General features: G+C 41.3%; 7 protein-coding genes, 1 non-coding gene and 1 pseudogene across 17 annotated transcripts; 6 read left to right on the forward strand and 3 right to left on the reverse strand.

Moving 5' to 3' along the window:
* Positions 1-8,466: 8,466 nt before the first annotated feature.
* POLE2 (DNA polymerase epsilon 2, accessory subunit) lies at positions 8,467-34,901 on the forward strand. 5 transcript variants are annotated; one of them, XM_060142892.1, is made up of 19 exons: positions 8,467-8,563; positions 11,370-11,470; positions 12,697-12,772; positions 14,585-14,662; positions 14,799-14,892; positions 18,825-18,899; positions 21,205-21,288; positions 21,891-21,947; positions 22,359-22,407; positions 23,154-23,222; positions 24,659-24,835; positions 25,384-25,473; positions 25,647-25,701; positions 26,418-26,477; positions 26,565-26,642; positions 28,332-28,440; positions 29,287-29,463; positions 31,480-31,547; positions 34,783-34,901. In XM_060142892.1, exons 1-19 carry the CDS (start codon positions 8,496-8,498, stop codon positions 34,799-34,801), a joined length of 1,584 nt encoding a protein of 527 aa, XP_059998875.1. In that variant the 5' UTR covers positions 8,467-8,495; the 3' UTR covers positions 34,802-34,901. The 5 variants fall into 5 exon arrangements, with proteins under 5 accessions (XP_059998875.1, XP_059998877.1, XP_059998873.1 ...); XM_060142894.1 differs by having other exon boundaries at positions 26,421-26,477; XM_060142890.1 differs by lacking the exon at positions 8,467-8,563 and adding an exon at positions 8,918-9,006.
* A 60-nt stretch (positions 34,902-34,961) lies between these two features.
* Positions 34,962-35,034, forward strand: TRNAG-GCC (transfer RNA glycine (anticodon GCC)). The gene has a single exon. It is a non-coding gene; the product is annotated as a tRNA-Gly (tRNA).
* A 1,721-nt stretch (positions 35,035-36,755) lies between these two features.
* Positions 36,756-42,342, forward strand: DNAAF2 (dynein axonemal assembly factor 2). Of its 3 annotated transcripts, XM_060142888.1 has the most exons (4): positions 36,842-38,783; positions 40,570-40,713; positions 41,506-41,705; positions 41,760-42,342. In XM_060142888.1, the coding sequence occupies exons 1-4, from the start codon at positions 36,957-36,959 to the stop codon at positions 42,007-42,009; spliced, it is 2,421 nt and encodes an 806-aa protein (XP_059998871.1). In that variant the 5' UTR covers positions 36,842-36,956; the 3' UTR covers positions 42,010-42,342. The 3 variants fall into 3 exon arrangements, with proteins under 3 accessions (XP_059998872.1, XP_059998871.1, XP_059998870.1); XM_060142887.1 differs by having other exon boundaries at positions 41,506-42,342; XM_060142889.1 differs by lacking the exon at positions 40,570-40,713 and having other exon boundaries at positions 36,756-38,783; positions 41,506-42,342.
* Positions 42,343-43,805: 1,463 nt separating this feature from the next.
* Positions 43,806-46,372, reverse strand: MGAT2 (alpha-1,6-mannosyl-glycoprotein 2-beta-N-acetylglucosaminyltransferase). The gene has a single exon (XM_060142895.1). The coding sequence runs from the start codon at positions 45,876-45,878 to the stop codon at positions 44,538-44,540; it is 1,341 nt and encodes a 446-aa protein (XP_059998878.1). The 5' UTR covers positions 45,879-46,372; the 3' UTR covers positions 43,806-44,537.
* Positions 46,373-46,412: 40 nt separating this feature from the next.
* On the forward strand, positions 46,413-47,786 carry RPL36AL (ribosomal protein L36a like). 2 transcript variants are annotated; one of them, XM_060142896.1, is made up of 2 exons: positions 46,413-46,564; positions 47,335-47,786. In XM_060142896.1, the coding sequence occupies exon 2, from the start codon at positions 47,366-47,368 to the stop codon at positions 47,684-47,686; it is 321 nt and encodes a 106-aa protein (XP_059998879.1). In that variant the 5' UTR covers positions 46,413-46,564; positions 47,335-47,365; the 3' UTR covers positions 47,687-47,786. The 2 variants fall into 2 exon arrangements, with proteins under 2 accessions (XP_059998879.1, XP_059998880.1); XM_060142897.1 differs by lacking the exon at positions 46,413-46,564 and adding an exon at positions 46,720-46,990.
* Positions 47,787-49,819: 2,033 nt separating this feature from the next.
* Positions 49,820-64,669, reverse strand: LRR1 (leucine rich repeat protein 1). Of its 3 annotated transcripts, none has more exons than XM_060167461.1 (4): positions 63,948-64,669; positions 60,492-60,590; positions 55,899-56,620; positions 49,820-50,237 (listed from the first exon to the last, which is right to left on the reverse strand). In XM_060167461.1, the coding sequence occupies exons 1-4, from the start codon at positions 64,158-64,160 to the stop codon at positions 49,997-49,999; spliced, it is 1,275 nt and encodes a 424-aa protein (XP_060023444.1). In that variant the 5' UTR covers positions 64,161-64,669; the 3' UTR covers positions 49,820-49,996. The 3 variants fall into 3 exon arrangements, with proteins under 3 accessions (XP_060023444.1, XP_060023434.1, XP_060023454.1); XM_060167451.1 differs by having other exon boundaries at positions 60,492-60,593; XM_060167471.1 differs by lacking the exon at positions 55,899-56,620.
* Positions 64,670-68,530: 3,861 nt separating this feature from the next.
* On the forward strand, positions 68,531-69,064 carry LOC132530325 (small ubiquitin-related modifier 2-like). The gene has a single exon (XM_060167483.1). It carries the CDS (start codon positions 68,627-68,629, stop codon positions 68,912-68,914), a length of 288 nt encoding a protein of 95 aa, XP_060023466.1. The 5' UTR covers positions 68,531-68,626; the 3' UTR covers positions 68,915-69,064.
* A 3,713-nt stretch (positions 69,065-72,777) lies between these two features.
* On the reverse strand, positions 72,778-73,371 carry LOC132530334 (PRELI domain containing protein 3B-like; annotated as a pseudogene).
* Positions 73,372-78,125: 4,754 nt separating this feature from the next.
* RPS29 (ribosomal protein S29) lies at positions 78,126-79,982 on the forward strand. Its single transcript, XM_060142898.1, has 3 exons — positions 78,126-78,284; positions 78,523-78,622; positions 79,881-79,982. The coding sequence occupies exons 1-3, from the start codon at positions 78,223-78,225 to the stop codon at positions 79,887-79,889; spliced, it is 171 nt and encodes a 56-aa protein (XP_059998881.1). The 5' UTR covers positions 78,126-78,222; the 3' UTR covers positions 79,890-79,982.
* Positions 79,983-142,962: the final 62,980 nt, after the last annotated feature.

A 142,962-nucleotide genomic window follows, 5' to 3' on the forward strand; every position in this document is an offset into this window, starting at 1 on the left:
TGGGGTCCGTCTCCAGATGGCACCCTGTGTCCCTAGCAATGACACGTTAGCTCTGGGGGTGCTGAGACCAGCTCTCATTGTTGTTATTAACGAATGGAACCTGGTGGTCCTTTGTCCCAGAAACTCCCTTTCCACCTGCAGTGGAATGCCAAAGCCCTCTCCAAGACTTCTGTGAATTCTTAGGGCTATAATCTCATAGTCATCTCTGGCTTTAAACTCCTACTGCTACTGGAATAATTCCATTTACAGGTTTATGGATCTTCTCCCCATGAAGCATGTTATTTCACATCACCCCAGACATGAAAAACATAGAAGCACATTGTATTTTCTTTCAAAACCCACTCTTTTTTTTTTTTTTTTTTGTGGTACGCGGGCCTCTAACTGTTGTGGCCTCTCCCATTGCGGAGCGCAGGCTCCGGACGCGCAGGCTCAGTGGCCATGGCTCACGGGCCCAGCCCCTCCGCGGCATGTGGGATCTTCCCAGACCGGGGCACGAACCCGTGTCCCCTGCATCGGCAGGCGGACTCTCAATCACTGCGGCACCAGGGAAGCCCCAAAACCCACTCTTAAAGGTCATTTGTATTTCTACTAAATTTCACTGAAGTAAAAGGTAAAAGTAAAAAGATGACAGAGAAGGGGTTTATATCACAGAAAGAAAATAGTTTCAAACAGAACATGATTACCCTCATTCTTAAAACCTCATCAGCCATGCCACCATTTTGGCCTTGTCAGAGACAAACCAGGTCGGACACTAGTTAAAAAAGCAAGGATAGATTTTGTTCAGTAACAAACTATTGTCATGGGGAAGAGGATGCACTGTGAACTGAACTGAACTTTGTGGAAATTGAAGGCAGGAGACTTTTTAAAGCTTTCAGTGTACCGAGGGAAGGCACTGAGGGGCGCTGAAGAGGGTTGATCCCTGTGGCTAGGCCATCTGGGCTTGTTAATTGGAGCATATCCAGAGAAGAAACAAACTTCTATCTTTATGACTAGAGGCAGTGATGCAAGTTAAGGCAAGGCACCCACTAAAATTAGGCCTTTATCTTCCCACAGGGCTGGGGAGCAAGAGTAAGAATTATCTCCCTATATGTTTGCATTTCAAAGAGCTCTCAGATGCTTGGAGAAACAGTTTTGTTTGGTAAATTTACACCTCCAAGGCAGAGAAAGGATGTATAATTGCAAGCTTTCTAAAGTAACTGCCGGGCTTCCCTGGTGGCGCAGTGGTTGAGAGTCCGCCTGCCGATGCAGGGGACACGGGTTCGTGCCCAGGTCCGGGAAGATCCCACATGCCGCGGAGCGGCTGGGCCCCTGAGCCATGGCCGCTGAGTCTGCGCATCGGGAGCCTTTGCTCCGCAACGGGAAAGGCCACAGCAGTGAGAAGCCCGCTTACCGCAAAAACAAAAACAAAATAAAGTAACTGCTATAAGGGGGCGTGGGAGGGAGGGTTCAGGGGCCTATCTGCCTATCACCAGGTTTGGGGCCGGAACAAACAGTAAATTCTCTTGGCAGCCTTGAGCTTTTTCAGGCAGGCAGGCACTCTAAGGGGCACTGGAGTCATTCTAGGGGTGTGGCCTTGAGCTGTTAGAAACTATGCTGGTGCTTGTTCAAGTCTCTTAGTATGGCAGGGGCGCGGGGTCTGGACGAAATCATTTGTGCCAAGAGTCAGATTTTACAAGCTAAGGTTGAGGCTTAGTTGAGAATAGGGCTCAGAGGAGCTTGACTAGAGTTTGGTCAAGAAGAGAGTCTTGATCACCTTTCCGCTGGCCTTCTCTCCTTAGGTCCTAGCCTCAGGACATTCTGCTGACGCCTCTCTACATTCTCCCCTCCAAGACTGTCCCCCAGGAGTAGCATTCCTTTTAACATATGCAAAAATAAGCTCAAAATGCATTAAAGACTTAAACATAAGACCTGAAGCCCTAAAACTCCTAGAAGAAAACAGGGGGAAAGCTCCTTGACATTGGTCTTGGCAGTGATTTTTTTTGGAGATGACACCAAAAGCATAGGCCACAGAAGCAAAAATAAGCACATGGGACTACCTCAAACTAAAAAGCTTCTGCACAGCAAAGGAAACAATCAACAAAATGAAAAGGCAACCTACAGAATGGTAGAAAATATTTCCCAATAATATATCCAGTGAAGGTTAATATCTTAAATATATAAGGAATTCATAAAACTCAGTAGAGAAAAGAAAAGATTAAAAAATGAGCAAAGGACCTGAACAGACATTTTCCCTAAAAAGACATACGAATGGCCAACAGGTACATGATGTATAATACCGACATGTACATCACTAATCATCAGGGAAATGCAAATCAAAACCACAATGAGATATTTTGTCACACCTAGTAGGATGGCTGTTGTCAAAAAGTCAAATATAATAAGTGCTGGCAAGGATGTGGAGAAAAGGGAACCCTGTACACTGTTGGTGGGAATGTAAACTGGTGCAGCCACTATGGAAAACAATATAGATGTTCTTTAAAAAATTAAAAATCGAACTACCATATAATCTAGCAATCCCACTTCTGGGTATATATCCAAAGGAAAAAAATCACTCTCCCCAAGAGATATCTGTACTCCCATGTTCATTGCAGCATTATTCACAATAGTTGATACATGGAAACAAACTGTCAGTGGATGGATGGATAAAGAAAATGTGGTATACATATACAATGGAATATTATTCAGCTTTCAAAAAGAAGGAATTCCTGACACTTGTGTCAACATGAATGAACCTGAAGGACATTATGCTAATTGAAATAAGCCAGATAGAGAAAGGCACATGTTGCATGATCTCACTTATTTTATTTATTTATTGGACATGCTGCATGGCATGTAGGATCTTAGTTCCCCGACCAGGGATTGAACCCACACCCTCTGTAGTGGAAGTGTGGAGGCTTAACTGCTGGACCACCAGGGAAGTCCCTGCATGATCTGACTTAAATGTGGGATCTAAAAATGTCCAATTCATAGAAACAGAGAGTAGAATGGTGGTTATCAGTGGCTGAGGGTTGGGAGAAATGTGGAGATGTTGGTCAAGGGTACAAACTTTCAGTAACAGAATGAATAAATACTAGAGACGCAATGTATTACAAGTGACTATAGCTAATAATAATGTATTGTATACTTGAAATTTTCTAAGAGAATAGATCTGAAGTGTTTTCACCACACACACACAAAATGGTAACTATGTGAGGTGATGAATATGCTAATTAGCTTGATTGTGGTAATCATTTTACAATGTAAACATATATCAAAACATCACATGTGCACCTTAAATACTTACAATTTTTATTTGACAATCGTTCTTCATAATGTTGAAAAAAAAAGAAACCAGATGAGGGACTTCCCTGGTGGCACAGTGGTTAAGACTCCACACTCCTAATGCAGGGGGCCCGGGTTTGATCTCTGGTCAGGGAACTAGATCCCATATGCATGCCACAACTAAGAGTTCACATACTACAACTAAGGAGTCCCCCCGCCACAACTAAGGAGCCCGCTCACCAAAACTAAGACCCAGCACAACCAAATAAATAAATATTAAAAGAAAAAGAAACTAGACACAAAAGAATACCTGCTATATAATTTCATTTATATGAAATTCAAGATATACAAAATTAATTTATGGTAATAGAGAGCAGAAGAGTAGTTGTTTGGGGTAGGGAGAGGGGATTTATGTAATTGAGTACAAGGAAATATTCTGGGTGATGGAAATTTTCTATATCATGATTAGGGTGGTAATTACATAGGTTTATACATTTATTGAAACTCATGTATTCTTTATGTATGTGCAATGTAAATTATGCCTCAATAAAAAAATACATATATTTAAAGTTATCACTGTATCATTTGCTTGTTACTAGTAACACTGGCACTGTATTTTTGAAACGACCTACTTGTCCTCCTGGACCTTAAAGTATGTTTGGGGCTATAGACCAGCAAACAGACAACTACCATGCTCTGCAGTAAGTGTAATGATAGCAAAAGTCCAGGGCACCTTGGGGCTTCATAAGAGGGCCCCTAACTCAGATCTGGGAGAGTCAGGGAAGGTTCCCAAGAGAAAGTAAAGTCTAAGCTAAGAAGTGAAGGATGAATGGAAGTTGTTTAGGCAAATGTAGGGGAAGAGGAAGGGGAGTGTTCCTGGCGGATGGAACAAGAGAGGAAGAAAGAGATGGCTTGTTCACTTTATCCTAATATGAGATTTGGAAACGTTTTAAGTAAGGAGGTGACATAATAAGAATTATGTTTTAGAAAGCTTATTCCGATGGCAAGGTTGGAGACAAAGAGACCCGTTGGCAGGTCAGTCCCTGCTACTAGAGAGGCTGATAACCTAGTAAGGCCCCTAGCCATAGCGATAGAAATGGTCAGGTCATGGGCTTCCCTGGTGGCGCAGTGGTTGAGAGTCCGCCTGCCGATGCAGGGGACACGGGTTCGTGCCCCGGTCCGGGAAGATCCCACATGCCGTGGAGCGGCTGGGCCTGTGAGCCATGGCAACTGAGCCTGCGCGTCCGGAGCCTGTGCTAAATAAAAAAAAGAAAGAAAGAAAAAAAAGAAATGCTTGGGTCTGAGAGATACTTAAAAGGTAGAACCAAAGGGACTTGGCTGATTGGTTTATGGAGAATGAAGGAGAAGGAGGTGTCAACGATGCTGCCTAGTTTACTAGCATAGTCACTGGGTGGAAGGGGTAGAGTCCTTCACCAGGGTAGTGAACTTGGGAGGAGGAGCAGACTTTGGAGGGATGATGGTAAGTTCATTTGGGCACATAATGAGTTGAATTTGAAGCTTGAGAAAATATGGATTTTGGAGTCATCAGCATTTAGTTTTCATTGAAGTATTAGGACTTTACGGCCAGGTGAAGGAGTCATAGGGAAGAGAAATTGAAAATTTATGGGAGAAAAAGGAATCATTGTCAGATTGTGAGAGGAAGCTGGGAAATTGGGATAGATTCTTTTATCTTCAATTTCTTAACATGAAAAATATCAAACATAAAGAAAAGTTGAAAAAAATAGTTCAAGGAATACCTGTGTACTCTCCACTTAAGTTTAATAATTGTTACTATTTCCATAATAGCTTTATATTTGTTTATATGTGTGTGTCTACATTTTTCGTTTTGCTGAATTATTTGAAAGTTACACTTCAGCATTCATTTCCTAAAAATAGGGGCATTCATATATATAATCACAATATTATTATCACATTTAAGTAATTAAAAGTTATTACTTAATATAATTTAATATCCAATCCATATTCAAGATTCCCAAATTTCATTGGGAATAAATAAAAAACATGGGGCTGGGCTTCCCTGGTGGCGCAGTGGTTGAGAGTCCGCCTGCCGATGTAGGGGACGCGGGTTCGTGCCCCGGTCCGGGAGGATCCTACATGCCGCGGAGCGGCTGGGCCCGTGAGCCATGGCCACTGAGCCTGCGTGTCCGGAGCCTGTGCTCCGCAGCGGGAGAGGCCACAGCAGTGAGAGGCCCGCGTACCGCAAAAAAAACAACAACATTTATCACCTCACACAGTTTTTGTAGGTTGGGAATTTAGGAACAGCCTGGCTAGGTGATTCAGCCTCGTCTCTCTGAGGTTGCAGTCAAGATACTGGAGAGAGTTGTAGTCATCTGAAGACTTCACTAGGGCTGGAAGATCTGCTTCTGAAATTGTTCACAGTTGCTGGCATGTGGATGGCAAGTTGGTGCTGGCTGTCGCAGGAGGCCTTGATTTCTTAACACATGGACCTTTCCAAGAGCTGCTTGAGGGCAGCTGCTTTCCTCCAAGAGAATCTTGGGTGATTTTGCTGTTTAAAATGGACTCCAAGCATAGTGATGAAGTGCTTTCTAGTGTTCCAAGGCATAAGAAGGCTGTCATTTGCCTTAGGAAGAAAACACATGTGTTAGATAAGCTTCTTTCAGGCATGAATTATAGTGCTGCTGCCTCTGAGTTCAATGTTAATGAATCAACAATATATATTAAAGATGTCTTTAAACAGAAACACACATAAAGCAAGGTTATGTGCTGATAAGTTGATGAAAATGCTGTGACCAGAGGCTCAGAGGAGCCTTACTCCTTACCCTAGGAGCAATGATTATTTGCTAATTCAGTGTTGGTGGTGACTGTCTAGAACGTAATCACCTTGAATAATGAGAATCAACTGTTTATTTATCCATATTTATTTCCTCTCCTTTCCTACATAAAAGTTCAAATTTTCATTGCAGTTTTTTGTCATTGGAATATATTTTGGGAGCAGGCGACAATCACTGCCTCTGCCCCCCCCCCCGCAGGAACCTGTGCCGGCTGCCATACCTGCACACCCCCTATCAAGGGGATAATGGCCAGCACACACTTAGGAAAGAGGTGGAAAGCATCCAAACTAAAAGCAGCCCTAGGGCTAAAAATATTAAACCAATACAAGCTATACAAGGATGCTCCTGCATATAAATAGCCTTCCAAGACTACAGAAGATAATTGTTTCCCCTAAATTCACAGAGTAAGAGAAATATAAGTAAAATGAAGAAGCAGAGGAACCACTCCCAGTTAAAAGATCCAGAGAATTCCCCTAAAGGAACAAACAATGAAACAGTCCTCTTCAGTCTAATAGACACCGAGTTCAAAAAGGAAGTAAAGAAGATACTGAAGGAATTAAGAAAGCTTATCAGCAGAAATGCAGATTACTGTAAAAAGGAACTAGAAACTATAAGGAGGAGGCAAGAAAAATTAGGAAATTCATTTGCTGAGATGAAACCTGAACTAAAGACAATGAATAGCAGAATGAATAATGCAGAAGAACGAATAAGTGATCTGGAAGACAGAATAATGGAAATCACCCAATCAGAACAGCAGACAGAAAGCCAAATGAAAAAAAAAATTGAAAGCAATATAAGACACCTATGGGATAATATAAAGTGTGCCAATCTACACATAATAGGGATCCCAGGAGAAGAAAGAGAAAAGGGGATTGAAAATGTAATTGGAATGTATTTCACTGAAAATATACAGAGAGCTGTGTTCAAAAATCACTTTTTGGGGCTTCCCTGGTGGTGCAGTGGTTAAGAATCCGCCTGCCAATGAAGGGGACACGGGTTCAAGCCCTGGTCCGGGAAGATCCCACATGCCGTGGAGCAACTAAGCCCGTGCGCCACAACTACTGAGCCTGCACTCTAGAGCCCGCGAGTCACAACTACTGAAGCCCGCGCGCCTAGAGCCTGTGCTCCGCAACAAGAGAAGCCACCGCAATGAGAAGCCCGCGCACCACAACAAAGAGTAGCCCCCGCTCGCCGCAACTAGAGAAAACCAGCGCACAGCAACAAAGACCCAATACAGCCAAAAATGAATAAATTAAATAAATTAAGAAAAAAAGAAGGGGACAGATCCCCCCCCTTTAATAAAAAAAATCACTTTTCTCTGTGATGTTACGTTACCAATTCAATATACAGGTATATTGGTTTTGGTCTGCTTTCAGTTTTGTTTACTTTTTTCTTTTCTGTTTTTGAATATGAAAAACATATACATTGATTGACAGAAGTCTCACTACAAAGAAAGGTCTCACTTCCATCTTTATCCCTTCCAGCCGTAAAGGTTAATCATTTTTTGGTGTGTCCAGTGTTACCTTTAAGAGGTTTTTTAAAATACAAATTCAAGTAAACAAATATGTATATATATTCTTATGTTCCCTCCTTTACCATATTTTGCTTTTTGTTGTTGTTGTTATCCGGATACCCTGGAGGTCACCGTGTATCCGTTCTTAGAAACCATCCTCACGTTTTATGAGACGGAGCGTTCACTTATAAGCACTCCACGGTTTTATTTAACTCACTGAAGCAACCGTTTTGAAGCTGGCACATTAACAGCTCACTTGCTGCAATCAGACCGAGTTCAAATCCTGGCTCCCTCACTTACTTACAGAACGTTTCATCTTGAGTGAGCCATCTACCATCTTTGTGTCTTACTCTCCTAATCTGTAAAATGAGGGTGTTGAAAAAACAGCACGCAACTCATTAGGCTTTAGGAGCAATACGTCAATTAATACGTTAAAACGCTTATGATAGTACATGGTGCATAGGAAGCCCGCAACTTAAATAAAAAGCGGGGTGGGTGAGAATGATGGTGATGTGTAGCAGCTTCGAGTGAATGTCGGGGAAAACCCTGTGGTGACACAAAGCATAAGGGCGCCGGGGTCCGGGAGGAGCCCGACCGGAGTCACGGAAGGTGGAGGGTAGCGATGGGAGTACTAAGTGGCCCAACGAAGCATTTGAGATAGGGAAGCACATTCCCAACCAGACACCAGGGAAAGACGCCCTCGCTCTTCAGTCTCCGAGCAACAGAGCAGTGCAGGGTCGTCTTCTTCTGCAGCCTAGTGGGTGCGGAACTGCAGCTTTCCAGGCGTGCGACACCGAAGTCTCCGCGCACTAAGGGAGGAGGAGCAGTGGCAGGGAGAACCTGCGCGTCTGGGGCGGGACCAGGACAGGGACGGGGCGGGGCCGCAGCCGTGGCGCCAAAAAGCGAACATGGCGCCGGAGCGGCTGCGGAGTAGGGCGCTCTCTGCCTTCAAGCTGCGCGGCTTGCTGCTCCGGGGGTGAGTCGGCTGGGCACCGAGCGGGACAGGAGGGGAGGGTCGGGCCGCCGGCCCTTGAAAGAGTTCTAAGAAGCAAGGGGGACCTGGCGATGCCTTCTTAAGTTCCTCGACATTCGCGTGGAGTCGAAAAGTTTCTCCCGGAAGGGATGAGGGTCTCCTCCTGCACGTACCAGACAGCCGCAGAGGCGGCTGTCGGTGTCGCAGCAGCGGTGTATTGGCACTGTGTTTGGGCGCCCCTCAGCCAGCTTAGTCTCTGCCTCCGCTAATTGGGAATCCTAACAGCGCTGCTCACGTGGTTACGTAGACAGCGAACGAGAGACCTGGGAAAGCCCATTGCATGTCGGTAGCTGTCAGGTTATGTTGTACAACCTGTGGGCCTTGCTAGCCTTCCCAATTTTGGATCACGTATTATTCCCGAGAGAGAATTCCTGGAGAGTTAAGAAGTGGGTAATTTAAAGCATGTTCTTAAGTCTTCTGGGTTTTTTTTGGTTTGTTTGTTTGGTTAGATTTCCTTTAGAACTTCTGTGCTTCTCTGGCCATATCCGTGTTTTCTGCGACTTGTAGAATGATCCTTTCCAAGATTTTTCTCATTAAATCTGCTTTTTTAATATATAAAGAATACAGTATTTACATATGTAAATACCTGCTGGACGGGATACACTTCTCTGTACCATGTTTTGATTGCTTTTGTGTGTGTAGAGGTTTTTTTGTTTGTTTTTGTAATAAGCTTCATGGGACTTTTTACCTTACTTTTGGGTTAGTGGTGAACAAGTGCAAGCGTGAATAAGCTCTAGGAGAGAGTAATAAATTTTGTTCAGTTGATTCCCCACATTTTGAAAATACGACCAATTGATCAGTTAATTTTTCTTTATTTTCACTTAGAATTTGACCTAATTTTGAGCTGTCATTCATTAATTCAGTCAGAAATACACTGAAATCTGTTAGCTGCAAAGTACTGCTGGGGCAAGGGAGTAGAAGAGGGTAAGACAATGTGGAGGTTGGGGGACAGATAGTGTATTAATATTTATTGCTGCATAAAGAATTACCCCCAAGCTTAGAAGTTTAAAACAGCAGGCACTTATATTCTCACATTTTCTGTGGGTCAGGAATTCAGGTAGGCTTAGCTGGGTCCTTAGCTTCAGGGTGTCTCGCAAGGCTGCAGTCCGGATGGGGTCATCTCAGAGTCAGTTGGGCAGGATTTGCTTCCAAGTTCATTCAGTGATTGGCAGGATTCAGTTCATCCAAGATTGTTGGACTGAGGGCTTCAGTCCTTGCTGGCTGTTGGGCCTGCCCAGCATGGCAGCTTACTTCATCAAAGCTAGCAAGAGAGTCTGCTAGTAAATGGAAGTCACAGTCTTTTGTAACCTAAGCAAGAAAGTGACATCTTGCCACTTCAAAGTTTTTATTTTTAAAACTACAATATAGTAAAATATTCCATCGCTTTTGCTATATTCTATTGTTAGAAGCAAGTCACTAGATCCAACGCATACTCAAGGGGAGGCGATTGCACAAGGATGTGAATACCAGGAGGTGTGGATTATTAGGGGTCATCTTAGAAGTCTGTCTACCATGGATATTAAATAATTCACAATTATTTAATTTCAATTATGAAAAGGATCTGAGGAAGGAAGTGCTATGATAGCGTATAACCAGGTGTATAAACAGTTCTAGAGTCAAAGAAGGCTTCCTTAAAGAATGGTTGAAAAAAAAAAGAATGGTTTGAGTTGAATGTTAAAGGATAAGCAGGACTTGACTAGGTGAAGAGTGTGGGGGAAATGACCATATAAAGACCCTGAGACAGGAGAGCACCAGGAAAGCCAGAGACACTGGGTGAGGCTAGTGAGATTTGGCGGGAGCCAGATCCTGTATGACTTTGGTCTATGCTAAGAGCTCTCCCAAGATTCACCTAATATGTGTGTGATTTTAGGGACTCAGTCACCAAGTATTTGTGGACCACCTTCAGTGTGCTTAGCACTCTGCCAAAGGATGACACAGTTCCCCTTCTCAAGGAGCATCATCTATAATAAATTGGAGGGATGTGACACCCACACATGAAACAATAAGCAACCCAAGATATAGAAGAGTTAGTGCGATGACTATAACAATAATATTGATGCAAAGTGTAAAGCTGTGGTCTAAAAATAAAGAATGGCATGGAATTAGCAAATTGTTTAAGTAGACAGTGTTCATTCTGAGTATTATTGGTATTTAAATCAGGAATTCGTGTGATTTTTAAAAAAATTTTCAGCTTTATTGATTTTTGAGGGGTGAGAGGGATTCATGTGATTTTAGTGAGTGTTATTACTTCTATGACTATATTCGAATGTCAAAGTTTTTTCTAGCCTAATTTTTTTCTTTTTTACAGTTGAAAACTGATGAAGTTACTGGAACTTAAGCAAATGCATTATCAAATTAATAAATATGTATTTAAGTGTCTGTTATGTTCAGAACATTGAAGCAGACTGAGTTTATTAATGTCAGGTAATAAATAGTACAAGGCTAATGTGATACAGCAGATCTAAGGTATCTATAAGTGAGATTTTTTAAACAATTTCAGAAGGAAGGGGAGATTGCAGCAGGTAGAGCTGGTCTAGGAAGGCTTCCTAGAAGAAGGATGTGATTTGGGGCTTTAAGAACAATTATGTTGGCAGGGGATAGGAGGAAGAATTTGTTCAGAAAGCACAGGAAAGGAGAGTACTGCTTGCAGGGAGGAGTGAGTGGATCTTAATTTCAATGCTAGATTGATGAGTGTTTGCTAGTTTTTGGCATAAAACTTTTAGCCTTAATTACCAATCTCTCTTATCAGTGAAGCTATTAAGTACCTCACAGAAGCTCTTCAGTCTATCAACGAAGTAGAGCTTGAAGATGCACTGGAAAAGATCATTGATGCAGTTGAAAAGCAACCCTGTAAGTAACATTTTCTGACAGCTCTTAAATTGTTCATATAGTTCTACATCCTCAGTTAGATTTATAGATTTAATTTGAAGTTGAGGATTCAGTATTGAATGTCCCGGTGGTATGAGACATACCCTTGGTAGCACTTCTTGCCAAGGAGTAACCTCTAGTTCTGTTGGAACCTTGGGGCATTCCCAGAGACTCTTTTATAGTTCTTCCCCTTTGTGAATTCCCCTCTGATTCCTTTATGGTCACTTTTTTCTCTCTGCCTATTACTTTGTCTTACTTAAGTTAGGTACTCTTAAATGTTTGAGGGGAAAAAAAAAAGTAAGCAAGAATAACTTTCCCTTCCTGCTTCAGCCTTTCTTAAGGGATCTTTTTGTTAAATACTTAGCCTTTTACCATAAGCATGGACCTACAAAAGAGAAGTGCTCTTCTAGAAAAAAATGTCCAGTTTCTAGAGCACTGAAGGAGAGAAGTGGGTGCGGCTTGCTCTGATACGTTGTTTCTAAAGGCAGAATTTTAAATATACCTTTGCTTTAAAAATTTCCTTACAGTCGGAAATGTAGAAAATGATTACATTTAGAAAATCAGTATACATTAATTTAAGATGGTACGTGGTATTTTGCCTGAGAACATACCACAGTGGTTAAGGGCACCCAGTCTGGAATCAGGCTCGCGTTTGTACTGCTCTCTACTCCTTCCAGTTATGTTGGTGATCTGGTTATTTGACCTCTTGGAGCTGCACTTTCCCCATCTGTAAGACATGGCTTATGAACAGCAGTCTTATAGGACATCTATCTAATAATGCTTGTGAACCACTGAGCGTGGTGCCACACGTTTACTAAGGGCTTAATGAGTGGTGGCTGTTATTGTTATTACTATTACTATCATACCTACTGAAACACAGCAGTTGTGATGCAAAGTTATACTAATGTAACCATATTAAACCTAGGAGCTTACAGAAGCATTTGTATACCTGAATGTATATTATTTAACATTATTTAGAAAATTAAGGCATTTGACTGTGTATTAAGGTATTGTAAGTGTATTTGAGTGTGGAATATTAAGGTATTTGAAATACGGCTTTTGTGCTAACACTTTTTTCCTCCTAAAATCTATGTAATGAGCATCTTGGGGTTAGTGTTTGCAGATTATTTTCAGGAAAAAAGCTGTGTGTGGAAAGAACTAATTTTTATGCCTGTTTTTAAAATTTAACTTTGAACTTCTCTTTTCAGTGTCATCAAACATGATTGAACGGTCCGTAGTGGAAGCAGCAGTCCAGGAGTGCAGTCAGTCAGTAGATGAAACTGTGTATGTGGAAAAATTCACCTTTTCCCCATGTTGGAAGTGTTGTTGAGTGGTTATTTTCAATTATTTTCTTGGGGAAATACTCAGTGGTCACCTTTCTACAGTGGTTATTTCTTAGTTTTTTTTTTTTAAATGATAGCTTACATTATAAACCTCAATATTAAATGACTCATCTTTACTATTTTTATCCTAGAATTTGAGATCTCGGTGTTGCTTGTACCATGACAAACTTTTGCCACTTACCCAACTGATTTGATTTAATATTCTATATGCTGCAGGTGGATTGAACTGATTATTCAGAGGTATAATTTACTTTTTTTCTTAGGAAAGTACCGAGTCCTGAAAGTTCGGTGACTTAACTTGGGTCACATGGTGAATGGCAAAGGGGGGTAGAACCTCAGCTTTAGGACTTTTTACCCTGTCTCATGCTGTTAGAGCTTAGGAATTTATGTTGCAGTAATTTTTCTGGGTTTTATCTCCCTGAGATAAACCTCTTTCCTTTCCTCCTTTGAATATGATACTTCTTTCCAAATTCACAGGGTTTAACTGAAAGGAAAACATCTGGGAAAATGGATAGAGATAGTCTTAACTTTGACAGTTTTTTCCTATTTGGGGCAATGGAGATAATTGAAAGGAGTCATTACTCATTTTGGTTAGTAGTTTTAATCTTTTTTCCGGTCAGAACTTATTAGAGCTGCTAAAAAATAGAGAAATTGAGGTATTTAAATTTTATCCTTGCCAACTCATTGTTTAAGATACTGGAGTACTTGCTCCTAAAGCCATCAATAGAAATTCAAAACGATTATATCAAAGTGTAAGGATTATAATCCTAAAATAGGCATTAAAGTTACCTGTTGTTTCTGTCAAGCTATTCATATGCTACAGTCAGCCAATATAGAGGTTGAGTAGGGACTGAATGGTAATTGATCTTTGCAACTCCAATTGTCAGAAAGGCATTATATCATAGCACAAGGGAGAGGCTCTCCTTTTTATAGATGAATAAGTAGCATGGTAAGTTAAATAACTTTCCAAGATTGACCCATTAGAAAATCATGGAGCTGTGTCTAGAAGCAGGCTTACTTCAAGTTCACTGGTTCTCTGCTACTCTGTACTAGGTGCTACCAACAGACTAGCATGACATTTTTTTGTCTGTTTTCATTTTGGGAAATAGATATAATTTTAGGGAAGATTCTTTAGGTTGTAATATTTATGCAATAGTGCTATGAATTTTTTTAACCTCATTCAAACATGATTATGATATTAAAAGTATCTGAAGGTAAATTATTTTACGAATTATCCTTCTCTAACACTATAGGTGTCAAGGATATGGGCAGAATTTGGGGGGTTCTTCTTCTGTTTTACATCTTTTCCTGGGTCACTTTTGCATGATATTTTGGATTAAAAAATTGTTTAATACCTTTTAATAATTAATATTAAAAGGTATTAAACCTTCTAATGAATAATACCTTTTAATAATATTGTAGCTTATAAAAATAGTACATATTAGGAGAGATTTCTTTAAGATGTGACTATTTTATATGTAAATGTTCTTTTTCAACAGATAACATTCTTAATTAGAAGTTGATTAAATTTTTTGTTAGCTTGAGAGTAGTGGCAGTACTTTCTCATCTCTGAGAGGAAAATGCACAGGCTAAAAACTTTACCCCCATATTATTTTTGACACTACAAGAAATTGTGTACATGATCTGTGAAAAGTATGTGTATATGACATAAGGTTATAATGCAAGTTTTCATGTTCACTTGGAATACTTATGTTTTAGTAAATCAGGTCTGTTTTTGTGGGTTGTTTTTCAGAGAACATATTTTCAATATCATAGGAGCATTTGATATCCCACGCCTTGTGTACAATTCAGAAAGAAAAAAATTTCTTCCGTAAGTATGCCATCTATTGATGTTAAGCTAATTTCAAATGTACATTTTTTTTTGGAAGGTATATAGTCTCCTGTTTCATTTTTCATCTACCTTTGTGTATTATGATAGTCATAAATAGGCATTCCTTTTTTCCTAGTTTATTTATGACCAACCACCCTGCACCAAATTTATTTGGAACAGCAAGAGATAAAGCAGAGCTGTTTCGTGAACGATACACAATTTTGCACCAGGTAAGTCGGAGGGGGAAAAAGAGACTGTTTCAGCTTAGGTAAGACTCAGGGATAATTAAAGGATGGACTTTTGTACTTTAACAATCATGATGATGATAAAAATAGTAGCTAACATTTTTTAAATGCTTTTGATAGGCCAGGCATTGTTTATCACTTTACAGAGATTACCTCATTTGACCATCATAACATCAATGTATGTATAAATGCTGTTATTCCCATTTTACAGATGGGGAAAACTGAGACCTGGAGAAGTTTAGTCACTAGCCCAGAGGTTACATCTAGTAAGTAGGGACAGGATTTGTATCCAGTCAGTCTGACTCTGGAGCCCAACCTTTGCCTCCTGTACTATACTACTTTCAAGCAACTTATAGTCTATGAAGTTAAAGACATCTGCATAAATAAAATATGAAGTAGAATTTTATACATGCTATGGAAGAAATGTAATACAAAGAGAATGCTTTCTATAGAAAAATCAGAGAAGGCTTCAAGGAAATGTTGGCATTTGACATGGGCCTTGATTGCTCTGATCTTGTGGAAATGGGGAGAAGGTGGTGAACAGTGTGAACAAAGACAGAGCAAGAGGAAAAAGTGGACTCCATGCAGGAAATGATGAGCAATCAGCCTTCTTTGTGTGGAGAGGAAGGCTTGTGAAGAGGAGTAGCACAGGATAAGTTTGGAAAGTCAAGTGGCAACTAAGTCATGGGATTGCCTTGGATGCCACTCTTCAGAGTTGGACTCTGTTCTCTTGGTACAAGGAGCCTTAAAATACCAGAGCAACTCACAGCAGTTCCCTGAGGACTTTCTCTCTCAGCTGATTTTGGGATATATTAGAGTATGAGAGAAGACTTATAGGAGTCTGTGGTATTAGTCCTAGAATAAATGATAGCCTGAATGAAGGAAGGTAAGGGGAGCAGAAAGAGGGGACAGTCCTGGCAGTGGAAGCCATAGCTCATGGTGACTGATTGGACATGAAAGAGAAGGGAGAGAGTGAAGACTGAAAGATGATTAGGGTTTTGAGCCTGAGAGAGTGGACGGGTAGAATAATGGTAATTAGGTAATATATAAACAAATAGGAAAAAGAGAATGGGGAAGACGATGGCAGGTTCTGTTTCAAACATTTGAGTTAAGGTTGCCAGTAGGATATCAGGTGAGATGTACATCTGGAGCTAAAGAAAGAGATCTGGGTAGAGAGAGATTTAGGAGGCATCTGCCTAGAGTAATAGATGGGACTGCAGGGATGAGCCCCTGAGAGATGATGGAAAAGGGAATGATAGAGTTTGGGGGCTAGGCCAGGGTGGTGTTATATAGCAGAAGCACAGGGAGGTTTCAGTGAGGACAGGGTGGTCAGCAGGAGTAAGCACTGAACAAAGGTTGAGGAGAATGAGCACTGAGGATGTCTTTTCTCTTCTGCCTCCATCGCCTACATAATGTTGCCAGGTTAATCTTCCAGAAGTTTAGCACTGATCACGCCATGATTTTGCTCACAAGTCTTTCAAGGAAGTTTACCACCTACTGGATTAAATACAGATCTTCTGGGACTTCCCTGGTGGTCCAGTGGCTAAGACTCCACGCTCCAAATGCAGGGGGCCTGGGTTTGATCCCTGGTCCGGGAACTAGATCCCACATGCTGCAACTAAGAGTTCGCATGCCACAACTAAAAGATCATGGATGCCACAACTAAAGATCCTGCATGCCACAACTAAGACCCAGAGCAGCCAAATAAATAAATACTTTTTAAAAATACAAATCTTTCTGTCACATGTTTTTGGCCTAATCTGTACTTTTCCCTCTGAAAAGTAGAGGAGCCAAAACTGAAACATGGAAATATTGTGTCTGTTTCTTCCACTTCTTCTGTGACTTTGCTTATACTATTCACTCTCTTGATGCTCTTCTCTCTTATCTCTGCTCTTGAAACCCTCCTAATTCTGGAAGGGCCTTCTCAGATTCCTCCTCTTTTCTGAAGCCCTTCCTGATCTGCAGTTGGATGCAGTCTCTTTCTGCTTTCTAAATTTTTAAAATTAATTAATTAAATTATTTATTTATTTATTTTGGTTGCATCGGGTCTTAGTTGCGGCACACGGGATCTTCATTGCGGCATGTGGACTTCTTAGTTGTGGCGTGCATGTGGGATCTAGTTCCCCAACCAGTGATCGAACCCGGGCCCCCCCTGCATTGGGAGCGTGGAGTTTTACCCACTGGACCACCAGGGAAGTCCTCTTCCTGCTTTCAACCCACTGACTACTCAGTGGGTCTCCTGCCACACTTACTAGGGTTGGCCCTGCCTTGCATTTGGGGTGTGTGTCCCTGTTGTCAGACTGCACACTCCTTGTTTATTTCCTCTGCCACCTTTGGCATAGTGCTTTTCACAGAGAAGATGCTCAGTAAATACCACTTTCTTTTTAAAAATTAGGTGTTAAAGCCTATGATATTATTTGGGGGTATCATTAAACCCTCCCGAGCCTCATTAAAAGGGTTGAATTTTAGTCCATGCATATTTTTATTGCAATTATCTTCCTGAAAGCAAATCTGATTTTATCATCCTACTTCAAAATTGTTGTTTTCCATTGTCTATAAGACAGACTTCTTGGTTTGGTATACAAAGTCTGTATTGTTGGGACTCTTTTATTAGAGTTTACAAAAACTCAGACGGCTAAAACAGAAAAAGGAACTTCTTGGCTTGTGGAGAAGTCTGGAGGTCCAGCTGTGTCAAGCATGGCTGGATCAAGGTGCTTGCACAACGTCATGAGGCATCTACCTCTTTCCATCTCCCAGCAATTTTAAAAAATTGATCTTACTTTCAAACAAGTTCTTCCTATGAGGTGACCGAGATGGCCACTCACTAGTAGCCTTGGAAACTCTTAGAGAGTTCTTCTTTTCCAATAGTTCTAGCAGCTGTCTCCTATTGGCCAGGCTTCAAGCACTTGCTCAACCCTGAAACAGTCATTGGCCAAGGGGGTGGAGTACTTAGATTTGCTAGGCCTTGGTGGTCTGTCTGGAGGGGGAAGGGCACCAACCCTACCTAAACTATGTGGACCACAGTGGGGGAGGGACATTTTCCCAAATAGAGGCTCCAACCCATCTCTTGCATTGTCGCACGTGCTGCCTTGTGCACTACATGATCCACCTGTACTAAGCTTCACATCACTTCCTGAATACTCCTTTACCCTTTTTTTTTTTTAAATTATTTATTTATGGCTGTGTTGGGTCTTGGTTTCTGTGCAAGCGCTTTCTCTAGTTGTGGCAAGCGGGGGCCACTCTTCATCGCGGTGCGCGGGCCTCTCCCTATCGTGGCCTCTCTTGTTGCGGAGCACAGGCTCCAGACGCGCAGGCTCAGTAATTGTGGCTCATGGGCCCAGTTGCTCCGCAGCATGTGGGATCTTCCCAGACCAGGGCTCGAACCCGTGTCCCCTGCATTGGCAGGCAGAGTCTCAACCACTGCGCCACCAGGGAAGCCCCTCCTTTACTCTTAATAACTCTTTCTTGTGACACATCCCTTCCTCTGCCTGAAATGTCTTGTCTCAGCCTCCTTTTGTTTCTTACTAGCGAAGTCTTTTTTATCATTTAGGATCTCGTTAAATGGCCCCTTCTGCTCAGGGTCCTTTGTTGTATTGTGACCTGTTGACACTTCCTTCTCACTGACCCCTGTGCTCTGAGGTTGACACCTTGGTTTGTTGTCTTCATATCCTCAGCCCAGAGTGCACTACTGCCAGGTACACAATAGACCTTTTTTTAAAAAAAAGTCTTAAAATGATTTTTTAAGCAAATTACATTTCTAGCTATTTGTACATTAAACTATGTAGATTTTCAAATTTGTTGAGAATAAATAATAGTAACGTTAGTTTAAGGACAGTGCTTTGTCAGGGCACTATTTTAATGAATCTTAGTTTTAAATGTTTGCCTCAGTAATTCATGTGAATCTTTCTTTTTTCTAGAGGACCCACAGACATGAATTATTTACTCCTCCAGTGATAGGTTCTCACCCTGATGAAAGCGGAAGCAAATTCCAGGTTAGAACGATATCCTAGTTATTTAGGGGGTGTATGTATACAAGTTTAATATTTATTGCTTAATTCTAACTTATTGAAGTTGGCATGAAAATTAACCACTGATAACAGTTTAACTAGCTAACTGACCTGTGCATGCCCACTGTTGGTAAAGTCCATGTCCTGTGTGCTGGGTCTCTGGCCACCAAGACAGAACCCTCGTCCTCCTGGTCCATTTGCTGGATGATACACTGGCTTTCAGACCAACCCTCAGCACTACCCTTCCTGCCCTCACTCATACTCTGAAATCCTGCTCCTTGCCCAGCCCAGCCCTCTAGTGACCCCCATACACTTGTTCAGCTCAGACATGCTATATCAGTTGGAGTGAAAACTTACTGAAGGCACTAAGGAAACCACATTTATAGAATGCATGAGAGAGCACAGACAGGTCACAGGGTTGTCTGGGGAGAGGAAGAATGTTTTCTGCTGTGTGTGCTCTTTCCACTGTAATACTTAAGAAAGTGGTTACCAAACAGCACCATCACTTTTGTTCCAGCAACACACCTGGTCACCGTCAGTCCATCTGTGGCTTTTTTCCCCCTCCAGCACACAGAGCCCTGCTGGGGGATAGTCCTTAGCTCCTTCTGGCTAGGACCCACCGTTTCTGTGGTGTTCCAAATAGCTTCTGAAGAGGCCCAGCCTCTGCTAAGGTTCATTCAGTCCTCTACCATGTTAGACCAGAATTCATGGTGATGAGCAGTCTGATAGATACTAAAATGATAATACTAGATAATGCTTAAATTAATGTTTGATGGCAGCACCATAAGGAGAAAACATTTATAGAGTTTGATAGTTTCTGCTTTTAACTTTTGTTGGAGGAAAAAATTGTATTAAGTTTTGGAAATTGACATTATTTATATTTCTCTACAAATGACTGTCGATGTGTTTTCTTGAATATATTAGGTTTCCTATGGCAACTCAGATACCCACAACCCAGAGCATTATTTCACCTCTCCTCTTTGCCAGAGTAACTTTAGGGCTTAGCTAAATAATTTATTGTTCTTGTTATCTTGCCAAGCTGTTTAATTCTGTATCCCTGCTGGTATATTATCTATTTAAACCACCATCTATAGTCCCTATATGGCATTCTTCCTTTGCAAACTGCAAATATGGTGTCCTCATGAATACTTTGTTACAGCTTTTACTCCTGTGTTGCTTTAATTGATTGATTGCAAATTGCAATATTTTTCCCAGTCTGTAAGTTGTCTTTTTATTCTCTTAACAGTCTTTTTGAAGTACGTAAGTTCTTAATTTTGTTAAAGTCCAACTTATCAATTTTTCTTTTATGGCTCATATTTTTGGTATTGTTTCTAAGAAATCTTTACCTAAGCCAGTTTTTAGAATACATGTCTTATATATCTTTTCTTCAGATTTATCCCTAAGTGTTTCATTTTTTAAAACTGTTTAAAATGAACATTGTATTCCTGTGTTGCTTGAGGTTCATGTTTTTAAAGAGGAACTTCATATCATATGTTAACAGTGATTATTATGGGGTGATGTGATCATGTCCTTTAAGTTGTTTGGTAAATTGTTGTATATATACTATAGATATCTCTACCCATTAAGAAGAATGAAGTGTATCTATATATAGTTAAATGGAACAATGTTTAAGATATATTAAACTTAAAAAGTTAAGTTGAAGAATAATACAAATAATATGATTTCATCTTTGCAATAAAACAAACTGTATGGCTATGTGTTTATAAATTATATATGTGTGTATTAACATATACTTAGGATTATATGTATAGAAAAGGGTCAGAAAGGATTTTTTAAAAATAATGCCCCAATTATTACTACCTTTAACTTTCTGATAAAAAATAAGGATCAGATTGAGAAATGTAAATAATGACAGCCTTTCAAAATACTAAATAAAAATAGAATATAACTTTTTAAATAGCCCACTAGTTTTCAGGTACTGAAGAGGTACTGACCAAATAAAATAAATAAAATTTATATTCCTTTTTTACATTTTAAAGATAAATATACTTATTATTATTCAAAATAATATGGTATGAAACTTCAGTCATTGGTTGGGGCCTGTGTTGATATGGTGTTTCTTTAGGCAGAATTCTTCCAAGCCATCATCAGTTAATATTTTAGCTTTTTGTAGGATAAAATTATATTTTCTAAATTTTATTTGACTTTCTACCGTAAAATAGTTGTAAAATACTAAAATGTGCACTCAAAATTTACTTGCTTGTAAAAAGATTAGTTCCTTAAAAGAACATATTTTCAGTCCTTAAGAATTTATTTTGTTTTACTTTAGCTTAAGACAGTAGAAACCCTATTGGGCAGTACAACCAAGATCGGAGATGTGATTATTCTTGGAATGATAACCCAGTTAAAAGAGGTAAGTTGAACTTGATAAGCATCCAACTTTTATTTTCAGCCTTCAGATTAATGAAATTGTCAGTTACATACAGGATTTTTACAGAGGGCATGGGAGCATGTTCTTCATTGAAAGTGGCTACCTCAGTCACCAAATAACCTTTCCTTTTGCATTTGGTTTCCTGAGTAGACATCAGGAAGGAGTGTCTTATACAGGCCACCAGTTTGCATAGCCTGAAATTAGTCCCCCAGTGACCTCTGGTTGAACAGAGAGTACTGGGTTTCTAAACAATCAAAGCTGCAGACCATATCCTGCTCCCTGGGAGTTGTTGTTGGCTCTCTGAGGCCCCTCTTACAGCAGCCAGAGAGTATCCCTCCTGTCATCTCTTGGTTGGCAGTGGTCATTGTCTAGGTACCTATGAGGACTCCGAGTCTCAATTAATTGATTAGTTTGTGGTCACCAGACTAGTAAATGGAAAAGCCTAGACTAGGAGTTACTGATTTTTTAAAAATCCACTGTTCTGTCTACTATATTCTGTTGTCAAAATTGTCAGTATTTTAATTCTTTTGTCATAGTATTCATCTTTACATAAATGTGGACATACTTCTTTTAATTTTTTTTAGGGAAAATTTTTTCTGGAAGATCCGACAGGAACAGTACAACTGGATCTTAGTAAAGCTATATCCTTCACTTTTATTTTTTTAAATCTATGTTATGTGAGTTGGGGAAATTGATCATATATTATTCTCACATTTACCTATTTGGGTTCTTAGTGTAACTTCCATACGGTGGTGTAGGAATCTGGAGACATAATCCTAACCAGAGACAAAAAGCCTTATTTGGAGAATCGAGACAAATCACTGAGGAAGTTTATAACATGCTAAGAATGGTCTATACTGTCAGTATTAGATCTTAGAAGCAGATATGGGGATATTTAAACCTAAAGTTTTTTAAGCTATGATCTATTCAGAGTTTTAAATGTGAAGTGTTTGAATTTATTATTTGGAAGTCCTGTTGAGCCCAAAATGTATGTTGACTTTATCACCACCTCAAGCATAGAAGTAGAATTATTTTCCTCAATTATTGTGTACCAGTTCCATAGCGGTTTATACACAGAGTCATGCTTTGTCTTAGCAGAGGGTAAGTCAGTATACTTTTTTCCCTCTCCCCCTCATCATTCTACCGTAAAACCCTTTCTACATTGGTTAAAATATGTTAACATGATGTAACTCGGGACAACACTGATTATGAGGGCATACTTTTGACAACATTAAATAACTCTCAGACTCATGGGAGAGGGGTTTGTTTCTGGAGTGATGAAAATATTCTGAAATTAGTGGTGATGGTTGTACAACTTGTGAATATACTAAAAACCACTGAAGTATATACTCTTAAAGGGTTGTATGATATATGAATTATATCTCAATGAAGTTGAAAAAACAGAGTCATAAAATGAGACATTTTTAAATCTGTGTACCTTATCTGTCTGTACTCTAACATGTATTGTGAAATAAAAAAAGGGAAAAGTTTTATTTCTAAATCTGTTAGTATTTCATGAATTTTTTGTTTTATAGAACTGAGACTGTCTGGAATTCCCTGACGGTCCAGTGGTTAGGACTTCGCTCTTTCACTGCCATGGCCCCGGGTTCAGTCCTTGGTCAGGGAACTAAGATCCAGCAAGCCGCATGGTGTGGCCAAAAAAAAAAAAGAGACAGTCTCTGAACCTGACGCTGTTTTGTAGCGCAGTGGGATTGATAAATTCTGTTGTTAGTCGACGGGATGAGATGATGGCCTAGCGTTACTGCTTTGTGTTCCATAGTTTTGTCCTTTCAAACAAGAAGGAGAATTGGACAAATGAAAGTGATTTGTTACTTATCTTTTTTCAGGTTGGTTTGAAGATCAGGTATTTCATGTCAATGCCTTTGGATTTCCACCCACTGAACCCTCTAGTACTACTAGGTATAAAAATGTTTGACTTTAACTCTATAGGAATTTTATAATACTGGCAGTAATGAATGTAAGATAGTATATCATATCTCTGTTATTACAAGTCCTCAGGCTTTGTGTCAGAAGGCGATGAGCAATGGAAAATGAGAGTTAAAGACTGGGCTTTATATGAAACTGAAAACTTCGGGTTGACTCCAGATTGGTTGCAATAGCATCTCTGTACTTTGGCTTTAATGGAAAGACTTCCAGTCTATCGGTCTTATTTATCTGTAGGATTGATGAGAAGTTCAACTGAGATAAGATATAGGAAAACACTTAGAAGAATATAATTCCCATGTTAATAGAAAGTTCTTATTTTTGTATTTTACTGAGTGAAAGTTACAAGAGGCAGATTATATAGTTCTTTAATATATGCAAAGTCATTATAATATTAGAATGGTTCCAAAAGGGCCTTCTCTGAGAGGAGTGAGTTCCCTGTCACTCAAGGTATTTGAGCAGAGGCTGAATAATGGTGTAGAAGTTGAAGCGGGTGGCCTGTGGGTTGAATGTAGTCTATAGAAATTTCTTTTTTCCCCTTTGAGGTGTTAAAACACATTTTGAATTAGTTTGCAATATTTAAAAATTAGGAGATTTCTCATAATGGTCTAGATTTCTGAGTTCTCTTGAACAATCAGATCTAGCCATACTTTGTACCTGAATTCTCACCTGGAACATCTATACGGCAGTGATTGCCCACTTTGGGCAGGGTTATGTGTGGGCTCCCTCACTCACACCTAGTCAGCCTCAGCTGGCCGCTGCTTTGATATTTAGTATTACCTTCCTGGAGCCTGTAAGCATCTGGGGGAATTAAATCTTGAGATTCCATGATGATGGTGATGATTTCAAGAAGAAGTATGAGGATTAAGATTTTAGGCCCAGTATGCCTGTATAAGTCAGGTGCCAAGGCCACATTTGCTGGCTGGGAGCCACTGGCAGGCAGCTTTTGCTGTGCATCTTCTCTTCCTGTTGAAGTACATAATCTGGCGGAAAGTGCTGCTCACGCCACAGGGAATACAAGCCCTCATCAAGCCATCTCACTTTTTTTTTGTTTTGTTTTGTTTTGTTCTGTTTTTTTGCGGTACGCGGGCGTCTCACTGTTGTGGCCTCTCCCGTTGCGGAGCACAGGCTCCGGACGCGCAGGCTCAGCGGCCATGGCTCACGGACCCAGCCGCTCTGTGGCATGTGGGATCTTCCTGGACCGGGGCACGAACCCATGTCCCCTGCATCGGCAGGCGGACTGTCAACCACTGCGCCACCAGGCGCAAATAATAATACATTTTCATGGTCCAATTTACATTGATGGGACAATTACCTCATTAGATAGACAGAAGCTAAGTTTGTAGAATATCAGAAAAATATCTCCAACAGAATATAGGATAGAAGGTAATAATTGTGTTATAATTACCTAGGGCATACTATGGAAATATTAATTTTTTTGGAGGGCCTTCTAATACATCTGTGAAGACTTCTGCAAAACTAAAACAACTAGAGGATGAGAATAAAGATGCCATGTTTGTGTTTATATCTGATGTTTGGTTGGACCAAGTAGAAGTATTGGAAAAACTTCACACCATGTTTTCTGGTAGGTGTCATTTTTTCTATTCTTTTTTGAACTCTAATGATAATTCATGCCTTAAAACTAAATTCTTAAAAAATATATATATCTTTCTGAGTAGTCTAGTTTGTAAAAGACATTGATTCAGTGGTGAAATATTTTAAATGAATTCATCTTAAAGACTTACATTTTTACATTTGAAAAATAACTCTGTGCGTGTGTGTCTGTGTATTCATGATAAATGAGAATTTGTCCTAAGAATAGTACAAGAGTGGAGGACAGCTTAGGCTTTCGAATTTGACAGAACTGGGTTTAAGCTGCAGCCTAATACCTTGCGCAGGTTACTTAATCTCTCTCTCAGTTTACAGGGATGTTGTGAGGATTAATCAAGACATTGCAGGGCCTGGCACAAAATAATTGCTCAATAAATGGGCACCATTATTACTATTTTTTATAATAATGTTATTAAGGTATTATTTTTAAAATAGTATGGTTTTATTATTTAAAAACTCATGGTTAAAAGATTTTAATATGATTTCTACACTCCATATGTTCATTTCTTCTTTCATTTTTAGGTTATTCACCAGCACCTCCAACCTGCTTTATTCTGTGTGGCAATTTTTCATCTGTACCCTATGGAAAAAATCAGGTTCAAGCTTTGAAAGGTATTGAGGATCTGTTTAATAAGTGTTTCTACATTTGTATAAACTAAATTGATAAGAAATAATCTATAATATTTTAATTTCATTCAAAATATGTAGAGTTCTAGCTAATAAAATAAAATTTGATTTATGTATATCATATGCAAATTAAATTCAATATCCCTTTAAAATTTTAGATTCCCTAAAGACTTTGGCAGATATAATATGTGAATACCCAAATATTCACCAAAGGTAATGATTTCTATATTTTTTATTTAAAGTGTTATTTAAGAAACACAAAAAATGAATCCTAAGTTAAGAAATGGATGGAAGAAAAAGTTGAGAAAATTAGTACAGTTAAGAGATAAAATTAACCTTCTATCATGATAATGTATGTTACACTCTAGTAGAGATATATAATGAAAAGTATTAAAAGGATGAGTGATAATTTCCACCATATTCCAAATTTCTTGGTGACATTACTCTAAGGGTCTAGAGCTACACTCTTCAATATGATAGTCACTGGCCACGTGCATCTCTTTAAATTTAAACTATTTAAGGGAATTCCCTGGCAGTCCAGTGGTTAGGACTCAGTGCTTTCACTGCAGGCGAGTTGGGGTAGGGTGTAGTGACCGGGTTCCATCCCTGGTCGGGGAACTAAAACAATCCCATAAGCTGCAGGGCGTGGCCAAAAATAAAAAAATAAAATAAACAAAAATAAAATTCAGTCACTCTGGCCACAGTTCAAGCACTCAATAATTGGACAGTACAGGTCTAGAACATTTCTATCATTGCAAAAAGATCTATTGGACAGTATTGGTCTGGAGCCTTTTAGTAGTTCACTTATTAAAATGCATGAAATTTAATTTTTAAAAATTTGTAATTTAATTAAAGGCAATAATTTGGTTTTGGACTATGGGATAGTGGTGCAATATTTTTAGAATGAATTATGTTGAATTTTGCTACAGTAGTCGATTTGTGTTTGTACCTGGTCCAGCGGATCCTGGATTTGGTTCCATCTTACCAAGGTAAGTTTTATTCAGATATTTGCAACAGTAAAGAAAATTCTGTAAAATTTAAAAATGTATACTATATCACATAAATTGTTTTTATAGGCCACCATTTGCTGAAAGCATCACTAATGAATTCAGACAAAGAGTACCATTTTCAGTTTTTACTACTAATCCTTGCAGGTAAATATTAGTATTTTTGTGTTGTGGTTTTTTTCTTTCATTTAACAATTAACCTATTTCTTGGGAATTCCCTGGTGGGCCAGTGGCTAGGACTCTGCGCTTCCACAGCAGGGGGCGTGGGTGCGATCCCTGGTTGGGGAACTAAGATCTCGCATGCCATGGGTGGCGTGGCCAAAAAAATACAAAAACAAAAAGTGGGAAAAAAATTAACCTGTTTCTTAAAATTTGTCTCTGAATTTTGATTGTTATGGGATAAAAATGAAAACATTTCTTTCTATTTTAGGTTTCTCAAAACTTTAAAAATGTTTTAACTGTATTTAAATAATTCACTAACACTGAATTTAGAAGCTTAAATAATGGAGGGAGATTTAAAAATAGATATTCCAATTACACATCCTTTAAGAAAAGTTACAATGGAAAACTGAAAGGATTACACATTTACTGTATGTGCTACTCACTGTGACCATAGGCTCTTACTGAGGGAATGCCCTCAGTCATTGTTTCTCCTCTCTTTTCTACCTACATTCACTCCTTCAGTGACCTTTCCAGTCCAAGGGCTTTAATTACCCTCTGTGTATTGACAATTCCCACATTGATATCTCCAGCTCAAACCTTCTACCAGATTCCACACTTACGTATCTGGCTGCGTACTCATCATCTCCCCTTGGATGTCTAATAGACAACTTCAGATTGAACTTCTGATCTTCTTCCCTCGTCAGTCCCCAACCCTGTTCCATAGCTTTCCTCATTGTAGTTCCTGACGCCTTTATCCTTCCAGTCGTTCAGACCAACCTTTGGGATTCTTCCTCACATGCAAGCTTTTAGGAAGTCCTTCAAAAATTTGAAGAAGGACTTCAAAATATATCCAGAATCTGGCCACCTCTCTATACCTCCCCCTCTACAACCCTCTACCATCTTCTTTAGCCTTGTTCACTGTAACAGCCTCCTCATTGTTCTCTAGCTTCTACCCCTGCTCCTCTGTAGTCTGTCCTTAACAATGTCAGAGTGATCCTTTAAACCGTAAGGCATGTCACATCCACCCTACTGATTCAGAAAGATGGGCCCCTCATGTTATTCCGTAACAGCCCATATCCTTTGCAATGGTAGTCATGGCCTGCATGATCTGGCCCCCAGTTTCCTCTGTGATTTCCTCTCCGACTTTCTTCTCCTCCTCATTTATTCCAGCCACTCCAGCTCCTTTTGTTCTTCAAATGTGCCAGGCATGTTTCATCTTAGGGCCTCTGCTCTGCTTGTTCCCTCTGCCTACAGTGTTCTTCCCCTGCATGTCTGCTTGACTCTCTCACCTCCTTCAAGTCTGTGCTCAGATCAAACTTCATTACGAGCCCTACCTGTTCCAATACTCCTATTTACTACTCCAGCCTTCTAGACTTTCCCTTCCCCTAGATGATTCCTGTTAGCCTTTTTCTTTTCGCCATACACTGAATCATCTTCCAACATACTGTGTAATTATTGTATCTGTTGTTTATTCTCATTCCTAGAATAGCGCCAGACACATTAAGAGCTCAATAAATTACTGTCAAATGAATGGTTGAATAGATTCTGGTTGCATTTTTTCTGTGGTGAACAATGGGAAGTGGGAATGGCTTTGTACTATAAAACATCTTGCCTTTAAAGTTACCTCATATTTTGTTCTGAGGAAGTCACATTCAACTACTGTTTTTATTTCAGAATTCAGTATTGTACACAAGAAATTATTGTCTTTCGTGAAGACTTAGTGAATAAAATGTGCAGAAACTGTGTCCGTTTTCCCAGTAGCAATTTGGATATTCCTAATCATGTAAGTTGTGTCTTCTTTATTAAGGTATCTTAATTACATGTGGATTTATATAAAATTTTGTTAAGCCACTTAATCACTTGCCATTTTGTTGTTTTTATTTATAGTTCAAAATAGTTTCAGCACACTTTTGTCAGTAAGGTAATTTTTGTTCCTAAATCAGTGTTTCTCAATTTTCTTACTGACGTATCCCCTAATGGGCAGAAGAAAGCCCCGAAGTAGCAGGAAATTTCTTTGGAGGTTCCTGTTTTGCCTTTAGAACTCATAAATCTTACATTGTACTTCAATATATATACATTTGTTTAAATAAAATGTTTATGTTTATCATGTTTATTAAGTATTTCCTATGATTTGCCCATATCAGGAGGATGTGTAGCGTTTATCTTGTAGCTTCAAGATTCCCAGTTGTCAATCACTGGTTACATGTACCCTCATTTGGAAGTATGGAAGTAGATCATACAGAGCATTTTTAGTATGTATTTTATAACATTTAAAGTGTATGTAGGCTAAGTATATATTCTTGGCATTGCTCAAGCTGTGGAATTATTTTTAGATGAACAAAATTAGTAAATTAGTTTATTATACAGCTAAAAATACAATTGCTCCAAAATGACTATTTGGGGGAGTAGCTTTTATGGTGTTGAATGAAAACTCATAAATTTCTCCTAAAATACAGGGCAGTTGATTTCATTTTATATCAGTTTTCCCAAGGTTTTGTAATTCAGTTTTCCCAACTGTTTCTCAAATTTTCTAAGTCACTTTGGTAATTACTATTTAATTTGAAATTCTTTGTTGCTCTTTTAGCTTTTGCAAATGCACTGAAGTTTGTTTTGTGTCATTCTTTTGTAGTTTGTAAAGACTATCTTATCCCAAGGACACCTGACTCCTCTCCCTCTTTATGTCTGCCCGGTGTATTGGGCGTATGACTATGCTCTGAGAGTGTACCCTGTGCCTGACCTACTTGTCATCGCAGACAAATATGATCCTTTTACTTTGACCAATACCGAATGCCTCTGCATAAACCCTGTAAGAACGTAGTTAACGTTATGTAGTCATAATTTGTCAAGATTAGACTGTTACTTCTTTAAATTTAAAATACATGTTTAATCAATTACTGTTGGAGTAAAACTATACTATAAATGAAACAACTGAATTAATTTGGTATAAACAGAAAGTTCTTAAACTTTCAAAAGAGTGACTATAAAGTAACGTGACTTTTTTCTTAAAAAAGAAAAAAAAATGCACCAAAGCTTATAAGTCCAGATGAGTATTTTCCCCTTCAAAGTAACTTGCTTTGAGATTCCTTGGGATTCCTTTCTGGAAATTACTTTCAGAGCATGTATTCCGTTCCCTTTAAACATGGTAATGGTACTTGTCCTTTGAGGAGGATTTTTTGTTGTTGTTGTTATTGTTGTTGTTGGAAATTGTCCAAGTCCCAAAAATCTAAGACTGATAAATGTGGAAATTCCTACTGGGACACAGTTTAATATTTCATTTTTATGCAGAACCTTGAAATTGCTTCAGAATCTTCAAGTTGCTTCTGAATTTCTATAAAAGTATGATTGACTTTTTGAACTTGGGGACTAAATGCTGCATAATGTTGCTTTTTATGTCAAATATCTTCACTAGTGATTTTTTTTTTTTTTTTTTTTTTTTTTGCGGTACGTGGGCCTCTCACTGTTGTGGCCTCTCCCGTTGCGGAGTACAGGCTCCGGACGTGCAGGCTCAGCGGCCATGGCTCACGGGCCCAGCCCGTGGCATGTGGGATCTTCCCGGACTGGGGCACAAACCCGCGTCCCCTGCATCGGGGGACTCTCAACCACTGCGCCACCAGGGAAGCCCTTCACTAGTGATTTTTAATCTGTATGTTTCCTTGATTCTTGTGAATTTTAAACTTTAGTACTTTTTTATTTCATCTAGGTCATTTCTAGAAACATCATCCCTTACTGCTTTTCTCACACACTCATTTATTTTGTCTGGCTTCTGCAACCACAGAACTATTGACATTTTGGACCAGATAATTCTTTGTTTGGGGGCACCATCCTGTGCATTGCAGGGTGTTTAGCAGCATCCCTGACCTCCATCCACTAGATGCCTGTAGCAGCCCCCAGTTGTAACTATCAAAAATGTCCTTAGATACTTGCCAAATGTCTCCTAGGAGACAAAAATTGTCCCTGGTTGGGAACTACTGCTCTAAGGATGAGCACAGTCAGCTGATTTGGTTTCATTGTTTGAAATTTGTGGCCCTAATTTTTGTAGAATCTTTATTCACATTTCAATATTCTTGTCACAATGAGGCTATTTCCTTATTTAAATTGAACTCTGGGCATTCTCGTATAGTTAACGCTCTATTTGAAACCACTTTATTTCTGAATTTTTCCACTTTTTCATACTGTAAATGAGTAAACAACCAGTTCCTACACCATCATTATATCTTTTTAACCTTATTTATACCTTTTGGGCAAGCCCAAAACTTGGTTTTGACATTGCTTCATCCTTTCTTGATACTTATTCCCATTAATGAATGCCTGCAATGGGCCAGACATTGAACTAGTTCCAGGGACACAAAGACTGAAAAGACAGAGTCTGCTCAGTAACTTTAGAGTTTAGTAATGGACAGACAATTGTATGTGTGACTACTGCTCAGTTGTTTTGGGGGCACAATGGCAGGGCATCAAACCCAGATTTTTACTGGGGAGAGGGGCAGGAAAGGCTTCTCGAACATGATGTTCGACTGTCTTATATGCTTATTTAGCATCACCCAGTACTGTTTATTCCTTATACTAAGTAGAACCCCTCCTAAGCATTTCTAGTCACATTTGTTAGCATAACTGTTCTAGTCAACTTGACTTTTTGCTTCAAGTGGAGATATTTTATAGTAATATTTTTTCTCTATAAAGAGCATACAAAAATTTGTCTCATTACTTCATAGTCACATCTTGTAACTTTATTTTTAAGTTAGGAGCAAGGAGTTTGATTTAAAAAATAGGGATTCTTTGTTAAAAGTTGAATATTCACTTATGGGCATTTTTCTCTCCAAAGGGCTCTTTTCCAAGAAGTGGATTTTCATTCAAAGTTTTTTATCCTTCCAGTAAGATAGTAGAAGATAGGTAAGTGTGCCCTCAGAAACAGCAAGAAACAGCTGTCTCTTGGTGTAATACTGCTAAAATTCAGATGTTCTGTAGGTGTGCTGAAGTTTTTAAAAGTCTACAGTAGCTCACTGGAAATGTTCTAGGCTGAACTTACTGCGTTCATGCGGGGAGACACAGAATTGTATGTACTTGATGGCAGTTTGTGTGAAATAGACCAAGAACTGTTTTCTGAGGGAAATCTCAGATTGGCTGTGGAGGTGGGCTAGCTTTTTTACAGGCAGCCTCCTGATGATGTTATTATTCCAGGAGGTAAGCCTTGCCGTCCACATGGTTGGTTCTCAAAACCTAGGTAATCTGCCTTAAATTGGCAGCAAAGAATTGCAGGGGAGCTGGGTTGAGTGTGGTGATGGTGAGAGGTTGGAGTTGGGGGGAGGTCTTGGGGGAAAAAGAATAATCACCTGGTAGGTAGTGATTTTCAGAGGGTGTCCTGTAGACCACGTGCATCAGAATCCTCTGGGGTCCTTGTTAAAAATGTTAAGTTCCAGGATCCCACTCCAAACTTATCAAATGTCTCTCTCCAGTTGTAGGGCCCAGAAATCTGCATTTTAACAGTTTCCCTTAGATTCAGGCATCCTAACGTGTGATTTCTTGGTTAATTATATTTTGTTTCCCACCTCCAGTTAAGAACAGTAACCAAATACCTCCAGGTTCTCAGAGAATATAATCTTGAACACCCAACCCAATTGTCTTCTTTTTACTTTTTGTAATTAACATCTTTATTTAAATAAAAACACAAGTACATGATAAAATTTTCAAATAATGCTTAAAAGTATAAAATTGAAAAGGAAAAAGTAGCTCCATTTCCTAACCCTGAAACCATGATTAACAGCTTCTTATATATATTTCTTGAAAAAAAATTTCTGCATTATTTTTGCTGCTCAGTATTCATGGAGGATTAAAGTCCGTTCACTTTGGGATATTCTAAATTTTATTCTTGGATTCACGCATTTGACGTGTATTTGAATCTTACTGTATTCCAGGCACTGCTTAGTTTTTGGAATATAACCAGACAGATACCCTTATAAAAGTCACTGAGGTGCTTCCCTGGTGGCACAGTGGTTGAGAGTCCGCCTGCCAATGCAGGGGACGCGGGTTCGTGCCCCGGTCCGGGAAGATCCCACATGCCACGGAGCGGCTGGGCCCGTGAGCCATGGCCGCTGAGCCTGCGCGTCCAGAGCCTGTGCTCCGCAACGGGAGAGGCCACAACAGTGAGAGGCCCACATACCGCAAAAAAAAAAAAAAAAAGTCACTGATATTCTAGCCTCTATTCCATAAGCTGAACATGTGTTTGACTTCACCTAGCCCACAATGAATCTTCAAACAAATTTGCTTTTGACTTGGAATGCCTTTAGGTAAAGGCAACGCTCTTACCAGTCTCAACCACTCGCTGTTGTTGACAGTGATTTTGTGACCCCAGGATTAGGTCACCTCTGGAGCATATTTGTCCACCTTTTTAAAATTTTTTTCTTGGCCACATCATTCAGCTTGTAGGATCTTAGTTCCCCAACCAGGGATTGAACCCGGGCCCTCGGCAGTGAAAGCGCAGAGTCCTAACCACTGGACCACCAGGGAATTCCCTATTTTGTCCGTCTTTAGATTGACTTCTACTGAACTGAGATTTGGTATAAATTCACAGACATCTAAAACATTCTGCTATGAAAACCAATAGTGGGCACTTTCAACAGATCTCAGGACAAGAGAAATCTGTGTCTGTCCCAAGCAACTGTTTATTTTCATCTTGGGGAGACTGTAAATCTACTAATAGACTCCCTTTGTGTTAGCTGCCAGGAAGCACAGCCAAACATGCAGCCCACCTCTACAGCAGCAGAGGAATTACTAGCATAAATGTTGGCTGTGGCTCTGGCTTCCTCTTCTTTTCTGATCTGTATTTTTCTCTTACCTGAATTTCCTGATTTCCTTACTTTTATCTTTTTATTATATTTATCTTGGCAAACCAGTTAATATTCTTTTTTTTAATGAGTTGGGAGATAAACAAATAAAACACAATAGGAAATAAACCGATTTATTATGATAGCACAAGACACTTGTTACATTTCTTGTACTGCTCCCTGATTGCCATGCAGAATTGTTAACCTAAGTACAGTGCTTCTGAGCACTGTATACAGACTTCTATGACAGTTCTAACACACTGTTTTAGTCACTTATGTGCCTGTCCCTCTTAAAAGTTTCTAGAACAGTCCTTGACTTGCTGTTGACATTCACTGTTGAGTTGAAATAGTTGGTCCCTTTATCATCTGTGGAGTCAGATGCTGAAAACCCTTGACATAATTTCCAAACTATAATTTAGTAGTGATAATTTGAAGAAGTTTTTCATTGCTGGATCGAATAAGTTGATGTGTTTTTTTTGGTTTTTTCTTTTTTGAGAGAAAAAATTTTCATGATATAGTGAAATAGTTTGGTTTTACTGCTATTTAGTTTCTCCTAAAAAGAATTTTTTTCTTAGAATATTTGTGAAATCATATTGTAGAGTTAACCACAGAAATGTAGCCAAAGTAAATAAGGTTTAACCCTGTTTCAACATGTGCTCTCAAATACAGTTGTTTTATTTAAAAACACAATGTTGGTGATGTAGGGGAGAAACACCCATTCTCACACAGAGTTGGTCAGAAAAAAAAATGGTAAAAACTTTTTCTTAAGACCTCAACTGCATATATCAGCAATTCCATTTCTAGGAATTTATCCTACAGGTATACTTGGGTTTATGCATAAAATTGGGTACAGCTGTTTTTATTGTAGTTTTTATAAAATTGCAAAACAAATAGCTTAAATGTGTATCTATTTAAAAGTTATTCGGAACTTTTCTAATTTATATTAAATTTCAAAGCCATAGAGGAAGGGATTAGTTAAAAATTATAAATATGTGTTTATTACTAATTGAAAAAAGGGGTAGAATATTGTTCATTGTATTCTACCACTTGTGTGTTTTTAAAGCATTTACCCCCACACACATGCTTGTATATGATTAGACAATCTTTATAAGGATATACTGTTGCTTTTGGAGAGCAGAAATAGAGTGTGAGACAGACTTATTTTTCACTGTGTCCCCTTTTGAATTTGGAACAATATGCATGTATTGACCTATTTTTAAAATTAACTAAAACTAAATATTAAGAAATGTACAATAACTTAGGTTTCCAAAATGTTTAATTTTATGAATATTTTCTTCTTTCAGCAAACTCCAAGGGTTTTGAGATCCTTAAAGACCATCTGAAGAAACAGAATTCATCAATTTTCTGCTTAATTTTATGTAATTTTGATATTGTTACAATAAAATTATGGTAAACTTTAGGATGTTCTGCTTAAATTTCTATTTTATGAAATTTTGATATTAAAGTAAACACGATGGGGACTTCCCTGGTGGTCCAGTGGTGAAGACTCCGTGCTGCCAATGCAGGGGGCCCGGGTTCAATCCCTGGTCAGGGAACTAGATCCTGCACGCGGCAACTAAACGCACACCGCTGTGGAGATCCTGCACGCGGTAACGAAGATCCCACATGCTGCAACTAATACCCGGCACAGCCAAATAAATATTTTTTAAAATAAAATAAACATGATAGTATACTTTATAGAGTTTTATAGGAAAAATATTTTCTGCATAATCTTTTAGGAAAAATATGAAAATGTGTAAAAATATATAATCCAAGTATACATTTGTGTTTAAAAATTTAAGTTTCATTATTTCTGTACGAGTTACACGCTAATGTTCACCATAAGTCTTAATAGTATATTCAAGAATTGCAAATTGTTTAAATTTCAAGTCACAGAATCTATTCTAATGATAGTGAAAATCTTTGTTTCAGGATATTACTATATCCTGACGTAAGATGAAGCAGAGCAAGGTGACGTAAGATGAAGCAGAGCAGTTAACTATGTACGAGCCGATAAGTTGCCAGAATCAGGCAATAATTATTAGAGTAAGACAGGAACTAGAATCAGGTGGAGGTGGACATTGTCTGGAAATGAAAAGGAAGCAGAGGTCTGAAAAATGGGCTAGCAGAGAAACAGCACTGCAAGGCTATCCAGGGCTAATACTCTGGGGAACAGAGAGGTGGTGTGCTCCCCGACCTGGTGTTTAATCAGCTGAAGCACGGCTGACCGCACCGCAGAAATCTGAGTATGAGGCACCGTCATGTGACATTATGCCTCAGGGGCCACGTAGATCACACAAGACGGGAGTAGGTTGAGATTTCTCTGCTATGAGAAAAGCCAACACTTGGTCTCAGTGTGGGGAAACCACAGGAAGTGCCAGTGCAGGTGATGAGGTAGGAGAGAAACTTGGATGGTGTCTCAACATTGAGGTAATGCCAACATTGTGTTAAATGTTGCTGAGAGTTTCAACAAAATGAGAACAGAAAAATGATCACTGGATTTAACAACTACCAATTAATAACTACCCCAATCAATAAATATTCTTCTATAATATCTATTTGAATGGCTGCATAGAATCCCATTGCATGGCTGTACCAAAATCTGCTCAACCAGTCCCACTGTTGAATTCTTAGCTTCTTCCCAAACTTTTAGAATCAATGTTTCTTGAGCATGCTCTCAAAGTTGGAATTGCTGGATCAAAAAAAGTATGCATGTTCTAAAAGCTTTTTATACAGCTACCAAACTACTCTCTAGAAAGGTTTTATTAATATAATTCTACCACTCCAAGGAAATACAGTAATTGTTTTTTAAAAAAGCCTTTTCCATTTTGATAGGTGATACGCAGTATCTTATATTTGCATTTTTATTATTAACGAAGTCATATGTTTACTGATCATTGGCTATGAATAGCCTGCCCATAATATCTCTTGCACCAAATGAGAGTTGTAAACAGGGCAAATTGGTGAAATATCTAAGAGACTGAAATGCTGGTTTAGCGAAGTGAATAAAGCATATAAAGTTGTTAGAATCACAGCTTGTGAATGTATTAGCTTTGTAACTTTCGTCAGGTAAGTTCTCAGGTCCTATCTTCTCATCTGTGAAATGGGGATTAGGTCTACCTTGAAGTGTTGTGAACAATGGATAACGTACATGATACTGTTAATTATGACAATTATTCAGATGGTTATTTTGCAGAGGTAACTGCACCATGGCACAGGAATCTAAAAAATGCATAATGTTGGTTTGAAGAAACTAAGGCTATTTCTGATATTTCCGTCACCCCTATTCCTGCCCCTCCTCCCGGCAGTTGGTGGTGTCACTATGGCAACGAGCACACGCTGCCCGAGGCTCAATTCTCTGGCGGTTACAGACCTCCGCCGCCTCACTCTCCGCAGACCAGCAACTCTACGACGCGTTCCTCCCACTCGGTCTCAGATTCATCTCCCTTGGCCCCTGGGCAAGGAGCCGAGGGGCAGCATGGCCAAGGCGGCAACCTCTTCGCCGCTGGAAGACTTGGATCTGAGCGGAGAGGAGGTCCAGCAGCTCACCTCCGCCTTCCAGGACCCGGAGTTCCGGCGAATGTTCTCCGAGTACGCCGAGGAGCTTACGGACCCCGAGAACCGGCGGCGCTACGAGGAGGAAATCACGGCCCTGGAGCGTGAGCGCGGGGTGGAGGTGCGGTTCGTGCACCCGGAACCGGGCCACGTGTTGCGCACCAGCCTGGATGGGACCCGGCGCTGCTTCGTGAACGTGTGCAGCAACGCGCTGGTGTGCGCGCCCAGCAGCCGGCCCGGCTCCAGGGCCGCGGCATCCGGCAGCCAGTGGTCTCTGCCCTACAGCCTGGCGCCGGGCCGCGAGTACGCTGGGGGCCGCGGAAGGCGCTACACCGTCTACGACGTCGTCTTCCACCCAGACGCTCTTGCGCTGGCCCGACGCCATGAGCGCTTCCGCCAGATGCTGGACGCCACGGCCCTGGAGGCCGTGGAGAAGCAGTTCGGCGTGAAGTTGGACCGCAGGAATGCCAAGACCCTGAAGGTCAAGTACAAGGGGACCCCGGAGGCCGCCGTGCTACGCACGCCCCTGCCCGGGGGCTCCCCGGCCCGGCCCGAGGGGGAGCCGGAGAGCCCTCTCCCCGATTTCCCCTACCCCTATCGGTACCCGGAGGCCGCCGGGAGCGCTGCGATCCCCAGGCCCCAGGCGCCCTCCCATCCGGAGGCCGTCCTGCAGCCCGCCCCCACTGAGCCTAGCTACAGCGTGGTGCAGCGCCACCACGTGGACCTCCAGGATTACCGCTGCTCTCGGGACTCGGCCCCCAGTACTGTGCCCCAGGAGCTCGTGGTCACCATCGAGCTGCCGCTGCTGCGCTCGGCCGAGCAGGCGGCGCTGGAGGTGACGGGAAAGCTGCTGTGCCTCGACTCGAGGAAACCCGACTACCGGCTGCGGCTCTCGCTCCCGTACCCGGTGGATGACAGCTGCGGCAAGGCGCAATTCAACAAGGCCCGGCGGCAGCTGGTGGTCACGCTACCTGTGGCGCTGACCGCCACGCACCCGGAGCCCGCCGCGACCCCGGAAGAGGCCGCCGACCGGCCCGGAATTGACTGCGCGCCCTGCGCTTCCGCTCACCAGGGGCAGGCGGGCCCGGCGGGGGTTGGTGGGGCGGACGAAGGCTCGGATCCCAACCGAGGCTGGACTGCAGACGCCGGGATCACCACCCCGGACGCCGCCGGGGAGGAGCACGTCTCAGCACCCGAAGAGCGGGATTTCAGCGGGCAAGAGAGATCAACAACAGGCATCCGGGAGGAGCCGGCTCCCGGAGCTGGGAACTCACCTGGGAACGGTGGCGGAGGCGCTCCTAGTACTTCATCCGGGGACCTTGACAGGGGGTCTTCTGCAGGAAAAGTGAGTGCGCGCCGAACTCTCGGCGTGGAGGCGCTGGAGGCCCGCAGGGAGCCAGCTGATCGAGCCATGAGTGGTCCCGGCACCGACCGCGGGGAACCTCTGTGCCCGCCTTTGCAGTGTAATCAGGATGAAGAATCCCTGACTCTGCTCATTCAAGTGCCTTGGATCCAGCCTAAAAGTCTTCAAGGGGAAGTGACCCCCCTCTGGTACAAATTGTCCTTCTCCACCCAAGACTTAGTTTATTATTCCTTCGTTTTGCAATTTACTCCAGAGAATAAGTTGAATACCAAAGAACCAGTGGTTAGCATTTCTTCAAACAATGCAGTGATAGGACTGGCCAAATCTCCAGAGTGCCATGGACAGTGGAGAGAGTGGTATTATGGTTTAAACAACGATTCTTTGGAGGTAACAGTTCTTTCTAGAGTCCTAATATTTGAAATATTCTGTTCCACTTGCTATCACAGGCACACTCTCAGTTTATCCTAAACAAAGGATTTTCCATTATAACTTCTCTCCTGATGACTTGAAATTGATGCACTTGATGAAAGATGTTAAGTACACTTAAACGCATATTGAAAAAAACGAAAAAAACTTAACGCATCCTCTCTGGTGGATGGGTTTCAAATCTTCACAGTTGCCCTTGAGAAGGGCTGTAACTTTAGTCATATTCTCAAAGGGGTTGTGACACAAATAGGTTTAAGAGGCATTCTATTATGGCCATATTTTAAGTTGGTAAATAGCTTTTTCCAAACTTAGAAAGTAAATAGTTTACTTCCGGAGAGCAAAAGTAACTCAGCCTGTGCCACACAGTTCTTTTGTAGGAAAACCAACTCGCAGGTGTGAATCTAAATCCCTTGCCCTCTCGGCCATATGGTACTGCTTAATTTCAGTCGCTGATATTGGTGGGGTTGTTTTCTGGTGGGCGTTATATTACATTGAAGTTACCTCTTTTTGCATCTGTTTTAATCTGTTCCCTGCTAGTACTTGACACAATGGCTGGCATTTAACGAAGTGTGATATAAGCCTTTGTTGGTACCAACATCACATCAGCTACATCTCTTTTGGGCAAAAACTGGGGCTGTGCATTATCAGGTTTACCTAGGATATCATTTTGTAGTTGCTACTATACCTTTCAGATTACCGAGGATCTTGAGATTCAGTATTCCAGTACTATTGGCAAATACTGGAAAAAAAAAGCTTGACGTTCTATAGAACTTTTTAAACTCATAAGTGAACAATTAATTGGTATTTTTGATTGAGGTTTGTATCAATGTTACATGTAAATTTTTTTTAGCTCTTTTAAGATATTCAAGGGTTAAATTCCCAAATTCACAACACTAGTTGCACAGATTATATATTAAAAATTAAGTTTGGGGCCTTGGGCTTTAACCTGCCAGGAAGTTTTACTTCTTCCTGTATTTTTCTAGAAATTTGCTAATAAGTTAAATTTTTATTTTATGAGGTGTATCTTCTGTGAGAAGTGGTTAATTTGAAAACCTCCAAAAATGGTAAATAGCCAGGGCTAGGTAAAATAATTTGTGAGAATATAAAATATGAAATCGACTATCTGTTTATGTCATCAGAAGGGGAAATTTAGGAAAGGGCAGTCGTTTTCCTGTAATTGTTTTAATAAATGTGAAAATAACTCACAATGTGGGAAAAAAAACTATATGGACAAGCATTTGAGAGAATACTAAAGAATGTATTTTCTTACCTAGCCAAAAACTAAAAGGCAAACTGGTCACACAAAATTAAATAGATCCTGTCTGTGTATCTTTTGCTGACTCATTAGGAAGTGTTCTAAAATTAAATTGCATTTTCTAGCTCGGACTGCATTTATAACTCTAGAGGTGATGTTATTCTTACAAAATAGAGGGGGAAAAAAAGGAAGATAATTTGTAAGTAAGATTACTTGGAGGGAAAACATACCTCAGATTTAATAGAGACCTAGAAAAGGAACTAAGACTTGTCTTCTAGGGTCTTTTCCTATATATGTGTGTACTCTTGCTGTTCTTATTGCTCTGTACAATACTCAGTTTTCTTTTGCCAAAACAGCATAGGAATAACATTAAAATAAACATTTTAAAAGTGCAATTCTGAACTGTGTGAGAACTTTTATGAGCTGGTTTTAGATACAACTCTGTCAAGTATGACCAATAAGGTAGAATTTTTTTTTCTCTTTTTATTTTAGGAAAGGTTATTTGTCAGTGAAGAAAACGTTAATGAGCTTCTTGAAGAGGTCCTGAGCCCTCCATTCAAACAGACAATGCCCCTAACCCCACCATTAATTGAAGTTCTTCAGGTTACTGATAGTAAGATTGAAATACATGCAAAGGTAAGGATTTTGGTGGGCTCTATAGAGTCGTGATTTGGGACAAGGTTGAAGCCTAACAGATAACTTAATTCTTGATTTCTTTATATGATAACTTTAAACTAAGTGGACATGATGGCTGGGAAGAGTGATGTTAAGAGGAATAAAGACTTTTTTATATGTATTTTACTATTAAACATCTGCAGTTCATTTTCACTTATGTTATCTCCTTTAATCCCAAAATAACTGTTCAGTGAGGAATGGAGAGAAACTAACATTTGGGAATTATGAGTATTAGTCCAGGGACAAACAGCTTTTTTTTGACTCTCAAACCATGGGAACTATGTCATCCAGTTTGTTCTTTCTAGTTGAACTTAAGTTTGGTTATTTTTATAGTCTTCAGTATTGGACACAAATGAGTAACTAGGACAATTGACTTGTAATGTGAATTCAGGGGAAAGAGGCTCTAAAGAATCACAGAAATACAAGAAAATTCAAGAAATTCAAGAATGCCCTTATAAGAATGACTGCTAATGGGTTTTATAGGCCATGTTAAAAGGTTTGTAGGCCAGGATTATTTTATCCTGAAAGAGATGAAGGGTCAATGAAAGTATTTAATCAGAGAATCAATGCCAGGTTTGTATGATTAAAATATGACTGGCAGCATTTGGAGAATGACTTTGAGGGGGAAGCCAGAGGGCCTATCTGTAAGTCTACTGGGTTATTCCTTCACAACTTAAAAAAGTTTCCAGCGGGTACAATTTACTTTTCTATTTGTTTCAAGGAATTATTAATTTGCTGTTTCTCCTGACATAGTTGCAAGAATGTAGTAACTCTGAGCAGCTTCATGAGAAGGAAGAAAGAGTCAATGAAGGAAGTCATCTAACTGAAAAAGAACGTCTACAGCATGCTACTACCTCAGCTGATTCCAATTCATCTGTAGCAGTCAAAGTACTAGAAACAGACAGTTGTGGTTCAGTTGCATGCTTGCAACAAGGGGCCCTTGATGTTTCTCAAAAGCCGTTTGCAAAGTCTCAGCAACCTGAGTCAAAAATGGAACCTGAATTTATAAAAGACAAAAGTGCTGTTCACTCAAATGATGAAAAAGATAATTTAAAAGAACCAGTAATAAATGAAGAGAAAGAATTAGATGGAGATCACCTATCTTCATTACTGAACAAAACTGAAGTTCACAATACACCTGGTTTTGACAACATAAAGGAAACCAATATGCAAGACGGTCGTGTGCAGATTATTAAAGATCATGTGACTCATTGCTCATTCAGTTTTCAGAATTCTTTGCTTTATGACTTGGATTAATTCTGTATCATCTTAGAATTTAAAGGCTGAGTAAAAACTTATGGACTAAAAATAGACTCTGTTTACTATCTTAAAACCAAAGGTATTCAAGAAAGTATAAAATTTGCAATTTTTATTCTCATGGGGAAACTGAAGCTATTTATTTTTTTTGCATGTAGAGTTTATACAAAGCTTCCTTAATTATGGAAATAAGTTTTGTGATTCCTCTGATGTATATTTTTTCTAATAGTTAAACATTTAGTTTTAATACAACCTATTTATATTTACTTGTGTTGTTTTTGGCTTTTGTTTGCCATTACTTTAATAAAATTTCAAAATAAATACTCATTAAAAGTTGTGTCTGTCACAAAGAGTATTTCTAAAGAATGCAATTAACTAGAAGCACACTAGAGTGCATGTGTTGGTGGGAGGAGAATCTCAAAACTATGCATTTATAAGTCTCACTAAATAGGATGTACTTATGCTTGTCATAGAGATTCTGAAAGAACTTTACTAACCAATATTAAATGATCCAAACAATACAAATACACTGAAATTTAGTATTTTTGCTTCAACTGTGTATTTTACTCTTCTCATATATGTCACCATGTATATATATATGTGTGTATACATATATATAAATAACAGGTTATTTGTTAATGACCTTGAAAATTCAAAATTTTAAAATAATTTTTTGGAAATTATTCAAACATCCCTTGGTTTTATAGAATTAATTTACAAATTTTAGAACAGGACAAATTGTCTAAGAATTTGCTCCAATAGGAAAATTGTCTTCATTATATTATTACATGAAAACAAGAGCTAGTGTTTTCTAATCAATTTCTTTTATAACACCTAAAAGAGGGCAGCAGATAATTTATCAACAGTGGCTAAGTTACGAATTTTGTGGAATAGTATTTTTATTTGAGGCCAGGAGAAAATCCCAACAGATTTTTTTTTCTCACAAAAAATTTTAGGACAACATGAAAGACAATATAGACAGGAAAATATTTGTTGATCTAATCGCTGACCCCAAGGCCTTGAGCTGATCTATTTCTGTTCCAAAAACAGCTACTAATTCAAACCTCTGGCCTTACCTTAGTCCCGGAAACTAATTTCTTTAGTCCTTTGAACTAGGGAGGTCAGGTCAGAGCACCAAAAACTGGTACGAAGCCTAGCAGTTCATTCTGATTTACATTTATAACCCCAGTAAAACCTGGAACCAGAGGGCTGAGGGCAGTATAAAGATAGCTCATAAAGCAAGAGAACTATTTGCTCCATTGTAGATGACCATATACATTTTTCAACCATAATAGGAATCTTAATTTGATGGAATAATAGTTTTGAGACTGTCCATTAGGTACACAGTTTTCTTAGATTGAAATGACTATTGCAGTACCTACACAGAAAGTAGTCTATATCTATGATTGAATACAATTATATACTGTTAAGGAAAACTTTCATGTTAAATATGGAGTAAATTTTAAGCCTGCTTCCTATTATTTACTGTCTGTCCTTTTAAAAAGTACGATTTCTGTTAAAATAAAGCTGGCACTAGAACATGTTTCACTTTGGCAGGACTGAACTTTGTATCATTTCTGGCTGTACTTCACTTACACAGCAGCTTTTTATTGCTCATTATCTATGCCTGGCTAATTTGAAAGCCAGTTTCTTCCAAAGGGATGCACTGTCAAGAGCTGGGTTTTCTTTATTTCAAACTCAGTTATACAATGTACAGATAATATGTAATGCTAACTTTAAACCTTGTAGAATGTCTTTACTGGATTTTGGTGTAAAAATTTATTCTGCAAAATGATCAGGAATCTTTTTATGCAAAAATGAGTATTTTATTTTGGCAGCACTAAAAGAAAAAAAAAAACCACTGTATTTCTACATTGAGGTGAAAACAGTGTTTAAACTTTCTTATCAATCAAATACATTCCAAAAGAAAGTGTGTTCTATGAAGGTTCCAAAGCATGGCAAATCTTAACACAATAATACAGGAATCTTTAATACTGAAAATGACTCTGTTCTGACAGGGTGTTTAACATAACTTTCCAGTTATAAAACCAGTGAAGCAATCCCTTCCTAGTAACTGTGTCAAGAGTGAAGCTGGGCTTGTTCCATTAATACTCTTAACAATTTCATTGTAATACTTTTTACTAATATGACAATTTTAAATAAATTCTGCTGTACTTAAAAGAAGTCTTGAACGTGGAAAAGTGTACAAAGTTCCGGATAAAAAGATTAATAGATGCAATTTAAATAAAATTTCTCCTCTTCTTTCTTATCAATTAACAATAATGATTACCTTTAGCAGATACACATTGAGCTTTAAAACCCAATTCTCAAAATGAAAACTTGTTTTACATCTTAATCAGACATAAAAGGAAAAGATTACTATATTGGGACACCTTTTACGAGAATTCTGTTGTTGTACTAAAGCAGAAACCAGTTCCTAAACCCTTTTATTCAATTGTATATTCTGTTTGGACAAATATCAAAAATAGAAGACTGTCACTACTTTTGCTTTTGTAATTGTGATTTTTTTACTGCAGTCTTCTATAACTTTTACAGAGTTCATGGTCCCTAATATCTCCCCACCCTCCATTTTTCCTAGGTGGGGAAAGGGCTGCCATAAACTTCTCACTGATAGTTAGAGTTTCTGGAAACAGGTACTGTTTGTTATTATTTAAGAGTGACTCAATTTGGGCACTCTGGGTGGATGGTCTACAGGTTTTTTGGTGGTGCATACCACAGTCTCCAGCATGAAAAATCCTAGGAACTTGAGGAACCAGCACTTTCCAGAATTTTGGAAGGCAAGATACAGTCAAATACTGAAGGGTCCAGTCCCAGTTATAATCATCGTAAGTACAGAAAGTATCTGTGCACTCAATCAGCTTCTGATAGGCATCCCGGGTCAAGGCCAGACCCATATTGTGCTCTGTGGATTTCCACGTTTTCACATCTACCTTGTCAGCAACGCCATAGAAACTGCGAATGGCAGTATAGGTCCCCAGGGAGAGAACATCACACTCAGGACACTCTTGCTGCTTTAATTGCCACATCTTTTTGAAGACATGGTAAAAGTCAGGGGCTAAGTAGTGATCCTCTTCTAGGAAAAGTATGAGGCCAGCATAGTCTCGAAGGACTTTGATCCTCTCCCATACAAAATGCAGCTTCCACCACCAGTGGTGTTTGGTTTGGGAGAATTTGGCCTCTCTATAATGGCCGAAGGAGTCGGGATATTCAGCATTAATGCATCCCATCTGCAAAGCTGCATTCTTCTCCACGTCTCTGGGGCAATCTCTGGGGTCAGTGCCCGGAAACTCGTTGGGGTACAACTGAATACTAAAAGGAAAGAACACCTGCAGAACCGGACAGAAATCCACTCCAGCAATCAGCTGATTGATCTCGGTCGACCAAAAGTCATGGCTAAAGATAACGAAGACGTTGTCGATTCCCTGGGCTTTTCGAAGTGAGTCCAGCAGCAGTTTGAGGTATTCAGGCCGGTTGTGCACCTGGACCACCAGCACCAGCTCTCGGGGGGCCCAGGAGCCGGCCTTACCTACATTCCTCACCGTCTGGTCAAAGTTCAGCTGGTACACTAAGGACCGGTACCGCAGCGTCAGGTTGTCCACCTCGGGGTGCGGGGCCGCCGCGACTAGAGGAGCCGCCGACTCGTTGGAGCCCCGGCGGATGCCCACGGACACGGCGGGATGGTCCCCGGCCCGGGCGCCTGCACCACGCGCGGGCTCGGCGTCCAGCAGCGGCGGGGCGAGGGCCTCGTTCTTCCTTTGTCGCCCATTGCTGCTCCAGAGGACGAAGCCGCAAGCGGCCACCACGAGCGTCAAGATCAGCACCTTCCGCTTGTAGATACGGAACCTCATGGTCTCCGGCGCCAGGAGCGCAGGCAGGCAGACGGGCGCGGAAAGGAGCTAGAGGCTCCGGCGCGGAAGGGGCGGGCGGGCGGCGGCCGTGGCCTGCAGCAGTCGGAACTGGCCCCCACGGCTGTCCTCGCTAACTCATCCCGGGCCCCGGGGGTCCTGGGGCCCGAAGGCTCTCAGCTCCCCCGCGCCGCCCGGGCTCCACACATCGTCGCCTGGCAGCTGCAGCTCGGGCACCGGCCCCGCCGCTAGGAGCCGCGGCACGGCGTCGCCTCGGTCCTCTCCATCCAGCACGGGTCCCGGAAGAAGCCTGTCGCGGCCCCACCGCACTCCGGCTCCGTTACCTGCGCTTCCAGCGGCCCTGCGTCCTCTGTGCTCTCATCTTTACGCGGCCCCGGACGTCTCAGACCAAGGGACGTACCCTCGCCCCACTCCGGCGGTGACTGTCCTGACAACCAGCGACCGGCCCGCCGTACGCCGCGGTCCCCGGGCCCACACCCCTCCGCCCCGCCCCTCGGGCCGTCGGTTGGCGCTTCCCGATCGAGTCTGGAGACGCACGGCCGTCGCCGCCCGCTGCCTATTGGGCCGCAGCGCGGTCGCTCAGGCTCAGTTCCTACATCCGGGGCGTTCCTTCCTTTCCTGTGAGGCGTGAGCAGAACGAGGCTGGAGCGTGGACGCGGGTTTTCCAGGTAAGCGGGGTGCGGGGCGGTGGCGATTCCGGCTGGAGTTCCCAGTGCTCAGGATCCAGGGCTGGGCCGTGTGGGCCCTGGTAGGAGAGGGAGGGCGAGGCCCGCCGCCTTGGTTGGTGGATTTCAAAAACGGGCTTCTCCCTTCCGGAAAGGGGCTCTCGCATGGCGGCTGCTGGGCCGGGAGGCACTTATTAGGGACACGTCAGCCTTCAGGGCTGCTGAGGAAAGGATGACGATGCTTCGGAGGGAAAAGTGAAACCAGGCTGATGCGGTTCTCGGAGAAGGGACGGGGCGGGCCGTGGAGGTGGCTCTACACCGCGCCCCGAGTCGGGCATGCCCGGGAGCTAGAACATGGAGGGAGAGGGTGCGCGGAGAGGCGAAAATAAACTCTAGCCTCGGCCTTCTTTCTCTGCCGAAGAAAATCAGGTATCACACCACTACGGTTTAGTTGTTGGGCAGCCACGGTAAATTAAGCCCCAGAGGAACCCACTTTGTGGGGGAAACTGTACTGGGCGTCCCTGTGTTGCTGCTCTTGCTGTTTGCTGCTCTTGCTGTTTTTCAGTGAGTTTCATTCTATAAATGCTCCAATAATTTAAGGATTTCCAAAAGCTGTGCACGTACATGTGCATTTACTCATACGGAAAAAGAATACTTGGTGCAGTTATACGTTACTGACTTGTGTAATGTTATCTTCCTATAAATATTTATAAAACACTTGAATTTTCAAAATGTTTAACGTTTGCGGCCGTATTTTAAATATTTTACAACAGTTTTCATCGTGAAGACACCTCTACTGCAAAGATGGTCAATGTACCTAAAACCCGAAGGACTTTCTGTAAGAAGTGTGGAAAGCATCAGCCTCACAAAGTGACCCAGTATAAGAAGGGCAAAGATTCCCTGTATGCCCAGGGAAAGAGGCGCTATGATCGGAAGCAGAGTGGCTATGGTGGGCAAACAAAGCCAATCTTCCGGAAGAAGGCTAAAACCACAAAGAAGATCGTACTGAGGCTTGAATGTGTTGAGCCCAACTGCAGGTCCAAGAGGATGCTGGCCATTAAGAGATGCAAGCATTTTGAACTCGGAGGAGATAAGAAGAGAAAGGGCCAAGTGATCCAATTCTAAGCTTTGGGAATCTTTTGTTCTTCTATTTTTGAGAGCAAAATGTTTAAGTTATAGAAAAATTGCCTGTATGAGAATAAATACAGTGATATTCTTACTCAAATCTTTTGTGTTTTTTAAAATATAAGTAAAATCACAGGCCTAATTTGGCTGTAAATTAAAGAAATAATGGTAAATTATTTGTAAGTGAACTAAGGTTCATCCTCTTATCTAATTCATTATTTAAATTTAGTTCCACAAAAATTGGCATCTTGTATTTATATAAAAAGAAGGTGGGCTTCCCTGGTGGCGCAGTGGTTAAGAATCCACCTGCTGATGCAGGGGACACAGGTTCAAGCCCTGGTCCGGGAAGATCCCACATGCCGCAGAGCAACTAACTAAGCCCATGCGCCACAACTACTGAAGCCCACACGCCTAGAGCCCGAGCTCTGCAAAAAGAGAAGCCATCCAGTGAGAAGCCCGTGCACTGCAAGGAAGAGTAGCTCCCGCTCACCGCAACTAAAGAAAGCCGTGTGCAGTAACAAAGACCCAATGCAGCCAAAAATAAAGACCCTGCTTTTTGTAAATGAATTTTAGGCTAAGATGCTTACAATGGGGATGGCTTGTAGATGAGCAATAATGCAAAGGGCTAGGGTGTAGGAATAACATGGTGGGCACTTATTCCCAACACAGACTTTTTTTTTTTTTTTTTTTGCGGTAAGCGGGCCTCTCACTGTTGCGGCCTCTCCCGTTGCAGAGCACAGGCTCCGGACGCGAAGGCTCAGCGGCCATGGCTCACGGGCCCAGCCGCTCCGCGGCATGTGGGATCTTCCGGACCAGGGCATGAACCCATGTCCCCTGCATCAGCAGGCGGACTCAACCACTGCGCCACCAGGGAAGCCCCCCAACACAGACTTTTATATCTACATTTATTGACGAAGAAATAATTGTCTTTCTACAGGAACATGTAAAAATCAGATATGCACTAAATTTTATGCCACAAAACTTCACTTTTTAAAGAACCATGTTTTAATATAGTTTTATAATATTTTCAGGCAATGTCTCACCAATTTATGAGTTCAGAAAATCCTAAGATACTTAATTACAGAATTCTTAGTTTTAAAGAGCAAAAGTGAATTAACTTTTAGAAGGCAGTATAAAGCCTGGGCTGGAAATCCCCGATCTAGGTTCACAGAGAGGATTTTTCTCCAGATACTTACACTCTTTCCCCTCCTTTGTTCCCAGAGGCTAGTTCTGACACTGTTGCAGTGATCTAGGAGAGAGGCTGATTTGAAAGACAGTGGGAATGAGGAGAATGAAACAGTTCTGCTTCCATTTTCCAAGATTCTTTTAAGTTGGTTCCTTTTATATATCCTCTGCTCTAGTTCAAATCCTAATCATCCTTTAGCTGGTATATTGTGGCTGATATATTGCTATCAGTTTTTTAATTAAAAAACTTAAACATATTAAGTGACTAAAACAAAAAGAACCACCCTCATATAATACAGAACTTAGTAAACGTAGCAATTTTCTGCTACTCCCACCCAACCCCAAAACTTCATTCCAGCCCTAAAAATTAAAAATCTTAGAAATCACAACAAAGATTATGGAATTAATATTATAAAACTTGTAAAAGCTTAAGTCTGTCCAAAGCAACTCCTACTTTATGTATGGTGAATATAAAATTCCATATATATTTAGAATAATATACCTGAAAAACACAAAAGTGCTTAAAAACTTATATGTAGTTTCATATCAAACAAGTTCTCACTACAGTTTAGACTATATTAGTGCAAAGTATATTTTCTGCATACAGAAACTCAATTTTTTTTTTTTGATATTTATTTATTTGGCTGCACTGGGTCTTAGTTGTGGCATATGGGATCTAGTTCCCTGACCCGGGATTGAACCTGGGCCCCCTGCACTGGGAACAGAGTCTTAGCCACTGGACCACCAGGGAAGTCCTAGAAATTCAGTTTCTTTAACTGAAACGCAAGATGAAAACTGATAAGAAAATTCTATGACCAGAGTGGTTGGGATCAATATCTGTTTTAACATTAAAAAATAGCCCCACAACCCATTCTGGAAACACTAGGCTGAAATAACACAAGTGCAATAAGCTGATAAAAGTTAACACCACAATAAAATTAGGTTTTAATGAAATTAAGATATTACAGCCAAATGATCGAAAATGTTACACTAATGCATTTTTCCCCTCAAGCAAGTATACAAAACCCAAGAAAAGCTTCCCTTTCTCCAATTTGACATGTAAACAATAAGTGAGTCCCAAATTGGCCTGTAACTAAATGAAATTTCTTTTTGTGGTATCACTTATTACATTAACATATCACAGGAATTTACATAACAGGTTAGAGAACAGAAGTAAGAGACAACAGGTGCTTCAGTACCACCCATATTATCTACTAAGACCACAGTGTGAGCAACAGAGTGTAGGTTCATGGTAGTAGTTCCTTGAATAAAACAACTTAGACAGAATCTTCCACAAACACACGTTTTTGCAGTATCCAAATCTTGGCAAAGATGGAAAGGAATGATATGAGAGCCATATGGAATCCTATTGGAAAAAAATATTTTAAAAATAGTTTTTAATGTGTTACTAGATTCAAAACTTCATGTACTAGATTCAAACTTCAAAACTTCATGAATTACTGGACACTGAAATTATAACAATGGAAAAATAAAATTACTCTTAATTAACTCAATATATTGTTTTATTTTCCTAACTGGTACAAATGGGGAAAATATACTAAGTAACAGCATATGACATATTTTGTAAACCTAAGAGGATCTATACCACTCCATAAAGTATCTTTTAGCACTGCCACTTAATTAGCATAACCCACTGAATACAATGAAAGAGCCATCTGTCCTTTATATAATTATACTGTATGACCAGTGTAACATAATTTAAACGTATGGCTCTGTCATACAATTCTTATAAATGATAATGAGAGAATTACTCGTTCTATCTGTGAAGAAACATTTATTTAAATTAATCCATATAGGGGCTTCCCTGGTGGCACAGTGGTTAAGAATCCGCCTGCCAATGCTGGGGACACGGGTTCGAGCCCTGGTCTGGGAAGATCCCACATGCCGCCGAGCAACTAAGGCCTGTGTGCCACAACTACTGAGCCTGTGCTCTAGAGCCCGCGAGCCACAACTACTGAAGCCCGCGTGCCTAGAGCCCATGCTCCGCAACGAGAAGCCACCCCAATGAGAAGCCCGCGCACTGCAACGAAGACCCAACGCAGCCAAAAATAAATTAATTTAAAAATCAATCAATCAATCCATATACTCCCATAGGCATCAAATGTTCAAAAGGGAATTTTAAACTGTGTGAAACAAATTTAAAACACATGTTGTTTGGGACATTAGTTTTACTTTAGTAGCCAAGTAAGCAATTTAACCTTGCTTAAATTCATTCACTTAAAATTTGCTTAAAATTTCAATGGCGCCCAATACAATTAAAATCCAAGTAAGTCAAAAAAAAAATCAAATCAAGTCAAACTCAAAACCCTCATCTACAAGACACTAAGAGACAGTTTCTTGAGGTTGCCTGCCCATCTCCCAGCTCGCTACTCCACCCTAAACACAACCATACCGCCATCACTTTGCGTCTCCCCCACACTGTTCTCTTTGTTGTTTCTCTAGTACCTAGGCTGGCACATAGTAGGTGTTCAGATCTTTTTCAACAAATAAATAAAACCTACTATTATAATTTAAACTGGAGTTTAAAACCCTATTAGAAAAGTCTGAAAAGATACACATCAAATCAAAAATAGTGGCCTACTCTTCCTAAGGGATTTGGTATTGGCCTTGTTTGCAATTTTTAATTTTTTCACATGTACGAATTTATTATTTGTGTAAGTAACAATTTTTTTCACAAGTTACTTACTTGTGTAAGTAACAATGTTTACATTCCAGGCTATTGGTTATAGTCTAAGGAAACAGGAAACAGTTAAAAACTGTACTTTCTATCCAACATAATTTAAGTTACAACATATTTTTCTAATAGACTATAACTTTATGTTTATAACCAGTAGTTAGGACAATTTTTTAAAAAATAAATTTAGTTATTTTTGGCTGCATTGGGTCTTTGTTGCTGCACGAGGGCTTTCTCTAGTTGAGATGAGTGGGGGCTACTCTTTGTTGCAATGCGCGGCCTTCTCATTGCGGTGGCTTCTCTTGGTGTGTGGGCTCTAGGTGTGCGGGCTTCAGTAGCTGTGGCTCTCAGGCTCTAGAGTGCAGGCTCAGTAGTTGTGGCGCACGGCTTCAGCTGCTCCGCGGCACGTGGGATCTTCCCAGACGAGGGATTGAACCCGTGTCCCCTGCATTGGCAGGCGGATTCTTAACCACTGTGCCTCCAGGGAAGTCCCAGTTAGGACAATTTATCAATAGCTAGATAACAGATGCTGTTCTCATGGCTTTGGATCTATATTCTTTTTAAAACAAGGGAGCTCAAAACATGCAAAATTATACTTTAGTAAAGATCAGAGTCAGCCATCTGTTATGATCTTTTCAAATCATCAGTAACCATTTATAGTATTTCTCATTTGGACGTAATTTTCAAATTTGAATAAGTACAATATATATATTTTTTTCATATGTAAGTCTCAGAGAAAACACAGAACAAGAAGCTCGGGAGAAGTACATTTCCAAAAGACACATGTTTCTCACAAATCAGTGGTCTTAACCTGAATCATCAGTATCACTTCTGGAGATTTAAAAAAATACATGACATACAATAGGGGTCCATCTCTGGAGATTCTGAACTAGTTGGTCTGAGGTAGAATCTAGGACCTAGATTACCAGAAAATCTAGATATATATTTCTCATCTATATTATTTAGGAACTCCTCCACAACTAATGATAACAACATTGGTTTTTAATTGCCAGAGAAGCAAATTACTTGTATTTATACATCCAGTAAGTATTTATTGGGATCTATTATGAACAAGACACTGTTCTAGGTACTTACATGTATTGTCATTTAATAGGTAATTCTCAAAACCTAGTTAAGAGTCAATGCCTTAAACCAGTGTTTCTCAAAGTGTGGTCCCCTGAGCAGCAGCATCAACATTCCCTTGGAACTTGTTATAGATGCAGTTTCATCCCCACTCCAAATTTACTGAGTAAGAATCTCTGAGGGTGGGGACCAGCAATCTGCTTTAGTAAGTACTGTTACAATAAGCATGACTGTGATGCACTCTCAACTTCTGAGGATCACTGCCTTAAAACAATGAGCCCTTAGTTACTTTTAGAGCCTTTGTATTCAAAGTGTAGTTCATGGACTAGCAGCCTCGCCTGGAATGTAGGCAATCCAAAAATGGGCAGAAGACCTAAATAGACATTTCTCCAAAGAAGATATACAGATTGCCAACAAACACATGAAAGAATGCTCAACATCATTAATCATTAGAGAAATGCAAATCAAAACTACAATGCGATATCATCTCACACCAGTCAGAACGGCCAGCATCAAAAAATCTAGAAACAATAAATGCTGGAGAAGGTGTGGAGAAAAGGGAACTCTCTTGCACTGTTGGTGGGAATGTAAACTGATACAGCCACTATGGAGAACAGTATGGAGGTTCCTTAAAAAACTACAAATAGAACTACCATACGACCCAGCAATCCCACTACTGGGCATATACCCTGAGAAAACCATAATTCAAAAAGAGTCATGTACCAAAATGTTCACTGCAGCTCTATTTACAATAGCCAGGACATGGAAGCAACCTAAGTGTCCACCGACAGATGAATGGATAAAGAAGATGTGGCACATATATACAATGGAATATTATTCAGCCATAAAAAGAAACAAAATTGAGTTATTTGTAGTGAGGTGGATAGACCTAGAGTCTGTCATACAGAGTGGAGTCAGTCAGAAGGAGAAAAACAAATACCGCATGCTAACACGTATATATGGAATCTAAGGAAAAAAATGTCATGAAGAACCTAGGGGCAAGACGGGAATAAAGACACAGACCTACTAGAGCATGGACTTGAGGATATGGGGAGGGGGAAGGGTAAGCTGGGACGAAGTGAGAGAGTGGCATGGACATATATACACTACCAAATGTAAAACAGATAGCTAGTGGGAAGCAGCCGCATAGCACAGGGAGATCAGCTTGGTGCTTTGTGACCACCTAGAGGGGTGGGATGGGAGGGTGGGAGGGAAGATAGGGAAGAGGGAAGAGATATGGCAAGAGGGAAGAGATATGGGAACATATGTATATGTATAACTGATTCACTTTGTTATAAAGCAGAAACTAACACACCACTGTAAAGCAATTATACTCCAATAAAGATGTTAAAAATAAAAATAAATTAAAAAAAAAAGCAGATCTCTACTACAGACCTCTAAAACAGAATCTGCTAAACAAGACTCCCAGGTGATGTGAATGCACTTAAAGTTTGAGAAGCAAGCTGCGGTTCTTAATCCTAGCTGGCCATGCATTAGAATACCTGGGGAGTTAGAAAAATACTGGGTCCTACTCCCATTCTTTTTTTTCTTTTTCAAATTTATTTATATTTTATTTATTTATTTTTGGTTGAGTTGGGTCTTCGTTGCTGCACATGGGCTTTCTCTAGTTGTGGTGAGCGGGGGCTACTCTTCATGGCGGTGCGCGGGCTTCTCTTGTTGCAGAGCACAGGCTCTAGGGTGCCCGGGCTTCAGTAGTTGCAGCACGCGGGCTCAGTAGTTGTGGCTCCCGGGCTCTAGAGTGCAGGCTCAGTAGTTGTGGTACACAGGCTTAGTTGCTCCACAGCATGTGGGACCTTCCCGGAGCAGGGATCTAACCCGTGTCCCCTGCATTGGCAGGCGGATTCTTAACCACTGCGCCACCAGGGAAGTCCCCTCCCAAACATTCTGATTTAATAAGTCTGGGGTGGGGACTAACCATCAGAATTTTTTGAAGCTCTTCAGGTGATTCTAAATGTGAAGTAAAATTTGAGAACCACTGCTTTAGGATAAGAGCTCTTAAGCTAGGGATGGTGAAGAGGAAAGACTGGCTTGGGTTTCAGTGGGGTCTATGAGCATCATAAAGTTGTACGCAAAAGGCTGTGTTTATTCATGTGTGCATTTTTCTAGGCCCATAACTTCTGTCATTTTTCTTTTTTTAAGAGTCTCTCCCCACTAAAAAAAAGTTAAGAATCTCTTCTTCAAAATATGGTGTTCCTACCATTTTATAAGCACTCAATAGTAATTTGGTTCACATCTTAGCTTCCACTCCTATATGAAAGCCTGAATAAAATGAATAACTGGAGTTTGGTGTCTCATGACCAACTGCAGTTAGTGTTCAAAGACAAGGGAAGAGAACCAGGAGCTACTGAGTCCTCCTATATGCCAAATGCTTTGCCATTACATTAGATCATTTATCTTCACAACTCTGTAAAGTGGGTATTATCGTTCCTGCTCCACAGATGAGATTCAATCAAAGAGGTTAAATAACTTGCTAAAGCCACACTAAGGGGTGAAGCCAGAAATCACACCTAAGTCTGACTCCAAAGACCACACTTTACCACTATGTCAGATTGGAGTTCTCAAACTTTTAGACTGTATCAGAGATACCTGGAGGACTTGTTAAAACACAGAGAGCCGGACCCCACCCTCAGAATTTCTGATTCAGCCAGTGTGAGGTGAAGCTCAAGAACTTGCACCTCTAACAAATTCCTAGGTGATGCTGATGCTGCTGGTCAGGGAACCAGACTCTGAGAAACAATGTCATTCATTGATTTATTCACTCACTCACTCATTCTTCATTCATTCATTCCCTAACATATTGCAGGTATGGGGGATAGATATCACATTTTAGACCCAAGGGAAATAGTGGAGAATAAGGCAAAGTCCATGCCCTCATGGATCTTACATTCTAGTGAGAATATCTGACAGAAAACGAACAAATGTTAAAAAATATGTATCATTCCAGGTAATAAATCCTATGACAAAAAAATCAAGCAATGTAAGGGGGTGGGGGATAACACTTTAGATAGAGTAGTCAGGAAAGACCTTTCTGGGGTGCCACTTGTGCAGAGAACTGAAGTGAGAAAGTAAGCTATGAGACTTTCTGGAGGAAAAGCATTCTAAGCAGAGGTAAGGAACAGCAAGACGGCCACTGGAGCAAAGCGTCATTGTGCACAGCGTCATAAGCTATGTTAAAGACTTTGTTACTCTGAGGATGATGAGAATACCAGGATGCTATCAAAGGCTTACCTATTACATAGTACGGTTCGCGCAGAAGATTCCAATAAAGTTAATGGCATTTGCAGCTTTATAACTGGAAGGACTTCTGGTTGTTCAAAAATATTTCCAAAAAGATCCAAGTACTCAAGAGATAAATTTTTAAATTCACTAGGCAAAAACGGAAGCTTATTTCGAGCCGCTGACAAAAAACGCAGGTTTGTCAGTTGTCCCATCTTGAAAGGAAGTCGAATCAATTCATTATCATCAAGTTTTAAATCTGTAAGTTCTTGGAGCTGGCAAAACTGCACAGGGAGTGCCTTAATTTTGTTCTTGCTGAGATCCAAACTCCGAAGTGACTTCTGGAGTGTAGACTGACACAAGGCTACACTAAATGACTCCAAGTGATTATCATTCAGGTTAAGTTCTTGAAGGTGGATGAGGTCTCCAATTGTAGCTGGAAGCTTTTTTATATGGTTGTGACTCAAGTCTAATTTTCTAAGGTTTTTTAAGGAAAGCATACGTATATCAACCCGGGCAAGCCCACAATAAGAAGTCTGAAGATGTTCCAGAGAATAGGGGAAGTTCTTGCTTAGAGGATAGTCCTTTTTGGATGTGATAACCATTTTAGTTTTAAATTTTTCAAATTCTGAAGTCTTCACTGGTGTGAAGGTTAAAAGTGGTGCCTCAACATCACAGCCTCTGTGAGCCAGTCTCACAGCTGAAAGGAAACACTTTAGACTGCTGGAATTGGCCTGAATACATAAAAATAAGTTGTACAATTATAAATTCCATTTTAGATAATGCATCCATGCTAATCTATCCTAAACAAAGTCTGTAAAGTTATATATGCAAATCATGCAATCATTTATTGAAAATGGCTGTACAAATTTTTTTAGTATTCTATTTTCACTAAATTTCAATACAGATACAAAAAACTTTAAACATTTTTGAAAAAATTATACTGAGAGACATATGCTAAATAAAACTGTTCACAGGGGGAGCCATAAGAGTATAAAATAAAACAGGAAAGCATGAAAAGATTCCACTTAAGATTTGGGTTTAAGATGAACTGACCCAACGACTATAATCCAAAAAAAAACACACAAAAAAAGTTACTTAAACTTAGTAACCAAAGTCAAAAAAAAAGAAAAGATGAACTGACCCAAATCTCCAGTGCCTCTGAGATAGAATAAGGTAGTGCGGTGCACTGCAAAACACCTAGGGGGGCGGGTTATTCACAAACACTAGGAATTGTGAAAAGCAACGGCCCTGTCAAAAGCAAGGCCAGGGTTTCCCTGGTGGCGCAGTGGTTGGGGGTCCGCCTACCGATGCAGGGGACGCGGGTTCGTGCCCCAGTCCAGGAGGATCCCGCATGCCGTGGAGTGGCTGGGACCGTGAGCCATGGCTGCTGGGCCTGCGCATCCCGAGCCTGTGCTCCACAGCGGGAGAGGCCACAACAGTGAGAGGCCCGCGTACCGCAAAAAAAAAAAAAAAAAAAAAAAAAAAAAAGCAAGGCCAAATAGCACTCAATGCCAAAAGTACTAGAAAACATCAAAAGCAAGAGACTGCTTCCAGCTGGACATAGAAATCATTAATAAAGTGGTATGTGAACTAAGTCATCAATAAAAATAACTAATACTTGCAGGATACTTTAGAAGTTTCATAAAGTTTATACGTGAAGGACTAGTGAACTCTCAGCAAGTTTGGGAAACTAAGTATATGATCCTATTTGGTTGGAACGTAGGAGCTTTGTAGAGCAGTAAAAGAGAAGAAATATAGTACGGGGATAGATTACAGATGAGCTTGATGCCAAGGTAAGGAGGATAGAATGATCAGGCTGTGGGAAATCACTGAAGAATTTTGAGTTGAGAATTATATGACAAGAGCTATTTTGGCAGCAGTATACACAGTCAAGTGGAGTGAGGAAAGTCTGGTGACCTGGGTGAAGTAGTCCAGCCAGTAGGTCCAGAGTGGTCATCAGTGTCGAGTTCTACAGAGCTCAAAAAGACTCTACTACCCAAAGCAATCTATAGATTCAATGCAATCCCTATCAAACTACCACTGGCATTTTTCACAGAACTAGAACAAAAAATTTCACAATTTGTATGGAAACACAAAAGACCCCGAATAGCCAAAGCAATCTTGAGAACGAAAGAAGGAACTGGAGGAATCAGGCTCCCAGACTTCAGACTATACTACAAAGCTACAGTTATCAAGACAGTATGGTACTGGCACAAAAACAGAAAGATAGGTCAATGGAACAGGATAGAAAGCCCAGAGATAAACCCACGCGCATATGGTCACCTTATCTTTGACAAAGGAGGCAGAAATGTACAGTGGAGAAAGGACAGCCTATTCAATAAGTGGTGCTGGGAAAACTGGACAGCTACATGTAAAAGTATGAGATTAGATCACTCCCTAACACCATACACAAAAATAAGCTCAAAATGGATTAAAGACCTAAATGTAAGGCCAGAAACTATCAAACTCTTAGAGGAAAACATAGGCAGAACACTCTATGACATAAATCACAGCAAGATCCTTTTTGACCCACCTCCTAGAGAAATGGAAATAAAAACAAAAGTAAACAAATGGGACCTAATGAAACTTAAAAGCTTTTGCACAGCAAAGGAAACCATAAAGAAGACCAAAAGACAACCCTCAGAATGGGAGAAAATATTTGCAAATGAAGCAACGGACAAAGGATTAATCTCCAAAATTTATAAGCAGCTCATGCAGCTTAATAACAAAAAAACAAACAACCCAATCCAAAAATGGGCAGAAGACCTAAATAGACATTTCTCCAAAGAAGATATACAGAGTGCCAACAAACACATGAAAGAATGCTCAACATCACTAATCATTAGAGAAATGCAAATCAAAACTACAATGAGATATCATCTCACACCAGTCAGAATGGCCATCATCAAAAAATCTAGAAACAATAAATGCTGGAGAAGGTGTGGAGAAAAGGGAACCCTCTTACACTGTTGGTGGGAATGTAAATTGATACAGCCACTGTGGAGAACAGTATGGAGGTTCCTTAAAAAGCTACAAATAGAACTACCATATGACCCAGCAATCCCACTACTGGGCATATACCCTGAGAAAACCATAATTCAAAAAGAGTCATGTACCAAAATGTTCATTGCAGCTCTATTTACAATAGCCCAGAGATGGAAACAACCTAAGTGTCCATCATCGGATGAATGGATAAAGAAGATGTGGCACATATATACAATGGAATATTACTCAGCCATAAAAAGAGACGAAATTGAGCTCTTTGTAATGAGGTGGATAGACCTAGAGTCTGTCATACAGAGTGAAGTAAGTCAGAAAGAGAGAGACAAATACCGTATGCTAACACATATATATGGAATTAAAAAAAAAATGTCATGAAAAACCTAGGGGTGAAACAGGAATAAAGACACAGACTTACTAGAGAATGGACTTGAGGCTATGGGGAGGGGGAAGGGTAAACGGTGACAAAGCGATAAAGAGGCATGGACATATATACACTACCAAAAGTAAGGTAGTTAGCTAGTGGGAAGCAGCCGCATAGCACAGGGAGATCAGCTCGGAGCTTTGTGACCGCCTGGAGGGGTGGGATAGGGAGAGTGGGAGGGAGGGAGACGCAAGCGGGAAGAGATATGGGAATATATGCATATATATAACTGATTCATTTTGTTGTGAAGCTGAAACTAACATACCATTGTAAAGCAATTATACTCCAATAAAGATGTTAAAAAAAAAAAAAGGATAAGAAATAATGGCAATGTGATTTGGCAAATAGGAGGGAGATCACTGATCTCTGAGGCAGTGTTTTGTGAGTAACCAGTGAAAGCAGAGGTCAAAAGAGATAGCAAGAAAGTGGAGCCAATAGATTTAGCCTTGATTTTCCAGAAATTTGTCTATTCTACTTTTTTAATTGGTAAGACCTCTCAGCTTGTTTTTAGGTAGAAGGAGTTAGTGGAAAGATAGGCTGAATATAAGAGAAAATGAAAAACCACAAGAACAGGAGGAGGTAGGACAAAACACCTCCATTCAATACAAATACCTTAAACAGTTATTAAACTTTTAATGTTTACAAAGCACCTGCCTTGGGGTTAAGGATACCACAAGGTTGAACAAATCACTGCTCCTACCCTCTGGGAAGGGGGAAAAGGAAAAAGTGAGGTAAGGCAAAGACGAAAACAGTTTTTTATTCTAATGGTTTATGTATTTTAAAAAGTGATTATAGTAAGTAAAATACCCCCTGAAGTGTTTCTAATTGTATTTCGTTCTTTTTTCTTAACACCAAATTTAGATTCATCACCTGTGATTCAGCTGGCAAAACGCAGACCTGTGCCACCTGCCTTATAGAGTTCTGTCTAAGAACACCCTGAGGCTCCATCTTGGGCACAGAAGCAAACCCAGTTTTCCTTCCCATCCTGGGCAACTTTTCTGAGACTGACTCTGCCGTTTTAGAGGCCATACATGCATGCCAGGGAAACTGCCGTCACTTCTTCAAACATACCAGCAAGTGACTGTCTCTGTTCAGCTATGTGGGTATCAGGATCCTAAAAGAGCCTCTATTCTCTTTACAGTCAACCAATCTAAGCATTAACGTTTTTAATACCATACCTTACTTAGACAGATATCCACGGGAGGCTCCTTTAACCGAACAGTGGCTTTCCCCTCATCCACAAATTTGGTGAAGAACTGCTCAATGTTCTCCTTTAGCTGCTTAAAACCAATGGGAAAAAAGGACAAAACCAGGTACTGTTATTCAATATTTATTACAACTAGAATGTGCCACCAGGTTTGGTTTGGCCTTTAGTTCTTAAGTCTGGGTGTTCTGTGGTTTTAAGATTTAAAGGTTTTTGTTTGGGTGGTTTTTGGGGTATTTACACTCCTTATCTAGCATCTGGTAAGATATAATTGTTCTGGGCCTTCCTTGGTGGTGCAGTGGTTAAGAATCCGCCTGCCAATGCAGGGGACATGGGTTTGAGCCCTGGTCCTGGAAGATCCCACATGCCGTGGAGCAACTAAGCCCGTGTGCCACAACTACTGAGCCTGCGCTCTAGAGCCCGCGAGCCACAGCTACTGAAGCCCATGCACCTAAAGCCCGTGCTCCGCAACAAGAGAAGCCACCGCAATGAGAAGCCTGCACACTGCAACGAAGACCCGATGCAGCCACAAAAAAAGACATAATTGTTCTACCTGTCCAGTAACTCTTCTTCGAAAACAGAAACCCCTATGTTTGAGGAGAGTGTTTCTTTTCTCCCATTGCCAATAGCAGCTACTTGCCTTCTTAATTTCAGCCCATTAGTCTGGGGTGGGCATGCCTCCCACAAGATATAAACTCAGTGAAAGCAGGAATCTTGTCTCCTTTGTTCACTTTTATTTCCCTGGAGCCAGAAAAGTGACTGACACATAACAGTTGCTCAAAAATTTTTAATGACTAATGTTGCTTCTGCTTCAGACTTCAATGCAGCAACTATTTATTGAGAAGCCACTATGTACCAGGTACTGTGACAGGGGGCTTGGGACAACAGTGGTAAGTAAGACCAGCATGGTAATTACACTAATCAAGTTGGGAATCTCATAAGAGACAGTTATTAAACAAGTAATTACAAGCATAACAAATATTAAAAGAAGGAAAGTACAGGCTGCTGTAAGACCTTATTAGCGAAGGGGTATGAAAGTGACCTTAAAGGTAAGAATGAAGGATTAAGAGATGTTAGGCAACTGAAGATACTGGGGGAAGACACAGCAGGTAGCATACCAAGAAGATGGAACAATGTGTTCAAAGCCTTCAAGGTAAGAGAGCTTGGTAGCTGTGAGGAGCTGAAAGATGTTCAGTGCACCTGAAAGATCCAGTGAAAAGAGGCAGGTGAGCCTAGAGAGGTAAACAGAGATTAGATGGTGAAAGATTTCATAAACCATATTAAGAATTTTGGATTTTATCCTAGGAACAGTGATATCCACTGACTGACCTTAAGATAGGAACATGATTAGGTCTACATTTGGAAAAGCTTCCTTTAACTACAGTGTAAGAATGAACTTTGGGACGGGGAGAATGGGATGGAAAAAGACAACTGTAGAAGTAGGAAGATCCTTTAAGAAACTAGCGAGGCAAGGGACAATGGTGATTTAGATTACAGCTGGGATGGAAGGAGGTATGAAAATATGAAAGCTACCTAGGAAGTAGAATTGAAAGAATTCAATAATATATTGGATGTGGGGAGGGAAAGGCTTTAAGGTGCCTGGATGGGGCAGAATACTACTTAAAGGGTTGCAGAAGACTGTCAGAAAAGCAGGGTTAGGGAATGGCAAGGAAAATTAATCTGGGGATATTTTGAGTTTGAAATACTGCTACACATCCAAGTGAAGATTTCCAGTAGGTAGCTGGCTCAAGTTGGAAGTTAACGGAGAGGACTAGCTAAAGAACATATTTGGAAATCACAGTCAAATGGATGACAGCTGAAGTCAGGACAGAAGAGTAGAGGGTTGTAAGAAAGAGCCCCAAGATACTTCCATACTGAGCACTAATACCTACTCTTCAAGGCCCAGGACAAAACCACCTTAATTCAACCAATAAATGTTTACTTGACACCTACTATGTCCCAAGCCCTGTGGCACCACCTCTTCTACAAAACTTTCTCAAGACCTTTAATCAGAATTGATCTCATTTTTGATATTATACTACTCTGCTTCTACCTTTATTACAGCACTTATCATAGCCCACCTTTATAAGTGGTGGTTTCTGTTTCTCCCTTTCTGGTCTTGGAAAAACAGTGACTAAATCAGGTTTATTTCCCACAGTATCTAGCACTGCACCCTGCACACAGTAAGTCTTCAACTAGCAGTTTACAATAAAATTTTGGTTAGGTCAGCTACTGACTATTAGTGCAATAAACGTTTTAAAGGAGAGATTGTAACAGACTCTGAAAATAGGCAGTACTTAAGCTGGGCATGAAAAGATAGGTTTTAGGGAAGACAACAGGGAGAAAAGGGAGACCCAATTCTGGTTATGAGTTTGCTTTTGTCACCTAACAGTTTTCTAACTTTTAAAATTTGGGTGATTTCTAAAGTCCCTTTAATTCGAAAAATTATACGAATTGATTCCATGGAAAGGGGGGAATTATTTAGACTTTCAACTACTCACATCAAACATTTACGTGGCTCTGAATGAAACAGCAATAACTCCTTTCCTCAACTATGAGTATTCACTGAGGAGTAAAACACTGTAAGGGGAATAATCTCAGAAATTGTATAAAGTCCAGTCAAGAGTCAGATGCAATGGTGGGTGATGAATTGTCCCCTCAATTTTATTATAGTAGGCACAAAGGTATTCCAGTCATTTTCACAAAATAACGTGCTTGGTAATCAACGTAAAAGGATTTTATAAAACTTGCCCTTTAAAAATTCTATTTCAAAAAATTCTACTTCAACTTCCAACTTCTTCTGGAGGGTTTACTACTGCTAGGTAGATACGAAAAAGTCTTGGACCTAACAAATCAAGACTTAGGAAATCAAACATTTGAGGAGAAATAAAAGAGAGAAAGATGCAGTAACCAATAACTTTAATAAAAATATCAAGATGCAACCCAAACATTACTGCTTTACTACTGTACTAATCTGGCCTAATGACCTTAGAAACACCCTACAAAGCCTTAAAACAAACAAAACAAACCAACAAACAGACAAAACTAGCGAAAAGCCTGTGGAGAAACAGAATCTACTGAACCAAAGAGTAGTCATCTTACAGTTCCCCCAAACTGGACTGATGCTTCGTTTATAGTTTAATCCGGCAGGCCGCAATTTCCAAGGCTTTAAAGGGGCGGGGCTGCTATCTGCAACTAAACAGCAAGGCTGTCAATACAAAGTCGCAGAAATGGGCAAGAAAAATAAGACGTGCACTCTCAAAATCGTTCCTCCTCGGGGTCCGTAGGGAGACGCCGGGGTCCGGGTGGTCATGGGGTTCGGGGGGCCGGGCGCTCAGGAACCCCTAAGACGGAGTCCAGCCTCGGGAACAGTCGGGCGCTTAGGGCAAGAGCGCCCGGCTGCCACCCCTGACCTGCCTGCTTCACGCACCTCATAGCGGGTCCCGAGCTTGTCCTTCAGAGTGGAAATGAACAGGCAGGCGTGGTGCCGGCCGCCCCGCTCGCCCCCCGCTCGGGGCCGCGGCTCAGTCCTGGGCGCCTGCTGACAGAGGCTCAACACCGCGCGGACGCCCTTGCCCCTGTTCCTCAGTCCCAAGGCCGGCAAGTGCCGACTGATCACCTCCACCTCGCAGTGCAACTTCATCTCGCCGTAGCTCCAGCAACCAGCTGCCACCTCTCGGCTTTGAAACTTCCCCCTTCCCGCCGCGCCGCGCCGCGCAGCCGCCGGGGTCCTAGAGCACGCGGCTGTTCGGGGATCTGCCTGCCTGCTCGTGGTGCCGACGTCTCCGGTTTCTTTGTACAGCGGCTCCACGAGTCCTGCGGGAACGGGCGGCGTCCCCTCTCCCTTGCAGGGTCAAGTCCGCACTGTGGCTGCGGCCCGCGGAGGGCGGACACCTACCACCTGAGGACGCGGCGCGCGTCTCCCGAAACCGGCGATCGGCGGGGGCGCCACGTCCTTTCCCGGGAGCGCGCGCTGACGGACGCAGCTCTTATAGTTTGGGGCCGAGTCCTAGTTTCCGCTGTTGACCGTTAATGCGCTGCACGCACACGTGGGGTCCTTGAGTTTCCTAAGGAAAGGCATCAGCTCCTCTGTTACCGGGGAAGCCTTTTTGCCTACAAACTTTCGGCCCTTTGCGAGTTGCCTAGTGCCAGTTGGGGCGCGACATTTCCCGGCGCTGATGGGCTGGTGTTTTGTTTTGTTTTTGGTGCTCCGGAGGCTACACCTGCTACGTCAGAAGGGAACTTGATATGACAGTATTTGACTTGGCCATTCCTGTTGAACAAATTCCCACTTTGCAACCGCTAGTGGGTTGGATGGAGTGGCTGGCATCTAAGGCTTGGAAAGACCGTCCAGACCCCAGATGCATACCCTTCGGACTCCTTATTCCATTTATTAAAGAAGGGCCAGGCCCTGGGTGGGGCGAGGGAGGCGCTCACACTTAGGGTCGTAGTAGTCTCGCCCACTTAAATTTTGCGCGCTCGCCTCTCGCTGGTCCCAGATTTGTATTAAATATTCCATTTTGTCTAAGATGTACTTTCGCAAGTGTGAAATGGCGTCCAAAAATACTTTTCAACCGTGACAATATAATGATTTATTCTTGAATGAGCGTCTCTGTGTACAACAGTTTGAACCTAGAGGGTTATCCGTTGATTATCTTCTGAAAAACGAAGTTGGTTCATGAAAAGTGGTGATAAGGTAATAAAAAATTACTTTTTTTCCTATTTAGTGTTCTTGCTTGTAGAGCATGAAAGCACTACTCAGCATTTACCAACAGTTAATCTTATGGCTAGAGAGAAAAAGGATTAAACTAAAACGACACCCTAGAATTTTCAAAGAAATTGGACTTTATAGGAATTACCTATTTTTTGTTCGAGTGGGTAATAACATAGATGAAAAAATAAAACACCTGTGTAAACAAGTATGTTAAAATATACCTCCGAACCTGTAGAAAAAGTTGGGAGCTGGGAACATTTTAAATGTTGGACAAACTGTTGTAATTTTATTTTATTTATTTTTTGGCCATGCTGCATGGCTTGTGGGAGTTCCCCGACCAGGGATCAAACCCCTGCCCCTGGCAGTGAGAGCACCTGAGTCCTAACCACTGGATCTCCAGGGAATTGCCTAAAATTACTTTTCATTTATTTTGTTTCTCCAGGTTTCTGTGCATACCAGGCATTCAACAGATAATTGAATATCTCTGACTTCCTGAATTTGTGCCCACAGTAAACTTTACTCAGGTTTGTAGCTCAGCTGGGTTCAAGCTAGTAAAATCAAATGTCATCATGTTCTTAAAGAGAGAGGTCACAATCTATGGACAGTGTAGACTTGTCTGCCCTAGCACGTTGGGACCAGATCTTGGAGCTGGTTTTTTTAATGGTAAATTTCATCTAGACTAAATAAAGCTGGGGCTTCCCTGGTGGTGCAGTGGTTTAGAATCCGCCTGACCATGCAGGGGACACGGGGTTCGAACCCTGGTCAGGGAAGATCTCACATGCCGAGGAGCTGCTGAGCCCGTGTGCCACAAATACTGAACCTGTGCTCTAGAGCTTGCACTCCACAACTACTGAAGCCCGCACACCTAGAGCCCATGCTCTGCAACAAGAGAAGCCACCACAATGAGAAGCCTGCGCACCGCAACGAAGAGTAGCCGCGGCTCGCCGCAACTGGAGAAAGCCCGCGCACAGCGACAAAGACCCAATGCAGACATAAATAAATAAATTAAATTAAAAAAAAAACTAAATAAAGCTATATAGTTAACAAATATACACCTAAGAATTAGACTTTTATAGTGCTGCTTTTGATAGGGTTAGAGTAGGATAATTAGTTAGGTTAGAAATCTCACCAGGGGATTAAAGACAGAAAGGAAATTTTAACGGAGTTTGGGAGACTGTTGTAAGCTAATGACCACTCAAGAAAAGAATCCAGTTATCTAGCAACAATCTACTCTTAACTTGAAGGAAGACCAGATGCATCCAAGTGCCAGGCACACTCAAGCCACAAACCCTGATAGTTAAAACACAAGACGATAGATATGGAGTCTGAATCTTGTAACATAAAGTCAGGGAGTTAGTGGTCCTTAAAGGGTTGCATTTCTGCATGTAGCCAAGACAGGAATATAGGTGAAAGGGGAAAGAAACTAGGTGAAAGGGGACATTATACCAAAACCTGAGATGAATGACCATATTTTAGTATACATTACCACCATTTTGCTAATATATATTTGACTTAAATAGTTCCATGACCATCCCAATTAGACCATATAGGGTCAAAGGAGGAACTTACGATGTAAGCCTTTGAAACCTCTAGGGGGCTCCGAGGAGCTCCAGTTCTTTCTGTCTCATGGAAGAAAGAATTCAGAGAGGGGCAAAGTGATAGATAAGTGATTTATTAGAATAGGATGCTTGTGAAGCTTATAAGCAGGAGGGAGAGAGAGTGCTGCACCCTGAGAACTTAGCGGGCTATGGTTTTATAATCAAAGGAAGAGTTGGGCTTGGGGAAGACCACCATCTTCCTCATTCCTGAGTAGAGGTCACACTTTCATCATCAGTTCCTCCTCCATGTCGGCTGGGGGACTTTTCTTGTCCCTACATGGTCAAGCCAGGACTGTCATGGCACAATGGAAATAAGCAAAAAGGCAGTAACATATGCTAAAAATGGTTAAATCATTTCAGGTTTCAGTATAACGTCACCCTTTCTTTCTTTATTTATTATTTTTTTTGTGGTACGTGGGCCTCTCGCTGTTGTGGCGTCTCCCGTTGCGGAGCACAGGCTCCGGACGCGCAGGCTCAGCGGCCATGGCTCACGGGACCAGCCGCTCCGCGGCATGTGGGATCTTCCCGGACCGGGGCACGAACCCGCGTCCCCTGCACCCACAGGCAGACTCCCAGCCACTGCGCCATCAGGGAAGCCCATATATTTTTGTTTTTAATGTGCCCAGAGGAGCATGTCCTAGGAATCAATAACTTACTGAGCTCACTGGACAGGATGTGGGTCTCATACCACCATTGTTTTATTGTTTTGGGGCATGTCTCATGCTCCTGTTGCATGGTTTTATTGCTAAGCAAGACTGCTTGGTTTTGTGGTTAAGCAAACCTGCTTTCTTGAGTAATCATTAACTTACAGGGGTCTCTGATACTTTTTTATCTACTTACAATCCCTTAGTGGGATTAACTATTTAATTACCTACTTTGTTCCTTTACTCTGTCCCTATCACCTTGACATCTACCAAAAAGTGAGGAAGAAGGTGGTCTTCTCCCCTCCCCAGGTTTTGTTTGATTATAAAAATATAGCCCTCTTTGTTCTTGGGGCTGCCTTGCCTGCCTGTTTGTATCTCTCACAAGCGACCTATGTATGCTAATAAACTCACTCTTCACCTGCCACTTTGCCTTTTCTGCAAAGAGACAAAAGAACCTGAGCTTCAGTAAGTCCTATACTAGGTGAGTGGTTTCAATTAAGACAGTGGGTTCGAGGTCCCTCCTAAAGTCAGGGATCGTGGGTTCAAGTCCCATCTGAGATGGAGTGTGGTTTCCCTTTTCCCTGTTGACACTCTTTGATCATGTTTTATAGGTTGTGTTTCCACTATGATTTCCTAATTAATACCCAACTGCCCCTTCTTAGTATTGCCATGTCAGTTCAGAACTGCATTACTTCCCTCCAGAATTATTTCTTTTTTTTAAAAAAGAGAAAAATACTTTATTATTAATCAGAGAATAGTATATTAAAATGAGATAACATATTTACTTATAGATCTGCAAAGATCTATAAGTTAAACATTTAAAACAAAAATTTATACTGTTAAACATTTATACTCATTGTTGGTAAGGAATAAACATTCTCACATACCTTTAAGGCATCTGCCAATTGTCAGAATTATTTCTAAACCCACCAGGTCTTCTTACTTCAGTACACTTATTCATTCATTTAATATTTATGGTGTTCTTGCTGTATGCCAGCACCTGTGCTAGATGTTTAAAAGGCAAAGGTGCTCTCCCTCCTCCACCGCTGCCGCCTCCTTCTTCTGCCACTCCTGGTGCTGCTTGTGTGCTCTTTTGATGTGGACCTGACACCTCTTTAGTGAATCGGCAGCTGAGGAGAATCTGGCGCTCGCCATGGCTGATGAAAAGCCCAAGGAAGGAGTCAAGACTGACAACAATGATCATATTAATTTGAAGGTGGCGGGGCAGGACCGTTCTGTGGTGCAGTTTAAGATTAAGAGTCATACACCACTTAGTAAACTATTGAAAGCCTATTGTGAACGACAGGGTATGTCAATGAGGCAGATCAGATTCCAATTTGATGGGCAGCCAATCAATGAAACAGACACACCTGCACAGTTGGAAATGGAGGCTGAAGATACAATTGGTGTGTTCCAGCAGCTGACAGGAGGTGTCTGCTAAAAAGGGAACCTGCTACTTTACTCCAGAATTCTGTTCCTCCAGACCAAGAAGACATTCTCAATTAGAAAACCGCAATTTGGTTCCACCACATCTTGACTACTACAGTATAGTTTTCTCTATTCTTTCATTTTCCCCTTCCCCCTTCCTTTATTGTAAATAAAGTAACTGGTGTACGTGCACAAGCATAGTGCTTTTTTTTTTTTTTAAGTAAATGGCCAATGGTATGTTTTGTTTTTGTTTTCTTTCTGCGGTACGCGGGCTTCTCACTGTTGTGGCCTCTTCTGTTGCGGAGCACAGGCTCCGGACGCGCAGGCTCAGCGGCTATGGCTCACGGGCCCAGCCGCTCCACGGCATGTGGGATCTTCCCGGACTGGGGCATGAACCCGTGTCCCCTGCATCGGCAGGCGGACTCTCAACCATTGCGCCACCAGGGAAGCTCGCGAAGCCCGCCAATGGTATGTTTTGACCGACATCTAATGGAGATGGGATGGGGAAAAATACTGGTTCTATGAAAATACCCCCTTTTCTCCATTAGAGGCATGCTCATTCAGTTCTTGCCTTTATATTTCAGTAAGTTATTTTGCTCTCACTGTTTAACAAAAAAAGAACAACATAAAAATCCTTGCATACCTTGTTCGATGGGAGAATTTTAATGCTTTTCATTTATCATTGTAAAACCAAGGACAATTTTATAACTTTTTTGTATGTAGGTGTTACAAGTAGGGCAATGTCTTTAAATTACTCTAAAAGAAATGAATCCTGGACAATTTTCCCTTCAAGTCAAGAGTCTTGTGGTTTAAATAAACTTCTTGTTCAAAAAAAAAAAAAGGCAAAGATGAGTTTACATTGTTTAGAAGAGACAAATAAACCAATAATTATACTATAATGGGAGAAATGTTAGATGAGAACGTTAGATGAGTATAAAGCAGCCAGATGGTGAAAACAATTTTTTTTGCTAAACTAAGGCTTTTTAACATTATCCTGAAAATTCTGGAACACGATTGAAAATGTTCAAGCAGGGGATAAAATTTAGACCTGTTTAAGAAAGGCTACTGTGGTCAGTGAAGGGATTAATTTGCAGTTAAAGCAAGCCTAGAGGCAGCAATACCAGTTACGAGGCTAATACAATAATCCACCATTCACACTGTTGCCAAATTAAATTTTCAAAGGTGTCTCTCATCACAGACTCCTAAAATGTTGAGCTGAAACATAATTTACAGGTATTCTAATTCAGTTCTCTCATTTTATAAGAGGGGAATGGAAGCTGAAAAGAGTAAAGGGATTTGCCTGTGACCTCATAGATAGTCATTGTTCGAACAAATAGTACTGGAACTTAAGTCTCATATGTTGTGCTTAATTCTTCCCAAAAATCTTCATGGATTTCCACTCCACAATTTAATTAAATACAGTTACCCAAAGCCTTGTCTCTTTTCCCCTCAGAATCCAGGTCCTATTACCTAGATGGACAAATCTCCCCAGAGGAGTCTCTATGGCTTTCAGTTCCCTCTTCGTTCCTGATCTTTGGGATTCCCTGGAGCTCAACTCTGCATTTTATTTATTTATTTTTAGTTAAAAGGAAGCTTTTATTAACAGGAAAGTTTTTCTTCATTCATATAAGATCCATCTTTAATATTAAATAGGATAATATACTCCATAGTCCGAGTCTAATTCTAACCCATGAACACTTTATTCCAGTTTAGTCCTCTCAGATGCTTGCTATGTTATTTATATTTTAACAGGTAAAAGCCATTAACTACTAGCTACTTAACTAAAAGTAACTACATTGGAAAATGAAAATTTATAGAATTTTGTCATTAGATCAGAGTAAAAAAATCAAACAGGATAAAATTTTGTTTAGAAATCTTTATCATTAGGGTATTCTTACACTTTTCAGAACAAGTATAATTTTCAGAAATTATACAAGGCAACTTATTAAATATCAATATTTAGCAATGTTTTGTTTAGTTGAAATGTTATTTTAATTGTAAAAACCATCTCCGGTTACAAAAAAAGTCAAAAATCTTATTGGCTTTAACTTGCTTTTACAAACGTCCTAAGAAGTCTCAAGCTAAACAATATTTTAAGTCGAAAAACAATTTTCAAATAGTTTGTTATGCTATTTTTGTGGTTTATGTACATATATTAACTGGTTTCTTTTATAGGAAACCTGACTAGAAGTTTATCACTTTAAGTACTGTGAAATAAAGGCAAGAGCTCATCACCTTTTAACAAAAATACTCTGTATGCAACAATTCCCAGTATCAAAGATATTCTTATTTATTTAGTGGTGGATAATTAATTGCCTGCTACAAAATACAAAACAAAATACATTTACTGGATTAGATTTCACATTGCAGCTGCCCTCTGAGATCCAAAGCAAGGGTTTCCATAAATAAAAGCTGCAAAGCAATTCACCTACTGGTTAGTTTAGGTCAATGATTTTTTTCACCCTATTATTCTTTTTTCTTCTCCACGGCCCCCATCCCCTGCAGGGACACGGTATTATTAAAAACATTAAGTCCCTGGAATTTATATATCAGAGCAAGACATCATTTGAGTAATTTCAAATGATGTACTGCTCTTCATGTAAAAAAAGATGTTTTGTGGTCGTAATTAACTTCAAAAAGTAATTAGATTCAAATAACCTGGCATATCATGCTTTAGCAATTACAGAACCATGATTTTGACACATGGCAATTTATAAGTTAGGCAAATGTGAAATGCTAAAAGATGTGAACAGCTGTTCTTCTGTTTAAGTTTAGAGTGCTGCAAAATTCTGGCAATGACTTTTTCAGTTAACATGACCAGCCCACGATACAGCATACTAAGTCATAAAGTACAAATCCAAGGAAGGTAATACCTTTACTAAGTTACAAAACTTTGGCAAACCAATACAGTACTCTTTAACACAATAAAGTATATTTTTGTTGGCGTCATTTATTACTTTTGTGATAGTTTTTACTCCAAAAATGTTAAGTACCAAATTAAAACATTGTGATTTTTAATGGTGGTTTATAGCAGAGCAAATTATTTTATACAATCAATGTCTTTTTAAAACTATACAGTTTCTCCTTTAAAAGTGAGTTCCCTCATGCAAGTTCTACAAGTTTATTGCAGCAGGGTAGTCGTGGGTATGTAAGAGGTGGCTCTGCTTGGTTCTGGGGTTGGTCCAAAACTAGGTAGAGTTCCAATGCATGAAAAGCTTTAAAATTCTACCTTAAGGAGGTTTAATCAGCCAATATCAATTTTCAAGTGCTTTTCAAAAATTGTTAAATTGTTACATAAATACTGGAATCCTCAAAATCAGGCAGTCATTTCAGACAACACTAATTTCAGCCGATCCCTTTTATTTAGAAACACTGCAGCTCTTGGCTTTGATCAAGTCAAATAGTCTTTCTTCAGCTTATCAAAAAACAAAATTCTACCGAAAATATAGTTGTATTTTTATTTACTTATTTTTAAAAATTAATTTATTTTATTTATTTATTTTTGGTTGCGTTGGGTCTTCGTTGCTGTGCGCGGGCTTTCTCTAGTTGTATTGACCAGCTTCTCATTGCGGTGGCTTCTCTTGTTGCAGAGCACCAGGCTCTAGGCACACAGGCTTCAGTAGTTGTGGCGCGTGGGCTCAGTAGCTGTGGCTCGCGGGCCCTAGGGCACAGGATCAAGTAGTATGTGGCGCCCAGGCTTAGTTGTTCTGTGGCATGTGGAATCTTCCCGGACTAGGGCTCGAACCCGTGTCTTCTAGCATTAGGCAGGCGGATTCTCAACCACTGCGCCACCAGGGAAGACCTGTATTTTTTTAAAATAACAAATAAATATACTGTCAGCTTGTAGAGACCTGGGGAACTGGGTGTTGTTTATCAACTTTCATTATGATTTCTTCACAAATGCTGCTGCCGCTGTTGGTGTCCTTATGCTCCCTCTTGCCGAAGCCGTCAATCCCTCAATTTCAGCATTTAATTTATGTATTACCCACTCCATTTGCTTCTCGGCCTTTATTAGCATTTGACGGTATCGTACTTGCCATCAGTCCTTCGAGGTTAACTGCTGAGACTGACTTCTTTCATGGTAATTATGGCTTCTTGAGTCAAAACAGTTTTTTCTGGGTCTTGAGGCAGTGGTTTGTATATGTCTCTCATCTACTGAAACCATATTTGTAGATGAAATATTAGTAGATTTAATTTCCATTGTTTTCTCTACGGGATCCACTACAGAATGTTCTTGCATATATGTTTTGGTTCTTGCTGTAACAATAAGAGATTTCACAATGAAGGCCGTCCCCACTCTGTGCTGAGAAGTCTATGGCTGTGCAGTTTTCCAGAGGGATCTATGTGTCTGTCCAATGCATCGACTCCAAACACACTCGGATTCATAGGGTTTGGGTATTTCTGCATTGCAGCTGTTGTAACAGTTTCCCATGGGTGGTCAAAGACGTGATCCAAAGTCCAGATCTTCATGGTGCCGGCGGCCCGCGCGGTGTCCGGGTGTCGCTAGGGCACAATGAAGCAAAGAAGCCACTCTTGCCCCCGCCCCGCCTCTCAGCCGCCAACTCTGCATTTTAAAACATACCATATTTCTTCTAACAAGTTTGGGTGTTCACAGCAAGAGGAATCTTAGGTTATCTTGTCCAAAATAATTGCTATATGATTACTTATTTAATGCCTGTATTTACTGCTAGACTACAAGCTTCCTGGACAGGTTCTGAGTCACTACTGTTACATGCAATATCTAGCATAGTGTTCACATATAGTAGGTACTCAATGCATATTTGTAGAAAGAATGAATGAGTAAATGACTATCTAAATATTCATTCAACAAATGTTTATGAGAGCCTACATTGTACCAGAATAGAGTAAGCTTACCGATGATTATGCATTTGGTTAATATTTCTTGAGTTAGAGTGAGTAGCTAGCCATTTGGGAGAGAGGGAAACTGGATTTCTCCCTTACTCCTGGGGGATGGTGATATAAATTTTAGGTGGATTCAAGATTTAAAATGAAAACCAAAAATGTAACAGTACAACAAGAAAACACAGTAGAACGTGTTTAGAATTTTGACACAAAACCTAAAAGTAGTGACCTAACAATTTGATAAATTTTCATACATAAACTTTAAAACTTTTTGCATGGAAGAATACCTGGAACATAAACATAGAAATAAATAAGAATCTGGTGTTGTAGTGACTAGAATAACTTTGCAACCAACATGAAAAGTCAAAGGGCTAATTTTCTTCCATGTAAATATTTACAAATATACAAACTACAGCCCAGCAGCACATTAGCAAAGCGGGTTGTAGACTGGAAGGAGAAGTTCTCAGATAAAGATACATGGCTGGCTTATAAACATAGCAAAACATGTTCTGCAGCATCGAAATTCAAATTGAAACAACACTTGCCATTTTTAGGCTATCAGAAGGACAAATATAAAAAAGTTTGCTAATTCACACTGTTGGGGGAGTGTGGAAAAACAGATATTTTCTATGGGTATTTGGTTGAATTGTTATGATTTCTATAGATGGCATATTGGTAATCTCTATCAAAAATTTAAAAGTTCATATTCTTTTGCCTCACAGTCCCATTTCCAGAATTTTATTTTACAGACATACTTTATAATATAGATATACTATGTAGATATAGATATAATTTAAGTATACAAAGGAATGTTCAAAGATGTTCCAATTTCACTTCATTCCCTATTTTTACTATATATTTCTCCATAGCATTTATACTCTTCTAAGATGCTTTATGATCTATTTGTATGATCTATCTGTACAAACAGAATCATACTATTAGGTATGGTATGCTTCTGTTTGTATAAATGAAAATAAATGTAGTAAATATATATAAATACAAACATATGTATATGGACACATTTATACATATGTATGTATACATGCATAGATATGCACATATACTTCTGTGAGTGGATGAGTAGATAGGTAGATAGATAGCTACACTTATTTCTTTAAAGATCCTGATAACATGTGTGTTTGGACAGGGAGACTGGAGAAATAGGGGTCTGGGTTGGATAAAAACTTACTTTTAAAAATACACTTTATGGGCTTCACTGGTGGCGCAGTGGTTGAGAGTCCACCTGCCGATGCAGGGAACGCGGGTTCGTGCCCCGGTCCGCGAAGATCCCACATGCTGCGGAGCAGCTGAGCCTGTGAGCTATAGCCGCTGAGCCTGTGCGTCCAGATCCTGTTTCCCACAACGGGAGAGGCCACAACAGTGAGAGGCCCGTGTACTGCTAAAAAAAAAAAAAAAAAAAAAAAAAAAAATTCTGAATGTATAACAACATTGTTAATCAACTGTACTCCAATATAAAATAAAAAGTTAAAAAATATACTTTATGTATCTGTGTTTTGCTTTAGAGTATACAATTAATTAAAATATCAACATCTGTTGAAATGAATATATATGTATAAGTTCTGAAATTGAAGATAGCTCAAAGGAGATGTATGTCTTTAAATGACAAATTATGGATGTAGAATCACAAATAATTGTGAGAATAACTTAAGGAAGAAAATAGGAGATATCTGAGTAATGGTGTCTTAACATGCAGTCATTCCAATGTGCTTAAATTCAAAAATAATATCTATACTCTGTCCCATTAGAATGTGTCAGTCTTATAAGTATTACTTTTATTTTTTTCCAAAAGAAAATATTAATACGGGTTATCTGGGCTAGGAGATTATAGCACATTTCTTCTCCTTTGTATTTTATTGTATTTAAGAAAGGAAAAAAAGAAAGAAAGACAGAAAGAAGGAAAAGAAAGAAAGAGAACTCAGTATGTATTATATTAGGGGGAAATATGTTTTAAAAGAAGAATTTAAAAGCCAAATACAGAAGAGTAATAGGAATCTGTAAGAAGAGTATAGGATTAAGCTAAAAGCTCTTTACAAACATTGGGTTAAAATGGACTTTTAAAACTGTATGCTCAGCTTTTTTTTTTTTTTTTTTTTTCGCGGTCCTCTCACTGTTGTGGCCTCTCCCGTTGCGGAGCACAGGCTCTGGACGCACAGGCTCAGCGGCCATGGCTCACGGGCCCAGCCGCTCTGTGGCATGTGGGATCTTCCCGGACCGGGGCACAAACCCGTGTCCCCTGCATCGGCAGGCGGACTCTCAACCACTGCGCCACCAGGGAAGCCCAAAACCGTATGCTCAGCTTTTTTATTGAAAAAGAAATTGATAATACCATCGGTGGAGATAGACGGTGCTACATTATCTTAAGACTGAGCAGGAAGTACAGCTTCTCAACTCCAGTTTTGTAATATCTCCATCAAGAAGAATAACTTTCAAGACCAGAAAAAACATTAAGAACTACTTGAATATCAAGATAGTTTAAGAGATTGTTACTGTTCAAGTGTAACTAATTGCTTCTTGTTTGTCTTTTCTTCCCCCCACTTTTAAATGAGTTCACTTCTTTTGGCCCAGAGGATTATACATCAGAGTATTGAAAATATTTATGGAATTGATCTCAGAACCATTGTAATCTTCTAAAAATTACGGAGACCAATTGGGAAAGGTCTGAGAAGGCTATAGGTGGGAAATGTTTGATTAGCTTTGGAGAGGCACATGGATTTTGGAAACTACACATCTATGACTGATATAAATTCCAGGCAAACTGTAGAAGCTTGACATTGGACCCTTCACAATCAGGCTTTAAGTTAAAATACCCTTTCAGTCATCTATCACTAGGTCTTTTGTGCATCCTCCTCTCTAGTTACACAAGATTGTTCATCCTCTCCAAGCTTTTTCCAACTCCATTCTTGGGCTCAAACTCCTCCTCTCACTATGCATTCTCTTCCATCAAGTGCCACCTGTAAAAACCCCACTCTTCACTTAAGGTCTACTTCAAAGGCCCCTCAAATGAACCTCAGGCTGGAATGAATCTCTTTCTTCTTTGCTCCTTTTGTGTTCTATGAGCAACATGTATCATCTAATGCAATTGTCCTACTAACTTAGTTGTATACATATCATTGAGTTGTAAAAGTTGAAACTGAAAACAAAAAAGTTGAAACTGGAAAGAAGGGCTCTGAGATAATCCTATTTTCCTCACTCTATTTGTTTTGAGGGCAGGATCAAGTCATATCTGGTTTTTAAATCTCTGGCTTGACTCCTTCCTTTATCATCTTGTTTTCGACCAAAAACAATCAAAAACAAAAAACAACAAAGAAGAGTTCCTGTGTAAAGTTTCCCGCATTATTGCACCCTGTGGTACATTTTATAGATCTAGTTAAAGCTTTGATATCAGAGCCATGTACAATTTTAGGTTTATCTAAAGACATTATAAATAACCATGTGGATTTTAGGGACATTTTTCAGATTATTAGATGGCATTTGGTTTTCACTAGTTATTTTATTACCAAATCATCTGGTCAAAGCAACACATATTGGGCATTTACTTGCTTCTTACTTTAAACTTAACTAACTACATTTAAATATTAAATTAAACACACTAAGTCGTGTCATTCTTCTGGAATGGTGTAGGTGTATTTCTAGGAGCAGTGTGTTAATTAAAAAAAGTTTGAAAACGTATTTTGTCTCACAAAACGGGAACTCCTACCGTTGACTCCTAGTTATTACAGTTGATTTTAAGTTATTTTATAAGTTTACCCCAGTAGGTGTCAGTACTGAGTTAAGGCAAAAATCCTTTTTCCAAGTGTAAAATTTTAATTAAAACAATGTAAAAGGTTCAGACGATGATGAAGAGACGGTATAATAGTGACATCATTTATTTCTAGAGGGTTCAAAACTCATTTCTGGGGGTTCAAAAGAGACGGGGTCTCGCTATGTTGCCCAGGCTGGAGTGCAGTGGCTATTCACAGGCGCGATCCCACTACTGATCAGCACGGGAGTTTTGACCTGCTCCGTTTCCGACCTGGGCCGGTTCACCCCTCCTTAGGCAACCTGGTGGTCCCCCGCTCCCGGGAGATCACCATATTGATGCCGAACTTAGTGCGGACACCCGATCGGCATAGCGCACTACAGCCCAGAACTCCTGGGCTCAAGCGATCCTCCTGCCTCAGCCTCCCGAGTAGCTGGGACTACAGGCACGCGCCACCGCGCCCGGCGACGAGAGCCAGCGAAAGAGAAAACTAGAGGCTGAGGTGTGGTGACGTCATCAGCCGTGCCCGCCTAGATTATTTCCAAGCTTCCTCTTCACACCAGCGTTAACAGCGTAGCCACACTGCGCACGCGTTCTTTGTCAGCACTGCCTTCTGGGTAAGCTGTGTCTGAAAAATTTGAAGAGCGCCTGCGTGCGTTCCGTCTTTCCTTTTGCCTTGTTGCAGCCAAGGAAGCAACATGGGGCACCAGCAGCTTTACTGGAGCCATCCGAGAAAATTCGGCCAGGGTTCTCGTTCTTGGTGAGAAACAATGTAGCTTCAGGGAAGGGTTGCTCTGGGGCGCGACGCTGCTTGAAATGTACTGTGGAGGAGCCCGCGGGCGGCGCGGCGTGGGGAGACGGAATCGTAGCTGTGTCTGCCGCCATTACAGGCCTGTGATGGGTCCGTGGAGACCGGCAGGCAGTGCGGGTGGTGGCCTCCCGAGTGCCGAATACTTTACTTTCTGCGACTTGGGGTAACGTCATCTCTTTCCTTGCAGCCGCGTCTGCTCAAACCGGCACGGTCTGATCCGGAAATACGGCCTCAATATGTGCCGCCAGTGTTTCCGCCAGTACGCGAAAGACATCGGCTTCATTAAGGTACGGCCGTCGACACCGTGCTCTCCTGTGTCCGTGAGGGGCCGACGAGCGGGTAGTTCGTGGTGTGGGCATTTGACCAACGCCGCTTTCCGCTTGTAGCTAGCAGGGCCCTTCCTTGGTAGCGTATGACAGTGTTGAGAGAGTTTTGGCAGTCACGTTAATAGAATGGAGGTGGAGGTGAAGGCCTTAAACGTAGACTTTCTCGTTCCTTTTTACCCACTTCTGACAGTTTTAGGTGCTATGTATAATGTTGCATAAAATTACTTTTCAGGAACAATTAAATACTAAATGTCTAATCGTATTTAGCTAATTTTAGCAGAATACATATGTTGTCCGCTGTCCTGAAATGTTGGATAGGGCCGTGCAGTGGAATGAGCTTGAGGTTTGGGGCCAGGTAGACCTTTTTAGGATTCAGAGATCTGAATCCTAGTCGTGTGACTTTGGTCAAGTCACTCAAAGCTAAGTATTTGCCTGTGAAAAATAAATGTCAGGGTTGTTGTAGAAATTAATGTATATATGAAGCTTTCTTGGCTCCTAAAAATCGCTTAAATGCTAGAAGTGAAAACTAATTCCTTATTGGCCCTTTGAGATACAAAAGAACAGTCACTACCTTTTTATTCATAATTAGAGCTCAAAAATATCGAGTAGAACGTATTTTTTAAAATTAGGTGTCCTTATGTTTTAGTGTTATAGTGGATATAAGTTGTTTAATGTGAGATTTCTGTGACAGGAACAAAGTATCTTAAACTTTTGGCTTTGACCAAATACTTAAGAGTATGTTTAGTATTACTTTGTGGAAGTTCAGATAACTTAGTTGGAGGTAGTAGATCAGAGAATGGCCCCAAACCCGGTAATTTTGTGTCCCATTTTTCAGAGGTTAAGATTAAATGAGTTAATTTATGAACGGCTCCTTAGAATAGTGGTAGAATTTGCTGCCTACTTAATGACCATCCTGAGCTTTTGGTAGACATTTTATGTAGTAGTGTTTTTCTAGCGGGAAATGTCTTTGATGGTAGAAGTGGGTATACCAGTATTAAAACTCACTGTCTAAAATATAATTGTTGAGATTTTTGGAGCAGTTTGTAGTAGGTGTTCAGTAAATATTTAAGTTCTTTAGATAGCCATAACTAGTTGGGGTGGTCAGATTTCCAGTTTAAACCTCATTCTATAATGAGCGATTTTTTTTCCTGAAATGAAATGGATATTTAAAGTGTTATGCATTAATTCATTTCTTATCTGCCTTTTTTTTTTTTTGCAGTTGGACTAAGTGTGAACTTCTTGAATGGGTCATCACGCATATCTACCTTCCTCAGAAACAATACTAACTCTTTGTATATAAAATAAAAAATTTAAAACTTCAGTTATGAATGTTTTTCATGTGAATGTAATAGCCAATTGTTCATAGAAATCTTTTAAAAATTATCTTCAGTGGATTCGTCTTCACAATATGTGTCTTATTTTCCTTCAGTTATATAAAAGTATTCTTGCTGGACTCTGGTAAATCCCAGTTTTATTTTTATACTTAACATCTTTTGTTCCATGAAGTGCCCACTATATATAGGAGCATCCAGCATATAACCTGAGACAAATTGTCTTTTGAGTAGTTGACTGGCTACAGTGAGCTGGGCAGTGAAAGTAAAACTACAGAAAATTGATTTTGAGAAAGAAGGCTAGCACTAAAACCTGCTCTGAGCATTTACCTGGTGGTGGCAGTCCTAGCTTTTGGTATAATTAGCAAAACTTGTAAATTTCTCAATTATTTGTATGTGGAAGGGGTGGGGTGGGGAGTGATTAAAATGGGTCTTGTGAGCAAAAGTAGATCTTTAGTGGGGCAGGGGTAGAGACAGGGAAACGAGTCTATTGGAATATTTTAGGCAAATGATCTTGGTTTGGGCTAGGATAAGAGTAGTTGAGGTAGTCACAGTGACCTCTTGAAGAGGAAAAAGACTGGATTTGCTGATGGATTAGTTGTGGAAGAGCAAAGGATGACGCCAAGGGTTTTGGCCTGAGCAACTGGAAGGGTAGAGTTACTGTTGAGCTAGGACTGAGAAGTTGTTTTAGCGAAGAAAAAGTTCAGCTTATAGCATATTAAATTCAAAATGCTTATTAGACATTCACGTGGAGCTGTGAAGTAGGCATTTATCTGGAGTTGACAGGAGCTTGGGACTGGAGATGCAACTGGTTGTCCTCAGTATGAATAATTGATGCTATTTGTGGATCTCATCCTTGTGACTGGATGAGATCTAAGCCCTAAAGTCTAAGGATTGAATAATACATGGAGAAGACTGTTCTGGGTTATTCCAGGGACAGGTGGGAAGATGAGGATTCAACAAAGTAGACAGACGGAGAACCAAAAAGTGGCATACTAGAAGCCAAGCAGGACGTGATCAACTGTAACTGCCTCTTAAAATTGGTTGGTACAGTGTCATCCAACAGGAGAGAAAGTGTGCCAATGGAAGCTGGAGTGGAAAAAAAAGCATCTTAACTGACTGGTTAAATTAGCTGTGAAAATTTCAAAAACAGTGCAACACATTGCTAATTTAAGAACCTTAAAGGGAGCTCATGAAAGCTAGGGACACTGAAGCTTAGGTCTCGAGAGCTTCATGGTAAATTCACCTCTACTGACCCTGAATCCCAGGAGTACATGATAATTCTAAGGTGGACCTCCCATGAAGTTTCTCTTTTTTTGTTTTTTTAACATAGTGTTGCTGGGGAAGTGTCTTTAGGGAACAGCTAGGTTTTAAACAGGAAGAGGAGGTGGATAGAATTTTGGTAGAGGAGATTGAGGATGTGGGAGTTTTCTGATGTAGTTAGAGTACGTGGGTGAGAAGCAGTGCCAGCTGAGCAGTTGTAAAAGTATTTAGGTGAAAGAGAGAGGCTTATTCATAATGGTTTAGGAAAATGAGGTCTGGTATGTGTTTGAGAGTTTTGGGGAAGAAATGGACACCGCTCTAATGGGATAGTCCTGGGTAAATGCACCTGTAAGAATTATGCATTGGTTGAGGGAATGTGTGGAAGGGAACATTCCCTAGCCAGTCCCTGCTGTGTGTGTGTGTGTGTGTGTGTGTGTGTGGTGGTAGTGGGTACGAAGGCTGGTGTGCACAGCTGGTCTTCCCTATTAGTGGTTGAATAACTTACTGCTAAAGATTCTATTTTAAAATGTATGTGCCAGACGTTCTTAATACCCACAACACACTGTAAGGTTGGAAGACTGTACCTCTTGTCCCCAAAGATAATTACATGATGGCAAGCACTACTATTTTCATATTTACCACAGCATGTAGCATGATACCTTGTATATTAATAGTAGGTCCTGAATTGTTGAATTAAATTCCCTAGTAAAACTCAATAATGTTTTGTTTTTTATAAATTTATTTTATTTTTGGCTGCGTTGGGTCTTCATTGCTGCGCATGGGCTTTCTGTAGCTGCGGCGTGCGGGGGCTGCTCTTCGTTGCAGTGCATGGGCTCTAGGCGTGTGGGCTTCAGTAGTTGTGGCTCACGGGCTCTAGAGCACAGGTTCAGTAGTGGCGCATGGGCTTAGTTGATCGGCATGTGGGATCTTCCAGGACCAGGGCTTGGACCCCTGCATTGGCAGGTGGATTCTTAACCACTGCACCACCAGGGAAGCCCAAGCTCAATAATGTTGATGGCAAAATATGATAGATTTTATAAGAGAGGTTTAAACAACCTTTGAAGCATAGAGTATATAGTCTTAGGTTGACTTACTGAATTGGGGCTGAATGGGACCTGTTAAAAGACCTGCTGAGATTTTATTTAACTCATTAATGAAACCTGTAAGATTTTTCTACCAGTTCAAGGGAGAATTCAAAGCATCACACTTAATAGGTGAATCAAGGATATTGAAATGAATTTATAAATAAATGTAAAACTGGCATTTTCAACAGGGGAGGGAGGTCAAGTTATCCACCAGACAGAATTTGCGTGTCCATGGACAAGTATCATTTATGTATAACTTGCAGAGTTGTAAAATAGCTCAAACAAAAGGCTCAGGTTTCCTCATCCCAAGATTCTACTAGACAGAGCTTTAAGTTTCATGAAAAGTAGCCAGTAACCTTTTGGTCCATTTTGAAGTCTTTCACAATTTTTCTCTACAGACTTTTTGTCTTACCTATAATTGGTAAAATTTTTGGGTGAATGCTGTATGTCAGGCACTTTCTTAGTGCTATTACCGAGTCCAAGCTCGCTCTGCTCGCTGCACGACAGGCCAGTAAATCGGGAGACAAGTGCTGAGGCAAGGAATATAACTTTCTTCGGAAAGCCGGCAGACCTAGAAGATGGCAGACTAATGTCTCCAAAAAACCATCTTATAGTTTTTTTGGGTTTGGATGCCAGTTTCTTTTATAGAACAGAGAGGGGAGGAGATGAGGAAGTAAAGTAAAAAGGCCATAAGATTTGCAAATGTCCCCTAGAATGGCCAGCCCCGGGGAGAGGATGTGTTCATTTCTTCTTTCTTGCAGCCATCACAGGTGGACAGGGTCAGGATGTTTCCCTGAACAAAGGCACTTTGGCTTTAACATTCAGGCAGAGGGCAGTGTTCCCCAAGGCAGGCCACTGTGTATAGACAGTATCCTTTTAGTGAACAAAAGCAAAGGAAAGCGAAGGTTAAAGTGAAAGAAATAGATTCAACATGTCAGATTTGGCTCTTCCCTGTTACAGTGTTTTACTTGAATTAGCTCCTTTAATACGACAACTCTGTGAGGTATAATCCCCATTTACGGATGAGGCAGCTGAGACACAAAGAATAACTTTTCAAAGAAAGCACAGTAAGTGAGATTCAAACCACCAGTTAGGACGTCTTGAGAACTCCTGCGCCTACCATTAAATTCTAAATGTATAACAATTAGAGAAAGCTTTGGTAAATATTTGTAGTCTACAAAATAGCCCAGAGAAATAATTTTCAATAAAAATGGGAAATTGTATATATGGTACAATTTCGCTATGTTAAAGTGCACAGAAAAAACAAGGAAACCTGCCAGTATGTCATCAGTGATTGCCTTTGGGTAATAGAATTACAGGTGATGTGCTTTGAAGCAGTCAGATTAAGATATGTTTAGGGGTGGGGTATCCAGTGATGCAGTGTATAGTGCCCCAGGTACCAACTTTGCTAATTAGGTTTCTGCTCTTCCCCACACAACTCATTCTATTTTTAGATTGCTCTGATAGCAAGTTGTTCTTGCTATTTCCTTCCACTGATTTCTATCCATTGATATTAATTCTATGTGGTCCTATACAAAACAAGTCTAATCTCTTTACTGCAAGAAAAGTTATTTAGGCATGAGGACTCTCATGTTCTTCTGGAATCTTCTTATTTCAGGCTAACCATTACTGATTATTTCAACTGTTCCTTATAGGACATGATTTAAGAGCCGTCTCTGGTGTTCTCTGAATTCCACTCCATCTAGATCCTGACAGTGCCTGGCATAGCATGTTTCATAAGACAGGCACATGGTAAAAATATAATGAATGAATGAACAGATTTGGTAGTGTCTTTAATTTGTTTGGGCATCAGTGCTTCTTCACTTTTTATAAGCCCTCTTTTACCATTTCAGAAAGACCAGAGACCCTGGCCTTCAACAGCTATCTACATGGCTAATGCCCCTGACAATTTTAAATCAACCTGCTCTGTCTGAGACATAGTTCTTGTTGAAAACTATCTTTAATGATTGGTGCCTTAGAGAATTGGGCTTTGGGGTAGGCAGAGCAAAAGGTAGGAGGTAGTCATACCTACTAGTGGTGTGACTAAGAAGGGTAAAACAAGGTGTTTGAATTTCCTCAATATCCACAAAAATTGAAAAAGGGAAAAAAAGGAAGATAAGGCTGAGCTGCTAGATGTTTCTCAAGGGTTAATCTAGAAAATTAAAGGCTCAGTTTTTTGATATTGCTGAGTATATATGTGTGTGGCAATCAAAGCTATATAGGGGCCAAAGATTAGACTAGATTAGACTATTGGCTATGCTAGTTCCAGGTGTCCTCTGTCTATAAGAACTTTAAAGGAATTGAGATTGGAAGTGAAAAGTTTAATCTAGATGGGCTAATTATCATATAATTTAAATTTAAAGTCATTTGGTTAATGAGAAAATAATTCAAACAAGTTAAATTCAGCCTATTATGTATGTCATGGTGACCACCCCCTTGAGCTGATTCCAGACTTGACCTTCTGAGTCCTGTAAACAAATGCTGGATTCCCTGACAGATGAACTGAAGACCTATAGAACCACAATGCCCCCATTTCCCTTCACCCCCTAAGCCCCCACATTGTTCCTATTAGTCCTCTTATCCCCTAAACACCTTTTTATTTGTTTACGAAGAGATCCCTACCTGCCTGAATTGTTTCAGAACCACTGATCTTGGGGCAAGGACTAAAACATCTCTGGCTCTGGAAATGGCTGCCGTGGTCCTCAACTGAACCCCCATCCTAAGAGTTCAAAGGATGCATTTCAAGAAGGTATGCTCTTGGTGAAAATGACCAACATTCCCTTCACCTTGGGATGTCTGCCATTGATCACTTTCCTGGACTCATTTTGTAAGCAGGTAGGGTAGGGGGATCCCCAGAGAAAGAGAACCAATCATGGCTTTCTTGACATAAGAGAAGCCATTTTTGGCTTAAACCCTTTTGTGATCTAAGCCTGGCCACAGTGCTTGTCCTTGAACAGGTTTCAGTAATAATGATCTTAGGAGAACAAAAGGACAAACTTAGCAGGCAAGAGGAGTAACAATAGCAAAGATAACAAATTAGTTGTAAAGTCTTCCAGTTCTGTTTCAATGGTAAAGACTAGCCTAAAGCACTGTCTTGAACTATTTTGCAGAATTTAAATACCCCCTTAGGTGCTCAGCCAGGAGATTCAACTGGAATCTAAGGGATGATGATGTTGACTTTTTTTGAGCTTTTCTGAGTGACTCCTGACCAGTGCTCTGATGTCCTTGGTCAACTCACTTTGTTGCTCAGACTGCCACTCAGCTGTATTACTGTAAAACCTTTACTAATTCAGTTAACCCTAGAACATAACAGTGTTAACAAAAAGAAAGGGAGGAGTGAATTTCTATTGACAGGGACTGTGACTAGAGTTGCTAAGGTCCTAATGAAAGGGAGGAGAGTGAAGAGGTACCTGGAGAGTGGGGGAGAGAAGCTAGTGTTAAGAGAAAAATCATGCCTTCTTTCTGCTTATATATGACAGTGGTTCCAAGGCCAGTAATGCAGGATATCAGTGGTCTCTTTGAACACATTTTAGGACAGGTACATGTTCAGAAGCTGCTTTGTAACTTCTTGCTGTGTATAATCCAGGTTTCAGAATAGGATCATTGTAGGTATGTTTATAGTTTTAGATGTTGCAGCAATGAAAGGAAAAAACAGCTTTGCTTAATAAAGTTGTAAAGGGTGTTAAGTACCAGTAGCCTCATGCACATTATACAACCCAATAATAATTATGCTGATTGTGTAGACTAGCTGAGCCTCCACTGCCAAACATCAAGAATTAATAGCAGGAGCTAGAAAAATCAATAAGCCTTTATCCAGGGAACCAAAGATATGTAGGTTACTAAAACTGTTAACAGTTGCCCATAAAGAATAATATCCCAATATCTTAATGCTAAAGGAGGTTTTGTTTTATTTCCTGAATAATAAAAAGATTACATAATAAAGGACTAGTTGACAGAGTGATATCATTCATGGCAGCACAGGCAAATCAATAAAAGCATAAAATAAGAAATGGAACCTGTTTCTTGGCAATCTAGTTAGTTGAATTTCATAGACTGAGCCTGGTTTACTTTGCGTTCTCTTTTCACAAACCACAAATCCCATTTTTGATAACATGTGCATCTGTTTTTCCTTTGATGCTAATTAACTTCTATTACCATTCACAAAGATTAACTGGGGACATCTAGCACAGATGATGTATTCAGTCAATCATGAAAGGAAAGGGTTTGTGAAAATGAATTCTTATTTGGAACTTTTTGGCTGGGTAATCTCCTTAAACACAATTTCCTTTAAAGTTTTCTCCTTGGACAGGAATCTTTATTATCTGATTCCTGAGTATCCTAGCTTCTTTATTACCAAGGGAGCAAATCATTTGGGTCCTTCATTATAGATTTTCTAAATAACCTTATCCCTTTTTAATGACTTAAATTTGTTCCCGAAAACCCTATCACTAGGTTAAAAGCTGTTAAATGAAAAAATTTTTTCATTAGTTTTATTAGAAAATATTTATGGTGTGTTCCATTGCCCCACAAGATACTCAAGTAATTTTCACAAATACAGAAATATACCAATTAAGCAGTGGGAAAAAAGCTTATAAAAGTAATAATAATTTGAGAGTATTCTGTTACCACCTGGTGTGCTGAAATTTAATTCTGGCTCTAACTACTGGAGTTAGCACAGACCCCACCAGTTAAAAGTCATAGTCTACAACTAGGCTGCCCTCATTTCAGATGCTAACCACACTTGGGGAGTCCCCAGGCCACCTGCAGGATACTGTTTACTTCCTACCTTTTTTAGTGCAATGCTATGTGGGAAAATGAGACAATGTCTGTAAAACTTCTTGATAGAAATTGGCCCTTAAGTGCGTAGCCTCTGCCTTGTTATAATTGAACAGGATGCTAGGTTTTGAGGCCTAATTGTACCACTTGGATGCCTGAGCCAAGAGAAGAATCCTTGGGCCTACCTGGAACTACTAGGTCATATAATTCTTCCGCCTTTGGGCAAAACTGAAGCTGAGCCCTCCTAGGAGGTGAGGGAGAGAGAGAGGCAGAGATGGAGAGAGGTGGAGAGATAGAGGAGTTGGGAGGTACAGTTTGTGAGGCTCATTTCTTGAGAGCCTGTAAAGTAGGATAGATCAGCATCTTATCTAGCTTTGGCAACCTCCTGTCGAGAATATTCTCAAGGGGCTTCCCTGGTGGCGCAGTGGTTGAGAGTCTGCCTGCCGATGCAGGGGACACGGGTTCGTGCCCCGGTCCGGGAAGATCCCACATGCCGCGGAGCGGCTGGGCCCGTGAGCCATGGCCGCTGAGCCTGCGCCTCCGAAGCCTGTGCTCCGCAGTGGGAGAGGCCACAACAGTGAGAGGCCTGCGTACCGCAAAAAAAAAAAAAAAAAAAACCCTCAAAATCTCTCCTTGCTTGGTCTTGGAAGTTCAACTTCCCTTTCTTTGATTTATATTTATGAGGAGAACAGCTGGTTTACACTGTTGTCTAATCACCCAAAATAATCCTTACTGTCCTAGTGAAAGATTCCCACTCTTACATTTAAACACACTAATGGGGCAGTTGCTTTCATAATAAAATGTCAGTGAAATGTGGGTCATTCTAGAAGACAATAACTTCATCTAGAAAATAAACATAATGATCATATTTACTTTAAAGAAATATTGCAAGTATCCAATGATTTAACGTGTAAAAGTGCACAGATAGTTGACTGTGCATGGTTTTGATTGGTACAGGGCCTTAAAGACTGGGGACTTGATACAAGTCCTAGGCATCTGAGGACTCAAGAGGAGGCTGGACACACTAGGAGCACACATCTCACTTCTGTTGGTCCATCGAAGAGTCACCCAGAGTTGGAATGGCCATGGCTCCAGGGGCCTGAAGAGTGTTTTGGCTCTGTGAGCACTGCTGCTCTAGGGAGCACAATATCAAAGCGCTATGGAATGAGTGCCTTGTGCATCTGAACAGGTCATGCTTTTTCTGGAGACAGCATCCTATTTTCATTGTTCTGTGTGTTTGAGAAGAATGTATGTTCTGTTGCTGTTGAATGGAATGTTCTGGATATATCCGTTAGGTCCATTTGGTCTACAGTATGGTTCAAGTCTAATGTTTCCTTGTTGATTTTCTGTCTGGATTATCTATCCATTGTTGAAAGTGGGGTACTGAAGTCCTTTACTATTATTGTATTGTCTATTTCTCCTTTCAGATCTGTTAGTATTTGCTTAATATATTTAGATGCTCCAGTGTTGGGTGTGTATATATTTAATATTGTTATAATTGATGAATTGACTCCTTTATCATTGTATAATGACCTTTGTATTTCTCTTTTTTATTTTTATTTTATTTTATTTTTTTGCGGTATGCGGGCCTCTCACTGTTGTGGCCTTTCCCATTGTGGAGCACAGGCTCCGGACGCACAGGCTCAGCGGCCATGGCTCACGGGCCTAGCCACTCCGCGGCATGTGGGATCTTCCTGGACCGGGGCACGAACCCGTGTCCCCTGCATCGGCAGGCGGACTCTCAACCACTGCGCCACCAGGGAAGCCCTGTATTTCTCTTTTTTAAATTAAAAGATTATTTTATTTATATATAAGGTCAGAGAGTCTGAACCTACAGACAAGAAAATGTCTTACATTACTGTGGGGTGGGGAGCTTCTTTAGTGAAAATAACGCCTGTCACCACTGATGCTCAGAACTGGATGCCGAAAATTCCACTGCTGCCTCCCCCAAAGAACCTAGTGTTGGTGGGGTGGAGGATGCAGTGAGGATGAGTGCTAGGGTTAGAGAGTCCTGGCTTCAAATCTATAACTCTGTAGTCCAGTGAAGAGAAGATATGCTCATGCATTCATTCATTTCACAAATATTTATGAACTGTCTCATTTGTGCCAGTAACTGTGCTAAGTACTAGGGATATACTGATGAAAAAAATGAATGTACACAGTTCTTGCTGTCATGATGCTTAGAGTCTATTGGATAAGACAGAGCTAAAACAAGCCCATGGGGAGAATGACAGAGGCAGAGTTCCTCTGAGGAGGCTAGTGTTGAAAAGAGAGCAGAGGAGGAGGCTGAGCTGTTTTAGAAAGCAGCCATAGCCTATCCCTATGTGGGGCTTCCTTGGACTTCAGCATCTCAGAGAAGCACAGGTACCAGGCTCTCTCAGGCCCCAGGTCCTGGTTCCTTTCCACTGCAGATGGTGGTGCACTTCTCTAAGAAGTAGTTCTTCACTCTGCAGCTGCCATGCATACTCTAAGGTCTCACAGAGCCTGGAGCTGGTATTGAGGATGCACTTGATTTTCAGGGAACTGTAGTGTCCCAGAAGGGAGGCTCTATGCAGGAGGCAGGCAGTGGGGCTTCAGAAGGGGTTCTGGTTTCATTCCACTGGCTGCTGGCAGGTGCTTACAAAGACAAGAAGAGCTGCAGAGAGAGTGCTGGTTCATCTTCATGGCCTGGAGGGAGAGCTCCTGTGGGAACCTGAGAGCTGACAGAGCTCTCTCTCCACAATCCAAACCTCTGTCTCTTGTTACTGTTTTTGGCTTAAAGTCAATTTTGTATGATATAAGTATAGCTACCCCTGTTCTATTTTAGTTTCTACTTGCATGGAATATCTTTTTCCATTTCTTCATTTTGAGCCTTTGTGTGTCCTTAAAGCTGAAGTGAGTCACCTGTAGGCAACATATAGTTGCATCTTGTTTTATGCTCCATCCAGTCACTCAGTGCCTTTTGATAAGAGAATTTAACTCATTTACATTATTTATTGATAGATAAGAACTTACTAATGCCATCTTAATTGTTTTCTGCCTGTTTTGTATCTCCCTTGTTTCTTTCATCCTCTCTTACTGTGTTCCTTTGTGAATTGATGATTTTCCATAGTGGTAGGCTTTGATTCCCTTCTCTTTATATATATATTTTTGGGCTGCATTGGGTCTTCGTTGCTGTGTGCAGGCTTTCTCTATTTGCGGTGAGTGGGGGCTACTCTTCGTTGTGGTGCATGGCTTCTTATTGCGGTGGCTTCTCTTGTTGTGGAGCATGGGCTCTAGGTGCACAGGCTTCAGTAGTTGCAGTGTGCAGGCTCAGTAGTTGCGGCATGTGTACCCTAGAGTGCACGGGCTTCAGTAGTTGCAGTGTGTGGGCTCAGTAGTTGTGACTTGTGGGCTCTAGAGCATAGGCTCAGTACTGTGGCACATGGGCTCAGTAGTTGTGACTCGCAGGCTCTAGAGCGCAGACTCAGTAGTTGTGGTGCATGGGGTTAGTTGCTCTGAGGCATGTAGGATCTTCCCAGACCAGGGATCGAACCTGTGTCCTCTGCATTGGCAGGCGGATTCTTAACCACTGTGCCACCAAGGAAGTCCCTCCCTTCTCTTTATCTTTCATGAATCTATTATAGGTTTTTGCTTTGTGGTTACTGCGAGGCTTACACAAAATATCTTATAGATGTAACAGTCTATCTTAAGCTGATAACTTAACTACAGTTCCATATAAAACCTCTACCCTTTTACTCTCCCCACTTTTATGTTTTTAATTTCACAATTTATTTTTATTGTGTATTCATTAGCAACTTATTGTAGCTATAGTTATTTTTGATATTCTTGTCATTTAACCTTTATACTAGAGTTAAGTGGCTAACACACCACCATATTGTAGTATGGTGTAATATACATGCATATACAGACTCACCAAAGCTGGTGAGGCTCTACCCATTTTTCTCAGCTCCTGCCATATGTGGGACTTCTGTGCCACCTGATTCTAACTCTGAGGATACCTGCATCCTGGTCTCTAGGTTTCCATGGAGGTGGGTGTGGAAGCAAGAATAGAACTCAAAAGGGACCAGAATATGCTTCTTTGGCATAAGGATTATTTTGAGCTGATTACCTTGAGAAACAGCAGACACAGGAGAAGCTCTGAAAAGAGAGCATAAGTTTCCCTTTTGTAAGGAAAATGTACACTTACAGAGGAAATTTCTATTTGTAAAGGTGTCTCCCTTTCTCATACTAGGAAGGAGGAGGAAGACTCTTAACAACTCTTAACCAATGGCCAAGGCATTGACTTAAATCTGCATAACACACCTTACTTAAAAACCCTTGGTTTTTTTGAGACTTCCATGGTTGTCCAGTGGTTAAGAATCTGCCTTCCAATGCAGGGGACACAGGTTCAATCCCTGGCCGGGGAGCTAAGATCCCACATACAGCGGGGCAACTAAGCCCATGCGCCGCAACTACTGAAAGTGCACGCTCTGGAGCCCGTGCGCCACAACTACAGAGAAGCCTGTGCGCCTCAATGAAGAGCCTGCGCACTGCAGCAAAGATCCTGCATGCCGCAACTAAGACCTGATGCAGCCAAATAAATAAATAAAAAGAAAAGCACTTGGATTTGGGGGGTTTTTTCCATTATGGTTTATTACAGGATATTGAATATAGTTCCCTGTGCTACACAGTAGGACTTTGCTGTTTATCCATTCTATATGTAATTGCATCTGCTAAACCCAAACTCCCAATCCTTTCCCCCCCTCCCCCACTGCCCCTTGGCCACCACAAGCCTGTTCTCTATGTCTGTGAATCTGTTTCTGTTTTGTAGATAAGTTCATTTGTGTCATATTTTACTTTATTTTTATTATTTTTATAAATTTATTTTATTTATTTATTTTTGGCTGCTTTGGTTCTTTGTTGCTGTGCGCGGCTTTCTCTAGTTGTGGTGAGCTGGGGCTGCTCTTCGTTGCAGTGTGCGGGCTTCCCATTGTGGTGGCTTCTATTGTTGTGGAGCAGGGGCTCTAGGCACACGGGCTTCAGTAGATGTGGCACGTGGGCTCTGTAGTTATGGCGCATGGGCTTAGTTGCTTTGCGGCATGTGGGATCTTCCCGGGCCAGGGTTTGAACCTGTGTCCCCTGCATTGACAGGCGGATTCTTAACCACTGTGCCACCAGGGAAGCTCTTTACTTTACTTTTAAATATTTTTATGTTTTCAGGAATTTAATCTACTTTATATTTTAAAAAATTTTATTGAAGTGTAGCTGCTTTACAATGTTGTGTTAATTTCTTCTGTACAGCAAAGTGATTCAGCCATATTTATATATATTCTTTTTCATATTCTTTTCCATATGGTTCATCACAGGATATTGAATATAGTTCCCTGTGCCATACAATAGGACCTTGTTGTCTATCCATCGGATATATACTAGTTTGTATCTGCTAATCCCAAACTCCCAATCCTTCCCTCCCCCCCTCCCCCCTCCCCTTGGCAACCACAAGTCTGTTCTTTATGTCTGTGAGTCTGCTTCTGTTTTGTAGATAGGTTCATTTGTGTTGTATTTTAGATTCCACATATATGTGATATCATATGGTATTTAGCTTTCTCTTTCTGACTTCGCTTAGGATGATAATCTCTAGGTCCATCCATGTTGCTGCAAACTGCATTATTTTATTCTTTTTTATGGCTGAGTAGTATTCCAGTGTGTGTGTGTGTGTGTGTGTGTGTGTGTGTGTGTATGATATAATGGATACCATAAGTATGGTATATATATGTATGTGTGTGTGTATATATATGGTATATATATATGTGTGTGTGTATATATATATATACACACACACATATGAACCATATCTTCTTTATCCATTCATCAGTCAATGGACATTTAGGTTGTTTCCATGTCTTGGCTATTGTAAATAGTGCTGCTATGAACATAGGGGTGCATGTATCTTTTTTAATTATAGTTTTGAGTATATGCTCAAGAGTGGGATTGGTGGATTATATAGCAACTCTGTTTTTAGTATTTTGAGGAACCTCCATAGTGTTTTCATAGTGGTTGCACCAATTTACATTCCCACCAACAGTGTAGGAGGGTTCCCTTTTCTCCACACCCTCCCCAACATTTATTATTTGTAGACATTTTAATGATGGCCATTCTGACTGGTGTGAGGTGGTACCTCATTGTAGTTTTGATTTGCATTTCTCTGGTAATTAGCAATGTTGAGCATCTTTTCATGTACCTATTGGTCATCTGTATGTCTTTTTTGGAGAAATGTTATTTAGGTCTTCTGCCCATTTTTCGATTGGGTTGTATGGGCTGTTGTATATTTTGGAAATTAAGCCCTTGTCAGTTGTATCATTTGCAAATATTTTCTCCCAGTCCACAGGTTGTCTTTTCATTTTGCTTATGGTTTCCTTTGCTGTGCAAAACTTACAAGTTTGATTAGGGATTTGTTTATTTTTGCTTTTATTTCTGTTGCCTTGGGAGACTGACCTAAGAATACATTGGTACAATTTATGTCAGAGAATGTTTTGCCTATGTTCTCCTCTAGGAATTTTGTGGTGTCATGTCTTATATTTAAATCTTTAACCCATTTTGAGTTTATATTTGTGCATGCTGTTTTGTAGATAAGTTCATTTGTGTCATATTTTACTTTATTTTTATAAATTTATTTATTTAATTTATTTATTTTTGGCTGCTTTGGTTCTTTGTTGCTGTGCGCGGCTTTCTGTAGTTGTGGCGAGCAGGGGCTGCTCTTTGATGCAGTGTGGGCTTCCCATTGTGGTGGCTTCTATTGTTGCGGAGCAGGGGCTCTAGGCACACGGGCTTCAGTAGATGTGGCACGTGGGCTCAGTAGTTGTGGCTCACGGGCTCTAGAGTGCAGGTTTGGTGGTTATGGCACACGGGCTTAGTTGCTCTGCGGCATGTGGGATCTTCCCGGGCCATTAACTAACTTCATTAATTTGCATGTGGCTCTTCAACTTTCCCAGCACCACTTGCTGAAAAGACTGTCTTTTTCCCATTGTATATTCTTGCCTCCTTTGTTGAAGATTAATTGACCATAGGTGTGTGGGTTTATTTCTGGGCTCTCTATTCTGTTCCACTGAGCTGTGTGTCTGTTTTTGTGCCAGTACCATGCTGTTTTGATTATTGTAGCTTTGTAGTATTGTCTGAAGTCTGGGAGGGTTATGCCTCCTGCTTTGTTCTTTTTCCTCAGGAATTGGCAATTCTGGGTCTTTTATTGTTCCATATAAATTTTAGGACTATTTGTTCTAGTTCTGTGAAAAATGTCATGGGTAATTTGATAGGGATCACATTAAACCTGTAGATTGCTTTTGGTAGAGTGGCCATTTAAACAATATTAATTCTTCCAATCAAAGAGTATGAGAAAACCCTGACTTAATACACATTTCCTGATCACCATCCTATAATTTACCCCCCAACTTTCCTCCAAGTCAAAAAATACATTTTCGGAATTCCCTGGCAATCCAATGGTTAAGACTCCACACTCTCATTGCCAAGGGCCTGGGTTCGATCCCTGGTTGGGGAACTAAAATCCCACAAGCCATGCGGTGCGGCCAAAAAAACAAACAAACAAAAACAAAAACAGCTGAAGATAATACATAAGCCCCCAAATTTTGGCCATTTCCTTGAGCCACATTTTTCTTCATGAACTCCTGGGTGTATGTATATAATTAACCTGTTTTTTTCCTCTTCTTAATACATCTTTTATCAGTTTGATTGCAGGTCCCTGCCATTGAACCTAGGAGAGTAGAAGAGTTCTTTTTCCCTTCTTCTGTAAACTCCAACAGCTCTTTCTCTATTTATCCTTCTTACAGCTGAATGGGACTACTTTCTCCCTTTGTATAAGCTGTCTCTGCCCACCTCCCCACCCCCATTTCAAGGCATCCCTCTATCTCCCCAAGGGTTTCTCAAAATATTATCTGTATTTTGATGTTTTTCCCTTTATAGTTCCTTCAGAGATGATCTGGTAGCCAGTAGCTCTGAGCCAGTAGTCCTTGTGAATTCAGTCTCTTGGTGGGAAATGGAGCTGGAATTCTGGTGTTCTTAATTTTTTCTTTCTATGGTGACAGTAAGGTTTCAGTGCTCTTGGGAATAGCAACAATAAGAAGTGATGCTTAGACCTTGGAGTAGACCTTCTGAATGAGGGGCAGTGTGGGTCTCAAATGTAATGACAGCTTTGTTTTTTTTTTGTATCTTGGAGCACAATGTCTTCAGGTTCAATTCTTACCCTATTTATTATTGTAAGATATTATATGTTTTATATAAAATATATCTAGATGATAATAATAATATGATCATTTGTTGAGGGTTTAGTATCCATTTGTCTCTGCCAAAAAATTTAACTCCTCACAAAATCTCTGAGAGGGAATAGCTTATTTTTCCACTTTACACATAAGAAAATTTGAGGCTCAGACAGTTAGATCAATTGCTTAGAGGTAGAGTTGGGATTTGAATTTAGGCTGTCTGACCTCAAAGTTTAAGGTCTTAATTATACTGCCCTGCGAACAAAGAACAAAGGGATGTTAAGTAAACTCCTATATATCCTAGCTCCTCCCTTGCCTCTTTGGAACTGTTCCTCAGAGGTAAGCCTCTGGGCTGCCTTCCTGGGCTATAGTCCTCTGTAATGTCCTTGAATAAAAAATAATTCTCAAATTTTTGTTATGCTTTTTTTAGTTGACACATGTCTCTCTCAAATATGACATTCCAGTCAAAGCCTTGGTATTATAGCTAATACCTAATATAGTTTCCAATTGTATGCTCTTATAAGGAGAATAGATTCTGATTGAACTTATGCAAATAACTATATTCCCATGAAAATAAGAATTTTGGAGGGATCAGGTAGGGAGAAAAAAGATAATTGTTTCATATTTGTTCACAAGGGTATACTTTACCAAATTGCTCTAAGTTATAGTTAGCTCAAGAGAGAAGAAAAAATTTTCCTTAAATCTGGAAACATCAGCAATGTTTCAAACAAAAAGTCATAAAATTATAATCATCCTCATCAGTTTATTCAGTCCCATATAATTAATTCTTGTTGATCTTGAACTTTTGTTAGCAGTTTTATGAAGCCGTCAGATTTTCCATTAAAGTTCTGTAATATTTTACCCAGTTGGGTGGTAAAGGTTATCAGAAGCCCTAAAGGTTATCAGAAGCCTATATTTGTCAGAAAGTTCTATGGATCTTCTTGAAGATGAAAGATTTTTGCAAAAGCATCAGAGTAAAACAATAACTGTTTATAAATGATGAAGTCTTAAAATGGCATGGTTAAAGATCTGATTAGAATGCAGTTGATAACGAAATTTGGTTGTTTCTGCAACATACAGCATTTTGAGATAATAACTAGAATTATGACATATTATACCAGGACATATCTAAATTTTAGGAATTTCATATAATTTCTAGAACATTTTATTAATAACATTTACCCATACAGTATAATCTGAGAAAGTTTATCATCATTCATTTGACAATGCTTTCCATGTAATTTAACATACCAAATATCATAGGTCACTGTGAAACAATACTTATTCTCTTAACCAAAGTGTTACTAAGATTTCCAAGGCAAATGCAGAAAGATAAAACATTTAAAAGGGAAAGAAACTTTACAATCTGTTATCAAAAGCAGATCAATATTTCAAGAAAACTCTGTCCTCTTAACTAAATCCTCATTTTGCACCAGCTTACTTTTTTTTTTTTTTTTTTGCAGTACGCGGGCCTCTTACTGTTGTGTCCTCTCCCATTGCGGAGCACAGGCTCCGGACGCGCAGGCTCAGCGGCCATGGCTCACGGGCCCAGCCGCTCCGCGGCATGTGGGATCTTCCCGGACCGGGGCACGAACCCGTGTCCCCTGCATCGGTAGGCGGACTCCCAACCACTGCTCCACCAGGGAAGCCCCAGCTTACTTTTAATATTAGGATTCATCCAACCAATTAAACTCATTCTAATCCCAGCCAGTCCTGACCACACACAAAATTCTTCTCAGTGTTGCTTTTCTACAAACCTTCTATAACTTCCCCTTTTACATTCAGATTTTGTCCTATGCATGTTCTCTCTCTCGCTCTCCCTTCACCCCCAACCTCTTTTTAGGACAAAATTACTTTCTTTTGCCTTAACAAAATGCATTTCCATTTCTTGTACCTTAAAAAAATCTCCTTGCATACAAAGATGTTTTCCTTATTAATTTTAGTAGTTTTAGTTACATATATTAATTAGAATTCTTAACCTTTAAAAACCTTAATTTCTAGTGAAAACTAAGAAGCCGGTTGTGAACTTTTTGTTATACCAGTATTTTTTTTGGTTGTCAAACTTATGGGTACATAACTTCTAGAAACATACATTTCCTCATAGCATAATTTTTTTTTAATGAGGTACATGACATGTATTTAATAAACCTAAATATCTTTAGCTTTTCTCTAATAAAAAGTCAAAAGTAGGTAACTTGTTTAGCAATTAATGTTTCAGTATTTTATCTTATTTGTAAATGATCTAAACATTCAATAAATTTTCATCATTTAATTTAGCAAAAGTCTAAGGTTTCAAGTTATCAAAAAGAGAGAAACTATTTTAAGTAGACATACCATAAAACATAGTTACTCTTAACGAGTTCACCTAAAAACTCTTATCCCATTGACATTTATTTACTTATGAAAGTTTCATCATACAAAGTTATTTTTCTTGCTGAAAAATTTTGTAACAGAGATAACATGAACTTACTTGATTTCCAGTAAACTTAGGTATAATAAAAGTATTACACTTAATGTTGATGACTCTAAAGACATCTCTGTATTAATTAAGCCAACAACCTTAAACTAGTTTAATACATTTTCTCAGATCAAGTGAATCTGAAATTCATTTGGGTCAGTTTCTATTATATTACTGAGAATTTATATAAGTGCTTAATTTTATTGAAGCCAATTAGATACAGCTCTTTTACAAATTAATTTTAGCAATACCACACATCCACAACACACACATATGTTGGACACAATATATAGACACAATACATAGACACATACAAACACACAGACACAGAAGACACCATAGCTCCCATTCTAACACTTCGCGGATAACACCAAACCTAGCAGTTACAAAAGAGGTTGGATCAAATTGTGTTTCTGGCAGATAGAACAAAACAAGGTCACCTGTTCAGATAGCTAACACCCTTTTTATTACTATTTGTGGGGAAGACACTTGAGATTTGTATTTGTCCTTGACAAGCCAAGTTCCAAATGACTTTTTCCCCTTTTGTGTTTTTCCTTTTGATAAGTTATCTTTCTGAAATTTGCATTTTAAAGGGATTGTGTAGGTAAGAGTTCCTGGAGAAGACTAGGTAGAACATTCAAAGGCATGGGGAAAGAAATTCAAGTTTCTCCCAGGACTTTTGTTCCTGTAAGGGCAGATTTTTTTTTTCGGTACTTACAAGCATCTTAAGATAAATAGGGAAGGTTGGGAGTGGTAGAAAGGATTGGTGAGCTTTGAATTGGTTTAGGAGCCATACCTCTGGTCCAATAAAGACTAGATTAGTAAAACAAGGACAGCTGTTTTTAATTCCTTAGGGTTGCCACCTAAATGGTATAAACAGGCTGATCTGTCCAACTACATATTCTTTAATTTGCTTCTTTATATTAGGGAGATTTCCAAGTTAAATGGAAATAAAAAGATTTCTATGTTCTAGAACTTCAGGGTTTAATCTATCATGTCTTTCAAAAGTCTGCACAAGGTGTTCAACAAAGGCCCTCTTTTTTTTTTTTTTTTAGTGACCAAAAACACTAATAAATTGGCTTTGGTCTTCATCCTTTCAAACTTTTTTCAAGTGAAAAATAAACATTACATACACATAGATTAGTTTTTCCAACTTTAGCATACATAAATAAAAATGTCAATTTAAAGATAAAATACTTAGTTCTAAAAGAAAGAGAGAAATCATACCAGACTGAAAATACTCTGGCCAATTCTTAGTCAGTCACACAAAACTACCTTCTAAGGAAACCTGACCAGTGAGACCAGTTAAGTTTGTGCTTTTAGCTATAAAGAATTAAATGTAAAATGCACTCACTCTTTCATCTTCTAATGAAAGATAACTTACTCTCGGAAACAGCATAAGCATTGTTATAGTAAGTCTAGTTCCTAAATGAAAATTTGGCAAAGGGCCTCTTTCTGAATGCATAAATTAACCCCAGACCAATCTATCTTAGGGGCAAAAACCTTCCATTATTGCTTCTATTAGTCCCTGAATATCAGGCCCCAGTTTCAACCTCACATTCTGTGGGTTCAGGTGACCCTACTGGCTCCTTTTAGCATGCTTAATTAACAATGCCTGAAGGGTGGATTTATATGCCCTGTCTTACAATACCAGGCAATACCAGCTAGACACAATGTCTATTCCCGCAATACAATCAGGCAAAAGAGATGCAACCACCTTACATGAAGCCCATTCAAACACACCAATTTTCTTATAAACTTTCACCTCAGTTGCATGAACTCTTATACCTCTAACCATAGCCTCCATTAGGACCCCATCAACAAGTCTCAGTCTTACAAGGGGTCCCAGAAACTTTTCCTCTTAATCCCCAAGCCATTCTATCCATATCTGTATAAAAGGCTGTGGATCCCCAGTGAGGGGTCCAGCCAAGGGATCAGGCCCTTTTGTCAATCTTTGTGTGTGTGTTAGTGAATTTTATTTTGTTTTATTTCATCTTTTAAAATTTATTTATCTATTTATATTTATTGGCTGCGTTGCGTCTTCTTTGCTGTGCGCGGGCTTTCTCTAGTTGCGGCGAGCAGGGGCTCCTCTTTGTTGTGGTGCGCGGGCTTCTCATTGCAGTGGCTTCTCTTGTTGGGGAGCATGGGCTCTAGGAGCCTAGGCTTCAGTAGTTGCAGCACGTGGGCTCAGTAGTTGTGGCTCACAGGCTTTAGAGCACAGGCTGAGTAGTTGTGGCGCACGGGCTTAGTTGCTCCGCGGCATGTGGGGTCTTCCTGGACCAGGGTGCGAACCTGTGTCCCCTGCATTGGCGGGAGGATTCTTAACCACTGTGCCACCAGGGAAGTCCCTTTTGTCAATCTTTAACCTGATTAATTGGTCTGTTGTCCCAAGCAATTGCTGGTCAGGTTTCTTAGAGTAATTTTTGTCTTCAGCTTTTTAAATTTCTCCAAACTAGGGTAAATAGGGTCGAATTGTTTGGGGCCCTTTAATGTTGGGGGACAAAATGGCATACCTTTGGCTCATCCAATCTTAGGTAGTGCTGTATTAAAACCTTTGTTTTAATCCCATCAATGCCCATTTTATTTATTCCATTTCTTAATAACCATCTAAAGATTGCTATCCTGCTTGAGTCCTGCTCTCCTGAATGAGTCCTGTGACTCTTCCCTTTCTGATTCCCCTTTATTCCACCACTTTGAATATTTGCTTTACTGATCTTATTTCTTAATACCCCTTTAAAAAATTTCCACCTTGTTGGGAAGAGTCGCTTGATTTTCCCCTCAGCTTCTTCCTGTTCTCTTGTTAATTAACCTAATATTTTTATTAGCATCTGTGAGACCCATGAGGGGAGGCTGAGACTGCAAATTCAATAAGCCTTCACAAACTTTTTTTTTCAAACCAAGGGATTTCTTAGGGTCAGCTGTTATATTTCTTTGTATTTACCTTTTAACTTGGTCTTTCCCTAAGTAATAAAACAGCCGTTTATGATGAGAGTTCTCTAAAAATTTTACCAATTTAGAAGTTTTTCCAATTTATAGGATCCATCATCTGACGATTGGCTACTAGATTGACTACTAGTAGGATCTTAATAGGGACTCAAACCAGTAAGACGCAAGAGGCATCCCCACAGGAGAGTGCAAAGGGTGTAGCCCTCACAAGATCCAGATAGTTCACTCCCAAAAGTTATCTAAGAAAGTGAAACTGAGGAGGATCCTGCGGGGCCCTCCCAGGTCCAAAAACCTCTCCATGTCCCATGTTTTTTGTTTGTAGAAAAAGGCTTTAGTCTTCTAGACCTTCCCTGAGTTCTAAAGAGCAGGCATAAGTAGTTACTAATTAGGAAAGTGAGGAAATGCAGAAAGAAAGGAAGAGCAGTTAAGCAAGAAAAGTAATGATAATAGTTCAGCAATATAGCAGAATCCTAGTTCCCCCTCAAGGATATATGTAACAATCTGACATATATCTTGGAGTTGTTCTGCAGGAACTAAGACCCCACCTAGATGGAGGATGGTGACAACATGCTGACCAAAAGCATACAAACAGGGAGTCCCCAGATGATTAAGATTCCCGAAAATCACCCTGTTACCTCACCACTAACCCATCAGAAGAAAGTCATGCACCCTGCAGCACTCCCTACAAATGTTGCCTTTAAAAACCCTTCCCTGAAAGCCATCAGGGAGTTTGGGTCTTTTGAGCATGAGATGCTTGTACTCCTTTCTGGGCCCTGCAATAAATGCTGTACTTTACTTCACCCAACCTGGTGTCAGTTAACTGGCTTTGCTACGTGGTGGGCTAGTGGACCTAAGTTTGGTTTGGTTACAGAAGTAAAAATTTTCGTTGTATCACTAATAGAGCAATGAAGTTTGAGATGACAAAGGATGCTTCTGGACTGAATCTCCTTGTAACGAACTTCCCTGAGAGCTGGCATCACCAGACGAAGAGATGGTTGGAATTCCAGTCCATTGAACTGGCTGCCAAATGCACACTGGTATCTGTGTGCCCCTTCAGGATGGCAGAGATGAGAGAGAGTTTTCTCACTGGTCAATAAGCCAAGCTCTCAAGACAGAATGGGGTAAAAGAAAAACCTAATCAGATCAACGGTTTTCCTCCTTACGACAAATGACACAAAAGACAGAGATGAAGAAAAACGGTGACCATCTCTGGGACGAAAAGAACAACAAACCAAGAGCACTCTTCCAGATTTTAAACCAAGAGTTGCTGAGTCCAAGGAGCTAGCCTTACAAATATTTTCTTCTGCTAATCTAATTTTAGAAGAGTGAAAAACTCTTACCACTCTCATTTCCAACAGACCCTAAGGCAAAGATTTGGGAGACTGACAGACAGGGTAAGAATTTTCACCTTCTGCTGGCTTTTGTCAGGTGTCTCTGGATCTGCGACAGCTTTGGGGCGAGTAGTGTCCAGCCAGTAAAGTTGTATCACACCAGAGTCGCCAACTTCCTGGGGAGGAAGAAATTTTCCTCTACCCTTACAGGATCTTCTGACTGGTGTAAGAATTGAAATTGACATGGGACAGATTAACAGGAGAAATCAAACAAAAGTTTAATAACATGTATACCTGGGAGAGACCCAGGAAAACTGAGTAACTCATCAAAATGGCTGAAGCCCTCACCTTAAACACCTTCCTCAGCAAAAGACAAAGGAGGATGTTGAGGGTGGGGACAGTCAGTTACAAGAGGTTCCCTGGAAAAGCACAGTAAACAAGGGTAAGTTATGATGCAGATTGAAGTTACTGCGTTCTCCATTGATAAGAATTTCTAGAGATTTGGCCATCCTCCTTGTATGGTCAGGCCGCTCAAGGTGGCTGTTGTCTTGCTCTCCGTACAGCTCCTGTTCAACCAGTCCCTGCTTCATACACATGACTATCCAATCCTCTTAATTACAGAGCTTAATCAGTAACTGCCTCCGTGGTTGCCTCCTGCCCCAGCCACCGGTTTCCCTGGTAACTGATGAACCAACCTGACGTCAATATCCCCTATAAACGGTAGCCTCCTTCGCCCCTGAGTAGCGAAGATTGCTGGGTATGTCCTGTCTTCTGTCTGCAGTAGTGTCGCTCCAGGACCTTTGGCTTCAGACTTGTAAGATTCCCTATCTACTAAACCATTGATGTCTCTGCTGCTGCCTTTGGGCTCTTTCTTTGGTCTTGTGGCTGGGCAACTACAAGGCTTGCAGGCCTGTGGGGTGCAGCCCAGCACTCCTCCTCTACTAGGTATACGGAGAGGGAGATAGCCTTACAACTGGAGATTTCCCTTGCAAATGTAAATGTTTCTTACAAAAGATTAACTCCTACTTGGTTTTCAGAGTTTTTCCCACGTCTTCTGTCTTTTACAAAATAACCAGCTTAAAATATTCCAAAGAGACACATTTTGGGGTGGCAAATTCTGTTCCCCTATAGTAGCTTATGGGTAGCAAGTTTATAGAAAATGCTGTTATAGAACATACACAGACTATTAGAAAACACATTCTCTTTTCAACTAAATTTATAAGATTTAGTCAACAGATGGATGCTTGGTGTTTTATATGTTGGCCTTTCATGTTAACTTCACTCACTTTAAGTCTTAAAATCTGCATTCTAGATGCTTGAAAAGAAGGAATGCTGTTCCATTGATTTTTTTTTTTTCCAAGCAGAAATCTCAAGTGTCTCAGTTATCTCTCACCACATTGTAGATTGATCTTTCTGACAAGAACTTCTTCCTGTTGAGGAGACATGCTTCCTGTTACTGCCGTGTGTGTGTGTGTGTGTGTGTGTGTGTGTGTGTGTGTGTGTGTGTGTGTGTGTGTGTGTGTGTGTGATGACTGAACAGTTGTTAAGTGATCTAAAACAATGCATTTTAAAACAAAGCAGTGTTTAGCCCTAATACGCCCCAGGAGAGTATCATGAACAGCCGTATAGACTTAGGAAGCTAGATGGCAGAGTAATCTCACAGTTAAAAGGCTTTGTGTGGAGTTGTAGAGAGAAGCTAAACCCTGTCTTCAATTTTAAAAAAGTGAAATTCCTGTTTACCTCTCTGAATGGTAGAAAAGAGGTAGTTGAATGTGATGGTTTAAGAGGAACAATTTTTTTCCAGCTTTATTGAGATATAATTGACATATAACATTGTGTATGTTTGTTTGATATGTTTGTTGTATTGATATGAATACAAAATGATTACCATTCACCATAGCATGAGCTAACACCTCCATCTCAGAAACACCTGATCACATAATTACCCTGTTTTTTGGTGGTGAGATCACTTAAGGTCTACTTTCTTAGCAACATTCCATGTATGATCACCATGCTGTACCATCCATGCATCACCATCCCTAGAACTTGTTAATATTATAACTGAGAGTTTGTACCCTTTAGCCAATATCTCTCCATTTCTCCCACTCCCACTTCCTGGTAAACACCAGTCTACTCTGTTTTTAAGAGGAACAATTTTTTTCTTTTATTGAAGTAGAGTTGCTATACAATATTATATAAGTTACAGGTGTGCAATATAGTGATTCACAACTTTTGAAGGTTATACTCCATTTATAGTTATTATAAAATATTGGGTATATTTCCTGTGTTCAGTATATCCTTGTAGCTTATTTTATACGTAACAGTTTGTGCTTTTTAATCCCCATCCCTATATTGCGCCTCCCCTCTTCCCTCTCCCCACTGGTAACCACTAGTTCGTAAGAGGAACGATTTTTAAGGTTAAAAAAATCAGGAAAATATCCTTTATGCCAGAAACTCAATTATTGTAACCAACTTCACGCATTAGTCTCTAAAGAGTGATGCAGGGTGGGAGGTGTATTAGAAGCATGGAGTTGGCAGAAGCCTGGGTGAGGATTGTATTCCCAGCCCTTCTAATGGTTATCCTGTTACTTAGGCTTCACCTCCTCATGGTCCCACCTGGAAAGTGTGCATGAACTCCTTTAAATTATGATGCTAAGTTACAAATGCAAATGACTTAAATACCTAAGACAATTGATTAAAAGTTCTGCAACCATGGGAGAATGTAATAGGGTAATGGATGCCTAGAACTCTTCAGTCACCAAGCTTCCAGTCATCACCCCTATGACCTTGGCCTACATATAGAGCTTCATTAAGTCTCACTTTCCTTATTAGTAAAAATGAAGATTACAATAGAACTCACGTCACAGAGTTGCTATTGTTATGGTTATTGTGAGGATTGACCTCAGTCTCTGGTGCATAGCAAACAGTTCATACATGACAGTTATTATTACTACTGCCTTTTATTTACATAGCTTTGCACTTAAATATACACATTTCTTTAAATCCTCACAGAATGTTGAGGCATTGTTGTCTCCATTTATCTACATGGAGACTGGGACAGGCAGTGTCCTTGATTTGAAGTGGGGGGCCTGGAACTGGGCTCTTCCCAGTCACCATTTCGTTTTCTGAAAATAAAAACAACTGCAAATGAGGAGCCTGGGGGATCCCTTTGAAATATAGGCAAATCTAAACACTCCCAGAGGTAAAAATATTTTAGGGGTAGACAAGATAGAAAAGTTGCCCAGGCCCAATCCATCCAGAAAGCTGGGGTCTGTAAGACCAGAGTTCCGGGGCACAGTCTGCATCCCCCTGCCAGGGTGGGCAGAGGGTGACCAGGAAGGAGCAGCCAGTTCCAGTGGCCTCAGTTCCAGTGCTTGGCGAGCCTGCTGTGAGATCCTTGAAGGCAAACATCTTCCATCTTTGTATCCCCGGTCCTAGTGTGTGGCATCGTAGGTGCATAATAAGTGTTTGTTGACCTGTATGTATGAATACCCCAGGAAGAAATCTTCTTTCTATTTTAATGACTGTGTTGGGATGGGATAAAAATTACTAATGTGAGCGTATCTGTGGACTTTCCATCCTGCATCCTGGAGCCCACCAAAAGAATTCTGCAAGGGTCAGCTTGGGTTCTCTATCCACCTCCCTGGGGAGGTGTGTGTGTGTGTGTGTGTGTGTGTGTGTGTGTGTGTGTGTGCGTGCTGGTTATAAGCTTCAACAAGAAAAATTTATTTTTTCACAGTTCTGGAGGCTGGAATCCCTAAATAAAGGAGCCAGCAGGGTTGGTTTCCAGGGAGGTGTCTCCTGACTTGCAAACAGTGCCTCCCTGTTGTGTCCTCACCTGTCCTTTTCTCTGTGTGTGCCTGCACTCCTGGTCCCTTTTTCTTCTTATGAGGCCACCAGTCCTGTTGGATTGGAGCCCCACCCTTACGACCTCATTTAACCTTAATTACCTCCTTAAAGGCCCTTTCTCCAAATACAGTCCTATTGGGGGTCAGGGCTTCAACCGATGAATTTTGTGGGCGGAATACAATTCAGTCCATAACACGCCTCTTCAATACTATTTGAGGAATTGGAGGAAATCTCTTTAAACTTATTTTTACTACTAAACACTGTACTTGTTTGGTGATGGCATAGTTCCAGGGCTGGCCCACATGGGTCCACAACTTTACTAGAGTCACAAAGTATCTTAGCCAGCAAAACTTCCTGCAAACATACCAGTATACTTGGTGGAGACGATGCTGGTACACAAATTCTCTTTGGCTTTGTTTGAAGTTCGAAGCTAGTTGACTCACTTTTGGGGTCTCATTCCTCACTGGTCTTTATGATTCCCTCCTTCTCAATAAAACCCAGAAAGCATGGCTTAGCATTGTTTGCATTTGTGGATTATTCATCAATGTGTGGAACAGTGTTCACATATTCAGCCTCAATCTCTACTTAGAGCAGAAAGGACTTTTCAGGAATCAGCAAACAAGTGGGGAGAGATTTCCTTGGGTGACCCATGAAATCACCCTTGGTCTCCTTTTAATATTGACTTTGAGAACACCCCTTATTAATCTCTTTGGTCAGGACCAGGAAGAGAGACAGAGGGATGCGTCTCCTTTCTAGAGGGTGCCCCCAGATTGTAAGGGCTGATGGAAATCCATTCCTGGATCTTGGGCACAGATTACATGGTGGGGCCTCTCTCTCTCTCTTTCTGGCTACCCTTCCTTGATGTTTATAGACAGCTCTCTTTTTCAACAACTTTACTAACTTTACCCCAATCTTTCTCTGCTTTTAAAGATCGAGACTCCCAGGTGTACATTTTATAATTTCCAGCCAGTTGACCTTACCTTAATTAGAATCTAATGACTTTAATCACTTTTTTTAACTGTAGAATCCTCTTACCACCTTTGTAGAACACAAGTCTATGTTTTTTCCATTACTGATAATTTTACTGATAATCTGTGTAGGAACTATACCTTTATTAATAAGAACAGCTCTAGAAGGTATAAAAGGGGCTGTGAGGAAAACTAGGCTCACTGTTGGACCCTAAATTTGGCCAACCTTTCCCTTTGCAGTGTTATTCATTGGTATTTACTTACCTTGTTTTAAAATTCAGCATCTCCATTACTGGGCCTGGCTGGAGGTCTGGTAAAATATTTGTAACAATCCACCGTGTCAGCAAATAAAGCCTGCTTGGGTTAAATGACACCACACATAGAAAGGTAATGAACAGCACAAGGAAGCACAGGACCACTTCCCCACGAGGGGCAGAGACAAGGGCTGTGGGCACTCAATGAGGAAGACAGCATCGTAGGACGGTGTAGCAGGGTTACTTTGCAGAGGAGGGAGGCCCTGCTGGGTCCTACTGGGATCAGCAGGAAGGAAGGAAGTGGGGGTGAGGAGAGGAAAGGGCTGTTGGGGGCAAGAGGCTAGGATAGCTTGGAAGAGGAATTGAAACCTCGTGAATAGCAGAATAGCAATGGTAGCTTAACAGTCTGCATTCCTGAAGCCCTGCTGTGTGCCTGTCACACTTGTAAACACTCTGTACATGGTCTCATTTCATGCTGACCTGTGACCTTGGCAGGCAGTTAACATGATCCTCATGAGAAATGAAGCTCTCATGAGAGAGGTTGGGTTACTTACCCCGGGTGACCCAAGTGGTTCTGAGGTCCATGTTCTGAACCACCAACAGTCCCTCCATGGAAAAGGGGTGCAGGCCAGGTTGGCGGGAGGTCAAACATCCTGGATTTAGAAAACTGAGGAAGTCGGTGCCTTAGGAAAAGGAGAATGTGTTGTTCAGAATTTCCATATCCCTGGTCCACGGGTAGTCCCGGACTGCACTGGCCCGGACAATTCAGAGCCGACTTGTAGGGCCACAGCCCAGTGGAGGATGAGTTCTCACTCAGCAGGCAGCTATTCTTGGGAAAATGAAAACAGAATGACTCCATGGTGGTTTCCTCAAAAACATGGCTGAAGCGTTTACTGGGGGGAAATACCTCCCAGGTGAAAGGAGGCAGAGAGGGAGTAAAAGGAAACTCTGGGAGCAGCCCGAGAGAAGGCAGAAATAATAATGCAAGCCACAGGTGAGGAAAGGAGGTGGGCCGGTGTGTTGAAAGCACGGGGATATTGTTATCGTTATAATCAGAGACGGCAAATGTTGGAGAGAAGCATTTTCTACTAATAAAAGGTCTGATATGACTGAAGAGTTGACAGTGGCTGAGAGATAGTCTTCTTTGGGAAATGTGGCTGCTGAAAGGAATTCCCCTTTTCTGTTTGTGCAGCACTTTACAGTTTGCCAAGTGTTTTTTCCTCTGTAATCTATTTGACATTAGTGCTGTGAAGCATGGCATTGTCAACACTGAGTGACAAATAAGGAAGTAAGTTTCAAAACGGAAAGGTTTTTTTTTTAATAAATTTATTTGTTTTATTTGTTTATTATTTTTGGCTGTGTTGGGTCTTTGTTGCTGCACTCAGGCTTTCTCTAGTTGCGGTGAGCGGGGGCTACCCTTCGTTGCAGTGCACGGGCTTCTCATTGCGGTGGCTTCTCTTGTTGTGGAGCACGGGCTCTAGGCACGCGGGCTTCAGTAGTTGTGACTCGCAGGCTCTAGAGCGCAGGCTCAGTAGTTGTGGCGGACGGGCTTAGCTGCTCCACGTCGTGTGGGATCTTCCTGGACCAGGGCTCAAACGCGTGTTCCCTGCATTGGCAGGTGGATTCTTAACCACTGCGCTACCAGGGAAGCCCCAAAAGAGAAAGGTCTTATTTGAGCTCCTCTGACTGCTTAGCTAGAGCTGAGAGCAGAACTCAAATCAGCCCTGCTATCCTCCAGCATCATCTTATGTCAGGAGGACAAGCAGGGTGATCACAAAGTAAAGGAAACTTTGGGAAAGAAGCTACAGAGCTGCCTTGGAAAAGCTGAACTCTGTGGAAAAATTTCTGGGGACTCTATTCATGTATAATGACTTTGGAAAGTTTTTTTGAAATCCTTCCAGTTAAGACTGAATTCACAGGAACATCTTATTAATATATATTCAGGTGACCAGAAAAAGCAACTCTGAATACAAAAAGTTTGAATTATCTGATACCCCTTGTTCTAGCAGAAGAGTAAAGCATTCATTCTTGATTCTTAAAAAAAAAAAAAAAAAGCCTGATTATTTGCCTTTGCTCTCTTTCCCCAAGGAGAGGCCTTTCTGTTTTCACTCTCTCCTTCATCATGGCACTTTGTTTTAAAGAGACTGAGTTTCTACTGGCAATGCTCCCTCAGGAACAGAGCCACCTCAGTGAGCTTAGGGATCTGGTTTCACCACTGAGTTTGCTGTAGTTCATGATACTTATTTTGACTTTTTCCATATCAGCATGGTGACATTTGAGTTCCGCAGTTTTGTTGTCTGATGCTCTGCATACACACAGGTAACCCCATTTCCAGTCCATCCCATTTCGTTCATAGTCTTGGGGTTTCTCCCTTATTCTAAAACTAAACCATTGATATCTGGAATTTTATTATCTTTCCACATTGTTGTCGATTGTTGGGTAACAAATTGCCTTAGATTTGGCAGCTTAAAACAACAAAGATGGGCTTCCCTGGTGGCGCAGTGGTTGGGAGTCCGCCTGCCGATGCGGGGGACACGGGTTTGTGCCCCGGTCCGGGAAGATCCCACATGCCGCCGAGCGGCTGGGCCCGTGAGTCATGGCCGCTAAGCCTGCGCGTCCGGAGCCTGTGCTCCGCAACGGGAGAGGCCACAACAGTGAGAGGCCCGCGTACCGCAAACAAAGAAACAAACAAAAAAACAACAAACATTCCTTAGGTCACAGTTTCTGTGGGTCAGGAATCCAGACACTGGCTTGCGGTCTCTCATGAGGTTGCACTTAAGTGTTCAGCCAGGGCTGTAACCATGCGCAAGGGCTGGAGGGTCCACTTCCAAGGTGTCTTGGGGCTGTCGGCAGGAGCTACAGCTCCTTGTCATGTGAGCCTTTTCATAGGGCTTCCCCCATAGTAAGGGACCCAGGACAAAGAGGGAGGGAGAGCACCCCAGATGGAAACTCCAGTCTTTGTATAACCTACTCTTGGAAGAGACATCCTATCACTTTTGCTTTAATCTATTCAATAGATGTGATCAAATAAGTCCAGTCCGCACTCAATCAGAGAGAAATTAAACTCAGTCTCCTTTAGAGCCCTTAATATATTAATAGTTTTTTTCCCCCCAGGGGCCGCACAGCTTGCAGGATCTTAGTTCCCTGACCAGGGATCGAACCTGGGCCCCAGGAGTGAAAGCGCCGAGTCTGGACCGCCAGGGAATTCCCAATCATAGTTGTTTTAAGTTCCCACTTAATCATTCCAACATCTTTTCCGTATCTGAGTTTGGTTCTAATGCTTGCTTTCTCTCTTCAAACTGTGTTTTTTGCCTTTTAGTATGCCTTGTAACTTTTTTCTTTCTTTTTTATTGATGTACAGTTGATATACAATATTATATGTCACAGGTGTACAATATAGTGATATACAATTTTTTTGGGTCAATCCCAAGCTCCCTAACTATCCTTTCCCCCTACCCTTCCCCCCAGGTAACCATAAGTTTGTTCTCTGAGTCTGTTTCTGTTTTGTAAATAAGTTCATTTGTATCATTTTTTTAAAATTCCGCATATGTGATATCATATGATATTTCTCTTTCTCTGACTTACTTCACTCAGTATGACAATCTCTAGGTCCATGCCTTGTAATTTTTTGTTGAAAGTTGGATGTGATATATTGGGTAAAAGGAACTCCAGTAAGTAGTCCTTCAGTGATGTGTTGGTCAGGCGTGAGGGGAGGGGAGAGGAAGTGTTCTATAGTCCTCTGACTACGCATCAGTTTTTAGTGAGCCTGTGCCTCAGGACTGTGAACTTCACAAGTACCTCCACCCTCACTACCTTAGGTGGGACCGGATGGCCAGAGGGGACTAGAGTTGGGCATCTCCCTTCTGCTGGGTTAGTTAGGCTCTGATAAGACCCCAATAATTTAGGATCCGATAAAAGTCTCTCTTGAGGGCAGGCTCTGTTAAGAAGATAAGGATGCTCTGGTTATTTCAGAATGGTTACTTTTCCCCTCCCCTTGCAGGAAGCACCAGGGGATTTTTTAACTGTTTTTTTTTTTTTTTTGCGGTAGGCGGGCCTCTCACTGTTGTGGTCTCTCCCGTTGCGGAGCACAGGCTCCGGACGCGCAGGCTCAGCGGCCATGGCTCACGGGCCCAGCCGCTCTGCGGCATGTGGGATCTTCCCGGACCGGCTCACAAACCCGTGTTCTCTGCATCGGCAGGCGGACTCCCAACCACTGCGCCACCAGGGAAGGCCCCGCACCAGGGGATTTTTTTTTTTCCCTGTCTTCACTGTGAGAACCTGGTAGAGCTCCTGGAGGTAAAACTCACAAAATTCCCCTCTCCCCTCGCACCCACCCACACCGTGACTGGGTCCTCCTGGAGTTTTTCTCTCTCAGATTTGTCCACACTGAGCCTCCAGCAGTTTGTCAATTACAGGTCAGGTTTTCTTACCTCAGCACTGCTTTCTATGGAGGTTTCTGCTCCAATAGGGTGTAATCCTCTATGTCTGTCTGTCTGTCTCTCCAGCTTTAGGGGTGTTACCTTGCGACCTCATTTCTGACAGATCTTAGTTGAATTGTTGATTTTTTTCAGTTTGTTCAGCTTTTTATTTGTTGTTAGGATAGAGGGGTGTCTTTTCTTTAAAAAAATTTATTGAAGTATAGTTGATTTATAATGCTGTGTTAATTTCTGCTGTACAGCAAAGCGATTCAGTTATATGTACATATATATATTCTTTTTCATATATTCTTTTCCAAACTCCCAATCCATCCCTTCCCCACCCTGCCCCACAGCCACAAGTCTGTTCTCTACGTCTGTCCTATATGATTTGTCTTTCTCTTCCTGACTTACTTCACTTACTATGATAATCTCCAGGTCCATCCATGTTGCTGCAAATGGCATTATTGCAAGAGGGATAACTTTTAATTTCCATACATGTTAACTGCAAGCCAGGGGTTTTGTAACGTCATTATTGCAATCAGCATATCACCATGTTTCCTGGCCCATTTTCTGCTCAGTCTTATTGAGAAATTGCTACATGCCAGGCACTGTTTCAAGTGCTCTACTTGTATTATCAACAACGCTGTGTGAGTAGTACTGACTTAGTTTGGGTTCTATAAAAGCAGAGCCTACAGAAGCAGTTTGTGTGCATGAGATTTATTAAGAGCATGTTCTAAGGAAAACTGGTAAGGGAGAGAGGGAAGCAGAATAAGAAAAGAGAAAGTGCTACACAAGAATGGGATTTCAGGTGAAGTGTGGTCTCAGACTGATGCCTGGGGGCTCTGGAGTGTAAACGGTACCTTGTCTCATTGTTAGGAAGGGAGCAGAGCTTCTGTACCCTCACCTCAGCCAGTCATTAGTTACAAGCCATGATGAGAGCCCTCCTACTTTTTCCATTTTATAGATGAGAAAATTGAGGCCCAGAGAAGTTGAATAATTTGTTCAAGTTCACAGGACCAGGAAGTGGTGGAATTGTATTAGGACCCCAGGCATTCTGGCTCTGTGGATATATTTTTATTTTGCACTTTATAAGGAATACTCAACTAATCTCATTTGACTTTCCAAAAGCTCTCTGAGGTAGTTGGAGCGCCAATGATTATTCTAAATTTTCAGATGAGGAAATCGAAAGTCAGATCTAGGTTTTTTAAAAAGCTCTAGGTCCTGGTCTTGTTCTGTCTCCCTGTAATGTCTTGCTCTCTTAAATCAACCAGAGTTTTTCACTGACCGTATGATTAAAACAGTAATCACCTGATTTAGGAACATATAACTTGATGGGTATAGAGTATCTATAAGCTATTCATACGATTGAAATGGAAAACCTCATCTCACCAATAGGGGAGGGGCCCTAGCTTCTGAGATGTTATTTTAATTTTTTTTTTTTTTTTTTTTTTTTTTTTGCGGTATGCGGGCCTCTCACTGCTGTGGCCTCTCCCACCGCGGAGCACAGGCTCCGGACGCACAGGCCCAGCGGCCATGGCCCACGGGCCCAGCCACTCCGAGGCATGCGGGATCCTCCTGGACCGGGGCACGAACCCGCGTCCCCTGCATCGGCAGGCGGACTCCCAACCACTGCACCACCAGGGAAGCCCTGAGATGTTATTTTAAATCACAGGCTGGCTGGCTCTCAGATGAGTGGATTTACTGCTTTGTAATTGCAAAGTAATATCAAGAACAGCATCCTGCTGCTGAATTCTTTTTTTTTTTTTAAGTATTTATTTATTTATTTATGGCTGCGCCGAGTCTAAGTTGTGGCACACAGGCTCCAGAGTGCATGGGCTGTCTAAGCAGCACCTGGGCTTAGTTGTCCTGCGGCATGTGGCATCTTAGTTCCCCGACCAGGGATTGAACCCATGTTCCCTGCTTCGGAAGGTGGATTCTAAACCACTGAACCACCAGGGAGGTCCCGGTGCTGCTGAATTCTTGATTGCAGAAGAGTTAAAAATTGTGTAAAAAGAGCTTATACACGGAGGCAACTCAGGATCTTATTGGAGAGAATCATACAATTATTTATTATCTTCATAATATTTTTGAAGAAAAGGAATTACAAGTTAATAAAGAGGTTATAAGTTTCAGCAGAAAAGGAGGAAGGAGAAACTTGAGGAAAAGCTATTCCATCTGGGGAAAAATAACTTGAAATAGAGCTTTTAAAGTCAGCTTTTAGGAATATTTAGTTTCCCCCAAATCTCAGGAATATAAGCATGCAAACAGGACAGAGTTAACACTGAAACAGCACAAATGACAAATGTGTGGTCTACATTTGCTGCTTCTGTTTCTTATTCCTCAATTCCTTTTGAATCCTCCATAGTCTGATTTCTGCCTAGTTATTTGTGGATGCTCCCAGATTCATTCTCTACTCTTTCCCTGCTCTGTCTGTATCAAACCTACCTTTCTGAGTAGATCTGGTCCATGAAAGGAACTGGCAGGAGGCTAAGGTGGTTTCTCGGGCAGTGGTACAGTCTCTGTCATTTCCGGCTCGGTGGACTATGCCCTTTTCCTATAGTCCCAGCTCGGGAAGGCAGCCTCCGCCACTGTTCTCCTTCCCACCAGAAGTCCAGGTTTCTGGCATCACCATCTCCTTCTTTTGTTCCGTCAGGCCCAGGGGTGGCAAAAACTTCGTGGCATTGCTAATCTCTGTGTTGCCTCATTGCCCATTTAGCTTCTCAGCTCTTCCATCACTTGGTTAACCAGTTACTTGTACTGAATTTCCTCTACTTGAATTGCCTCTCCTCACTTTTTAATTATTTGTGCCTCTTACATCTTGACCTCTGCACTTTTCTTTCCACACTGCTTTAACTAAGTGAACTCATCTATTCTCATATCTTCAACCATTATCTTCACCTCACCGGTACCATTTTTTTACCTGCCTAGAGGATGTCCCCACCTCGCAATGCTGCAAAACCTTTGAGATTGAGATGCCCCAAGTTACTTGGCGGACAGAGGTGATGGTGGGAAGCTTATTGGCTCAGGGATATTTGGAGATTGAACATCAGTGGTAGGGAATAGCAACAAGTATAAAGAATATTGTGGGATAGTGACATGATATTTAGATGATTTTTCTGCTTTCCACCTGCATGGCTCTAGTCCAGAATCTCAAGCTGCATTGCCTACAGAGTTCCAGACAGGTAACAATTGAGTGAAGTGGGCAGGATGAAAGAAAAATGGTCTCTTGATTTATGTTTTTTTGATGCAGAAACGCTTTGTGTGCATATTAAGACACTGTAGGAACCCTCTTCCCTTCCGTAAGGAAAGTGTTCTCTCCCATTTTTCAGGAAAAATTCTGCCCTCTTGGTGTATCTTTTGTTTTCCTACTTTGGTATAGACTTACAGGCTTTCCCCCCTATCCAAAAGTAGAGAGTTCCTATGAAACCTTTTGTAAGCTGAAAGACGTAAAGAAGCAATTACCTTAGGACACATTTTGCTAACGGATGCACAAAATAAATGGAGAGAAAACACAGATTCTTACAGACACAGCTCAAAGCTATGGCAGCCTGATGCTGAGATGCTGAATGTAGTTCCTGGGGAGGGAGTTTGGTGGGGCTGTTCTTGCTGCTTGGGCTGCGCACTGACTCTGTAAAAGCTTGCTGCAAAACAAACGCTGAACACTATTTTTGCTTTTTGTCTTTTTTTTGTAAAAGCAAAAATCCTTTTCTGATTTCTTTCGGTTGGCGAAAACAGGTACTAACGTAGGTCTTTCATAAAGTGAATTGGTGAAAAGCGAACTTTTTAAAAGCAGGGGATACCTGTAAATCCAGAAAAGTGCTTTTCTACTATAAGTAAACACCCCTGTTTACCTTAAACTTACACAGTGCTCTGCATCAGTTATATCTCAAGTTTAAATTTATTTATTTATTTTTGGCTGCGTTGGGTCTTCGTTGCTGCACACGGGCTTTCTCTAGTTGCGGCGAGCGGGGGCTACTCTTCGTTGTGGTGCGCGGGCTGCTCATTGCGGTGGCTTCTCTTGTTGCTGAGCATGGGCTCTATGTCCCCTGCATTGGCAGGTGGATTTTTAACCACTGCACTACCAGGGAAGTCCTCTTAAGTTTAATTTTTATCTTTTTGTATGTCAGTTGTATCAATAAAATTGGAAGAAAAAAGTATTGCAAAATTAAAACAAAGAAAGAAGACACCCCTGCAAGCCTAATGCTGATTGACACCTCCAGGCTGAAAACTTGCCTTTGACCTCAGTGTTAGGCATGGCAGAGAAGGTGGTGACGCCTGAGGAAATTTGGACAAGGCATGCCCTGTCTAAAGGGGCTGCAGTTAGCTCCACAGCTGAGTGTTGCCCTCTAGGAAATGGGTCTGGTGTTGCTGGATCTTCCAATTTTTAAAGAAAAGCCAGAAATTATATGTCTATGTGCTATCTCCTGATTTGAAAACACTTGGAAACACGTGCTTTCTTTTTTTTGGTATGCAGGCCTCTCACTGTTGTGGCCTCTCCCGTTGCGGAGCACAGGCTCCGGACGCGCAGGCTCATCGGCCATGGCTCATGGGCCCAGCTGCTCCGCGGCATGTGGGATCTTCCCGGACTGGGGCACGAACCCATGTACCCTGCATCGGCAGGCGGGCTCTCAACCAGTGCGCCACCAGGGAAGCCCCCATGTGCTTTCTTTGATTTGAAAACATATATACACATGTTTTATTGGCCAAACAAAACCTGTCTGCATGCTGAATTTCCTGTGGGTTTGGTTTGTGGCTTCCAGTCTAGTCCCAGTCTGCGTGCTAAGTCAGACCTATTTCTTTCTCTCTCTTTTTTTTGCGGTATGCGGGCCTCTCACTGTTGCGGCCTCTCCCGTTGCGGAGCACAGGCTCCGGACGCGCAGGCTCAGCGGCCATGGCTCACGGGCCCAGCCACTACCGCAGAATGTGGGATCTTCGGGGACCGGGGCACGAACCCGTTTTCCCTGCATCGGCAGGCAGACTCTTAACCACTGCACCACCAGGGAAGCCCCAGACCTATTTCTTTAAACCAGTGTCTTTGAGCTAAAGACACATGCTGGGGTATTACCACAGCTGTTCCTAATCCTTGTTAAATCCGCTGGATGTTTTTTGTTTCTTCGCCAGATCCACTCTTCACGCCTCTCCTTCCTTATCTCTGTCCTGGGAGGCTGACTGGTGTGTCCTTCCTCGATGGCCTTTCTATTTGGCTTCCGGCTGCTTTTGGCCAGTGAGAGGCACGGGTGGGAAAGGGGAGGAAGGGAGGAGAGCGAGGTCTCAAAGTAGATTACACTCGCAGCGTTAAGAGAGATCACCCTTCTTGGGCCATGACTTTGGCCTATTAGTGAGGAAATTATGAATTGTGTAATGTTTCAACCCGTTATCCAGAAAAGCTAGATCTACACCTCAGCAGCTATGGTCCTTGACCAGTCTTGCTATAGAGTTGCAACCAAGACCTCTGACAAAAGTTGCAATTTTTCTCAGAGGTCTTGGTTGCAACTCTTGTCTGAAGCAGGATTTTGCTTCTTATTGATCAGTCTTCCCCAGATTGTCACTTCAGACACACTTCCTGCCTCTAGCTTTTTATATAACAGTGCCAGTAACAGGCATATCTCTTGCAGTTAGCAGTTCTGGATGAATACAAGGTTGCTTTTACTTTTTTAAAGCACTATTTGCGGGCTTCCCTGGTGGCGCAGTGGTTGAGGGTCCACCTGCCGATGCAGGGGACACGGGCTGGTGCCCCGGTCCGGGAAGATCCCACATGCTGCGGAGCGGCTGGGCCCGTGAGCCATGGCCGCTGAGCCTGCGCGTCCGGAGCCTGTGCTCCGCGACGGGAGAGGCCGCAACAGTGAGAGGCCCGCGTACTGCAAAAAAAAAAAAAAAGGCAGTATTTGCAGTTCATAGACACCCTTGACCTTTGCTTCTATTCCATTTCCCCAGGTAGGATAATCGCAATTGCAACACTTTGGTAATGTCCCATACCGTTAAATATAAGACCCACCTTTTCACATTTCCTTTAATGTGGACATGAAATCCCACCTGCTTTCTCTCTTTGTGTAATCTCCAGTCGCTTACTCCCCAACTCTTCTCCCAAGCTGTTAGCCCCTTCATGGTTTCATTTCTTTATCGTTCCTGATGAAATTCCATGGTGTGGCTCATCCTTCAGTCTCTCTCTTGCTGGCATCCTTGCTTCCTTTGTCCCCATGTCCATCTACTACATCTTGCCTGCAAACCACCAGCTCATATCTTTTTCACTTCTGAGATGCTCCTTCTCCAGAACTTGGGTTTCTGAAAGATACTGGAGATGGTCACACTACATGGGTACTGGTGTAGATGTAGGTTTATAGCATCCAATGTCAGTGGAGTGTACAATCCTTTAACATTTCCTCCAAGCCTCTCCCACTCTTCCTAGGCACCCATCTCTACTCCAACTCCCTCATTTTCTGTGGACAGTCTTATTTAATATGTTCCAGGAAAAAGACAGATGATAATTGCTCCCATGTACACATTTTCTGCATGGGAACAGTCTTTATCTCCCGTCATCATGCTTTGTTGATGAGTCGCTCCTATTCAAGGCTCATCTGAGAGCTGAAGTGCTACCTCTCTGATCCCCTCCAAGACTTCAATCTGTCAAATTTACCTTCTATTTTCCATATTTGTGTCCTCTTCATCTTCATTGCTCTTCCCTGCAGAATAAAACCACTTTCAAATCTTTCCCATTAGAGAACTTTGACAACAAAAGAACATCTGCTGATGACCCAGCTCCACTTCTAGATATTCCCCTCCCCACCCCCATCTCTCTCCTTCCCTGCTCGGTCAAGTCTCATGAAGGGGCTCTCTACACTGCCTCACCTTCAATTACTCTTCAATCCTCAGTACTCTGCTTTCCGCCCCCATCTTGAAAAGGTTACCAATGATTTCCCAGTTGTTAAATCCAATAGACACATTTTGGTTGACATTTTATTTGACCTTTATGAAACATTTGACCTTTTGGACCACTCCATTCTTGAAATCCTTCCCTTAATTTTCTTGGCACTATTCTCCTGGTTAGTCTAGCTGTCTTCTTCTTACTCAGTCTCCTCCAGTTAGTCCTCAGTTTTGGTTTTCCCCAGGGGCCTCCTCTCAGCCTCCTGTGTTCTTATGCTATATCTTCTTTTTGGGCAGTCTCATCTATGCTCATGATTTCCCTTACCACTTATGTGCTGTTATTCCCAAACCCTCTGTGTCGAGACTAAACTACTCTCCTGAACTCTGGGCTTATACAGTCAGTGTATTTTTGTTATGTCGTCCCAAGGTACACAAACAACAATACTTCAAAACAGAACTGAGCTCATTCTCTCTCCTTCCAGCGACCCCCATCCCCACCTCACCTCCCTGTAATGCCCACCACTCGTTAATGTCAGTGAAGAGATCAAAGCCCGCGTTCCCTGGGTAAGAAATCTGGGCATCATTCTCAATTCCTTCTTTTACTTTGCTTCTACACTCCCAATTAATCAGTCTATCTATTTTCTAAAAATGTCTGGTACTTATCACCTCCCGTCCAGATCCATTGCCTCTCGTCTCTAAGTTTAGGCCCCTCTGATTTCTCCTTTAGAAAGAGATTTATGTGTGTGTGTGTATATATATATATATTTTTTCTATTATTTTTCTGATTCTTTTCCATTATAGATAGGTTATTACAAGATATTGAATATAGTTCCCTTGCTATACAGTAGGTCCTTTTTGTTTACCTGTTTTATATATAGTAGCGTGTACATGTTAATCCCAAACTCCTAATTTATCCCTCCCTCCCCAGGCCTCCGCTATCCCGTTTGATAACCATAAATTTGTTTTCTATGTCTGTGAGTCTATTTCTGTTTTGTAACTAAGTTCATTTGTATCTAGAAGATTTCTAAAGCTCTGTGGCCTGCCTCGTGAGTGGCCGTCAGGCCTGCTCAAAGCTCCAGGATTCCCTGCTGGGCTGTCACATACCTGCCAAAGCACAGCATTCAAGGCTCCCAAGAAACCAGCCGTGGAAGGCTTCCTTCCTGAGGAAAAATTCTTTGATTTATTCAGAGATCACAGAGGCTAACACAGCCGCAGAACAGAAGAAAATCTGGCTTCATTGCTGTTAAACCGGGTTCAAAGACTCCAGCTCCTTGAGCTCCCTGCAGGGCGATTTTACTATTCCCCAAAGGTAGATCCATTTGGAGCCTGCATGGCTGTGCTAGTCCGGATTTGCAGATTTTGTTATTTTCCTCTATCTCATCAGTGAAGGAAACAGCTTGGAATGTAGGTTCAGGAATACAACTTCCTTACTGTTCCTCCCCCCACCCCCTTGGTATCTCAGATCTTTTCCTGCTATCCCCTCCTCCCCTCAGCTGCCAAAGTGATCTTTCTTATATTTAATCAGACTCTTTTCCTCCCATCTCCTATAGGCAGCACCTGGCCAAGAAGGTAAAAGAAAGGACATGCGGGCTGTTGGGTCTGGGGAAAGCGTCACGTGTAGTTCTTCCTGTTGAAACTTTAGGGCTGTCTAATACCAGCCCTCATTCAATTAGGTAAAGCTCTAAGCTCTCTTCAAGTTTCATCTCAAGCACCTGATTTCCCCAAGCAGACTGTGGGCCCCACATGCTCCCCTCACTTTGTGCAAGCTGCCCCGCCCTCCAGCAACCTCCATGGTGCCATTGTTCTGGGCCCGTCTTCCCATTGCAGTGTCAGCTCCATGAGAGCAGGGCTCTGCCTTTTCTTCTTGATGTTCCCAGGGCCAAGCACATCCTGGGCACTTTATTAACGTGTGTTGAATGAACAAATCAAACGTCACTACCCTCCCCCGCAATGGAAAAAATCAAATCAACAAAAACTGACACCCTCTCTCATTTGGATGTACCATCATACACCTGATCACGTAGATTAGAAATGTTCAAACTTCCCTTTTCTTCATTTCCCAAATCTAAAAATTAAAAAACAAAAAAAAAACACCCATTTTTGTCGCTTCTTAACTGGGCTGGAATTCACTCTCTGTTGTCCTTTCCTTTAGTACCATGCTTATCCAGGTTCCTGTTTTCTCTGACCAGGAATTAAGATTTTTTTTTTTTCCCTTAAACACCGCTATTTGAGTGAGTATGCCAGAATCTAATTGGCTGTAAGATTCTATTCCAGAGATTTTAACCTGGAGTTCATGGATGCCCCAGAGAGTCCCGTGGATGGTCTTTAAAGGTCTGCAACCCTCTGAAATATTATGCAAATTATGCAAATATTATGCAAATTATGTGTGTGGTTTTCTTTCCCTTGGAACAATGGTCTACCTTTCTGCTTCCTTTCCAAGGGATCTGTGTTCCCCTCCCTGGTCCTCTCACCTTCACATTTTCTTATCCTAACACAAGTGTACCTGGGCCCCTCCTGAAGCACCATTCGCATCGTGCCAGTCTCCAGTTTAGACTCGCCTGCCTCCTTTCAAGGCCCTCCTTGGTTTGGCCCCATCCTACTTTTCCAGGCTAATTTTACCCTCCTTTCTTGTCTTGAACCCTTTGCTCTAGGTGGCCTGCTTTCCCATAGTCCTAACTTTCCTCCTGCACGTGACAGTGATTCTAGGAGACTTGGTTTGGGATTCCAGGTCCTGGCTGGAATGAGGGGGACTCTCTCTGGGACGGAGCTCTGCAGGAGGTAGTGCAGAGGGTGGAGAAAGCTGGGTACACATTGATAAGTGTACCCAGTGGATCCTTGTTGTCTGAGCCGGGAGAGGTGACATTTTAGAGCAGGACAATCGTGGAACTGTGTGCTCTGGAGGAGAACCCTCAGAGATGTAATGAGCTGGTTTAATCAGTCAAGAAAATGGAAAAAGAGTAGTGGTTGGCTGATGTTTTGGACCAATCTGCTCATGGAGGATGGCAGGAGGGCTCTGGGGTGGGGAGTGAGCAAGCAACAACCGAGGGCAGGTGGAGAGAGAGCACTCAGGGCACTACTCCAGGCCAGCTTCAAGGAGACCAGCAGAAGGTAGCTGGTCAGTCAATCAACTGATATGAATTGAATGACTACTTCATACCTGGCAGAGCTCTATCCGTGGGTCTGCATTTCAGGAGCTGGAGTTTAGTCATGAGAAGGTGACTAAAGATATGGCGTTGGTGGTAGAGGAATTGGACATTGGATAGATTACGAAGGCAGGGATACAATGACAGGGGCCCGAGGCAGGAGTCTCACTCCTCACAGAATAAAGCAGGAGTGTAACTGGACTTCTTAACCTGAGACTATGAAAAGAATAGGACTAGCAGCCAGGCCAGATTCCCTCCTTCCTCCCAAAGAATAAGTCTTTAGTGGTAGACTTTCAGGCGCTATGGAAGATAATAGATAACAGCTCACGTTTATTGAGCACTTTCTACATGCTAGGTACTGTTCAAAGCATTTCATGTGTATTATTTCATTTAAGCCTCACGACAGCCTTGTGAAGTAGGATGTATTACATTATTATCCTTATTTAAATTTTTTTTAAAAATTTTGTATTGGAGTATAGTTGATTAACAATGTTGTGTCAGTTTCAGGTGCACAGTAAAGTGATTCAGTTACACATATCTATTCTTTTTCAGTTTTTTTTCCCATTTAGGTCATTACAGAATATTGAGCAGAGTTCCCTGTGCTATACAGTAGGTCTTTGTTGTTTATCTATTTTAAATATAGCAGTGTGTACATGTCAATCCCCAATTCCCAGTCTATCCCTCCCCCCAGTCCACCCTTCCCTGCTGGTAACCATAGTTTGTTCTCTTAAGTCTGTGAGTCTGTTTCTGTTTCGTAAATAAGTTCATTTGTATCATTTTTAAGATTCTGCATATAAGTGATATCATATGACATTTGTCTTTCTCTGTCTGACTTACTTCACTTAGTATATCATTCTTACTCTTTAAGCAAGGAAACTGAGGAGTGGAATGGTTAAGGAATAATTTGTACAAGGTTACACACACTTAGTTCGTGATGAAGGTGGGATTGGAACCCGGGCTAGCTCTTTGCGAGTAGGAGACCTTAATTCAGGCCCTCAAATCCATCTCTTCGGCAGTTGCCAGCTCTGCCCATCTGACTCCTGGGTGTCCTGCAGGCTTCAGGGCACAGCGAATGCTCAGGGAGTGTTGCCACCTCACTGACTGCTACTTGTCTCTATGGGCCCACCCCCCTATTGCTTCCGTGGTCCCCCTACTTCCTACCCTATGAATGGCCCTGACATTAAGTATTGGAAAGGCAGAGACAGAATGGAGAAAGCTCTGAGAAAAGCAACAAAAATGATTCAGGAAAGAAAGGGATTGATGTATTTGGAAAGATAAAAAGAGATATATTTATCTGACCGGCTGGGTGACAGCTAAGAGAAGATGTGAACAAGAGGGCACATAATGGGCTAGATCTGTCTTTTTTTGGGTACTTTACAGCTCCAGCATCAATACCTGTCTCTCTGGTCTCATGCTGAAGTTCAACAAGGATTTATTGAGTGTAGGAGGCTTCGCTTTTAGATTCAGTGTGTTTCCAGAGGCTGCGTCTTAAGTGGCTCAGTTGTAAGGTAAAAACCTGAGGGCACCTGTGTTAGTGCCTTCACCTGAGCTGATGGATTTTGGCAGCGTTGTTGGAAGTCATCAAATGAATGGGATAAGATAGAAAGATATGACTTTTATATCTCAAAGAGACCTGAAGGATCATCTAATCTTCATTTTCTAGGTATGAAGACTGAAGCTCCAAGCAGTTATGTGATTTGTCCAGAGTCATGGCAAAATTGGTGACTGGGGAGGCAGGGAGTCATCCTGATTAGAGGGAAGAGCATGGGGCTTCCCTGGTGGCGCAGTGGTCAAGAATCCGCCTGCCAATGCAGGGGACACGGGTTTGAGCCCTGGTCCGGGAAGATCCCACGTGCCGTGGAGCAACTAAGCTCGTGCGCCACAACTACTGAAGCCCATGTGCCACAACTACTGAGCCCGTGCACCTAGAACCCATGCTCCGCAATGGGAGAGGCCACTGCAATAAAAAGTCCGCGCGCCGCAACAAAGAGTAGCCCCTGCTCGCTGCAACTAGAGAAAGTGCGTGCAGCAACGAAGACCCAATGCAGCCAAAAATAAATAAATAAATTTATTTAAAAAAAATTATAGGGTTTGGCAAAATCCATGCTAAACCCAGCTGTACGCATCCAGTCATAGGCAGGTCTGGTCTGGAGTAGGCTTCCCGTGTTGGGAGGACAGTCTGGTACAACACTGGGAAGGAGCAGAAGAGAGTTCCTGTTCCACGTGGTAAAAGGGAGATGCTGAGCAGAGCATGTCTGGTTATTCTCCCCAGGTTTACCAATCGCATGTGTTACTCTACCTCCTTGGGTTGAGTGCATAGTTGGGCAGAGAGAGGTCACCAGTGTATCACTCATGGGGCTCTCTCCTATGGAAGGAAACTTTAGTTTTTTGGCTGCACTGGGTGGCATGTGGGATCTTAGTTCCCTGACCATGGATGGAACCCATGCCCCCTGCAAGTGCAGAGTCTTAACCACGGGACTGCCAGGGCAGTCCCTGGAAGGAAACTTTAAAAGGCGGAACAAGTGTTCTCTCCTCACAGGAGGAAAGACAATGATAATCCAATAATCAAATGTACAAAGGTAAAATTTTCATTGTGACGTAAGTGGGCATTCCTGGTAACTCATTTATTGATGGACATTACAGTTGCTCCCTTATTTTGTTCTTACAAAAATGCAGCAGTGAACATCCTGGGACATCCGCCTGGTAATACATTTGCTAATTAACTAGTGACTCGTAAATTTCCAGGAGCAGGGCTGCTGGCTCAAAGGAAATGTGCATTTCAAATTTCGATAGCTATTGCCCTATTGGTCTCTAAGAATGTTGCACTGATCTGCATTCTCAGCAGCGTAGGAAAGTAGTGGCAGGCTCAAATGATGGGCGCGCAGTCTGTTTTAAATGATCCAGAGGGAATATTCAATTTCTATAAAATCATATAAAGTGATAGGATGTAAGTTTATAGAGTGTTTGTTGGGCATTTTACTTAATATGAACTTACTTAATTCTCATTCCTCTGAGGAGGGTATTATTTCCATTTAACAAATGATGATATGGGGCTTCCCTGGTGGCGCAGTGGTTGGGAGTCCGCCTGCCGATGCAGGGGACACGGGCTTGTGCCCCGGTCCGGGAGGATTCCACATACCGCGGAGCAGCTGGGCCCGTGAGCCATGGCCGCTGGGCCTGCGCGTCCGGAGCCTGTGCTCCGCAACGGGAAAAGCCACAACAGTGAGAGGCCCGCGTACCGTAAAAAAAAAAAAAAAAAAAAAAGATGATATGGAGGGTGAGCAAGATTAAACCATTCAAGGTCACAGAGTTGTAAATGGAGGAGAGAGTTTGAATTCACTCTGGTTCCTGTGGTCGTGCTCATAACCTTGGACATCACCACACCACACAACACACCAGCTGTGTGACACGGTGATTTTGCAAAGAAGAAAAGATCATAATAAAATGATGGTGCTGTAAAAGAGAAGGTTCTGCTTTCATGCAAATGGTCCAGATAATGAGTCTGAAAGAATCATCAACAATGTGTGGTGTATCTAAGAAGAACTGCTAAATAAAATGTTTTCCAAAGATTTGCATGAAACATCAGCTGGGTTTTGATGCTTGCTGGTTGTTTAAAATGTTTATTCATGTTGAACAATGTTTATTTATTGAAAATACCATCTATTTAAATCAAATTATCTCCATAACTGAATATTTATATGAATGGTTTGTTGAATATTCCTAAACATTTGCCCAAACCACAAACGATTTATTCACAGTTATAAACGTTTACTTCTTTAGAGTAAAATATTGCTTGAAAGGAACTTAAAAGCAAATTGACATTTCTGCAGTTTGCGAACATCTGCAAAGCTTTCTGCACAGTAGCTGCTAGATATTTCTGCCTTAGAAAATAGCTAGATATTCTAATTACTTATGTTCAATATAATATTTAAAATTCACACAGCATCTCTTTTATTGTGTCACATAACAGCAGCAGCCCTTGGCTCTGGGACTGGCTGGTAATAGATGGATTTTGAGATTTTTCGAACACCTCAGCTTTGCGCCAGCACTTAATGAGCTGAAACCCCATTTCTTTCACTGTACACTCCAGCTCCATGAACATTAGGCCTTAAATAATCGTGGGCGGAACAGACGCCAGCATGAGCTGTGAAAAAAGCAATAAACAAAGTGATGTAGTGCCTCGCGGTTTTATTCACTGTATTGAAGGTTCCAAGGGACTAGATCTGGAAACTTCACCGACGCCTGTAAAGGATCATTGACACTTCGATGGATGGACGCAACTACTCGCTTGTTTGGCTTTGGCGCAGATGAGTGTTTTCAGGACTCTGAAGGTCTCAGTGGGAAGCCTTGGTGTCCTCACCTGTGAAGGGGGTGCCCAGGGCAGGGTGGGCACTGAATAATGACCTCGAGATCCTCTTTGGCTCTCTCATCTATGGTTCTGTGATTCTGATCGCTGAGTCCCAAGGCTGAGAGGGACTTTTAATGCTTCCTCTCTTTCTGGGTGTGCCAATTACTTTGTTGTTGTGGTCTCAAGGAGCACTATTTTATTGTTTTTGAAACAGGTGAGGGCCTCAGTTTTCTAGGGTTACACTCAACACCCTCTCTCCCCAAACACAGGCCCCCATCCAGTCAGAAAGTGCCCTGTCTTGGTCCCACTGTTGAAGCAGTGAACTTGTGGGGAAGATAGTGAGCCAGTCTGGAGCAAAAAGTCACACACTTGCCAGGAAGGTGGCTTAGAAAGTTGATTCTAGATGTCCTAACCAGCCCCCCACGCCTCCCCACTGCATTCTGTGAGCCTCACATTGGGAGTAAGGGGATACTTACCCCAAGGTAAGGTCTGTTGAAGTGGGGAAATAAACCAGAAAATAGGAAGAGGCTAACCTCAACCCTGTGAATCCCATGACTCTTCTTCTCTCCACCATTCTTTCCTCAAAGTCTTCTTTCTCCAACACTTTTTCTTTTTTTTTAAAACCATTAAAAAATTGAAGTATGGTTAATTTACAATGTTGTGTTTCAGGTGTATAGCAAAGTGATTCAGACTTTTTCAGATTCTTTTCCATTATAGGTCATTACAATATATGGAATATAGTTCCCTGTGCTATACAGTAGGTCCCTTTTGTTTATCTATTTTACAAATAGCAGTGTGTATACGTTAGTCCTAAACTCCTAATTTATCCCTCCCACCACAGTATCCCCTTTGGCAACCATAAATTCGTCAACACTTCTTCTAAGTGCAAGGACATTATGGGAGAAAAATGAGGGTAACAAATCAGGAGAATGTGGAATAGACAAAGAGGGAGAAGAAATAAACTAGGTGACTTGGATTATACCCAGCTGGGATTGCCAGTGGGTTAGGCAGCTGAGAATAGCTGCAGCTGGGGCTGCCCCTCACTCCCCAGTCCCAGCACTCATCTAGTAGTTGGGGGCTAGAGATGAAACAAAGTAGGGAGAGACGTATGTGTTCTATCAGATTGTTCCCATTCTTTCCCACTTTGCTTTTAACCATTATGCATCTCTTTCAGGGGGAAAATGTGAGGCAGTTGCAAGGACAAACAAATCATCATACACCCCTTCATTCTTTGGTGATGTTTGCGGTGGCGGGAGTGAATGCGGGGGGCGGGGGGAGCGGTCCGCCCTCACTCTCCTCTGCTTGGCTTTTGTAAAACTGCTCCTGCCCACAGTCTGTGATTGTTGTGGACTCAAGGACTCTAAGCCCTCCTCTGACCTGCCTGGCCGTGGCAAGTTAAGGTTGCTGATGGCAGAGGTCAAGCTGACTCCTCTGTGGCTCCTTCTGTCTGGGGGTCCTGCTTTGCTCATCCCTGACTCCCATTTTTGGGACTAGGTGAAGTTCAGAAGACAGGTTGACTAGCTCTCTGAAGAGGAAACTAACCAATACTGTCTTAGACATTTGTTTTGCTTGGCTACGGGTGAGTTGTTGATTGTAAGCCCAGAGAGAAAATGTTTTGTCCTTGGGTTGAGGTTTAGGGATTTAGGTTAATTAGGAAAAGTCACCTATTGGAGATCTATCTATCTATCTGTCTATCTATCTATCTACCTACCTATCTATCTATCTATCTATCTTCTTGATTTTAACTCATGTTTTTCTTTGTTGTAGTTTTATTTAACTAAATGCTCATAAAAATTAATATACAAAAGTATGTCTAGTAAAAAAATAAAGGTTCCCCCCTCCTCCATCATCTCTCCATAGTTTGATATCTTGTTCTATAGTTTTTGGATCATACTTTGCCCCATTATCATGTCAGTTACTTACCAAATAATTTTAAGAAAATGAAGGTGTGCAATCCACTACCACTCACCCACAGAGTGTGAATTTGATGGTAGCTCAAGATAATAACTTATTCTGTCCCAAGTGTCATTTATCACAGAGCTATCCTTCTGTAACCATTTTATGGCAATCAGACAAGCTTTACTTAATTTTGTCTTAAGAAAGGCTGATATTTGATGCTATGCCTGTTCTTATCAAAATTTCCATTTTTAAATTTGGCTCAATAAACATGGTAGCCTTTTGTGGTCGTGTTGACGCTCTCTCTGGTTAGACTAGGTAAAAATCCTTAATATAGCTGATTTCCATCACAAAATTTTCAGGGAAGAGTGCAAGTCTTTTGATTGTTTTCCTATTATCATGCCCTGTGGTTGTGGCCTCTGAGTTCCTCCTTGAGAGCAGTGATGAAATCTTACCCCAGTGCATAGAACAGTGGCATTCCCTAAAAAAGAAAAGATTTATTGAATGAATAAATGAATTCTGGAAAGTTTTAGGGTATAATAATGATATCTTACATCTATCAAGGGTGTTCCTTTTTTTTTTTCCCCAAAGAACTTATTTATTTATTTTGGCTGCGCTGGGTCTTCGTAGCTGCATGCGGGCTTTCTCTAGTTGCGGTGAGCGGGGCCTACTCTTTGTTGCGGTGCGCGGGCTTGTCATTGTGGTGGCTTCTCTTGTTGTGGAGCACGGGCTATAGGCGCGCGGGCTTCAGTAATTGTAGCGCACAGCCTTAGTTACTCCACGGCATGTGGGATCTTCCCAGACCAGGGCTTGAACCCGTTTCCCCTGCATTGGCAGGCAGATTCTTAACCACTGGACCACTAGGGACGTCCTCAAAGAACTTTTATTTTCTTCATCTCATTTTTTCCTCAGAACAGTACTATAAATTGGGTACAGAATCTCTCCTGTTCCTGTTTCTGATGAAGGAATTGATATTCAAAAATTGTGACAGAAGTGAGACTAGTTCTGCTAGTCTGGAACACTGAGGTTTCATGTTGCACAAAACATCATAAATGTAGTCTTTTCTGTTTTTTTTTTGTTGTTGCGGTACGCTGGCCTCTCACTGTTGTGGCCTCTGAGCACAGGCTCCGGACGTGCAGGCTCAGCGGCCATGGCTCACGGGCCTAGCCGCTCCGCGGCATGTGAGATCTTCCCGGACCGGGGCTCGAACCCATGTCCCCTGCATCGGCAGGCAGACTCTCAACCACTGCACCACCAGGGAAGCCCCTTTTTTTTTTTTTTTTTTTTTTTTTTTTGCGGTACGCGGCCCTCTCACTGTTGTGGCCTCTACCGTTGCGGAGCACAGGCTCCAGATTTTCTGTTTTTTATTAAAGAGTTATACAAGTAATAGATAAATGAACTTTCATTTTAAAATATTGAGTAATACAGGAGTAAAAAGAGCAAAATGTAAGTTCTCTTGTTCTGCAAACACCATTCCTAGTTCTCCCCACTATTCAACTAGCCTCAACAATGTGGTATGTATTTTATATTCCCCCTTTTATGCAATGGCATATGTATGCATGTGTTCATGTCAAAGGTCAAGCCGACTCTTTTGTAGCTCACTCTGCTTAGGGCCCTGCTTTGCTCATCCCTGGCTCCCGTTTCTGGGACTGACTTCTGGGAGTGACTAGGTGAAGTTCAGAAGACAGGTTTGACTAACTCTCTTAAGAGGAAACTTTAACCAACATTTGTTCATCTAAATGGAATCTGGTTTGTTTTATCACTTCACAGTCAATTTTGGAACTTCATCCATGTCAGACACTTAACTCCACCTCATTTTTTTAATCCCACCCCTGCACTTCTCGGCATGTGGGATCTTAGTTCCTCAACCAGGAACCAGGGATCAAATTGTGCCCCCTGCAGTCCTGCAGTGGAAGCTCAGAGCCGTAACCACTGGACTGCCAGGGAATTCCCAACTCCACCTTGTTTTTAAACAGCTGCTTAGATTTCCCAGCATGTGGGTGTACCATATTTAAAAAAAATTACTCTCTTAATGATGGTTATCTAAAGTTGTTTGAACTTTGAAACTTCGAACCTTTACAAACAGTACTGAATTTAATATCATTGTATATGCATCCTCATGTGCATGTACAAGAATTTCTGTAGGATATGGTTCTTATCCCACCTAGGAGTCTTCATTGCTGATTGAGTTAGTGTTTCTTAGTTTTCTTTTGTCAAATTCTTGCTTATTTCCAGCCTGGAACTGTTAAAAAATTTTTTAAGCCCATTTATCTTGCAGGTTGGGTGGTTTTACCTTGCATAATAAGATTAAATGATGGTACATACTACTTCAACTATATCTGAAGACTAGGAGAGATTTTATGATTTAAGAGAGAGATAGCATTTTTGGTTTTTCTTCCTCATACTTCATGGCAGATTCTGGTAAATTTCCCTCTCCTTAATATCATTCTTCTCCGTGTTGCTTACTAACATTTGGTTCGGGACAATAATGGAGCAGTGTAAAACTAGATTTCCCAGGCTTTCTTAGAAATAGAGTGACACAGTTCTGAACAGTGAGATACAAGTCCAGGAAAACTATTCTTTTCCTGACAAATGGACAGATTCAGTAGGCACACATCTTTTACTTCTAGCCTTTTGCCTTTCCTCTTTCCTTTCTGTTGCTTCCTAGAAGGAAGTCTCAGTGTCTCTGTGACCATGAGGACAAGAGCCACATGCTAAAGATGGAGGAGCAGGAAGTTACAAGAAGCCTGCATTGTTGGTGATTTCTTTGAGCACCTGGTCCAGCCATGGTTGGCCTGCCTCTGATTTCTGCTTCCATAAGAAAAATAAACCCTAATTTGTAAAGGCAATCACGTCAGGTTCTTGCTGCATGCGGCTTAACACAATCCAAACAGAGTCTTATCTTAGTTATTGAACAAACATAACAGCCCAAGTGAGTGAATTTTCTAAAGATTCCTATCTCTGACCTTCAAAACTGTATGTTCTATGTCAAAGACTTAAGGTTTTTTTTTCTAGCAAAGTATTCTAATTTATTGCTTTACATATAACTATATATCTGTATATCTCTAATGTAATTATTTTTTGAACTATTATGCAAAAATTAAAAAATATCTTGAGGATTGTGACAAAAATTTGTGCTTGTTTAGTAGATTTTTTTTTTGTTCTTTGTCTTGTGGCATCAGCTGTCTGTTTCATGAGAAACTGAATTTAAAACTTCTAATATGTGAGACATCTTTTCCTGAGAAACCCAGGAGGAAGGCAGTGTCATCCTGAGCACTGTTGTCAGGTTGTTGTCTTTTTTTTTTTTAATTTATTTAATTTATTTATTTTTGGCTGCATTGGGTCTTTGTTGCTGTGAGTGGGCTTTCTCTAGTTGCGGCGAGCGGGGGCCACTCTTCATTGTGGCGTGCAGGCTTCTCATTGCAGTAGCTTTTCTTGTTGTGTGTAGAGCACGGGCTCTAGGCACGCAGGCTTCAGTACTTGTGGCACATGGGCTCAGTAGTGGCTCGCGGGTTCTAGAGTGCAGGCTTAGTAGTTGTGGTGCACGGGCTTTGTTGCTCCGCGGCATGTGGGATCTTCCTGGACCAGGGCTCGAACCCGTGTCCCCTGCATTGACAGGCGGATTCTTAACCACTGTGCCACCAGGGAAGCCCAAGGTTGTTGTTTTCAGAGCATGTAGAGTTGATGATTTCCTCCTGGTGCCAGGTTTGAAGGCGGCGGTGGGGTGGGGTCGGGGGGAGGGGCTGTGGAACAGTAATAACGTAATGTTTTAAATAAACATTTCATCAGAGTAAAAGCAAGTGGGAGAAACATCCTTTTCACTTTGTTGATGGAGTGAGTTTGCTTTCATTAAAAAAAAGTTTGAAAGCTCTTGATAGCGTGAGTTAAAGAGATTAATCCGCTGGAGCCGTTACCTTCCCGAGTCACTGAGAGAAGGGTGTGAGTGTGTCTGGGTGGGGAGGGAATTGCTGGAGGATGGAGTGGGAATTGAACATGTCTGAGAAAGTTTGGTATATATTATACATTTGGAGTATTAATTTCCTAGGGCTGCTATAACACACAGACTGGGTGGCTTAAAACCACAGACATGAATTGTCTCACGGTTCTGGAAACTAGAAGACCAAAACCAAGGTGTCGATAGGGCCACGTTTCCTCTAAAGCCTGTAGGAGAATCCTTCCTGGGCTCTGCCTAGCTTCTGATGGTGGCCGGCAATCTCTGGTGTGCCTCAGCTTACAGCTGTGTCACTCCACTCCTGTCTTCAAGTAGCATTCTCCTGTGTCTCTTCACGTTGTCTTCCCTCTGTGCGTGTCAGTCTCTGTGTCCAAATCCACCCTTTTATAAAAACACCAGTCGTATTGGATTAGAGCCCCACCCATTAGGACCTCATTTTGATTTGATTACCTCTGTAAAGGCTCTGTTTCCAAAACAGGTTTCATGATGAGGTACTTAGGGGTGAGGACTTCAATATATCTCTTTTGGGGGATACAATTCAACCTATGACAAAAGGTTTTCCAAATCTAACCTGAAATAATCAGGAAAGATTTTCTTGCATATATCCACTATTACCTGAATTTTGGAGCAGGGAAACAAAATAGTGAATTTGATGCCATTGGTTGTAAGCACTTTACCTCCTTGAGAGTTTCTCTCCTAGATGTCATGTTCCTTTTTGCCTCCCATTAAAACCATTGCCTGGTCCTAATCAAGTTCCGTTTAGGCCTCTCCTTCTAGTGGTGCCCCTAGGATCTTGGCCTTTCCAGACCCCTCCTTCCCATCAAGAGTGCTAGGTTTCAAAATGTCATTTTTCACGGCCACCTCCCTGACCTTGGGGTGGAGTAATTCCATGGCGCTAAGTCCATCCTGGTCACCCCTGAGACGTTCGCTGTCCATTCTCATAATGAGGTCTTGCTATCCCTGGGCAATTACTCTTAAGCAAAGTGGTTGGTCTCCATCTGCAATTTCTGATTTCTTCTCCCCTTCCTAGGGTAATCACCCCTTTCCTTATTCACTGCCTTCTTTTCCAGTTCAGCAAAATGTTTACCCTTTCCCCCAATAATGATTTCTTTCAGAGTGGTTCATCAGGAGGTTCATCAGGAGGCTCTGGAGTTTTCTTCCAGTTACGCCTGGGCCCTGGGACCACAAAAGGCACAGCCATTTTCTCTGGAAGAAGGCCTTAGCCTTTAGAAATGTTGTAGGCCATAGAAAAAGGGAACAGAGATGCTTGCAGCCCATTCTTGGAAAGGATGCTTTACCCCCCAGAATGGGCAGAATGACTTCTTCTAAATACAGCAAAGAGGAAGACAAACAAAGTGAGATTTCATATTAAAAGCAAGTTGGACATTTGTATCCTGTGACAGGCAGATTCTCTGAGCTAGTCTTGTTTTAGCAGGTCCATAAATAGACTTCAAGAGCCACTTGGGGGGCGAGAGTGTTTGGTCATGGATGTAGTCTTAGTTCTTTCCCTTTTGCAGACACGTAGTAGCTACTCATTAAGAAGTGCTTTTCTGAGCCTAAAATAACCTTTAGTTAAGTTTTATGTTGTGAAAGCTCCCGTTACATAACTTGGCTGGTTGTTACATATTGCCACTATAACAAAGTTACCAAAAATTTTGTGGCCTAAAGTATCAGAGATTATAGGGAGGGTGGGAGGGAGATGCAAGAGGGAGGAGATATGGGGATATATGTATATGTATAGCTGATTCACTTTGTTATGCAGCAGAAATGAATACACCATTGTAAAGCAATTATACTCCAAGAAAGATGTTAAAAAATCAAAAGAAAATGCAAAAAGAAAACAAATCAGAAATTAATTCTGTCTCAGTTCTGGAGGCCGGAAGTCTGCAATCGGTATCGCTTGGCAGAAGTCTGGGTGTTGGCAGGGCCCCACTCCCTTCAGAGGCTCTCTTCCAGCTTCTGGTGGCTGCTGGTGTTTCTTGGCTTGTGGCTGCATCACTCCAATATCTGCCTCCGTGGTCTCATTGCCTCCCCCTCTTCTGTCTGTGTCAGATCTTCCACTGCCTTGCTTGTTAAGGGTTCCTGTGATTGCATTTAGGACCCAGCTGGATAATTCAGGATGCTCTCCCCATCTCAGATCCTGAGCTTAATCACATCAGCAAGGTCTTTGTCATATAAGGGGACATTTTCCAGAGATTAGTAGATTATTTTTTGGCCGCACCCCATGTCATATAAGGAGACATTTTCCAGAGATTAGTAGATTATTTTTTTGGCTGCACCCCACGGTACGTGGGATCTTAGTTCCCTGACCAGGGATCGAACCCGGTCACCCCTGCATTGGAAGCACAGAGTCTTAACCACTGGACCACCAGGGAAGTCCAGTTCCAGAGATTAGGATCTGATATCTTTTGGTGCCGTTATTCAGCCCACCACATGTATTATGTGTGACAGACATGCATCTGCCAGGGACCTCTCAACACTGGGCTGCCTGCCTTTTGAATAGGCCTTTGTCCCAGCTGATAACTCTTCCCTTTGTTATTATGAGGGCCCCAGCACTCTCCCTGGCCACTGATGTGTTAGCAGAGAGAGCTGTAGAAATTAGTTTTCATATGGCCCGAGATCTCTGCCCACAGCCTTAGTAATAAATGGCAGACCAAGGAATCTGGGTTAATTGCCTCAGCACATGGAGGTGCACTGAGGGGTGTGTGTGTGTGTGTGTGTGTGTGTGTGTGTGTGTGTGTGTGTGTGTGTGTGTGTGTGTGTGTGTGTGTGTGTGTGTGTGTGTGTTCACTGTGTTCCTGATTAAGAGAAATGTATCCTCCCCTTGACTTTGAGACTTGGCTTTTGCTCTGGACTCAAGGGTCATCGGGCACTGACAATTTATTTGCAAAGAGGCTCACCGAAATCTCATCCTACCTGTGAATTCCTTCCTGCCCCTCAAAGACAAAGAATCCTTCCTCGAGGTTCTGGTATCCCTGAAGCCCTACTACCTAAAGACCACAGGAGGTAGGAGAGAGCCACAGACGGTTCAGGATTCTTGCTCTAACTCAGAGTAACTGTTTTTTTTTTTTTTTAACATCTTTATTGGAGTATAACTGCTTTACAATGGTGTGTTAGTTTCTGCTGTATAACAAAGTGAATCAGCTATATGTATACATACATCCCCATATATCCTCTCCCTCTTGCGTCTCCCTCCCACAGAGTAACTGTTAATTCAGAGCCGGGCTGTGGAGTCTTCCTTGAGGGTTGTTATAGCTTGTAGAAAGCCTCAGTGGATATGTTTTCCCCCATCTTGATCCCTGGGATTTGGCTATGCTCTTTGTTATTGATAAGGTTTTGGGAAAATGGTGTAATTTAACAAAGGTTATTGGTTTTATTCTCCTGGTGCTTCTTTAATTAGGCTGCTGACACCAAGCAAGGCAAGGGTTTTGACATTCAGAACAAGACCTAGAGTTGAGTTAGATCCAAACTTTGAATCACTAAGGACCCAGGAGGTAATTTTCCTGTACCCAATTAGCATTTAAATTTGAACCCATCAACATGGCTCTCTGTGGAATTTTCCCTCCGTTTACCTTTTCTAAACAGGAACCACTGGCATGGAAGTTTATCTGTATAGTAATGAAAATATAATTAGTATTAAAATCCACCATCTTGTCTCATGTTAGTTCTTAATCCCTGTATATATATTTTTCTGAGCCAAGGTGTTCTCCATCTCTTTTCAATCCTAGGAAAGTCACTTAATCCCTTGCCATAGGCTATGATAACGGTGTAGCTAATGCCCTTTGATTCATTACGCAGAGGACAGATGTATTGTCTTCTGAGGATGGTACATCTACCCAAGTGTATCCCTTTGAGTTAATTATGGTCATTGCCTTACTGCATTCTGGACGCCGTTTCCATTTGGGAAGTGTAACTAGTGAAGATGTTGGGAATTTGGTGTATGAGAAGCAGCTGCTCCCAGACTGTGGAACACTGGTGCTTTACCGGTGCTTTGACAAAAGGCAACCCCGAAGTACATAAGTGAATGCGAAGAATTAAGTTCTCCCCTAAATTGTTCTTAGATCATTGGAATCTACTGTTATGGGCAACCTTGAGCACATCGAAAGTGACTGACCAAGGAACAGGTGCATATTGATGGGGAGATTCCGAGACCGCTGATCTGGCTTAGGTGGAGTTAATTTTCTTGCTGACCTGGGGACTCGTAGTTGTAATGTTGTTAAATCGCAAACACCTGCTATAATATGACTTTTTTTTTCCTGCTAATACAAATGTTCCTAAGTTGTGTGATGGAATAAGTACTTCCATGGCGTCGAAAGAAAAGGATTTAGGTGACTCAAATAGAGCTGAGGGGCTTTCCTCAGCTGAGGTACGTCAGGGAGCACCTACAGACTGGGTGCTCCCTCCATCAAGCAGGGAGGGGCAGGGTAGGGGAGCTGAGTTGTGGCTGTGTGGTGTTGGCTCAGGCGGTGGTTTTGTGTGTTAATTGAAACTTGCAGCTGGGGTTGTTCTTGTTTCCACGTCTCTTGTTTGGGGTCAGACAACAATTCCAACAGTATTTTCTGAGGACTGTTTTTTATTTTTTTAATTTTTTTGCGGTACGCGGGCCTCTCACTGTTGTGGCCTCTCCCGTTGCGGAGCACAGGCTCCAGACGCGCAGGCTCAGCGGCCATGGCTCATGGGCCCAGCCGCTCCGTGGCACGTGGGATCTTCCCAGACCAGGGCACGAACCCGTGTCCCCTGCATCGGCAGGCGGACTCTCAACCACTGCGCCACAAGGGAAGCCCTGAGGACTGTTTTTGAAGCCTTGTGGTTTTTTGGCTAGTTGAAATAGGGGGCAGGAACGGTGGTTGCCAAAAAAAGAGAGAAATAGAGGCAAAGGTAGAAGACATGGCAGAAGCTGAGGACCCTTTATTGGGTTTGTCTTAGTCCTTTTATGTGTTTTGCAAAGGGTATCCGGGCTTCTAGTTCCTTCCTACTTTAGCATTTTGAGAATTACTAGGAAAAATGATTGGCTTCAAGTGAATTCCATTTGTAGAAAACTATAAATAACCTATACATATAAATTATATATAAGTATATATTATATTTAAAATATACTTATATAGCACAAATATATAGTATAAAAACATAACTTAAAATAATAATATATAAATATATATTTTAAATATAAACAAATCACATAAAATATATTATATGTGAATAAATTATAGTGTTATATTTATTGCATAAATATGTTATATAAATATCTAAATATGTAATATGTATTATATTATAAACACATTATATAAAATAAATATGTGATAAAATACATTGATTGCATGTCTTCGTTGCTGTGCACGGGCTTTCTCTAGTTGCAGCAAGCGGGGGCTACTCTTCGTTGTGGTGCGCGGGCTTCTCGTTGCAGTGGCTTCTCTTTTTGTGGAGCACGGGGCTCTAGGTGCATGGGCTTCAGTAGTTGCAGCACATGGGCTCAGTAGTTGTGGCTCGTGGACTCTAGAGTGCAGGCTCAGTAGCTGTGGTGCAAGGGCTTAGTTGCTCCGCAGCATGTAGGATCTTCCTGGACCAGGGCTCGAACCCGTGTCACCTGCATTGACAGGTGGATTCTTAACCACTGCACCACCAGGGAAGTCCCTACATGTTTCTTAAAAATGACTTACATTTACAAAGTAAAAAGCCTGATTTAAAAAAAAAAATTTCGACTCAGGAATTTGGAGTGGTTGTGAGTGGTAGTTTTCTCCTCAAGATGGTGCTCAAGGTGCTCATGGGCTTTAATTTTCTGTGTTGAATAAAAATTTATAGTACTCTATAAATTATGTCACAATCTACGGAATTATTTTCATGTAGTTCTGACAATTCTGTCACATGTCTTACGGTTCTAAAAGTTTTGCCCCTTTTGGGCTCACAGGGTGTTACTTTGTGGGTAGGCTGGCAGTGGAAGTTGGGAGTCCTGGGTCCCTTCTTACACCCCTGGTGTTATGCACTTGCTAGAAATTATTTATCCAAGCAATTGTTGTCTTCTTAAAAGATCTCCACGGGGTCGACGATATACAGTTATTCTACTGCTGTTAGTGCCTGAAACATAATAGAAATTCTTCTTAGCCTGCCTTCAGAACTAGTCTTGTGAGCACACACATTTAAAAATTCTTTCTCAGTGCTTTATGCGCATTTTGGATGAAAAAGTAGCTTTAACAAGTTTCATTGTCCACATTATTGACTGACTTTAGCGGTCAATTCTAGTTAGCTGTTCTCGGTCAACAAATTCTTTCCTTAAAGGGAAGAAAAATCCCACTAGTTAGGAGAGACGAAAGAATAAATGCTACAAGACTTGAAGGTAACTGTAAGAAAGAATTTCCAAAATGTTTTGTGGACCAACATCTACTATTGTAGGAATAAGCATATAGCCACATAAGGGGGGTACTTTGAAGATTTTGTGTTTGTTAAGAAAGCACAACTCTACTGTGAATGAGGAGCCCTGAGTGGATGTCAGATAAATCAGATGTGTTTGGTCACAGTAGGAAGTGTCAAGGCCAGGAAGCAAGTTCCATGGGTGGAATTACTGTCTTGGGTTATAATTAAATAAGGCTTTGGGGGAGGGGGACACAGGGACATAGGACAGAAAAAAACAGTTACTTTTTAGGATTAAGAATATCTAGAGGGCTTCCCTGGTGGCGCAGTGGTTGAGAGTCCGCCTGCCGATGCAGGGGACGCGGGTTTGTGCCCCGGTCCGGGAAGATCCCACATGCTGCGGAGCGGCTGGGCCTGTGAGCCATGGCCACCGAGCCTGCGCGTCTGGAGCCTGTGCTCCGCAACGGGAGAGACCACGACAGTGAGAGGCCTGCGTATCAAAAAAAAAAAAAAAAGAATATCTAGATATGGTTATGGTGGTTCGCCACCTTATTTGCAAATTTGCATACATTTTCAGTGTCCTTATTTGAATTTAGTAAAGTTGGCTGGAGAACTGGAATGAAATGGGTTATTTTGCCCCACAGCAAAACTGATGCTATCTGTTTTTATTTATGCTGTTTTTATTTATAAATGCTATCTGTTTTTATATCTAGATCTCTAAAAGAAATGAATTTCAGCCATGAAATGTGGATTGAATAAATAAATATAGTTCAGACCTTCTCAGGATAGGTCACTACTTGGAACCGCCCTGGCTGTATAGATATGTAGTTGGTAAAGAATACTGACCACTTGGGGTGGTGTGGAGTCTCTGAACCGGAGAGGATGAACTTCACATTTGGGAAAAGTTTCTGATTTTTCTTTTTAAAATAAACTTATTATTTATTTATTTATTTTTGGCTGAGTTGGGTCTTCGTTGCTGCGCATGGGCTTTCTCTAGTTGCGGCAAGCGGGGGCTACTCTTGGTTGCGGTGCACAGGCTTCTCATTGCGGTGGCTTCTCTTGTTGCTGAGCACAGGCTCTAGGCATGTGGGCTTCAGTAGTTGTGGCACATGGGCTCAGTAGTTGTGACTCACGGGCTCTAGAACACGGGCTCAGTAGCTGGGGCACATGGGCTTAGTTGCTCTGTGGCATGTGGGATCTTCTTGGACCAAGACTCAAACCCATGTCCCCTGTATTAGCAGTTGGATTCTTAGCACTGCGCCACCAGGGAAACCCATTCCCCATTGTTTTAACCATTGAATGTGTACGCTTTAGTGATCTTTAGTGTGTCATGATGTTGTGCAGCCATCATCACTATCTAATCCTAGTCCTGTGCCATTTTAGCACACGTGTAGATTTGTGGATCACCGCTGCAGTCAAGATTGAGCTCAACGCTCAATCTTGTTCAGTTCAGATGGACTGATCACATAGAAACCCACGTGGTGTTGCCCTGCCTGTCCCCTCCCTTCCATGCCTAACCCGTGGCCACCACTGATCACTGCACTATTTTTATTATTGTTGTTGTTTTAATTCTTTGGATGTGAAATATTAATGATTACGATTATAACAAAAATCCCTTTAAGCTCTGGCTTGGGGATTCTTAGCCACTCGCTTATCTGAGAACTCTAAGCTCTGGGTCTAGGGAGGGCATTTTTAAAAAACCATTTAAAAAGAAATTGAAGTATAGTTAATTTACAATATTGTGTTAGTTTCAGGTGTACAGCAAAGGGATTCAGTTATACATATATCTATATATCTGTATCAGATTCTTTTCCATCGTAGGTTATTACAAGACATTGAATATAGTTCCCTGTGCTATACGTTAATCCAAAGCTCCTAATTTATCTCACCCCTGTCCCCCCATCCCCACTGCCTATGCTTTCACCTCTGGTAACCATAAATTTGTTTTCTGTATGTGAGTCTATTTCTCTTTTGTACATATGTTCATTTACATCATTTTTTAGATTGCACATGTAAGTGATATCACATGATAGTTGTCTTTCTCTGAGTTCACCTAATATGATAATCTCTAAGTGCATCCATGTTGCCGCAAATGGTATTATTTCATTCTTTTTTTTTTGGCTAAGTAATGTTCCATTATGTATATAGACCACATCTTCTTTATCCATTCCTCTGTTGATGGACGCTTAGGTTGCTTCCGTGTCTTGGCTATTGTGAATAGTGCTGCTATGATCATTGGGGTGCCTGGATCTCTTTGAATTAGAATTGCAGAGGGCATTTTAAGGGGAGCATTTGTTTTTCATTGGGTCTAGTTATTCAGGCCTCTTTGCACTAATTGTTTTCCAACTGTCTCCTGCTGAGCGCCACTGCAAGTCACCCTTGCAGGCTGTGGAGAGGAGCGGACAAAGCTTCATGCCGCAAACAGACCTGCAGGCCAGGGTGTGGGAAGACAGCTTGGGGAGTGAGCTTCCGGCAGCACTCCTAGGTGTTTGTATGCACAATGAACAATTACCAGATATAACTGACTTTTGACTCGTCTACATGCCCTGTTAGACTGTAAGCTCCAGGAGGTCCCGGACTGTATCCCGACACTTAGCACAGTGCCTCAAACATAATACCTATAATAATAACAACGACATTGTGCAACATTTATCAAATACTTATTATATCCCAGGCATGGGGCTAAGTATATTATACTCATTCCATCACTGAATTATTTCCAAAATTCTGTGAGGTACAGTTAGTCCCCCTCTTATCCACAGAGGATACGTTCCAAGACCCCCAGTGGATGCCTGAAACCATGGATAGTACTGAACTCTATATATGTTATATTTTTTCCTATACATACATACCTATGATAGAGTTTTAAAATTAGGCACAGGAAGAGATTAACAATAATAACTAACAGTAAAATAGAACAATTATAACAATATACTGCAATAAAAGTTATGTGAATGTGGTCTCTCTCAAAATATCTTATTGTACTGTAGTCACCCTTCTTGTGATAATGTGAGATAATAAAATGCCTATGTGATGAGATGAAGTGAGGGGAATGACGTAGGCACTGTGCCATAGCATTAGGCTCTTACTGACCTTCTGACGATACATCAGAAGGAGGAGCATCTGCTTTGGGTGAACCTGAATCATTGAACCGTGAAGGTGTCGATGGTTGATGTCAGGAACAGATGATGTCAGTGGTTGAGGATCCTGGGTGGGATGAAGCTGGATGGTGTGAGATTTCATCATATTATTGAGAATGGTGTGCAATTTAAAACTTATGAATTGTTTATTTCTGGAATTTTCCATTTAATACTTTCGTACAGTGGTTGATCACGTGTAACCAAAAACTTGGAAAGCAAAGCTGCAGATAAGGGGTGACTACTGTATATATTATTTTACTGATTTTATAGGTGAAAAAGACTAGGGCTTAAAGATCAAGCCACTTGCCCAAGGTTATTTGGCAAACCAGGAAATGAACTAGATTTTCCTGAGTCCTAAGGCCATGCATTTAACCATTGTGTTGTACTCCTTTGACTTTCATCAGTTTCTAATTTTATTGCATTGTGATAAGTTTTCTGATGTGTGTTTGGAATGAGTTGAGGTTCTTTCTCAGCCCTAACATGTGGTCAATCTTGGCCTGTGCAGAGGGGAAGGTGCCTCCTGAGGCATGAGGGAGGGTGGGGGAGGGAAGGGGGAATGGTGGTGACCAGAGCAGGTTATGCAATAGTTTGCAGGCCAGATAGAGGAGAGTGGATTGGATATAGGAGACATGAGGATTTACAGAAGGTTCTTAGGCAGGGGTGAATCATTAAAAATGTTGGCAGGGGGACACAGGGCGGAGTGGAGAGAGCCAGGCAAGTACAGGTGTGGTGGGCAGAAAAATGTGCCCCCAAAGATGTCCATGTCCTAATCCCCAGAAGCTGCGAATATGTTACTTCAGGTTGCTGATGAAATTAAGGTTGCTAATCAGCTGACCTTAAAATAGGGAGATTATCCTTAGTTATCAAAGTGGGTCCAAGGTAACCACTTGGTTCCTTTCACGTGAAAGAGGGAGGCACAGGGCTAAGTATCACAGTGATGTAATGAGAGAAAGACTTGATCAGCCATCACTGGCTTTGAAGATGGAAGAGGTCCATGAGGCAGGAAATGTAGTTCTAGAGACTGGAAAGGCAAGAAAAGGTATTCTCCCATAGAGCCTCCAGAAGAACGCTATCCTGCCAACACCTTGATTTTAGCCCAGGGAGACCCATTTTGGACTTCTGATATTCAGAACCATAAAATAATAAATATGTATTGTTTTAAGCCACCAAGTTTGTGGTAATTTGTTACAGCAACGATAGGAAACTAATGCACCAGGGGACACAGAAAACAGCCCAGTGGCTGCTGCTATTCAACATGAGGTGGTAAGACTTAAGCCCAGGATGATGGCTGTGAAAAAATGGCCAAATTGATGGATCCAGTGACTGTACCCCCTGGCTTCTATAAGAGAAACCTAGGATTTATTAGAAGCTTTGTCAGAGGTATTTTATAAGGAATAGAGAATGCCTTGATGTTTCGCCTCCTTCCATATCCTCTGAGCCAAGTGAGGGGAGTCTCTGAGAGAACCACTAAGAAAGACCAAGGTGGGAGGCAAGCGTCTCACACATGACTGGATGCTTGCTGAGCTGCTGAACCAAGGACACAGGGCTTGAAAGGACTGGAGCAGAGTATGGGGAGAACGTTCTTGGGAGAGTTTGACTCTGTGTCCCTGGAGATTGGGAGGCCTAGAAGCTATGCCTGACTCTTTTTATTTTTAAAATTTTAAAAATTTTTTATTATTTTTAAATTGTGGTGTAGCTGATTTACA

The sequence above is a fragment of the Lagenorhynchus albirostris genome, chromosome 1 (genome assembly GCF_949774975.1).
Source record: "Lagenorhynchus albirostris chromosome 1, mLagAlb1.1, whole genome shotgun sequence".
Lineage (NCBI taxonomy): Eukaryota > Metazoa > Chordata > Mammalia > Artiodactyla > Delphinidae > Lagenorhynchus > Lagenorhynchus albirostris.

Coding starts and splice junctions, on each gene's coding strand:
- POLE2 (XM_060142890.1), top strand. CDS start 8,921: ATGTTGTACAACCTGTGGGCCTTGCTAGCCTTCCCAATTTTGGATCAC. Junction 11,471..12,696: donor TGCAGTTGAAAAGCAACCCT/GTAAGTAACATT, acceptor TTCTCTTTTCAG/TGTCATCAAACATGATTGAA. Junction 24,836..25,383: donor ACTTCACACCATGTTTTCTG/GTAGGTGTCATT, acceptor TTTCATTTTTAG/GTTATTCACCAGCACCTCCA.
- MGAT2 (XM_060142895.1), bottom strand. CDS start 45,878: ATGAGGTTCCGTATCTACAAGCGGAAGGTGCTGATCTTGACGCTCGTG.
- DNAAF2 (XM_060142889.1), top strand. CDS start 36,801: ATGGCAACGAGCACACGCTGCCCGAGGCTCAATTCTCTGGCGGTTACA. Junction 38,784..41,505: donor TAAACAACGATTCTTTGGAG/GTAACAGTTCTT, acceptor CTCCTGACATAG/TTGCAAGAATGTAGTAACTC.
- RPS29 (XM_060142898.1), top strand. CDS start 78,223: ATGGGGCACCAGCAGCTTTACTGGAGCCATCCGAGAAAATTCGGCCAG. Junction 78,285..78,522: donor GGCCAGGGTTCTCGTTCTTG/GTGAGAAACAAT, acceptor CTTTCCTTGCAG/CCGCGTCTGCTCAAACCGGC.
- LOC132530325 (XM_060167483.1), top strand. CDS start 68,627: ATGGCTGATGAAAAGCCCAAGGAAGGAGTCAAGACTGACAACAATGAT.
- LRR1 (XM_060167451.1), bottom strand. CDS start 64,160: ATGAAGTTGCACTGCGAGGTGGAGGTGATCAGTCGGCACTTGCCGGCC. Junction 60,594..63,947: donor AGCTCGGGACCCGCTATGAG/GTGCGTGAAGCA, acceptor ATTGGTTTTAAG/CAGCTAAAGGAGAACATTGA. Junction 50,238..55,898: donor CGAACCGTACTATGTAATAG/GTAAGCCTTTGA, acceptor TTTTTCCAATAG/GATTCCATATGGCTCTCATA.
- RPL36AL (XM_060142896.1), top strand. CDS start 47,366: ATGGTCAATGTACCTAAAACCCGAAGGACTTTCTGTAAGAAGTGTGGA.